Source organism: Callithrix jacchus, chromosome 11 (assembly GCF_049354715.1).
Source record: "Callithrix jacchus isolate 240 chromosome 11, calJac240_pri, whole genome shotgun sequence".
NCBI lineage: Eukaryota > Metazoa > Chordata > Mammalia > Primates > Cebidae > Callithrix > Callithrix jacchus.
In genome coordinates, this window is record NC_133512.1 from 104,872,058 (window position 1) to 104,997,959 (window position 125,902).

A 125,902-nucleotide genomic window follows, 5' to 3' on the forward strand; every position below is an offset into this window, starting at 1 on the left:
TCTATTTATAGTGCTAACTGTATGTTTTATATTAAAATTGCAGACCCTATGTGGACAGAAAAATTAGCATTAACCTCTGATAATGGAGTTGGCTACTGCACTCAAAAATCAGATTGTTTTAAAGAGTTTGAACATTTATAAATACTAGACAAAAACAGCCTAAACTAATTACCACTATTACCAATGTCACCACTACCACCGTTACTAGCATCGTCATTGCACAACCTAAAAATCGGGAGTAAATGCATTTTTATTCACTATTCTTATTTCCATTAGAAAGAATTCCTCATCTTACTATGAGAAGGGATATAAAGACGTGGCCTCACAGTCAGAGTCACGAACCTTTCAGAGCAGCAGGATAGGCAAGAAGTCTACTGTACTTTATAACCAGGGCAATATACACTTTAAAAAATAAAACCGGAAACACGTAGATTGAGTTCTGTGTAAGGAACTTCAGAGATCCCCCAAACCACAACTACTTTCACCCAGATCTTCTTAGAATACTCTTGTATTTTCATGAGTTAATTCTGGTTCTTTATTTCCCCTTCCCTGGGGGAGGAGGCACAGGGAAAGCCTTCCTTTTGGGCAGGTGTGAGTTGACAGAAGGCTATGGTTTTGCACAGTGAGGGCATGACTGTGAAGCACTGTGTCTAGGCTGCTGGCACAGAAATAAATTCCAGAATCCTCCAGTTCTGCAGATTTCACCGTCAGAGTGGAAGATGTCCCTCCAGTCCTTTCAGCTGAGAATCGATGACTGGGCATACCGGACTCATCCTGTTTAGAGTCTCTCAGAAAGTATATCAGAAATTTTATTTCTTTTCCCATGATACGTCGATACCAAAAAAGAGACTCATGTCCAGAAATTGGGTCACATCTCAGAGTCACAGCCTGGCCCTTCTCTATTACCCTGTGGCTGGGGAACTGAGTAACTCCAGCAGCTGTGTGCTCTGTGGGAGGAGACAAAAACAGAATACATGACATTAAAGTCTGAGATAGGGTAGAACAGAGATATTTAAGTTTTGGAAGACTTACTTGTTCCCAGGAGACAAAGGGACACTAAACTGAGAAGCCTGGAAACCATGGCAGGACTCAGGTAAATCACGTTTCCAGATGAGGGAGCTTGCAAGCATGAGAAAAAGGCAAGCAAATCTGTCTCTTGGCCCTGTAAGATGTGGCCTCCAGTGGCGTCAGCATGTTAACCAATGTCCACAGCCTCAGGTGCTCCCTCTAGGGACATGGAAAGGAGAAGACCCAGCCAGGGATTCTCCAAAGAAGATTGCCCCTAGAGGGGACAATGGAGAAAAATTGACGTCGATTAAAATCAACCTGTTTATGCATTTGACTAGGTGTTAACCTTCATCAGGAAGTCATAACTCCTGCGTCTGATGTCTGGATCCTACCCCATCATGTTTCCATCTAGCCCTGTCTTCCCTCTTGTATCACATCCCTGAAGACTGTGGGGCATTTTGACTTATGGTAGCTCTTGTTGCTATTGCTAATGATCAATACTTACCTCCAATTCTCTTTTCCCATTATCTCTCAACACACTCCAATCAAGCTTTCCCCATCACCATTCTCAAGCAGCATGCTCAAAACATGAAAGCTTATCCTCAGCTTTGCTCCACCAACAGCCTTCCAGCTGAAAACCTTAAAGTGGTTCTTGAATCCTCTTTTTCTATTCCACTCTATAGCCAATCCATTGGGAAATTCAACTGGCTCTATCATCAAAATATACTCAGAGTCAATCCATTTTCATCACCTTCACTGCTAACCCTTGGGATGAAGCCACCATTGCCTTTCTCCTGGATTATTGCAATAGGTTCCTAACTGATTTCTCTGTTTTCACATACTTCTGAACTAGCTCTCAAACAGAGCCCTCTAGAAGATGCTAGATCATGTCACTCATCTCCAAATCATCTGGTAGCTCCCAGTTTTATTTGGAATAAGAAAACAAAGCAATAAAGCACTTAAGGCCATTGAGGTCTTAGATGATCCCTCCTGCCCCATTACTTCTCTGACATAAACTCTACCACTCCCTTCCTTGATTTTCCAGGCATAGGGGCCTTCTCATTGGTCCAAAAATATTCTTTAAGGCCTTTGTACTGGCTCCTCCCTCTGCCTGGAATGCTTTTCCTCCAGATACCTACATATCTCTTTTCTTCTTCTCCTTGAAATCGTTGCTCAAAGGTCACTTCCCCATTGGGCCCTACTCTCAACAATGTATGGTAGTTTCAATGCTCCTTACTCTCACAGTCCTGTCCCCCTTACCTTAGTCTGCCTTTTCTTTTCTTCATAGCAGGTATCACGTGCTAATACACTATATGCCTTATTTATTTGTCTCTGTCTCTCCCTCCCCACAAAAATGTAAACATCAAGTAGACATGAGTCTTTGTCTTCTTTCTTTTTAATATGTGTACTGAGAACATAAAGCCTAAAACTCTTTCAAGAGGAGGTGCTGCTGGAATAAAATCTTGAAAGGTGACTGGATTTTCCCGATAACCTATGGAAGGCACACCCCAGACAGGGGGATATTAAAGTCTCAAAATTATTTTCTTTCATTGCAGTTTGAGATGGGCATCAGATTAAAACATAAGAACAAGGTTTGCAGAAAATATGAGGACATGAGTTTCTTGGCCTAGTCTCAGGTTAACTGAACATATTGGAGTATATTAATTTTGAGTGGCTGCTATGAAAATTACCACAGAGTTACTGGCTTATAACAGCAGAGATTTATTCTCGCAGTTCTGGAAAAGTCCCAAATCAGTATCACTGGACCAAAATCCAGGTGTCATCAGGACCATACTCTCTCTAGAGGCCGTAGGAGGAAATTCATTCCTTGTCTCTCTAGTGGCGGCCTCACTCCTTGGCTTGTGGTCACAGCACTCCAATTTCTTTCCCTGTGGTCAGATTGCCTTTTATTCTCCATCTGTGTTTGATCTCCCCCTGGCTAGCTTTTATAAGGATACATGTAATTGCATCTAGGGCCACGTGGCTAATCCAAAATAATCTCCGTATCTCCAGATCCTTAACTTCATCACATCTATAAAGTCTGCTCTTACCATATAAGGTGACAGAGGCAGACCCCCGGGATTAGGATATGGATGTGTTTGTGGGGAGGGGTATTATTCAGCCAGCCACACAATACAATATCTGGCTATTGGAAATTCTCACAGGTATCATTTTTCTGCAACAGTAGTGCATCAACTCTAATCTTTTGTACATAAATCTGACATTGCCATTCTCTTCACAGTGGAGCCTCAGTATTTGTCTCCTCATAAAAACCAGCTTTGGTGGAGTCTGTGTAGCCCTGCATTCTTGGGATTGTGCACAAAGGAGACTACAGAGGGAGCCCCTGCCTTAGAGAACCATCAGAGAAGCTCTAGTGATGGGCTTCTGCATGACAGGGTTCTGCTTAGCCTCCCTCATCACCCCTCCACCCCATCATGTTTAGGACGCAGTGAAACAGAGGTTGATTCTAGGTCTATCTGAGCACTCTGAGCCTGGGGAGAAAGGACAACTAACAGCAGCCTCACGAATGAGCTTGGCAGGGACTCAGGTGACCCAGCAGTGGTAACCTACGTCCTATAGCTCTAACAGTATTACTGAGTGACTTTATACCCTTCATCCAACACCCATTAGCACTAACATGACACAAACTAAGAATTTGACATTGGCACAACTAAAGACTCTATTCATATTTTCCCAGTTTTTCTAATAATGAACTTTTTCTACCCTAGTATCTAATCCAAGGTCCCATATCGCATTTAGGTGTCATATCTTCTTAGTGTTCTTCAATTTGTGACAGCCTCTTACCTCGTTTTTAATGATATTGACGTTCAACGATTACTGGTCAGGTATTTTATCGAATGTCTTTCAATTTAGGTTTGAAGGAATATTTGAAGGATTTGGAGGAATATTGCAGCTATGTAGTCATGATAACATTACAACATCGTATGGTAAAAGAATGCACATGAGGTTAACAAGACTCATTATGGGTCATGTTTATTAACTTTGGTCACTTGGTTACCATTTTCTTTATTTCCTGTGTCTATTCATTAGAGGCAGGCCACTGAATCCAAGAGAGGGGAATCTGGAGGGTGGAGTAAAAAAGGATGTGTGGGCATATGTTAAAACCACCATATTAATTAATATTTGGGGGATGATACTTTGTGACGGTACAAATGATCCATTTTTTCTTAAAGTTACACCCACTAATTTTAGCAGTCGTCATTGGATCTTATGTGCAGCAAGCACTTACAATGGTGTGGTAATGGTGACTTTTCTATTTCCCTCTCTTTCTTCTACATATGCAATTTGGAATTCTTCATTAAGAGAGTGTCCTTTCTAACCATTTGCTTATTATTTCTTTCTTTCTTTAATCATTTCATTCTCAGTGTGAACTTACGGATTTCCTTTTATTCTTTGTATTTTAATCCACTACTGACGTTATTTGGTTATTCAAATTGTTCCAGCCATAGTCACTGGGGGAGCTCTTTCAGACTGATTCCTCTGTTTTTTTTGAGATGTGTCCAATCCTTTTTTTTTTTAAACATCTCATTACAACATTCGTGTGTGTGTGTGTGTGTGTGTGTGTTTAATCTCAGGGTCCTAGAATCACCTCTCATTTTTTAAATTGGAGAATAATATTTGGCAACTAACATCTGAGCCCTAGTGGTCTTACAAGTGGGCATAACTATGAAATATATGTATGTATACTAACCCATTATTCACACAAGTATGTATTCATTTCTTTACTGTTTTATATTTTATAACAATAAATTCATACTGATATCTCCAAACAGATATTCTTATACATTAGAAATATTCTTTAGTTTTGCTTTGAGTCTTAAGTTACTTGGAAACAGTTTGATCTTTTGAAGTCTCGCCAACATAGGCCCAGAACCAAATTTAGTGAAGGGCTTATTTTGCTTTTATACTGAGGCACACATCATCTAAAACCTCTACTGATTGACCCACAAATTATTAAATTTCCCATTTTCATTGCAAAAAAAAAAAAAGTATGACTCCCAGCCCTTTGTGAGCTCCAGGCATTGCTTCCTCTTGTCTTGATGAGTGGCTCTTCCTCTAACCTTGGGGAGTTTCCTCACACATGTACTGTTTACAGCACAGCTGAAGGGTTAAGGGAGACCCTATGAAGGTATGAAGGTCTCCAGGATTCTCTCTGTGCAGCAATTGCTTTTTCAGTTCCCTGTGAAATCTAGCTGCTTTAATGTTGTGTTTTCAACTCTGACTCTGAGCTCAGTGAGATCACCCAGCTCTGCCTCAATTCCCCTTTCTGGCCCACAGCCTGGAAACTCCCTCTAGGTATTATTAAGACAGTCATAGTTCTCAGCTTCGTTGTTTCCATCTCTCAGAGATCATTGTCTTTTGTTGCCTGGCTTCCAATGCCTTGACAACTGTTGTTTCACATGTTGTGTGTATAGAGCAGGGTGGGATGGGGGGTGGGGTGTTAGCTGTTTCAAGCAAGAAGTTAAATAGAATTCCTGTTAATCCATCTTGGTTGGAAGCAGAAGTTTACTCGAGAACCATACTGAATTTCCTAATGCCAGGTCCCCAAGGGTTTTAATGGTTATGGAACTTTTTGTCAGTTTTTGGGTATATGGTTTACATTCCATGGGAAGAGTATATTTCATTGCAAACACATGGGAGACACAGCCTGAAGATTCAACTTTTCTCTCCTAACGTTTCCTCTTTATCTATCACCCAAAGGCCTGACCAAACATCCAGTTTCCAACTGCATTTCTTGGTCTTTGGGTTGTAATATTTTTAGTTCACAAAATCTGGGAGCATTTTGAAGCTCCAGGATTAAGGTAAGCAATGTAATTCCGGCTCCTTTGTGTCCTCTCTTTCATATGATCATCAAAATCCCAGCTCCAGCTGTGAGGCCTATACTGCTCTGAAGCTTATACGTCTTTTTGATTTTTAACTTCCCCTTAATACTCTGCCTATAAGCTCCCTCTTTTTTTCTACATGGTAAATTTCCTTTTCTTTTTAGCTTGACTGTACATTGTTTTATAGCACTGGCATCGTTTTAAACTTTTATGGTAAATAGTGTATCAAATTTAAAAAGGAAAAATTTTAAACAAAGACAAGAGTATTCATATTCTTTCTGCTCTTTCTATAGTCCTTTTATCTCTCCAAATAACCAGCAAAATAAATCACAACTGTTTTTCTTCCTTGCCCAAGCATATAAAACTGTGTATAAACTGTAAGTAAACAACATGTGAAACAAATGTTGTTTCAATGTTGTGTGTTTGTGTGTGTGGAAGGGGGAAGGGTGCAGGGGTGGGGTGTTAGCTGTTTCAGGCAAGAAGTTAAATGTAAATTCTTGTTAATCCATCTTGGTTGGAAGCAGAAGTTAATAGGGATATTTACTGATTTATTTCTTTCTTAAATAGTTTTATACGCCATGCATTATTTTGCAACTATTTTCCCCTTGGAAGTTTGTCTTTACCATTCCTACAAGTGAATGGATAAATATGCCTATTCGGCATTCTTTTTACTTTTTTGTACATATGAAGTAAGCACACACCACGTAAAAGTGATAGGATCATTTCTGGATGCATAACTTTTGTTAGTGCTTTTATAATTGTCAAAAGTATAACTATAATTGAAAGATGAAACTGACAAACTCATTAAAAAGTAACAAGTCCCTAATAGAAGAAAAATATATATAATTTTATACACACAGGGGGACTTACAGACCTGAAGATGCACTCCATAGTTATAATACTGCTTGACAGAGGTAAGGGACATTTTATGTTCTCTGTGTCATTGAATGGGGCACAGAGTAGGCCCCATTTTATTTTCCTGGTAGGAAACAGAAAAAGAAAAGATGAGAGTTGAAGACATGTGCAAGAATTTCACAACCATCTTGGTACACATAGTCTAAGTCGGATAAGGAATAAAGTATATGAGGAGGTGATATATGGTGCAGTGCAAGGAGAAGTCACTTAGTGGTCCTAATGGGGTTGAAGAATTGCTGTGGAAGTAGTACCAGGGATGAAAAAGAGAAGTCTGCCCGAGACAATAGGATGCCCGAGGAAGCTATTTGAGGGTAATTCAAATAATTTGTCATTGAAAGTCTAGAAAAGGAAAACGGAAATGAATATCTGACATAAGGTGAAGGAAATGGTCATTTGAATTGAGCAACTGAAAAACCTGAGAAGCCAAGATTGATGTTGGAAGTCATCAAAGATGTTGAAAGTTTGAAGGGAAAAAAGAAATGATGAGAAGACATGATGAAAAGCAGCAAAGGAGATAAGCATCCAAGTGCAATCGCTGCAGTTTTCAGCTCACTCAGTCACTTGAAAGCTCCAGTCAGTCTGTGACGCTCACCTTAAACTTGGACTCATATGTGAGGAATCCCAGGATCCATCCCACCCACTCACTTGCTACCAAGTCTCCTAATGTGATGCATCCTTATGATCTGTTCTTGCCTTGCCTAGGGATATGTGAAACACCAAACCTATGTACTTCCTGTGCTAGGGGAGGAGGAGAAAGGGCTGCTGAGAGCTGCTGGGTACTGGAGGAGAAGAGGAAGCACAAGGGTTTCTGCACAGGGAGTGGGTGATTCTGCAGCACTGTGACTAAACCACTGGCACAAAGATACACAGCCGAGTCCCTGGCTTCTGAAGGCTGGATCTTCAGAGTGGATAAAGATGCAGTAGGCATCTCTGCTGAGAATCGATCCTTGGGCATCCCTGAATCATCTAGAAGAGCCCGGTTGCGTAAGTAAGTCAGCAACTCCAGTCCTTGCATCACGGTCTGTCTATACCAGAAAACAGTATTGTGGCCGAAAACTGGGTGACATCTCATAGTTACTTCTTGTCCCATCTCTGTCACCTTGTGCCTTGGTGTCTGGGTGACTCTGGCATCTGTGAGCTCTGTGAAAAGAGATAGAATCTGGGGACAGAATAAGGCCTGTGATTGGAATCATAACTGGTAATATCCAAAAATGCAGATGCTTTATTTATGGAGACTCACCTTCTCCCAGGAGACAAAGGACCACACAGAAGAGGAGCTTGGTGACCATGGCAGGGTGGGGAAGGTGGCGCCTTCCCCTAGATGAGGCCCTGTGGGCATGAATACCAGGAGCTGGGGATTCTAGGCCTCTTGCTTACCTGATATAAAAGGGGACTGTCAGTGACATTACCATCTCTGTTCCTGCTCAAAGGACCTTCCTCCAAAGGTGAATGCTAAGTCTCTACAGAAGATTGACTGAAATAAATTATAGTTACTCTGGGATGTGATTGGTTCACTCAAAGATTCTAAGTACCCCCATGAGTTGTCACCTCTCCTAGCTCCAGTGCTTCTGCAGCATTGCACATCACGTCACCTATTCTGCTTTCTCTGATGTGTCACATATCTGCCTGGTGCATATTGCCACTTAGGTGTGCCGTCAGCACCTCAAGTTCTGGACATCAATAAATTACTTGTGAAATCTCAAGAACTTTATGATTCCCCTCACTGGCAATCCCTATATCCTAGACACACAAAATCAAACTAATAATGTGTTGCTTAGTTAGACCTTTGCCCAGATCCCTCCTGGAAGCATCTGGACTGCCGTTCTCCTCATGCAGAGAACAGGTGGCTTCCCTGAAAAGAGAACTGTGCAGATTTTATTCCCAGTGAGGGCTGGAGATGGACCCCCTTGTGCTCTGTGACTCTCCCAGCCCACAGCACAGTGTCTTCTGCATTTCTGGAGGACAGGGTCCCATCACTTCCCCAGGGTAAGGTTTAAAATTGTTAATCTTTGGGGATGGGTGAAAATTGAGCAGGGATAAGTGATAGCTTTGACTTACCTTGAAAAAACACAATAAGGCACTCTCCAGTTAAATGTGATCTTCCTCTTCTAAGAAAGCACTAAGAGGTTCCTTTAATGATGAACTCTTGATCCTCTTGCTGGAGTAAGTTAACCAGTACCCACAAATAAATTCTTTCTGGTGAGGTGATGAAATTCAAGAAAATGGCCCTTTTTAGGGTATAGATCGCAGTAAGATTTCTGTTCATAGAGTGGATGGGACACACTAGCTCCATGTCTTTGCTGCTGGCACAGAGATTTCTCCTCCCACACCCCAAACAAGGGGGTATGTCAGGTGACAGAGAAACCTATGACTGGCAGGGTGAGAAGCTACAACAGTGATATTTTTGTGACATTGGAGAATCAGCAGTAACCACTCCTTTCTGGTCCTGGGTTTATTTGTATCTGTGTGTGTGTGTGTGCGTGCACACACGTGTGTGTGTGTGTGTGTGTGTGTGTGTGTGTTAGTGAGACTTAGTTTGGAGGGAAAACGGAGGTAGGAATCATGTGTGCTCTTTTACTTCTATGCTTTTATGACCCCCCAAAAAACCCACAGCTTTTTATTGTAATGTGTGTGTGTGGGGCGGGGGGGTCTTGTGCTATCTCTGCAATCAGGTATCTTCAGACTCCATAGCATCCTGAGATTTGTGGATCGAGAAGGCAGAACCTAGATATAGGGCTTAGGAAGGAAGATGAAAACATGCACAGAAAGCACTTTGATTCAAGGCCACTGTATACTAGGATAGGGATTTTATTCTTTTTCTTTTCTTTTTTTTTTTGCATATCCAGGACTGTCTTCCAGGATACAGAGTCATGAAACAAAGGAACTGTGGGCATACACCAAGAACACATGAGTGAGGTATTTTCTTCCTCCGTGCTCTGATCTTCAATGGAAAAAGAAGTCAGACTTTGGGATACCACAGGCCCTAGTAATTTTTCTGATGATATTCATGTATTTGTCCACTTATGAGGAATGAGGAGCCCTCTGACTTAGACCACAGTTAGACTGTCCTTCTCAGGCCCTGGGTTGAGATGCCACATCAGCAGGATGGAACCAGGCCAGATTTAAAGGAAAGCCCATTTCAACAGCTTCCCTGATGTTCCTGGCACAGTTGCTGTCTCAATAATGGGCATTAGCTTATGAAACACCAAGATTCTTTTGTCTTTCTTTTAATGAAGACCACTTCTTTGAGCAGGAAGAGGCTTCTGTTACTATACTGTCACAGAGATGACCCTGTCCCACTCCCATCTAGCATTAATATGTGGAGTGTTACAGGGCTGGGTCCCTATCTACATAATATTGGCCATGATTACTGCAGTCTACCTTTGTGCCACCTAAGAAAACATTGCTGTGGGTTAATGAGGCTTAGTTTGGGGGATAAAAGGAGACAGGAATCACATGTGCTCTTTTACTTTTATGTTTTTCTGATCCCAACAAAACCCACGCCTTTTTATTGTAATTTGAACTGCATTGTACCAATGGTGTATCAGTGGCTCCTTTGTCTGACAACTGCCCCAAACTTGCCTAAAATCCCAACCTCACTATTGGTCTTAGCCCATTTGCACAAGCTGAGAAGTCCTTGGGTCCTCCCTTGTCTTTCCAGTGCTTTCTTGGTGCTCAACAGATAGGGCTTATGATTCCAGGACCAAGCCTGAGCTGCTTCTTAGCTTCCCACTGCCAGACAGTTCTCTCAGCAGCTCTAAAGTGTCAGTGAGTGGTTGTGGCACTGTAGTACTGTCTCCTGATGGCCAGAAGGACTCAGTCACTAGAAATGAGCCCTTTGTCAAGACCTGAAGTAGTATATGCTGTGTTACATTGGCACAGTGATCAGGCACAGGGTAACCACTCTTTCCGACTAAGACTCAAAGAACCTGAGAGAGAAATATTCATGTCAGATCAACTAAAGTCGAAATGTGAGCTTTGGTTCTGGCAAAGAAGAGGCTGATGGGTGTGGTGGTGTGCACCTGTAATCCCAGCTACTCGGGAGGCTGAGGCAGGAGAATCGCTTGAACCCAGGAGGCAGAGGTAACAGCGAGCTGAGATCATACCACTGCACTCCAGCCTGGGCGAAAGAGCAAGACTCCCTCTCCAAAACAAACAAACAAACAAACAAACAAACAAACAAACAAAAAAAAAAAACAAACAGAGGGCAGAGCTTTGTAGCTTGGTGGGCTGGCTAGCATTCTCCTGAATCAAATATGCCCTTCCATTACCTTTTCCTTAGTGGACAGGATCCCATACTGAATGAAAAGTCGGCTCACAATTTTTTTTTTTTCTTTTCGAGATGGGGTTTTGCTCTTGTTGCCCAGGCTGGAGTGCAGTGGCGTGATCTTGGCTCACTGCAACCTCCACCTCCCAGGTTCAAGTGATTCTCCTGCCTCAGCCTCCCGAGTAGCTGGGATTACAGGCATGTGCCACCACACCCAGCTAATTTTTCTACTTTTAGTAGAGATGGAGTTTCACCATGTTGGCCAGGCTGGTCTCTAACTCCTGACCTCAGGTGATTCCCCTGCCTTACCCTCCCAAAGTGATAGGATTACAAGTGTGAGCCATTGTGCCTGGCCTAGGTTAAGCTGAATTTCTAGAAGTTTGAAATCTTTGTAAATTTGTCCTGTTCTTGCTCAAGCACATGTAGTGTTAGCAATGTGCACTAGAATTGAATTCCTTCTTAAATTTTATGCTTGCTCTTGTCACTATTCTTTTCAAAATATTCTTCTAGATTTGATCTCTGTGATCTTCTCTATTGAGAGATGTGCGATTAACAATGTCCGGGTCTTCTAAAGCAAGCACCATTAAGACAAATATTGCATATCTTTAATTTTCTTGGTTAAGCAATTGCATCCAAAAGCTATTCTCATTTTTTGTTTGCCTGCTGCCTGCTTTTCCTTTAATATGTTCCACCTTTCTTACACTTCCCTAAGAATCATAATTTTAAAAATGATTAGGCAGGTTTCTTTCAAACACAGGCTAGAGCTGAAAGTCACATCATTTGAGTGTCTTCAATCCATGTCTCAGGGCACCTATTATGCAAAATTTTCAAATTACATGTAACCCTTTATGTAGTGTTGATTTTGAGTCATTCCTCAACAAATCCCGAAATCTTGTCTTCCTATGAAAAGTTTATCCAGTCTCTTCTCTGAGATCCTGCATCTCTTTTTCCTCCACAAGGATTCTTTACATCCATTTATCGCACCTGCCTTAGTAACAACCAAAATAAATCTCTCTATTCTAATAACCCCTTGAGAGCAGTTGACCCTGAGTGCATTTCCTCTTCTCTTTAAAATTTATCTTTCCTAGATATGAGAGCCTCCTCTTTCTTTCTCTTTCTCTTTCTCTTTCTCTTTCTCTTTCTCTTTCTCTTTCTCTTTCTCTTTCTCTTTCTCTTTCTCTTTCTCTTTCTCTTTCTCTTTCCCTCCCTCCCTCCCTCCCTCCCTCCCTTCCTTCCTTCTTTCCTTCCTTTATTCTTTTTCTTTTTTATTTATTTATTTTTTTTGAGATGGAGTTTCGCTCTTGTTACCCAGGCTGGATTGCAATGGTGTGATCTTGGCTCACTGCAACCTCTGCCCCCTGGGTACAGGCAATTCTCAGCCTCCTGAGTAGCTGGGATTACATACACATGCCACCATGCCCAGCTAATTTTTTGTATTTTTAGTAGAGACGGGGTTTCACCATGTTGACCAGGATGGTCTGGATCTCTTGACCTCGTGATCCACCCACCTCGGCCTCCCAAATTGCTGGGATTACAGGCTTGAGCCACCACGCCCAGCCCTTTCTTTCATTGTGGGTGAGGTCTCAGTCTGTCACCTAGGCTGGAGTGTAGTAGCATGATCTTGGCTCACTGCAACCCCTGCTTCCCAGGCTCAAGGGATTTTCCCACCTTAGGTTCCTGAGTAACTGGGATCACAGGCATGCACTGTCAATCCCCAGCTAATTTTCTGTATTTTTAGTAGTGATGGGTTTCACCATGTTGCCCAAGCTGATCTCAAACTCCTAAGCTCAAGTGATCCACCTGCCTCGGATTCCCAAAGTGCTGGGATAACGGGTGTGAGCCACCACACCAAGAACTTCCTCCTTCTTTCACCTGAGAAGTATAAGTCTTCTAAGAAGTTACAACTATTCTTGATGAAGTCTTTTTCTTCTTCCATTTTAATAAGCCTATATTTTTAATTTTGGTTATAATAGTTTATGAATGGTTAAAAGGAATCCAGTCCCCAAATTCTTGTGTTTGAATCCTCCTTTCCTCCATTTACTAGCCATGTGACATGAAGAAAATTACCTATCTTCTCTCTGCTTCAGTTTACTATTCTATAAAATAAGGCACTCTAAGTAGATGTTGAATGTTTCCTACTTGGAAAATGAATCCACTTGAAACGCCCAAGACACAGTAAGAATTATGTAAGAGGTTTCAATTTTAAATATTCTTCTTTTGCTCCTGTTCTGATGACCAGAAGTAAGCATCACTTCAAAATACTGTACTGTCTCATCCATTTTCTTAGCAAATTAAATTCTCCATGACAAGCACTCCAAGAACATTCTTTTAGTTATAATCTCAGTTTTTGTAATAATAAAAAACATCGATTTTTAAAATTGATTTTGAATCTTTGTCTGTATTTGCTTTAATTTTCTGAGAGTCCTCCTCATACATTTTCTTCAGTGGAGAGAGCCTGCCCAGGTGTGCTTTCTATCACGTACTCTGTATTATTTCTTTCTAGGAGCTCACTGTTCCTGATAGTTCATCCTCTTTAACTTCAAGAGTCTTGGAAATACGAATTCTCCCATAATACTCCACCTGATTAGGCAATTCAAATGGTTATCTCCTTTTTGGTTTCTTCTACTTTTATTTTAACTTCAGGGGTACCTGTGCAGGAAGTGCAGGTTTCTTACACAGGTAAGTGTTTGCCATGGTGGTTTGTGGCACAGATCATCCCATCACCTAGGTATTAAGCCAGCATTCATTAGCTATTCTTGCTCATGCTCTCCCTCTCAGTAACCCCCTTCTGACAGGCCCTAGTGTGTCTTGTTCCCCATGATATGTCCATGTGCTCTCATCATTCAGCTCCCTCTTATAAGAGAGAATGTGCAGTATTTGGTTTTCTGTTCCTCTGTTAGTTTGCTAAGGATAACGGCTTCCAACTCCATCGATGTCCCTGCAAAAGACATGATCTCATTTCTTTTTATGGCGGCATATAATTCCATGGTGTCTGAGAGACTGTCATGATTTCAGTTCTTTTGCACCACATTTTCTTTATCTAGTCTATCATTGATGGGCATTTAGGTTGATTCCATGTTTCACTATTGTGAATAGTGCTGCAATGAACATACACATGCATGTATCCTTATAATAGAATGATTTATATTCCTTTGGGTGTATACCTCATAATAGAATTGCTGGGTGAAATGGTATTTCTGCCCCTAGGTCTTTGAGGAATCACCACTCTGTCTTCCACAATGGTTGAAGCAATTTACACTCCCACCAACAATATAAAGTGCTCCTTTTTCTCTGCAACCTTGCCAGTATCTGTTGTTTTTTGATTCTTTAATAAAAGCCATTCTGGCTGGCATGAGATGGGAATCTCATTGTGGTTTTGATTTGCATTTCTCCAATGATCAGTGATGTTGAGTTATTTTTTTAAATGTTTGTTGGCCACATGTATGTCTTCTTTTGCAAAGTGTCTGTTCATGTCCTTTGCCCATTTTTTAATGGGGTTTTCTGTTTTTATTTTTTTTCTTGTAAATTTGTTTAAGTTCTTTTCAGACTCTGGATATTAGACCTTTGTCAGATAGATTGCAAAAGAGTTTCTCTCATTCTGTAGCTTGTCTGTTTACTCTGATGATAGTTTATTTTGGTGTGCAGAATCTCTTTAGTTTAATTAGATTGCATTTGTCAATTTTTGCTTTTGTTGCAATTGCTTTTGGCATGCTCATCATGAAATCTTTGCCTGTGCCTATGTCCTGAATGGGATTGTCTACATTTTCTTCTATGGTTTTCATAGTTTTGAGTTTTACATGCAAGTCTTTAATACATCTTGAGTTAATTTTTGTATATGGTGTAAAGAAGGAGTCCAGTTTCAATTTTCTGCTTTTGGCTGGCCAGCTCTCCCAGCACCATTTATTAAATAGGGAGTTTTTCCCCATTGTTTATTTTGTCAGGTTTGTCAAACATCAGATGCTTGTAGGTGTGTGTAGTATTACTTCTGAGTTCCCTATTTTGTTCCATTGATCTATGTGTCTGTTCTTGTACCGGCACCATTCTGGTTTTGGTTATTGTAGCCTTCGAAGCATAGTTTGAAGTCTGGTAGCATGATTCCTCTAACTTTGTTACTTTTGCTTATAATTTTCTTGGCTATTCACACTCTTTTTTTGGTCCAAATAAATTTTAAAATAGTTTTTTTTTCCTTCTAATTCTGTGAAGAATGTCAATGGTAGTTTAATGGGAATAGCATTGAATCTATAAATTACTTTGTACAGTATGGGCATTTTCACAATATTGAATTTTTCCTAACTATGAGCATGGAATGTTTCTTCATTTGTTTGTGTCTTCTATCATTTCTTTGAGCAGTGGTTTGAAGTGGGGCTTTAGTGCAATACATTTTCCTCTTAACGTTGATTTATCTGTCCCAGAGAATCTGGTACATTGTCTCTTTGTTCTCAATAGTTTCAAACAACTTCTTGATTTCTGCCTTAATTTTGTTATTTACCCAAGTCATTCAGGAGCAGGTTGTTCAATTTCCATGTAGTTGTGTGGTTTTGAGTGAATTTCTTGATCTTGAGTTCTAATTTGATTGCACTGTGGTCAGAAACTGTCATGATTTCAGTTCTTTTGCATTTGCTGAGGAGTGTTTTACTTCCAAATATGTAATCAATTTGCATAAGAGCCATGTGACAGTGAGAAGAATGTATTTCTGATGTTTTTGGGTAAAGAGTTCTATGGCTATCTATCAGTTCCCCTTAATCCAGAGATGAATTTCGGTCCTGAAGATATTTGTTAATTTTCTGTCTCAATGATCTTTCTAATATGGTCAGTGGGGTATTAAAGTTCCTCACTATTATTGTGTGGGAGTCTAAGTTTTGTAGGTTTCTACAAACTTACTTTATGAATCTGGATGCTACTTTATGGGTTGCATATATATTTGGCATATTCGATTCAACAGGAAATTGCATATCCTGTTGAATTGAACCCTTTACCATTATGTAGTGCCCTTCTTTGTCTCTTTTGTTCTTGGTTGGTTTAAAGTCTATTTTGTCAGAAACTAAGATTGCAACCCCTGCTTTGTTCTGTTTTCCATTTGGATGGTAAATTTCCTGCATCCCTTTATTTTGGACCTATGTTTGTCTTTGCATATGAGATGTGTCTCCTGAAGACAGCATATCAGTGTGTCTTGGCTCCTTATTCAGTTTGCAATTTGGTGCCTTTTAATTAGGGCATTTAGCCCATGTACACTTAAGTTAGCATTGTTATGTGTAGTTGGATCTTGTCATTACTATGCTAGCTGGTTATTTCACAAACTTGTTTATGTGGTTACTTCATACTATCACTGGTCTATGTACTTCAGTGTGTTTTATAGTGGCTGGTAACAATTTTTTTCTTTCCATATTTGGTGCTTCCTAAAGAAGCTCTTGCAAGGCAGTCCTGGTGGTGACAAATTTCCTAAGCATTTGCTTGTTTGAAAAAGATTATATTTCTCCTTCACTTATGAAGCTTAGTTTTGTCAGACACTAAATTCTGGGTTGGAAATTCTTTTCTTAAGAATGTTGAAATGTGGCTTCCAACCACTCTGCCTTATAAGGTTTCCACTGAGAGGTCTTCTGTTAGTCTCATAGGCTTCCCTTTGCAGGTGACCTGGCCATTCCCTCTGGCTGCCCTTAACAATTTTTTTCATTTCAACCTTGGAGAATCTGATAATTATGTGTCTTGGGGTTTATCTTCTCATAAAGTATCTTATTGGGGTTCTCTGCATTTCCTGAATTTGAATGTTGTCATGTCTTGCTAGGTTGGGAAAGTTCTAGATCATATCCTGAAGTATGTTTTCCAACTTGGCTACATTATCCATATCTTTTAGGTACCCAAGTCAGTCATGGGTTCAGCCTCTTTACATAATCCCATATTTCTTGGGGATTTTGTTCATTCTTTTTTGTTCTTTTCCCTCTATTCATGTCTGCCCATCTTATTTAAGAAAGATAGTGTTCCAGCTCTGAGATTCTTTCCCCTACTTGGTCTGTTCTCCCATTGATACTTGTGATTGAACCATGAAGTTCCTGTGTTGTATTTTTCAGCTCCATCAGGTCGATTATGCTGCTGTCTGAACCGGTTATTCTGGCTGTTGGCTCCTGTATTGTTTCATCATGATTGTTAGCTTTTTTGTGTGTTGGGTTACAACATGCTTCTTTAGGTCAGTGAAGTTCATTATTATCACCTTCTGAACTCTACTTCTGTCAATTCAGTCATTTCAGCTTCAGCCCAATTCTGTGTCCCTGCTGGAGAGGTGTTATCATCACTTGAAGGAGAAAAGGCACTCTTGATTTTTAAGTTTTCAACATTTTTGTGTTGATTCTCATTTTTGTGAGCATATACCTTCAATCTTTGAGGTTGCCGACCTTTGAGCTGGATTTTTGGAGGGTCTTTTTCATTGAAAGTGTTCCTGTTGTTGTTTTCTGTTCGTTTGTTTTCTTTTAACAGTCATGCCACTTTATTGTGGGGCTGCTATGGTTTGCTAGAAGTCCATTCCAGACCTTGGTTGCCTCGTTTTTTTTTCCCATGCTGACAGTATCATCAGTGAAGGCCATGAAACAGCAAAGATGGCAGCAGGATTGCTGGCCAGAACATGCCTGTGGGAGGTGGCTGGAGACCCCTGTGGGAGGTCTCACCCAGTTGGGATAAACAGGATCAGGGACCTGATTAAAGAAGCAGTCTATCTGCTTTTTGGTAGAGCAGATGCACTGCACTGAGGGGAGACTTTCTCATCCAGATCACTTGGATTCTACAAAGTCAGCAGGTTGTAAGGACTGAGTTGACCAAACTGTGGAGATAGAGGCTGCCCCTGCCTGCCAGGAGCTGCATCCCACGGAGAGATCAGAGCTCTCAGTATAGAACCCTAGCTGGAATTGTTGAAGCCTCTGCAGGGAGGTCCTGCCCAGTGAGGAGGAAGGGATCAAGGTTTCACTTAAAGAAGCAGTCTGGCCATGATCTAGCAAGGTGGCCGTGCCTCATTATGGGGATCTTTCCTCATCCAGACCATTTGTATTCTCCAAAGCTGGCAGGTTAAAACAGCTGAGTCTACTGGTCTGCAGACTTGGTGGCCACCCCTTACCCTGGGAATTCAGACTTGTCTCAGGGAGATTCTAGCCTGTTTCCATTGGCTCTCTGGAATTTCAAGCCAGTGGGTCTTAACTTGTGAGGTGCTGTGGAAGTAGGGCCTGCAGAATGATGCTGCTTGGCTCCCTGGATTCAGCCCCCTTCCTAGGGTTATATGCAGACAGATTTCCCACCTTGCTGGGGATCTGGGGGTGGAATGTGTAAAATACCTGGGTCTCTGTGTGTGCATGAGCACCTGCTCTGCTAAGACTCCACACAGCTCTGTGTATTGGATCCAAGGCCCTGTTGCTGTGGGCTTGTGACGGGATCACCAGATCCATGGGCTGCAAAGATCTGGGGAGAAGTGTGATTACCTGGGGAGGGTCGCACACTAACCCACTGCTTTTCTTGGCTGGGGGTGGGCGTTTCTTTGGCTCTGTGCTGCTCCCAGTGGGCCATCGTGCCTCCAAACCCCTGCTTTTCTTTGTTCGCTGCAGGTCAAGTTGTTTGCATAGTCAGTCCCAATGTAAGAACCTGAATATTTCAATTGACAGTGATAAATTTACTCACCCATTTCATTCCTCTCCCTGAGTGCCACAGACCAAAGCTGCTTCTAATTACTCATCTTATAGACCCTGAATAGTTATCTTCTTACTGTCTAGAAGATTTAATATTGGGTTTGACCCTGCATTAAAATTTTTTTTCACTAGTGAAGGAAATGTTTGTAATCATCCAAGATTTTAGAAAATATCCAGACAAGAGTAGCTATTATTGTATAGCTAAGTATATGATGGAAAACCCCAAAACTTGCAGCTACATAATGCAAAATACGAATTCTGTATTTGAATTGAGAAGCGAACACAGTAATATGTTTGTCACTAAACCCAAATAAGTCTGTTGGATGTTACCAGTCCATAATTAGAATAATCTACTGGCAATATTAAAAGGACACATCTATTTTACATGAAAAGTAATTTCCCTGTATATCACATATTTTGGGAAAGGACACTGTTGAATTTGTGCTTATGTGTCCAAGAATGACCAAAGATTGGTGAATCAACCTCAGTAAAAGCCAATGACCACTCTGGGAAGTGACTCAGAGGCACCAGAAATAGTTCATAGGATTTGATATGCAAACAGGAACTGCAAAGCCCATGGTATCTTCAAAATACAAAAATGTTTAAAGACCGTGGTATCTTCAAAATTGCAAAATTGTTTAAAGAATTACTAATTCAAGATAGTAAACTGAGTACCTTACCATACAAGAGAATAAAAAATAACAATAAAATGCTGAAAGTAGAAAATATGTTTTCAGAATCAGAAATGTTAAGGGCTTCTGGAGGTTTGAAAGCTGCTGGAACTTGTGCTCATGTGAAAATCAAAATAGAAAACAGAACGAAGACCCCAGAGTTGAGCAGCACTCTTCATTAAAAGAACAAGCTTGGAATTAGTAATGGTCTATGGGATTATGGTTAGGACAATTTTAAGAAATCGATACTGCAGTATAGAGTATATCAATTGATACCTGCACAGTAATGCTATATAACAAGCCTCACTCAAGTCTCACTGGTTAAAGCAATAATCATTTATTATTGCTCATGATTTCGGTGTTAAGTAGACAGTTCTACAAGTCTCAAAATAGTTATGATAATATCCCTTTGTTGGATATTTACTTTACAAATGTTTTATCCATTGCTGTGGTTTCTTTTTCGTCCTGTTAACAAGGTCTTTTACAAATTAAGTTGAAACAGGAGAATTCCCTTATTCCCCTCACAGGGCATGTGACAGGGGTGTGATTCATTCCTTTGATGCCCTCATGCTGAAATCCCTAGAGGGAGCATGTAGACGGGCAGGTAGAGAGACCTCGGGATGCTTCTGGGCTCCCATCCCATGGCAGCATCTAGGGCTCCCAAAGCCCAAACGGGCAAGTGTTACAGTGCACTCTTTCAGTTTTGTCCGCTGCAGACAGCTTGTATCAGTCAACTCAGTAGACCCTCTGCTTATTGCAAGGACAAGGGGCCAATGTGTCAGCCTGAGTTTTTTCCCAGCATACTGGAAGAATCAGATCATATGTGGAATGAAAGGTTGAGTGCAAGGGAAGGTTGAACAATACTACTATCTTCATTCTCTCCTAATTCTGAGTTGCAAACAGAAATTTCCCTCACAAGTTTTCTGGATTGTAAAAGAAAGTTCTTTACTACGATTGTGGACATTCCTTTATAATGCCAATTTCGACTTTACATTTATTTAGGGATTTTTTTATTACTCCTAAAGAGTGTCTCAAATGTAGCTGTAGCAAGCAGGTTAGTACATTAGAGGTAAGCTACCTGGCCCCGAATCTGAGGATCCATTTGTCTCTATTCTGCATAAGAAGAGCTGGGCACTGGCTAAAGGCAATGCACACTCACAGAGCACTGATGAGGCCTCCTCATAAGTATCCACACTGGGGTATCTAAAAGCAGAGGCATGTGCAGTCTTCTGTTGCCCTGCTTCCTCCCTGATTATATATCTTTACAACACAAATTTATGCTTTTCTCTTTATTGATATGAGAAGTTTCTACACAATGCCTGTAATTCATTCTGAGTGGTTGTAGTTTCTCTTTTATAGTCATATTTACATACTGATTCCTTCTGAATCCCCATGGTAGCCCTGGCAACTGAGGCAGAAGATCCCTGTATTATGAGTGCCCAAGGCAGTTGAGGTTTGCTGGAGTTCTGCCATAAACCAAAGTCTACTTTGTCATTTTCCTACTTTTTTGTTTTTTTGCCATGTCAGTTTCCTGACTTTCAAGACTGAAATAGTGCAGATTTTTTCCCTGCTGCTCCCAGTTCATTTCCCTTCTTCCTTAAAGTCCAGCTGCTTCATACATATTACTTCATAATACTATCCCTTCTCCTTGTACTTACCTTATTACCTTCAGAAATTTTCTTATTCAGTCCTTCTGCCTGCTACTAATGCAGTCATCACTCTTAATACCATTCATCACATAGACAGTGTGTTCACTAGCGAGGCTTCTAAGTTTCTTGACCTCCTCTATCCTGAGTCTTTCCCTTCTCCAATCCTTTTCAGACTTGCTTCCATGATTATAGACCATTTAAGGAACAATACGGATTTTTCAATATTTCTATTTAAAGTGTCCTATCGTTCTACCACTACCTCCCTTCTGTTTACCTCACTAACTCATACAATTCTTCTATTTCTCTGCGCTCTGCAGTTCACAGAGCCCACAACCTTTAAACTCTCATGTTTTAATTCTTACATTGTTTTAATCATATTTTAATGTTTAAGACTGTAATATCAACCCCAATTAAATCCAACTCCTTGTAGGTTCCTATGAATGGCAGAGTTGGGAAGGGCACTGAAAACCCCCCTGGGGATTTGTTCGATTTATCTTCTATAATTGTAATAGTCTTCTCCTAGGTTCCTCTGCTTCTAAGCTTGACCTCCCTCATTGTAGCCACCAAATCAGGGTCTACTCTCAACACAGAAGTCAGAGTGATTCTTTAGGTTAGATGTTGTCAGTCTTTTGCTTAACTATACAGCAGCTTCCCACTTCACTCAGAGAACAGCCTACAGCCTGAATGTGCCTACAAGGTCCCAGGTGATCCCCCTCCCTGTTATGTTCACTGCCTCCTCTCTCTTCCTCTTTTCCTTGCTTATTTTTTCACAACCACACTGGCCTTCTGGCCATTCCTCAAATACACAAGGCACATTTCTGCCTTAGAGCCTTTGACCAAGCTATTCCCTTTGCCTGGAACATCCTTCTCCAAAGTATCCCAGTTAGGCCGGAAAGAAGCTTTAATTATTCTAACAGTGACAGAACAGTTTCCTAAAGCAACTTTTCAATTTTTATACATTTAACAATTCTCCGTTGCTCACCAGATAAAAAATTTGCTTTGGAAGGGCATTTGAATTTGTAAACATTCGGATCCTATCTTATCCTATTTTTGATGACTGAATAATATAAATGTTACTTATCAAACACACTTCATACCCTTACAAAACAGTCTTACACAATTTAATGCCTGTTCATACATTTGCTCCTGTGATTTCTACCACCTTCTTCATATTGTTCGATCCTTCTAATCACTCAAGACACTATCAAATGCTTTCCTTCTCTGTGAAGCAGCAAATGGTTCTGTTTACTCTGTTTTCATGGTGGTATAAAGCAGATACACATTTTGAGAAAAAAACAACTGTGAAGATTATAGAAATTAAACCATTTTTTCCATAATTTTGAAGGTTAGGAAGTTTGGAATAGTTAAGCTATGCTTTCCTTCTATTCAAATTTACATTCCCCACCACCTGAAATCTTCCGAGAGAGATTTCCCTCATTGAAATTAAAAACACTTGATACAGGGCGGGGAAGGGAAGCGCTGGGTAGAAAAGGGCAGGGTCCCTGGTGAGGGCTCGACCCTCTGGCCTGTGCCCACGGACCTAAATGAGGACAGTCATTTCTGTTTTTGCACTCAAAAAGTTGCCTTTTGGCCCACGATGCCCTCCATCCTGTGCCCATATAAATCTGAGACCTTAAGCAGAATCAGACACAAGAGGCTGGACATCGAGATTGCTGAGGAACACACCAGCAGACACAGCAACAGGCACTGGCAGACCAGATGAGAAAAGTTGAGTACAAGGGCAAGGCTGAGAAAGGGCAGCTCCTTTCTTGGGAGCGCCCACCATTCCCATGGGATGGCAAATGCAGGAAGGCAGAGAAATCTACAGTGTGGGTAGCCAAGGTTTATTTTACTCCTGTGCGTTTTGAGCAGGAATAATTTTTGAGGAATCCTCAAAACCTATTTCCTACATAGGGTTTCTTACGTTGATACCTTCTCATTTTGTCTTTGTCACATCTCAAAACCACTTTCTTCTCATGAGGAGGAGGAGCAGGAAAGACTTTGCTGAGGACTGCTGGGAGCTAGAAGGGGAAGGGGCAACGGCAGGGTTTCTGCACAGGAAAGGGGTGATTCTGCAGCGCTGTGGCTAAACTGCTGGCACAGAAGTACACAGCCGAGTCCCCAGGTTCTGAGGGCTGGATCTTCAGAGTGGAGAATGATGCATTAGGCATCTGAGCTGAGAATCGATCTTTGGGCATCCCTGAATCATCTATCAGATCCTCGTTGTTAAAATAAATTAGAAACTCCAGTCCCCGCATCATGGTCTGTCTGTACCAGAAAAGCTGCGTGTGGCCTGAAATTGGTTCACATCTCAGAGTCACTTCTTGTCCCATCTCTGTCACCTCATGCTGGGGTGACTGGATAACTTCAGCATCTGTGTGCTCTATGAAAGAAGACAGAGTTGGGGGCCAGAATAGAGAAAATGTCGGGCATCATCCCTTCAGAAGCCCAGCCTGATGATGGTAAATATTCTGAGGACTCACTTGCTACCAGGATACAAAGGGACACACAGCAGAGGGTCCAGGAGACCATGGCAGAGTGAGAGCAGGTGTGGAACATTCTAGACCAGGGCCTCTGTGAGCATGAGCAAAGAAGTGAATTTTGTGACATTTTATCTCCACAAGATGCATCTGCCAGTGACATCACTGAATGGGCCACCACCCCCAAGTTCTTTAAGAGGAGGTTGCATCTCTTGGAGATGAATCAGGCAGAACTGAACTCAACTGTAATTGATCTGAGATACAGATGCACACTGGCAGAGGCTCCATGTAGATTGGTTTTGATATTGTCAATTCATAGTACCTTCTCCAGAACATGCCTTACCTAGAAGCCTGTCCTAGAAGCTGAAAAGAAGAGAAAAACAGTTTTCTCCTAGAGCCTTGAGAACGAATGCAGCTTTCCCAAGGTGTTGATTTTGATTTTTTCTGGGTTTTGGACTTCTGACCTCCAGACCTGTAAGATAATAAGTTTTTGTTGTTGTAAGCCACCAAGTTAGTGAGTATCTTATAGTAGCCATGGGTCTGATGGGTGAGAGGCAGAAGCCAAATACAAAATACAGGTAGGGACAGGTGCATGATCACATGGAAGGAATTTAAAATCAGGCCAAGGGAAGCCTAGAAAAAACATCTTATGTCTACCCAGGACTCATCTTCTTCCAGGGGTCACGCCGAACTATACCTCTTAAGTGGATATGCTGGTGGCATCACTGTGATTGTCAGCTCCCTGGGGACAGGGTCCTTCTGATGTGGTCCAGGCTAGCACCTCCATTTCTTGCAGTTCTACTCTCTACATTCAACAGAGAAGGTAGGGTTGGCCTGGGCTGGTTTGGGTCCAGAAAGGGTTGGTTACTAATTCCTTTATTCCCAGTCATCATTCAAGACATCTGGAAACCAACTTCCTGAATCTAGGTCCAACCTCAGGGTTATCCTTAACCATCTTCCAGGGAGCAGTCTCAGCTCCTCCCCATAGAATTTGGATGACGATGAAGTCACAGTGCCTCCTAGTGGCCAGTAGGCCAGAACATCACCAATGTGCTTTCCTTTGCCAGAAGACAGGGACTTGTGCTTTGTTTCACTGAGTACAGGGGATACAGGACATTATGATTAGTTGGTGTTAGAAGGCCAACAAATAATATTGGTGCTATGGGGTAGGATAGAAACACCTGAGACATTGATGATGAAGTCAGAAAGGTGGAGACATAATGTCAGTTTTAATACTGATAAGCAGCAAGTCTCAGTGTGAAACATGATGCTGAATCCGAATTTAACCCATTCTCTATCCCCTCCAAACTGCCGGCCAACCCTGTGTGGAAGAGAAAGTTCCTCACTGATCTTAGCTCATGTTGAAAAAGCACCAAAGAATCTAGTTTTTCTCTAGGGAACCAGGAGAAAAATGGGAAAATAAGGAGAGACTGAACTAAAATGAAGAGAGCAAATACCATAACTGATTTTCCTTCCCACAGACAAGATTTGGCAAGGAATAGGAAGATTAAATCAGGATTACTACTTTAGGGGCGCCCCACAAAATGGGGTATGTGGAACAAACTGTTGTCCCAGGAAATTGGCTTTAAATGGGGTAAAACAATAGCCACATATCAGTTACTCGCTGAAATTTTGACCACTTGCCCCTCTGGAATTTTCATAAAACAGCACAAATGTACCCCCGCAGTGAACAATTAAGTTAATTTGAAGCCTAATCTGACCTAACTCTTTATTCTGTTTTCCATCTTGCCGTATGGTCCCATGGAACACAGAGGTTATGTGATAGAAATAAATAACAATATAAGAATACTCTATTAATTACATGCCCCAAACAAAGGTATGTCCCAATTTGATTATGAATGTCCTTTAAGTTTTTAAAAAATAAGTATTTGATTGAAACCAGAGTTTAACATCTCTATACCATTTAAGTTAAATATCAGACAAATCACAGACTAAGAACCTAACATTGCAATTAAAGAAAAATTAAAATTCCAAGTATAGTTATTTTCACCTTAATCCCAATAATTAAGGATAATGGCACTTACTCTGTTGTTATTATACAATTGGAAAAAATATCAGAAACAACATTAAAAACTTCAGTTAATTAAAGTCTTAAAGAAATAATAAGGAATAACTTGGCTGGAATGATGGGGAGGGCAAGAGCCCTGGAGGTGAGCATGGCAGTCCTTCTGCGCTGGAGGGAATTTGTGGATCCTGACTCAGCACTCAGGAAGCTGTCTCACAGGCCAGCGGGGTAAAGGCAAAGGCCAGAACATATGGAATGTGTCATTGATGCATTCCAATAGTAACAATGAGCCAGAGACAAACCTGTTCTCCAGGTGCTCCAGGACACTTCAGGCCTTAAACTGTGATTCAGGGAGCCTGATTGTTTATACCTACAGGCACTTTCAGAAGCACAGAAAAATTATCTCTGGAGAAAAATGTGGTCCACCCTACCCAAAATTATTTCTACAGCCATAGTTTTTGGCACAGTGTCAAACATTATTAGATTCGTAGGGAGAAATACAAACGCCATGAAAAATCAAGCACCCCGACTGAAGGCAGCACAAAAAGAAAATCAACAACAACAGCCCACGAAGATCTCAGAGGTGAAAATGATCAGACAGACTCTGAAACAACTGTGTGCCGCATGTGCAAATGATAAAAAGTGAGCTCAGAAAATGTTATGAGGGAGTTCCTAACTATAAGTAACATAGCAGATTGGAAAAAGAAAAAAATAGAAATTTTGACAAGGAGATGGTGAGTGGTGGTTTTCATCCATCCAATTGGTGAGGTTTTTATCAGAGGAGGAAAGGAAAGAGCGAGGTGTGCAATGAGAAAACGAGCATAAAGTCTGACTGCCGTCAGGTGTTAGACTGGATAAGGAGCGGGAGGAAGCCAGGAGGGGCTCATGGACAGTGACAATGCTTTCAGGCAATATTCAGCCAGCTGCTTTTTAGGTAATTCTAACCAACACTTCAGAAGGATTTCTAATATTAGAGCATTTTGGCAGAAGTAGAGTAGTGAATATGGAGCTAGACACGCAGAGTGTATTATCTATCAGAGGGGGCAACTGATCAGGGCAACTTCTTGCTTCAGAAGTTCTTACAAGAAATATTTTAATGCACTAAGGAGCTTTTAATATACAAGCAGACAAGTAGAAATGTCCTCAACAGACTCTGAATTGACTGGTCCAGGTCTAGATATACTCTCGGGCTGAGATGATTACATAGAAGAGTTAGACGGTTCAAGAGAAGTAGAATTCACTTGGAGGTAAGATTTGGGACTAGGTGCCAAGGTATCCATTCAGGTTCATTTCTCTGAACTTTCAAAAGGGCTGAATCACATAGCTGAAATTATAATCACTATCATTAACAACATTATTATTAACATACTTTACCGAAAATAAAACAGAAGGGAAAAGATTTCCGAACACATACTGTGTGTTGAGACTTTGCTAGAGAGCCAGGTTGTCACCAAGGATAACAACCAAGTCATTCACATGCTGACAACTGCAGCGGGGGGCTGCTGTTTGTTACTTGGTATCATCACTATCTGTATTATTAAGTTAATTGCACGTGTTTCATGGGCACATATTTTTATGAGAGGGAAACCATCACTACCCCTGAGGACTAAGTCTCTGATGAGTCACTTGAGATTTCTAGAGTTGTCCCTGAAAAGTGTTTCAAATCCCTGAGACATAAAGCAACAATTATAGTCCTCATGTTTTAAGAAATAGTTCATTTTCTCCCATTACATGAATCCTAACTGTATCTGAAAATTCACTTCTTCCCTGGGAGGATAAGGAATAAGGAAAGGCTGCTGCGAGCCAATAGAGAGGAGAGGGCCCTGCAGTTTTCTGCACAGGAAAGTGTCTCTGCAACGCTGTGGCTAAGCTGCTGGCACAGAGATACACGGCCGAGTCCCCAAGCTCTGCAGGCTGGATCTTGAGAGTGGATTCCACTCCTTTGAGCCTCTCTGCAGAAAATCGATCCTTAGGCAATTGTGAGTCATCTACTACATCCTCATTCTGATATTGAATCAGAAGCTTTGGGCCCTGTCCCAGGATCTGCTGGTATCAGTAAAGGCCAGCATGGCCAGATACAGAATTGTACCCAAAAGCCACAGCCTACCTTTTCTCTGTGATCTTATATCTGGGAACTGAGCAACTCTAGCTTCTGTGAGTTCTGTGAAGGAAAAAGAATTTGAAAATAGAAAGAAGGAAATGGTTGAAATAATCACTGAGAGATCCAATGTGCCATGGTGTTCCTAGGACTCACCTGCTCCTGGGAGACAGAGGGCCAGCAGAGGAGCCTGGTGCCCATGGCAGGGTCAGGGCAGGATGGGAGTTTTGCCAAATTAGGGTCACTGTGAGCAGGAGCAGAGGAGGAGGGACGTCCTTGTTCTCTCATGGCAGTTCCCACAGTGACGTCATTGCCTCCACAAATGCCTACATTCTTAGAAATCAATTATTATAAGCTAAAACAGAGCACGAAGGTACTTTACCATATTCGTAGACTGTATAATTTATACACATGTCCTCACTCACATATTCAGGGCTTGGGGGATTAGGTCTCTCACTACATCTCTAGGCCCGTCCTCTGCTGGACATTTCTACTTGGAAGCCTCAAAGGAAACTCGAAATAAATATTAGTGACCTCTTGATTTATCCTTCTCTTTGGGTATTTCTTTTCTACCAGGTCCTCTGTGTTCCCAGTCCTCTAGGGTAATTGACCCAGCTTTATCATAGAAGTGCATTGAACTAACTGACACTCTCTAAACTAAAGTGGTAAAAGAATTCTCTGAACACAAAGTGGGGAGGGTTTATTTTATCTGAAGGCCAATGACCAGTTCCCTTTTTGCTGTTATCAATCTTCATCATGCATTACGTATCAAGCCTTCACCGGGGTTCTGCCTGTAGTTCCTGGTCACCAATATATTTAAGTAAGTTCTGATATCTTAACAAAAATGAGTGAAGAACACTAATTCCTGAAAACCTGAGTGTGAATATCTAACAGTAAATGCAAAATTGAACAGAGTTTCTGGAATCTTAAACACTTACTCCTCTATCATATCTTACAATTGAACTGCAGTGTTAGTATCCAGCAATTATTTTAAAAATTGCGCTACATTAGTTGTGACACACTTCTCATTGTCTGGGTAGTAGAGTGGGAAGGCTTGAGGGAGTGGAGAAGCCCTGAGAGTCAATGTGAATGAACTAACCAAGGACACGTGTGTTCAGAGACGAGGAATAGTGCAACTCAGCCTAGAGAAATCCAAGTTCCTAAAACCTAGGGGATGGACACATGTCAAGGTTATCAGGTGAAGATCAGTGGTTGTAGAATTATCAGAACTATCAGAATTACCATCTCTTTTTTATATAAAATGTCTATCATTGCAGTAGAAAAGCTGCTAGTCGGAGTTTACCTTATGTTGGCACCAACTAATAATTTCATGATGGAAAGTGGCTTCACATCACAGTGTCACTACCTCTTCCATCCTTGTGACCAGGGGTTAAGGCCCTGGATGACAACAGCATTGAGAGGGTGGAGGCTTGGTGGCTACAGACAGGACTTACCAGGCTGCATGTGATATACTTGAAATGGGGGCATCCTAATTCTAGGAAAGACATTCCCCATATGTTCTCAGGCTTCCCCTGCTTCCTGAGCAGAAAAACAAATAAACAAACAAATAACAACCATGATTGTGTCAGGGCCCAAAGGGGCATCTCGTTGCTTAGTGAAGGAAATACCAGAATTCTGGGAAATCTGGTTCTTGTTAAGAATATTTGCGGAGTCACTGCAATTTGAGATAAGCCTATCTGGAAACACCTACAATTGTCCACTCCCCTACCCTCCATTCCCATTACATCCTCCTGTCCATTATCCAGGACACACTAGAATGGGTTAGGTGTAGGGTAGAGGCACATCGCTAAGGTTTCTCTGATGTTCTCCCAAGGAGGCAGCTGTTCTCTCTTTTCATGGGTCTGTGCACATTCAGGTTAGCTCCTGGCTCTTCTCCATCTACCCCTCAAGTAGGCTCAGAAGCTTCTCCACTCAATAATGTTCTACAGTTCAGATTTCACTACTGAATAGAACCCACTGGCATCAGTGAAGGAAGAAGAGTTTCTACTGACCACTCAAAACACCTGAACACTCGATACTGAATGCTAGAATGAAGCCACGCTTTTCCTTTAAACGCAACTTTTCAGGCAACACTTGGCTCTGTTTCAAAAACACTTGGACCCCATCAAACTTCAGTGCCTCCTGATGGCCAATGGTTCAGAGTCACTGGGCTTAGATTCTCCATCCGTGGCTCAGGGAGGGTGATGGGATTTCTAAACTATCAAATTAGGTCAGGGTTACTATCAGACAGTGTTTGTGGGGAACTGAAGGGAATTCCTTCCAGCTCCATCCGATCCTTCTGTCCTGCTAGAGATCCCTCCCCACAGACAGTGTTTCTGTCCTGCTAGAGCCCCCTCCCTGTTACACAAACACATATTACCCAACCACAACTTAGGACAAGCACTATCCCTCCTCTGCGTACATTCATCAACTCCCCAACATCTATGCATCCTTGACCAACCTGAGGAGAACTCAGAATCTCCTGTTTTAGTTAAAACAGTCCTGTGTATTCACCAAATGGCTTCTTGATATGCTTTGTTAGCTAAGTTTTGTGCTCATCTCAGAGATATCAAGCTTTTTGTCCTCAGACTATAAATTCTCTTATCTTTTGGGGGGGACTTTTAAAAACATCACAGCCTATCCCTATGGAAAAAGTACATTATAGGACTAAAAGAAACCTTATCTTGTATGTTCATTTTATGATAATTATAGAATATTTCAAAGATATTGAAATGAATAAAATAAATACCACCAAACTGAAATCATGCCAACATTTTGAGATCTTAAGATTTTCTTCTAATTGCATTTTAAAAACTGACACCTTTGGAACAGCTGAATCATACAACAAACAGAATTTTAAAATGTATTTCAATTATTAATATCTTTTCACATTTTTTAATCTCTTTTTGTGGATTTTACCCTCAATTTCTGAAATAAAACACTTTATTCTTAATAATTCAGTGCGTTTCCCTAAAAAGAGACCATTATCTTAGATAACCACAAATGCCTTTATTACACTCAAAAACTTAACATTCATATAACATTATTTTCTCATCTATACTTCACGTTCGCCTTTTTCCAGTTGTACCAATGCGTCCTCTGGTTTTGATTTTTTCCCTACAGGACATTATCAAAGATTATGCATTTATGTTGGTTATCAGATCTTTTTAGCTACTTTTAAACTAGACATCTCTTTGGCCCACTTATATTTTACATTTTTCATGGCCTTGATTTTTGTAAGAGTTCATATCAGCTGACTGGTAAAATGACCCATCATCAGGATTTCCACATTATCCCAGGTTAAATATTTTGGCAACTACCATGCCATAGTTGATGTGTGTTTCCCCTTGCGTCTGACCAACTACAAGAACATACCACGTTATCTTTACACAGTTTTGAATACTAAATTTGACATCATAGACATCAGCTCTCTCCATTGTGAAGGTATCATTTATCTTTTACAGTTAATAAGCAATTAGTGGAGTGATGCTTTGACACAGTATAGATATCTTAGTCTCCAATAACCTTCCACATGTTGCTTTTGGCAACAACTGATGGCCTCCGTCTGTAACTACATTAACGTTACAATGATTTTTTTTTTGAAACATATATAATGCCAGTCCCTTTGGACCACTAAGTGATAGTGTTTTTAAGCAAGGTATTTGCTACCAGAAAGCAGTATATATAGTTAGTATTTTTTTTTTTTTTAGAAAGAAAGAAAGGGAAAGAGAAAGGGGAGAGAGAACAGGAGTCCTGCTCTATTGCCCAGGCTGGAATGCAATCCAAAAATAGGTATCAAAAACCTCCTTTATGCCGATAATGGTGCTTAACAGTGGAGACAGGAAGGAATAAGGGAAGAAAATAGCAAACAAACAGCCAACCAATATTTCATTTAAGTCTGTGAAATGCTATGCAAATGCTGAAGAGTGATTTACTTCCAGTTATGTGGTCACTTTCAAAATAGGTGTGATGTGATACTGAGAAAAATGTATGTTCTGTGGACCTGGGGTGAAGAATTCTATAAATATTCACTGAGTTTACTTGTTCCAGGTCTGAGTTCAAATCATAGATGTCCCTGTTAATTTTCTATCTCGTTGATCCATCGAATATTAACAATGTGGTGTCAAAGTCTCCTGCTATTATTGTGCGGGAGTCCAAGTCTCTTTATAAGTCATTAAGAACTTGTCTTACGTATCTGGGTATTCCTATATTGGGTGCATATATATTTATGATCATTGACTCCTGTTGTTGCATTGATCCTTTTACCATTATGTAATGTCCTTCTTTGTTTCTTTTGGTTTTTGTTACTATTAAAGTCTATTTTGTCAGAGAGGAAAGTTACAACTCCTGTTTTTTGTTTGTTTTTTGTTCTTTGCTCTCCATTTGATTGATAAGTCTTCCACCAACTCTTTGTTTTGAGTCTTTGTGTGTCCTTGCTTATGAGATGGATCTTGATATAGCATACAGATGGGTTTTGACTTTTTATTCAATTTGCCTGTCTGTGTCTTTGATTGGGGCATTTAATCCATTTACATTTAGGATTAATATTGATATTTGTGAGTTTAATATTGTCATTTAATGCTCGCTGGCTATTTTGCCCATTAGTTGATATAGATTCTTCATTATGGAGATACTCTTTACCTTTTGGTAAGTTTTTGGGATGTCTGATACTGGTTGTTTCTTTCTGTGTGTAGTGCTTCTTTCAGAAGCTCTTGTAAATCAGGCCTGGTGGTGATGAAATCTCTGAGTCCTTGCTTGTTCGTGAAAAATTTTATTTTTCCTTCATTTATGAAGCTTAGTTTGGCTGGATATGAGATTCTGGGTTGAAAATTCTTTTCTTTGAGGATATTGAATATTGACCCCCACACTAGTTTGTAGGGTTTCTGCTGAAAGATCTGCTGTGAGTCTGATAGGCTTCCTTTTATGGGTAACCTGACCTTTCTCTCTAGCTGCCCTTAGAATTTTCTCTTTTATTTCAACCCTGGTGAATCTAAGGATTATGTGTCTTGGGGTAGCTCTACTTGAGAAATATCTTTGTGGGGTTCTCTGTATTACCTGGGGTTGAGTATTGTCCCACCTTACTAGACTAGGAAAGTTTTCCCGAATAATATCCTGAAGAATATTTTCCAGCTTGGATTCATTCTCTTCATGACATTCAGGTACACCTATCAAACGTAAATTAGGTCTTTTCACATAGTCCCATATTAGAGACTTTGCGCATTCCTTTTTACTCTTTCTTCTCTAATCTTGTCTTCTCATTTCATTTCATTAAGTTGGTCTTTGACTTCTGATATCCTTTCTTCTGCTTGATCAATTCAACTGTTAAAACCTGTGCATACTTCATGGTGTTCTCGTATTGTATTCTTCAGTTCCATTAATTATATTCCTCTCTAAATTGTTTATTCTCATTAGGATTTCATAAAACATTTTTTTCAAGGTTCTTAGTTTCTTTACATTGGGCTAGGACATGTTCTTTTAACTCACAGATGTTTCTTATTATCCACCTTCTGAAGCCTAATTCTGTTATTGGAATGCACTCATTCTCCATCAGGCCTTGTTCCCTTGTTGGTGAGGAACTGTGATTCCCTGTAGAGGACAAGGCATTCTGATGCTGGGTACTGTCAGCCTTTTTATGCTGGTTTCTTCCCATCATTGTAAATTTATCCACCTGTCATCTTTGTAATTACCGACTTTCAAATTAGGTCTCTGAGTGGATGTCCAACTTGTTGATTCCCAGAGCCAGAATCTGAGCTGCCGGCTAAAACAGCGGTATAAAGATTCATGGTGCTTTTCTTCCCTGGGAATTTCCGGTCTGGCTTCCTTCTTGAGTCCCTTTTTCAATCAGCTGAATAGGTGACTCTGCCTTCCTGGAGCTCCAAACGTTGACCAAAAGGGGACCCAGTCCCGTTTACTCTGCACTAAGAACTGCAGTGCCGGGGCGCCAGCAAAACCGCTGCACCGGCTACCTGTGGCGACCTGTGGGGCTCCTCCGCTGGGAATCTCCTGGTCTGCAAGCAACAAAAATTCATCTGAGTGTGGCATCCTCTCGTTCTCTGTGCTTTCATTGGGAGCTACAATCCTGAGCTGCTAGTAATCAGCCATCTTGGATCTCTCTCAGTTACAATGATTTTCTAATTAAATTTAATAACTAGCCTTATTCTCTAATGAAGAGATTCTTACATCTTTTTATTGTTGTTATAGCCTTACAGATTTGAAAAATTTGTTATAATTTGGTATCCTCATTCTTCTTTAATGTTTAGATACTTGTGTTTGGCTAGTGGGAGTCCCGTGAAACTGGTTCTATGGATTTTTTGCTGTGTTTTCTGGGTCCTGAAACTTCCTTGATTTCTGCCAAAAAATGTTTTTTACTTTCTCTGCTCTAGATCTAGAAGAAGCTGTTTCTGTTGTTTCTTTTAGAAGCATTTAGAAATTAAATACCATATAATAATCCTGCCCATTACTACTGGGAACACAACTGCAAAGAAATAAAGTTATTGTCCATCAGTTTTATATTGCTTCTTACATATTGTATGGTTAGAGTTAGAAAATACATAATTTTTAAATAATAACTTCATATTGATACCTACAATTCAAATCAACACCATAGATTCCTTCCTTGTCTTTTCCTATTTCCTACTTATATCTCTCTTCCCTTTCTAAGAACTCTGTTTCCCAGCAATGTCAATACATTTACCTATTATCTGTTTTACAGTATATTAAAACTGTTTCAGAAATATGCACTGGAAACACTAACAGTAACAAATCTCCTGAGTGAAGTTAATCCTCAACCTCATTTACCTTTATAATAGTGAAACTATTAAAATCTAAAGACAAAGAGAAACTAGAAAACAACCAGAAAAGAAAAGCCATTACCTCAAAAGAAAATACACAAAAGATCAATAGTATATGAAAAGATGCTTAGTGTCTAATGTTTTGGTCTTCTAAGTTCAGTTTATTACACACAACATGTTGGAAAAGCTCTTTGACATTGGCCTTGGCAATGATTTCTTTGGTATCGCAAAAAAAGTTCAGGCTACAAAAGCAAAAATAAATGAGACTACATCAAACTTAAAAGTTTCTGCAGGTAAATAAAACCAACAACAAAATGAAAATGCAACCCATGGATTTGGAAAAATCTTTGCAAACCATACCAGATAAGAGATTAATATACCAAACATACAAAGACCCCATACAACTCCTTGGCAAGAGAACATATAACCCTATTTAAACTGAGAAAATGGCCTAAACAGACATTTCTACCAAGAAGACATAAACATCACCAACATGCTTAACATCACTAATTATTAGAAAAGTGAAAATCAAAACTGCTATGAGATTGCACCTCACATCCACTAAGATAGCTATTATTAAAAAGATAAGTTTCAAAAGTATGGAGAAAAAGGAACTTTTGTAAACCATTGGTGGAAAAGTAGATGGATGCAATCATAAAGAAAATCAGCATAGATTTTCCTAAAGAAATTAAAAGTAGAATTATCATATGACACAGCAATCTCTCAGTATATACACAAAGAAAATGAAATGCCTATCTCTTGGCGGTATCTGCACTCTCATGTTCATTGCAGCATTGTTTACAATAGCCAAGATATGGAAACAACCTAAGTGTCTACTGATAGACAAATGGATGAAGAAACTGTGGCATAACTATACAATGGAATATTATTTGATCCTAAAAAATAATGAGACCTTGCCATTTACCACAACATAGATGAGCCTGGAGGATATTATGCTAAGTAAAATAAGGCAGACACAGAGAAATAGTGTATGATATTTTTATAATTTATAAAAAGTCAAATAGAGAGAATGAAATAGTGGTAACTGGGAGGATGGCATGGGGAGGGAATAGGAAATGTGGACATTTCGGCCGAATGATACAAAATAGCAGATAGGCAGGATGAAGAAGTCTAAAGGTCTAAGGTATAACCCGAGGACTATGGTTAATAATAATGTGTTCAGATTTTTTCTAAAGGAGTGAATTGTATCTGCTATTACCACAGGGAGTAAATGGGTAACTATGTGAGATGATGGCTATATTCATTCGTTTCACTATAGTAACCATTTTCCTATAGGTATGTATCCCATAATATCATGTTATATACCTAAAGTATACATAATAAAAAGTAAAATGTCAAAAGAGATGCTTAACATCATTAGTCATTAGAAACATGTAAATCAAAACCACAATGAGATATCACTTCACATTTACCAGGATGGCTATAATAATTTTTAAAAAGAAGAACAAAACATAAATTAAGTGTTGGCAAGGCTGTGAAGAAACTGTAAGGCTTTGATATTGCTGTGGGAATATAAAATCCTGCAGCTGCTGCAAATCACTGTTGGGCAGTTGCTCAAAGTGTTAAATATAGAATTCCCACATGACTCAGCAATTCCACCCCCAGGTATACACCCAGAATAACTGAAAGCAGGAAATCAGACAGATACTTGTAGCCCAGTGTTTATTGCAAGATTATTTCTAATAGTCAAAAGGTGGAAACAACCCACATGTCCAACGGCTGATGATCAGATAAATAAAATGTGGTCTATACATACAATGAAGTGTTATTCAGCTATATAAAGAAGTAAAATTCTGACACATGCTACAATGTGATGAATCTTGAAAGCATTAGGCTAAATGAAAGAAGACTGACACAAAGGGAAATACCAAATATATATATACATATATATACGTATATATACATATAATTGTCACCTTTAATCCATCAGGTACTGCAAGAATTCACTCACTATCAGGAGAACAGTTACAGTATTAGAGATGAGGGTGGTGACACAGAGCCAAACCATATCAGTTATAATATATATGTATATATATATACATATATATTTATATATTTTTTTGAGATGAAGTCTCACTTTGTCACCCAGGCTGGAGTGCAGTAGCGTGATCTTGGCTCACTGCAACCTCTGCCTCCCAGGTTCAAGCAATTTTCCTGCCTTAGCTTCCCAAGTAGCTGGGACATGCACACACTGCCATGCCCAGCTAATTTTTTGAATTTTAGTAGAGACGGGATTTTACCATTTTGCCTAGGCTGGTCTCAAATTCCTGAGCTCAGGCAATCCACCTGTTTCATTCTCCCAAAGTGCTAGGATTACAGGTGTGAACCACTGCGTCCAGCCTAGGGAAATATATTTTATGATTTCCCATATATTAACTATCTAGAATGAGGAAATTTATATAAACAAAGGGTAGGTTAGACGTTACCAGAGGCTGAGAAGCAGGAGAAATATGGAGTTATTGCTTAATGGATGTAGAGTTTCTCAATCACGAAAACCATTTGGAAACAGTAGTGATGGTTCCACAGCATTGTGAGTGTACTTAATTCCACTTAATTGTACATTTAAAAATTGTTAAAGTGAAAAATTTTGTTTTATGTACATATAAAACCTTTAAGATTAACATTTAAAAACTGTGATAATATATATTATATATTTTATATAAATATGACACTGTGGTAATGTATATACTATATATTATATATATAAATATGTAACTGTGGTTATATATATGTGTAACCACAGTTTTTAAATGTTAATTTTAAAATGTCAATTAAAACCTCCAAAATGGCTAAAATAAATATTGACAACTCACTTCTCCAAGATGGAACCTAAAGGCAATGAAAGGAACTCAAGTAATTGAAATACGCTCTTAGTATCCTGAGGGGCCTGATTCCAGGAAACCCTGTGGATACCCTAATCCCAGGGTGTCCACCTTCCTTACAGTCAGCGATTCCTATCCTTGGGGTCCAAATCAGCTGATACAGAGGGTCAACTATATTGATAATCTATTTCAAAATGTTGCTCATCACAATATATCTCAGAAAGGGTTTTCTGATACAGTTACTGTATTAGTCTGTTTTCACATATCTATGAAGAAATACCCAGAACTGGGTAATTTATAAAGGAAAGAGGTTTAGTTGACTCGCAGTTCCACATGGCTGGGAAGGCCTCAGGAAACTCACTGTCATGGCAGAAGGAGAAGAGAAGCAAGTCACATCTTACATGGTAGCAGGACAGGGAAAGAGAAGGGAAAATTGTCACCTTTAAACCATCAGGTACTGAGAGAATTCACTCACTGTCAGGAGAACGGTATGGAGGAAACTGCCCCCATGATAATGTGGGGATTACAGTATTCGAGATGAGGGTGGTGACACAGAGCCAAACCATATCAGTTATAATATTTTTTTTGTAGTATAATACAGTTTCACTAGTCCATATCTTTTCTCATATTTGGGACTATCATTTCTTTGAAAACTTTGTAGTCTGGTTAAGTTTGCAGTCATAATTCACTGTTTTAGATTGGAAATGTCTGATTCCCGGGTTCAAGCGATTCTTGTGCCTCAGCCTCCCAAGTAGCTGCTGGGACCACAGGTACCTGCCACCATGCCCGGCTAATTTTTTAAAACTTTTTATAGAGACAGGGTTTTACCATGTTGGCCAGGCTTGTCTCAATCCCTGATCTCAAGTGATCCATCTGCCTCGGCCTCCCAAAGTGCTGGGATTACAGGCATGAACCACTGCACCCAGCTGAGAACCTATTTTTATGTTAGTAGTAATTTATGTTTACTTTGCTGTGAAATGCCTGTTTAGGCTAAGTATTCCCATTTTATTGGGTTGTCTTTTTCTTATTAAGGTTTGAGAATGTTTTACTCATTTTACATACTAACTCTATTAGACAAGAACAGCTATGCTACAGAAAACAAAATAAAAATAAATCTTAAAATCTCATTGGCTTAATTCTATGAAGTCTTACTTCCCATGTCCACAAAGCCCAGCATGGCATAAGTAGCTTTCTTCCATGGTTGTTCATCAAATTATGACCGGGTGAGCCAGGCTGCTTCCATATTATCATTAGGCAATCTGTATTGTGTAGCTCCCAAGTTTATTAGGGCATGGCGAAATAGTTGAAGGGTATCTGTACAGAAAAGGGTCAACAGCAGGTTTGAGACTGCGGTGCTTAGGAAGTCTGGCTTGCAAGATTGACATCTGGCTGATATCTGGGAAGCTGGCTGGTGAGCAGTGCCCTGTGCTGACATGAAGTTTCTCCTAACCGAGAGGAGTAGCTCATTGTGCCTAGACTGGTGTTGCAAACTGAACACCAGATTTCCTTCTGGGATGTGGATTTTGGGTTTATCCTAGGAAGTAAGTTCCTCCACTATAGCCTCTGGGGTGTTGAATCTCTAATGAGCTCCACAGGCAGAAACATTGCACATGTGTTAATGCATTTTTGTTTCTGTGGGAAATGAGCTCTGTATGACCCCTCCCGGGAGGAAGAGAGTATAAGGTAGCTGATGTGTGAACTCCTCTAGATTCCTCCTGTGTGTTTTCTCCATATGATCTGCTGCTGAATATTTACTATGGCACTGTGATAAATCTTAACCATGAGTACAACTGTATACTATATCCCATGAGTCTTTGCAGCTAATTTCCCTGTCTACTTGAGGACTCCCATTACAGTGCTAGGAGTTATTTCTTCTTCTTTTTTTTTTTTTCAAGATGGAGTCTTGCTCTGTCACCCAGGCTGGAGTACAATGACACGATCTCGGCTCACTGCAACCTCCGCCTTCTGGGTTCAAGTGATTCTTCTGCCTCAGCCTCCCAAGTAGCTGGGATTATAGGTGCCTGCCACCATGCCCAGATAAATTTTTGTATTTTTAGTGGAGATGGGATTTCACCATTTTGGCCAGGCTGGTCTCAAACTCCTGACCTCGTGATATGCCCACCTCGGCCTCTCAAACTGCTGGGATTACAGGTGTGAGCCACCATGCCCAGCCGCCACAAGTTATTTCTAAGGGCCAGCCTTGGGATTGCCCACATCAGTTCTGCACACATCCAATTATTCAGAACCTCTTCATATGTTCCCAACCCTTTAACTGTAAGTGAAGCCTGGAACTGAAAGGAAGCCAGGGGAATTTGGTGAGCATGAATGGTCTTTGCCATGCTGATTCTTCTTCATTTGTATGCATCTCTCATGCCTTTTCCAGGCTGTGGCTTGGCTTTTAATTTGTCATGTGTTTTGATACATGACTAAAACAACGAATGTAAGTGTGTGTGTGTTGTGTGTGTGTGTGTGTGTGTGTGTGTGTGTTGGAATTTCACTCTACTGCCCAGGCTGGAGTGTAGTGATGTCATCTTGGCTCACTGCAACCTCCGCCTCCAGGGTACAAGTGATTCTTGGGCCTCAGCTTCCAGAATAGCTGGGATTATAGGCACACACCACCGCATCCAGCTAATTTTTGTGTTTTCAGTAGAGATGAGGTTTTGCCATGTTGCCCAGGATGGTCTCAAACCCGTGGGCTCAAGCTATCCAACCTCCTTGACCTCCCAAAGTGCTGGAATTACAGGCATGAGCCACGGTGCCTGGCAAGTATTATTTTTTGGGACTTGTGTTCTTTTATGTTTCCACTAAAAACGTCTTCCCTCAGAGGATAAAAATATTTTCCTCAATTTCTTCTGGTAAAATTTAAGTTTTTCTATTCGTAGTTAAGAGTAAATGTACCTGAAATATACTTTATGTAAGGAATGAAGTAGACACTCAGGAATAAGTGGAAAGAACATATGCTCAGTGCAGAAAAAAATAATCTGTAAAAACACATCCCAGGATGGGAAACAACCGAACACATATGAGGAAATAACTGAAATAGAGGAGTGTGGCTGGAGCAGACAGAGCCAGGGGAGACTTGTGCAAAATGATGATGGGGATGTAGGTATAGGGCATGTACATATAAGGCAGATGATAGAGGACCGCATGAGGCTATTGCCCCATAGAAGAAAGGCAGCCAGGAACAGAGGTCAGGAGTGAAGGTTTGTGACTGTGAGTAGAAGGGTAGTGGAGGGTAGGGAAAGGGGCAGATGAAAAAGTCACTGAAGCCCACGGGGGAGAGGAGAAGTCCAGAATTTGGGGTTAAGAGAATCATCACTAATCTTAACTAACGATAGCTTGGATGCCTTTTCCTTTCTGCAAGCAGAAAGAGAGAGCTACAGAAGAGAGACTCAGCAAGCTAAGGGTGTTGGGATGACCTTTGGTTGGTCTGAGACTCCAGTAAGAATGGACATCAGCACTGAGGGTCATAAGGCCCCTGCTCTAGGGCCTCCAGCCTGGCCAGGGCTCTCCTATGGACTTCGCATTTCCCAGGTTGGGGACAGACACAGAGCAACCTCAGCCTTTCTAACTGCCCTTTATGTACAGAGAGGAGGCAGCTGTGCAGCTCTGTGGAGTCACTGCTGGCACAGAAGTACACAGACGTCTGGGAGCTGGTAGCAGACTCCAGAGTGAGGGGGAAATCCTCTGTGTTTGATCTAAAGACACTGTAGCCATCTGGGACTTCTCCTTTGTTAATGTCGTTAACACCATATGAGTAATGGATCAGCCTCAGCCCATGCCCCAGGTCTTATCAATACCAGTACATATAACGGTGGTTCTTAGTCTGGTGACATCTCAGAGTCACTGGTGTTCCTGTCTCTGTGACCTTGAGTCTTGGGCTTTGGGTGATTCTACTATCCACGTGTCCTGTAATAGAAAACAACAGACCGTGATGCTGTCATCCCATAAAAAGGCTTGTATTGAGGCCTTGGGAATTCCAGGGAAGGAAGCCCACTTATGACCAGCCTCACCTGCCCACAGCAGACAAAGGGGCACATAGAAGAGCCTGGTGCCCATTTCAGCTCCAGGGCAGAATCTCATGTCTCTCAGCCCTGCTTGGGGGAAATGGAACTTAGGTTCTCAGTGACTCGATGACATCAATACCCCTGTCAAAGGGTTGAGCTGCAAAGTTAACCTGCCACACCCCTTCCATTCTCCACAAATATAAATCAAGTATATATATGTGTGTGTGTGTGTGTGTGTGTGTGTACACACACACAATGAATATATGTAATTTATGGTATATATAGCAATATTTATAGAACATATATACAATTTAATAGCTCAGGATGGAAAGAATTTATAGGCTATTTTAAAAGATATAAGTGCATATGCTCTTTGCAAGATTTTAGAAAGAAAATGCATTTCTTTCTGCATATTTTATTCCCATTAGGATACAATTCTTCATGTATATACTACTTTAATTGTTTCTAGTATTTATGTAGTCTAAGGGACATTTCCATGGCAGTCTGATGTCTTTTATAACTCATCTGCTCAAATTCGCCTCTAAGTACCTTTTTCTAGATTTTCTCTTTTTTCAAACTCTGGATAACTGGATGTCAGCCTACAGTGATACTCTGTTAAAAGAGCCACCTGACATCCAGAAATGTTTCAAAAGTCTTAAGGTCAGGGTCAATACAACTTGTATATTGTTTTGTGCTCTATCACATTAGTTCACCTCATAGGAGCCTCATCATCAGAGCTCAGAGCTCTGTTGTTCCTGGCAGTAATGTGACAGTTAATTTAAGGTGTCAGTCTAACTAGATTAAGGCATACCTGGCTAGCTGGTACAGCAGTATTTCTTGATATATCTGTGAGGGTATTTCTGGGAGATTGGCTTGTGAATTGGTGAACTGTGTGGGGAAGATCTACTCTCAATGTGCACGGGCAATCTCCAGTCAGCTGGGGGGCCTAGATGAAACAAAAAGGCAGAGGAAGGGTGAATCTGCACTCTCTTTCTCAGAGCTGAGACATGTGTCTTCTTCTGCCCTTGGATATCAGAACTCCAGGTTCTCCTACCTTTGGACTCCAGGACTTGGACTGGCACTCCCCTGGGTTTTCAGGCTTTTGGTCTCGGGCTAAGAGACACAACATTGGCTTCTCTGGTTCTGAGGTCTTCAAACTTGCACTGAGTCATGCTACTGGCATTGCTGCATCTCCAGCTTGCAGATGGCTGGCATACTGGGGGATTTTTCAGCCTTCATGATCACGAGTCAATTTCCCTAATAGATCCTCTCTTCTATCTCTCACTCTCTCGTCTCTCTTTCTAACTGTATACACACACACACACACACACACACACACACACACACACACACAGAACCAATAGAATATATAGAATTGTTTATATATATTCTATACATATATATAAATAGAATATATATATATATATATATATATATATATATATATATATATATATATATATAAATAGATTTCAAAGCAACAAAGATATAGTGGTAAAAGGATCAATGCAACAATAAGAGCTAACGATCCTAACACCCAGATACATAAGACCCATAAAGAGATTTAGACTCAACGAGACAGAAAATTAATAAAGATATCCAGGACTTGAACTCAGATCTGGAACAAGTAAACTCAATAAATATTTATAGAGCTCACTATTTTAAATACACAAAATATACATTCTCCACCTTAAATACACAAAATATTGATCGGCCATTATTAATACCCATTTTTACAAGAAAGCTACATTCCCATTCTCTCTCCCTCTTTTTCTTCCTCTTTCTTCCTCTCCTTCAGTCCTTTTCTTCTTTCTTCAAAAAGAAAAGAATATATATATATATAGAAATATATATACAATATATATTTCTATTGGTTCTGTGTATATATATATAAATATATATATACAAATGGAGATGTAAGTATAGGGCATGTATATATAGGGCAGATGATAGAGGACCTCATATATATATATTTATAATATTTCTATATATCTATATATATTTATAATATTTCTATACATATATACACACAGAACCAATATAAATAGAACATATATGTATGAATTTTTTTTTGCTATAAGAATGCGGTAACACCACATACTATGAAAATGCTTCAAAATGCAACAGAAGGAGATGTGAAGATACAAAGAACAAGTACATAGTGACACATGGCTATCAGAACACACTAAGATCCACACTGCTTCCACCCTTTACCCAGAAAAGGAGGGATCTAGACCACCTCCTCCTCAGAGAGAAACAGAACCAACAGAATACATACATACGTGTATATGTATGACTAATACAGATATGATTTCTCCCTTTGTTTTAGGGGAGGCCACCTGAGGCTCCATCACCTAATAGGAGTCTCATCATCAGAGCTCAGACCTCTGTGTTCCCATGGGTTTTGAGATGGTTAATTTTAGATGTCAACCTGACCAGGTTAGGTCATACCTAAATAGCTATTAAACCAACATTTCTTGGTTTATCTGTGAGGATATTTCTGCAGATTGGCTTGTGAGTTAATGCACTATGTGGGGAGAACCCACCCTCCTTTTTTTCTTTTGTGTAAAAATAAGAGGAAGCTCATTAGGGATATATATATATGAGATATTTTACCAGAAGTACATGAGTTCTGTGCCCTTAAGGGTCACAGGGAAATGCCCTGTGTCCATGCAGAAGGTCTTATACCCACAAATGGGAGAATATTGGTTGAACCACAAATGTGCTGTGTTACAAAACTTACATCTAGTCAATAGTGGTACTAGTGTTATTTCAGATACAGGTCACATTTCAGTGTGAGACTCCCTTTCTATGACTGCACGTCTTGATGTAACTTGGGTGGGCAATTCCTACACTTATGCTCCAGTGATAAAGGATACAGAATCTGAAGTGGAGATAAGGAGGAGGCCCATGAGCACCCCCATGGAGAGGCCATGGCTGGGCCCTGGGAAGCCCAGGAAGAGCTTTCCCATCTATGCCGAGAACGCCCCTGGTCCTGAGAGACCAAAAGACCACAGCAAAGAGATCATTGTCTGTGGTTGGGTCAGGACAGGAAAAGAGAGTTTTCCATCTCAGGGCTCAGATTCTTTAGGGCATGGCACATGGAATGCTAGAACTCTGAGGATTGTTATCAAAATAAGGTGTGATCCACCAATAAAGTTAGCATTCTCAATAACACTCTAACTTCTCTGGGGAGATAAGCATCTACCAGGAATATTTTCCTTTTATTTAGATTTTTATTACTTGATCATTATTGTTTTACAAAATGTTCTTGTGTTAAAAACATATACCTTATTCTGTAGCTTTGTCTGTTTTCTGGGCTGATGTTTCCCAAGCACTTATATGGTAGCTACACATGGTGACTAGCTAGAAGTGGATTTGCCATGAAGTCAATGAAGAATAACTTCAGGTCTTCTCACTTGCACATTTTTTCTTTGAGACAGACTCTCACTCTGTCACCCAGGCTGGAGTGCAGTGGTGTAATCTCTGCTCACTGTGACCTCCGGTTCCTAGGCTCAAGTGATTCTCCTGACTCAGCCTCCCAAATAGCTGGGGTTACGGGCACCCTCCACCATGTTTGGCTAATTTTTGTATTTTTAGTAGACAAGGGGTTTCATCATGTTGGCCAGGCTGATTTCAAATGCCTGACCTCAGATGATCTACCTGCCTCAGCTTCCCAAGGTGCTGAGATTACAGGCAGGAGCCACCGTGCCTGGCCTTGAACAGAATTTTTTCAAGACATTGTCATTTTGTATTCTCTTTTTCAAAGTGATCCCTAAAATTTTATAAACCTCATGCCCCACAAAACTTGGATCTACTTTGCATATACACTCATTATATTTTTGTTGAATGACTGAAGAAAGAAGAAATGAATGGTTATCTGAGTCCAGGCAGACCCCCGAAGCTGTGAAACATAAACCTAGTCTATTCAGTTACAATCAAGCTCAGAGCCTTAAGTGAGCAGAGACCCATGTGAGTCTATTGGAGACTCAGAATGAGTCAAAATGAACTTGGAAGAGATAGTTCACATATGTCATTATAAGAATTCTGAATGAATGAAAGAAAACCATCATCTTTCTCAAAGAGAAGTGTCTTCGAGGGTCATCCCGTTCCATCACTGTCAAAGTTTAAGCTGCCCCTGAAATCAAGGTCTACGTCATGGACTTTGTTGAAAGTAGCTTATTTGGGAAAGGATCTCAGAAATTAGAAATAATAAGAGAGCTGGGAAAATAAAACAGGGAGAAAGGAAACCAGGACAAAGGTACAATATTGAGTTTGTGCTGGAGCAACAGGAGATGGAATCCATCAGGACCTTTGAGAACACATAGGATGCCTCTCTGGAGTGTCTGCATGAATGGGCAGGGTGGAGCTTTTGTCCCCTATTCTGTCCTACCGGGAGCATTAGGACCTCTGGCTGTCTTTGAGTACAACCCAAGTTGTCTTAGATATCAGAGAAGAGCCCTGGGGAGGAAGCAGGGAGACTCCCAGCATGCACCTGGGGAGGGGCACTGTCAGTACCAGGTGAATGGAGACTTGCACATAACCATCCACTGCAGTGAGGCTGAAATCAGAGGTGGGCAGTGAGGATGTGATGGAAGTCACTAGAGGTTCCTCTATAATGGTCTTCTTTCCAAGTAAACCGTCCGTTCTTCTATCAGCTTTCTTGTGTAATGGCCAGTTGCTCTGAATTCACAACTTTCTGGGAGCATCACACCTTCTTGCCTATCAGACTCAGTATCAAGCAGGAAATGCTGTAAGGGGCAACATATTCACTTTCTCTTAAGACACAACCGTTTATGTTAGTTTTACCAATGAATTATCAGACTACTATATTTGCATTTTAGATGACTTTGAGTCTGAATCATAGGTGAATGAGACAAAAGTAATCCGTGTCTGCCTTTGTTACCATAGTCCACAAACTAAATAACTGCTTGACTAGAGATTTGTCAGAGAATTCAAAGGGACCTAAGATGTATTGAGCCTATACTATGTATTAGACTGTTTTATTTACAAGCATAAAATTTCTGCAAGACATATATTATTGGCTTCAGTTTACAAATGAGAAAACTTAGCTAAATATTTTTTAAGACACCAACCCAAGGGATCAGAAGATGAACCACTGAGGTCTCATCTCTGAGGATCTTCTTCTTCAGCCTGTAGCCTCCCACGTGAAAGATGTTATTCATGTGATTTGTGTCAGATGCATTGTTTCTAAAAGAGACATTTGGGTCAATGTTTCCAATGTTGAAGGTATCTTCCTCTACCAAAATATATAAGGAAGAGTAACTTCAACCATAGGTCGAAAGTCGGTATGGCCTAGGTGTGAGACCAAGTTCTGATATTTGTTAGCTGTATCTCCTTTGGAAAATCATCTAAATTCTATAACAGTTTGTTACCTGTCATATGGGAGCAAATTGTTCTCCCTTATGAAGTTCTTAAGAAATTAATTGATATAATATGCTTGGTATGTGGCCCAGAGAAAATAGGATTAGCAATATTGGTTATTAGCAATCAACAAGGGAATTTTCTGTAAGTTCACATAAAAGAGGTAGAATTAAGTTGGTCTCTGTCCACTGTGTACTTGCACATCCACCTGCAAATGGCCTCGTCATACACTTGGTAGCTGCTGTGCTGGCTGTTGTACATGTGCACCCAATGCTTCCCCCAACCCATTCTCGCCTCCCTGCCCTGTGCTGCCCTGGGTTGTGCCCCAGAAGACTGATTTCAGCAAAGAGTGCTCTCCAGGCTTCCAGCTGTGCTTTCCAATGAAAGACAGCTGGATGTTGGAAGGCAGTGAAGGGAGAGTTCAGAGTATCTGGGCTTTCCCTTCCTAGCTTCTGGCCCTGAGTTCTTCCCTTTGGAAACTTTTCTCATTACTCACATGCACCTGCAGTAACATAGCATTTCCCTCCCACCCCTTTCTCCACAGGCTCAGGAGTTGTACTGGTTTCCCAGTGTGCTGGAAACCCCAGTCCCCTCAAACAGTTCTTGGTGTCCCTAAGTCTGTTTACCCCTCTGAACATAGTCCTTTGATTAAATCGTTTTCACTTCAACCTTTTTGAGTGGTCATCTATTCCTTGATGGAAAACTGACTGATTCAAATGACTTTCATACATTGTAAATGCATGTATGAATAATTAGGTATATATTATCTTGTCAGACTTTAAACTTCTTAAAGACAAAATGTGTAATTCAAAAAATTATGTCTCATTTTCTATATTCCAAGGAAATTTTTAACATAATAGGTATTCCAGGAATATCTACTGAATAAATTAACAAGTAAACAACAACCAAACTACAAAACTATATATAATAAAATTTCATGAACAAGATGACAGAAAATATAAAATGTATTCTTATGCTTTCCATTTCTGTGCTGTGTAGGTTGATAATTGTCTTTTGGGACTGCGTACCCTTAAATGTCCTCCAACAATCTCTCTCTTTTTCTTATTGTAAGAGCTAGAAGATTTGAAAATATATTTCCCAGATTCTCCCGAGAGCAAGTTTCTGAAAACAGCTTTGCTTCCTCCAATAAGCTATACTTGTGGAAAAGTTGGAAGCAGAATAAAGACTTTGTCTGACAGCAACAGACAGGTGGATTTGCCATGACCTCTGGATACTTTCTGTGAATCACTCTCTTGGTCACTGCAAGACCACTGCGACTCTAAACTCTTCTCTGTAGTCCCTGGCCTGGGCAAAAGTAGCAACTTCAGCTTTTCTGATCACTAGTGGTGGACCTGAGGGCAAGCTCCAACCTTCTGAGACCCTCCCACTTCTCAGCCTTCCATTGGTCTATAACCACTCATTCCCTGTATTAACTGCTTCCCCCTTGAAATTCCTAGCCGGTTCTGTTTCTTTGACTGAACCCTCTAGTGTACTGGAAATTCCTCTTGTCACTACGCATCTATATTAGGACATATTGTGGCTCCCTTCTATCTGGAACTAAAACAGAATGAATCTTCTCTGGCTGGAAGTTGTGTGTCCTGGAGGTTGGCAGGCCATAAGCCATAGTAACCACATTCCATAATATGTGACTCTCTTCTACTCCTGGGCTAGTCTTGAGATGGAAGAATAGTGCTCTACTGTAGCTCATTGACCAAGGCCCAGGAAATACCATAGACTTTTAGAAGTTTTATTTGGGAGGCATGGAGTCATAGGTTTGGATCCTGGCTTTGATCCTTAGAAATATGAAATACTGGGGAAGTTCATGAGCTACAGCTTCCTATCTATAAAATGGTACACTGAAATCTTCTTCATTTATAAAGTGGATATGCTAATGTCTATCTTTGCATTAAAACACACAAACTCAGGAAGATAATTTGAGGAGTTTGAGACTAATCTGGACAACACGACAAGGCCTTATCTCTACAGAAAAAAAATTAAAAAAAACAATAGCCAGACACATCATCTTGTAGTGATGTGTCCCTGTAGTCATAGCTACTCAGGTGGCTGAGGCAGGAGGATTGCTTGAACCCAGGAGTTCAAGGCTACAGTAAGCCATGATTACACCACTGTACTCCAGTCTGGGTGACAGAGTGAGAACTTGTCTCAAAAAAGAAAAAAAAAAAAACTCACAATGTGTACTGCTGTGGTTTGACTGTTTACCTAAAAAATTTATTATGTATTGGAAACTTGGTTCCCAATACAGCAGCATTGACAGGTAGGACCTTTGGGAAGTGATTAGGTCTTAAGTATTTTGCCCTTATGAAGACTAATCCATTCATGGATTAATGGGTTATGGAGGGAATGGGTTAGTTATTGCCAGAGTGGATCTGTTATAAAAGTCAGTTTGGCCGTCTCTCCTGAGCCCCCTTGTATGGGATGCCCTGTGCCACCTAGTGACTCTGCAGAGTCCTCACCAGCAAGAAGGTCCTCACCAGATATGGGTCCTTGACCTTGGACTTCCCAGCCTCCAGAACTGTGAGAAACAAAGTTAGATTCTTTATAAAATATCCAGTTTCAGGTATTCTGTATGACAACAGAAAACACACTAAAACATATACCCATATGTTCCACAGAGGAGGAGCTCCTGCCACTTGCAAGGAATTAAAAAGATGTGAGAGCTTCCAGTGTGTCTGGGGCCCATATGTGCAGGAGCTCTCACTGAGCTCAGCAGGGCAAAAATGTTAGAAAAGAACTAGAAGCATTCTTGGGGCTTGGCTAAAGCTGTGTGGCAGCCCTTACCTCCCTCTCCCTATTGCATCCCCAGTTGAGACAGGAAGGTTTGGGTACAGAAAGCCAGTAATTATGCAGCACTGTGCCTAAGCTGCTGGCACAGAGGTACAGGGCTGAGTCCCCCAGCTCCAAGGAGCTCATGTTCAGTTCAGAATGATAGTCACTGAACTGTCGAGCTGCGATTCGATCAGGGATGATTCCTTTATCTCTTTGCATCTTTTCATAATATGAAATGAGGAACTGGAGGCCCTGACCTGGACCCTGCTGGTACCAGTACACAGTGTCATGTCCAGGGATAGGATAGCATTTCAGAGTGGCTGTTTCCCTCTTTTCCTTGATCAGGTGTCTTGGGTACTGGATGACTCCAGCAGCCACTGAACCTGTGGAGGAAGGAGACAGAAGCTCGGAGGAGTTAGACACTTCAGCAACAATTGAACACTGTGGATGCAGGGATGTCCCACCTGTGCTCAGGACTCACCTGTTCCCAGGAGACAAAGCATGACACAGCAGAGGAGCCTGGTATCCCCGGCAGAGTCAGGCAGGACAGGACTAGGCATTTCCCTACTCAGGGTGCTGCTGGTCTCCTAGGGTGAGAAAGCAGGACTTTTGCTCCTCCCCACCATTTTTGGAGTGTTTTACTGTGACGTCACTGTTCTGATGTTATCATCCCTGTAGGCTCCCATAGGCACCCTGTTCCCCAGGACTAGCTCAGCCAACTCAGGTTTTCCCCCATCCTGTCCAGTTTCCTGCAGGCAGGGGGAGCTGGCTGTGCTGAGTGAGGCAGGGCAGGCTTCTGGGCAGCCAACCATTCCCACAGCTTCTGAGAGTTTCATCTGAGGCAGCTGCTCCTTTGTCTCCACCTGGCTTGGATTATCTAAGCTGCCTTGCTGAAACCCTCATCACACTCCCCATCAAACGTAGGCTCCCAGAGAGGCCACACAGGGCTGCAGTTGATGGCTTCCTGCCTTGGCAAATGCACGTGCATATCGGTTTATCTGAGAAGACTATGATGAACTCCTCCTGTGCCAGCACTACCTCTGGTTCATCTAGTAATATCCCTGATGCAGAGATGAAGCCAAGACTGTCTTCCTTAACCCTCTCTTCCAGACAGTGCTATCAGTGGCCCACTCAGTGGATCCACAGTGCCCTCAAGTGGCCAGTGTGTGGTCACTACGATGAATCTCTACAGGACCCTGACCAGGGAAAGCTGGGTGCTTCCTAAACTAGACATCAGGATCTGCCAGCATACAGCATAGCTCTTGCTCATTTCAGGCTTACCTGCCTCATACTCAACTTTTGCACAGGGTAGTGAGGGAGGTATATAGCAAACGTTTTTCTAAACAAGGAACAAAAATTTAAAATTTTAATTTTAATTTTAAATTCATCAAATAATGGTGTAGGAAGGGAGATAGCAGTCAGTCATTAAATGCCAGCTACCATAGGAATGGGGTGACACCTGGGCAAATTGTTCCTTTTAACCAGAGGTAATTCCTGGAAGCTGCTGACAGTGACATGCTATCAGCAAAGCAATCTTCTAAGCTGGAGAAATAAACACATTTGTCTCATGAAAGGGAACTGCCTACTTATATATCTTTTGTTTTCTTAACACCCTAGTCAGCCTTTACTTTTTGTTTTTAGTGAATTGACTTCTTTATGGCTGATGTGTGGGAATTCTTTATATTATGAATTCAGCCCTTTCTCAGATAAACATATATTTTTTCTTAATGATATATTTTGATAAACTTTTTTGGATTTGCATAAAGAATATTTTGCTTTTTTTATGGTTAGAACATTCTTTCGTCCTCCTTAAAAAATCTTTGCCTGCTCCATGATCAAGAAGAGAGCTCACTATGTTTTCTTCCAGAAACTTTCAAGTTCTAGCTTTTTGATTATCTGGAATTTTTTGTGTCTCTTACTAATTATCGTTTGTGGGAAGGGCCAGCAGTTTTTCTGTAGAGGGCGAGATAAAAAATTTTTTAGTTTTGTACCCCATGCAGTGTTTGTTCCGACTACTCAACTCTGTCACTGTAGCGCAAAAGCAACCATTGAGGATACACATGTGAACGACTGTGGCTGTGATCCCAGAGAACTTCATTTATGTTTACTGAAATGTGAGTATCTTAGATTTTTTTTTTTTTTTTTTTTTGAGACGGAGTTTTGCTCTTGCTACCCAGGCTGGAGTGCAATGGCGCGATCTCGGCTCACCACAACCTCTGCCTCCTGGGTTCAGGCAATTCTCCTGCCTCAGCCTCCTGAGTAGCTGGGATTACAGGCACGCGCCACAGTGCCCAGCTAATTTTTTGTATTTTTAGTAGAGATGGGGGTTTCACCATGTTGACCAGGATGGTCTCGATCTCTTGACCTCATGATCCACTCGCCTCGGCCTCCCAAAGTGCTGGGATTACAGGCATGAGCCACCACGCCCAGCTGAGTATCTTAATTTTTAAATGTAACAAAATACTTTTAATTTTTTTCAGTCATTTAAAAATGTAAAATTATTGTTAGTTTCTGGGCTGTACGGAAACAGACGGAGGCCAGATTTGGCCCAAAGGCCATAGTTTGCCCACATCTGGTTTATGGAGTGAGATAAGGCTAGAGATTCATTATGTTTCCATGTTCATATGCCATTTTTCTAGAACTATTTGCTGAAAAGACTATTTTATCCTCCTTTTCCTTCTTTTAGTATTTGATCTGGGAATTATAATATGCATCTTTGACTTACCACAGTTTACTTGCAAAAATATTCTCCTATTTAACCATAGGATTTCATAGATATCCTTTTTTAGGTGAAGAAAATGTCTTATTACTCTGAGTTTGATAACAGTTTTCATCAGGAAGGGATATTGAATTTTATCAAATGTTTAAGTCATCTATAGATATGATCATATAGTTTTCCTTTTTTTAGTACAGATAAGGTAAATGACAGAGTCTGTTTTCTCACTGTCACATCAGCTCTGTGTTACTGAGATAAACCCCACTAGACCACGTTGTATGATTCCTCTTACATATTGTTAGACCCTCTAGGGTGGAGTTTTAAAAGAAAGATTGAATCTGTGTTCCTGAGAGATATGAGTCAGTAGCTTTCTTTCTTGTACTATCTTAGTCTAATTTTTGTATCAGGGTAGTTCTGTCCTCAGAGTGAATAAAAATTATCCTGGTTTTCAGTTTTCTCCCCAGTCCTGCTTTGGAAGCATCCTACCAACTTTGATATAGTTATATATTTGTTCAGTTTAAAATATTTTTTTTCTTTTGAACATTCTCAAAATTTCTATGCATATATAGCAATTTCCTTAAAATAAATTCATTAAACAAAAAAGATTCTGGGTCAAGGAATGTTAGCAGTATTAACTCTTTTGATGTACGTTGCTAAATTACTAGACAAAAAGGGTTTTACAATTTACTCGCCTCCCAAAAAAAAGAAAGGGCTCATTTATCTTCATTTTCACCAGTATTTGGTCAAAAGGAAAAAACAAAGTAGCAAGCAAGAAAACAATGATACCATTAAAACAATTCTAAATTATCTTTTATCTTTTTATTTATTTATTTATTTATTTATTTATTTTTGAGACGGAGTTTTGCTCTTGTTACCCAGGCTGGAGTGCAATGGCGCGATCTCGGCTCACCGCAACCTCCGCCTCCTGGGCTCAGGCAATCCTCCTGCCTCAGCCTCCTGAGTAGCTGGGATTACAGGCACGCACCACCATGCCCAGCTAATTGTTTGTATTTGTAGTAGAGACAGGGTTTCACCATGTTGACCAGGATGGTCTCGATCTCTTGACCTCATGATCCACCTGCCTCGGCCTCCCAAAGTGCTGGGATTACAGGCTTGAGCCACCACGCCTGCCCTTATCTTTTGATTTATTATTTGCCTTATGAGTTACTTAGAAAACTATTATCTAATTTTAAACGATTCAGGACTTTTCCAGAAATCTTTCTCTTACTGATTTCTAACGAAGTTTCACTGTGGTCAGCGAACATACTTGGTTTGACTTGAATACTTTTAATGTACAGATGTTTGTTTTACAACCCAGAGTGTGTGATCCATGCCCACACACAGTCAGTGCACACTCCAAAGGAACATGTGTTCTGCTGCTCTTGGATGAAGTGTTCTGAAAACATCAGTTAAGTCAAGTTGGTTGTTGGTGTCATTCATATCTTCTGTATCCTTACTGGTCTTTTGTTTTTGTCAACTTGTTAAACCAGTTACTAAAAGAGGGATATTGAAATCTCTGATTATGATCGTGGATTTGTCTGTTTCTCCTTGCAGTTCTATTTTTGCCTTGGTATTTTGAAGATCCATTTTCAGATACATAAATATTTGATGGTTATGACTTCTTGATAGACCAATACTTTTGTCATTAAGATATGACTTTCATTGTCCCAGATGATATTCTCTGCTTGAAATTTATTTTGTTTGATATTAACATAACTACTCTAGCTTTCCTTTAACTCATGTTAGTGTAGTACATCTTTTTCCATCCTTTTATTTTTTTTACATTCTGAGTCTTAATAGTATTCTGATAAGTAGCACATAGTTGTTTCTTTCAATATTATTCAATATTTTTCAATTGTACAATCTGTACTCTTAGATGACTTTGATTTGATGTGATTGCTGATGTGGTTACTTTTGTGACTGTCATCTTATTTGTTTTCCATCAATCCCATCTCTTTTTTGTTCCTCTTTTCCTTTTATGTTGTTTTTGTGGATTAATTGAGCATTTTTATGATTTTATATTTTTTGTTGACTCATTAACTAGAATGCACTGTTTTGTTGTCTTAATGATTGCTCTATAATTTGCAGTTTACATCTACTGTAACACGATCTACCTTCAAGTGACTTCACTTGGATTATAGAAATCTTCCAATGATACATGTATTCATTTATTCGTCACCTGTCTTTATGCCAGTCTTGTTATAGATTTACTTTTGCATATATTTGATTCCCTGCACTTTGTTGAAATCATTTCAGTGTAAATAGCCAATTATCCTTTAAAGAAATTTAAGTTTAAAATTTTGCTTTTGGGATTCTAATTACATATTAAGCTACTTAAAGTTGTCCCACAGTTTACTGATGATCCTCTTATTCTCTGTATTTCATTAAGAATTGTTTATGTTACTTTTTCAAGTTTATTTTTTATCCTGTAATGTCTAATCTGACATTAATTTCATCCAGTGTATTTTTCATCATGGACATTGTAATTTTTATCTCTGGAAGCTTTGTTTGGATCTCATTATGCCTTCCCCATCTCTATAAAACTTTGAACTTATAGGCCAGAGTTACAATAACTGTTTTACTATCTCTGCCGATTTGTCATTTCTGGGTTGGTTTCTATTGCTTAATTCTTCTCTTCATTATGGATCTCATTTTCATGCTTCTTTGCATGTATGCAATTTTTGATTGATATCAGATATTTTGTATTTTACATTTTTGGGTGCTAGACATTTTCATATTTCTATTAATATTTTTAACTTTGTTCTGTAATGCACTTAAGTCAGTTGGAAACAAAATGAAAAAAAAATCCCAGCAGTTTTCTTTTTCTTGAAGAATTTAGCAAGCTGATTCTAAAATGTATGTGAAAAAAGTGTCAAGAGTGCTCAAGATCACTTGATAGAAAGGAACAAAGCTTGAGAAATCATTTTACCAGGTATTAAGAATGAGTATGAAGCTGTAGTAAGACAATCTATCATCGGTGCAAGAACGCACAGAACAGAACAACATAACCGAATAGAGATCCAAGAAAAAAGGCCCACACACGTATAATGACTGATTTATGACAAAAGAGATATTATAGAGTGGTGGCAGAAGTATTAGCACTTAACAAATAGTATTGGGTTAATTGAATAATCATTTGGAAAAATGAAACTTGACTTCTTCCTCATATCACCTACAAAGAATTAATTCCAGTTAGATTGTTAAGTCTAAGTGTGAATAATGGAAAATATAAAGATTTTAGAAGGAAATATAAGAAAACGTGATTATTTTGAAGTAGGCAAGGATTTCCTAAAGTGGACACCAAAATACAAAATACTAACTAAAATGGGGAGAAAATGGAATGATTGTGACTTAAGAACTTCAGTTTATCAAGAGAAACTATTAGTAGAGTGAAAAACTCATCTACAGAGAGAGAGAGAGAGAGAGAGAGAGAGAGAGAGAGAGAGAGCATTTCAACCAGAACTCGCAACACCTCTTATTGGAATGTAAATTGGTACATCTTCTTTGGAAACCTCAAAGAATCCTATGTGGTTGATATAATTTTATTCAGATCTTCTTTTATTTGTGTCCCTTTTATACCTTCCCAGGTGGAGTTTATCTTTTGAAGCCAATCTCAATTTGTATTTCTATCGTTTTTTAAAGTTAGACTGGTGAAGAAGGAAATTAAACACAGAATGACTACAAGATTGTCAGAAGGGGAAAAAAAGCAATATATGAACATGTGATAATGTGCGTTATTTTGGGTAATAGTCATTTGTGAATAATTGATTTTTATGGCAATTCTTTCTAAAGATTCCAATTTTCTTTCAAGGGTAGCTGTAAATGGCCTTTAGAGTGTTTGCTTTTGGCTTCCCCACTCCTTGGTGGAGTGTAGGTCTGAGTTGGTGACACTTGGTAATAGTAGCTTAATATAAATGTGCTGAAACTTCGTAGTTTTATAAGAGAATATTTACTTATTCACTATCCCTGAGACTAAGCTCTGTTATATCCTAATTATGGAAATTTGAACTATATATAAGGAATCCCAGAAACCCATAAGCCAAAATTATTACTACCCAATGTTCCCTGATCCTGTATTTCAGAGGTTATTTCCTGACCTCCTAGTGTCAGAAGACACCCAAAGTCCCAAATGCACTCATTCTTCTTGCTGGGAGAAGAGCAGGGCAGCTGCTTTGTTCAGGGCTTCTGAGAACTGGAAGGAGAAGTAAGTGCCTAAGGGTTTGTGAGCAGGAAGGAGGCGAATGTGCCATGCTGTGGTTGAGCTGCTGGCACAGAGATACATGGCTGAGTCCCCCTGCACTGTGCGCTTGATCGTCAGAGTGGAGAAGGATCCCCCAGTCCTCTCTGCAAAGAACCGATCACTGGGCAGCCCTGATTTGTCTGATTGAGCTTCATTCTGGAAGTAAGTCAGAAACTCTAGGCTCTGCCCCAGGGTCTGTCGGTACCAATAAAGGCGAGTGTGTCCAGAAATTGGATCACACCTGAAAGTTACATTCTGTCCCATCTTTGTAACCTTGTGTCTGGGGTCTTGGGAGACTCCAGCACCTGCGTGATCTGTGGAGACAAAAGTTGGGAACAGGAGGAGGAAAACAATTGTAGTACACACACACACACACACACACGCACACACATGCATGACACAATGAGATTGCTTGGTGCTCTGAGGACTCACCTGCCCCCAGGACACACAGGGCCACCCAGCAGAGGAGCCTTTTGCCCATTGCAGGGTCAGGGCAGGATGGGAGCTGTACCAGCTCAGGGTTACTGTGAGCAGGAGCAGGGGAGGCGGAACGTCTTTGTCCCCACAGAGCAGTTCCCACAGTGACATCGCTGAGCCTCAGGATCACCTGATACTGATGAATTAAGTCTAAGATGGCAACAACTTTGATGTGCCCCCACTTTATTATGTACCAGCAAGAAAGAAAATAATTAGTTACTCATCATCAGAAACATGAAACGGTGAAACACTGTGAAGCATAGAATTCATGAAAAGTGGTAAGTCAGAAGTGGGTTTCCACACACACGGCTTCTGTTAGGTCTGTTTTGTTGTCCCACTCAGTGCTCCAGGGGGCTGCTGCCCGCGTGCCACCCTCCACCTCTGGGAAGTTGTCTCACTTCTCTTATTCCTTTCACATTGTCAGCTGGACATGGCATCTGGCTGCTTCAGCAGCACTTTACATAGAAGATCTGAGTGCTGACTATCAACCTCCTTTGGAAATCTCCTGTTTCTGGCTCGGTTCCTGCATTTTCTTGCCCCGTCCATGGTCTGGGTAGGAGTAGGAGGTTTTTGGGAAATGAATCAGAGAATTGTCATGTCTTTTTCCTGAAACAGTTTATATTTGCAGCTCAGAAGGGTAAGGGAAGAAATGTTGCCTCTGGCAGGCACGAAGCTAAGTTCGAGACCAGCCTGGCCAGCATGCTGAAACCTCATCTCTACTAAAAATACAAAAAATTAGCCAGGCATGGTGGTGCATGCCTGTAATCCCAGCTACTTGGGAGGGTGAGGCAGGAGAATTGCTTGAATCCAGCAGGCAGGGGTTGCAGTGACCTGACATCACGCCACTGACTCCAGCCTGTGTGACAAAGCAAGACTCCATCTCAAAAAAAAAAAAAAATTACATAATTCCCCATATGAATTTATTAATCTCAATACTGTTTCTTTTTTGTCTCCACTTCTTATCATGGGACATTCTGTGTTTCTAAGTCACCTCTGAAATAAATACATGTTCCACAGCCTTTAGAAAATCAGAACTGTTTTACCCTTGACAGTCTGGTAGCAGTAGTACAATTAAAAAATAGGAGATGAATTAATGCTTGGGGGGTTCCTAATAGTCTGCATTATGAGAAATTAATTTCTCATTTTCATTCCTAGCTTAACTCTCACAACTTCATGGGCAGCCTCTTTCATGTGAGGGACCATAGTCACAATTGCTCTCACTGCAGGCAAGTGAGACCCAGATTTGAGAAGATTCTGCAAAGCGCAGGAAGAGTTTGAAGCAAAGCAGAGGAGATGGCTGAGGAAGGTCTTTGCTGCTGGCAAAAGGAGACCCACAGAGTCCCACACTCCTAGGGGATGTGTGTCCAGCTGATGGTGTGAGATGTTTGGTTAACCAGCTTGGAAAATGCCAATGTACCTTCAATCTCAGAAGCGCTACATCACAGTATTATGAAATTGATGCTGGTGCATTTCCAGCTTACATTGCTTCCAATAGATGATGCCATAAAGTAGAATGTATTCACAACTGTTACTGTCTCATTTTCATCACCTGCTTTCAAGAGGTCTGTGTGAGCACAGTATCATGGATAGAGATAGAACCCGGAGCTAGGACCTAGGAGGCTACATGGGAATGTTTGGAACTGAGGCACAGCAGTTGTAGTGATAGGGATTTCCCTTATGGGTTTCTAGAGCCACCTGCCCCCAGGAGACAAAGCACAAATGAGCAGAGAAACATAGAATCCCCTCATGCTCTCAGAGGGAAATTGTTGTTTTTAACATAGATCCCGCAGGTTTTCAAAATACATGGTTCCTCTGTCAAGGCTTGCCGTACTTAGAGCTGATCCCCCAGGTGCATCCAGGACACGCCTGGTTTTGAGAAACCAAAGCATGTCCAGCATCCAGGAGAAAAGCCTGGATCCCATGGGAGACTGAGCAGGTCTGGTGCTATGAGAGGCCAGGAGCTGTCATTTTCCTGTGCCTGGCGAGTGTGTGTTTGTGGTGGTGCCGCTGCTGCTCATTTCCCAGTTCATGGGTCTCCCCTGGCACGGGTTCAGGGTCCCTTCTCTTCCCACCCGGTCAGCTTTCTCCTGCACTGACACCTACACAGTAAGGAATGAAGAGCTGAGAAAGCTGGATTCAGAGTGGATCCTATTCTCACAGCTTTTCTGGTGCTTCTCTGAATTGTGCTGCCTGACTCACCTCTAGGTATGGATCTGGAATGGTGATGGGCATGGGGATGGAAAGACCCCCTAGGTATCCCTCCCAGTACATCTTCCTCTGTAGTTAACAAAGAATCAGAGACCTCTGTCTACTGGGTTTTAATCCTGTTCAAAGGTCTTCACAGGTCCCAAACCACCTGCACATCCTTTAGTAGTGAGAATTTACCTGTCATTTGTCTAGAAAGCTTTCTCAGTCCTTGATCAAGCTGCATGGTGTAATCATGCCTCTTCTAGTTGTCAAGTCTTGACCTTCCTTCCATAGGGGCTGGGGGCTACCTGGGGTTTCATCCCTGTATATACTCATATATCTGAAATACGCTTCACTCAACCCTACTGCTTCACTTAACAGTTCTTTCTTTCCACACCCCTTCTGCTCCTGATAATCCTTCTCATTCTATGACCCATAATACTTCATGGATACTCAAGTAATAGAGGAACTCTAACCCTAACCCCCATAAGAACGAACCCACACATCGGGCCAATTTTGGATATAAAACTTCACTCTGAAAAAGGGCCACTCATGGAAATGATCAAATGGCCTGGATTTTGCAAACTGCCTAAGTCCATCCTGGCTCTGTAGCACACGCTCATCGTACCTAAAAGTCAGTCACTGTCACCATCTTCTGGGAGAAATTGACTTGTGATTCCTCCAGGGTTTCACAAGCTTTCCCCTGGGGTTTCTCCTTGTCTATTTTCTGAGCTCATCATCTTCTCCTAGACCCAGTCAACCTTTCCACCAGGTCCCCTCTGTCTACTGAACCAAGCAGCAGGGTTTGATTCCTTCTGGCTCCCCTCGTTTCCATGGCTTCTAAGTCATGGATGGGGCAGGTTTGGGATGGCAGAGGGCAAAAGAATGTAAAGGGCATTATTCTTCTCAGGGCTCTGATTCACACTCAGGACTATAAGCTTCACTGTAGGGCCTCACCATACTCACTGTGTGCAGATTAACTCCCCGCCATCCTCACCTCTCACCTTGCCACCAAGTTAGAGACTGTGAAAGTAGAAAAGGCCTTAGAAATCATCTTGTTTCCATTTCCAGGTGTGCTTTGTATGGTGGACTTATTATAAATATTTAACACAGCTATTTGTCCTTAATTTCCAAAGACATTACTCCCTCAGGTGTGCATCTGTGCTGAGACCTAAAAAACCTTTAGGAGAAGGAGGGGGGTTGCATCGCAGCCTCACAGCTTAGAGTCTGATATTGCAAGTCTTTTGTCTTTGACATCCTGCATCCACTCTGTCATGTTCCCAACTGTCTCTCCCCACTGCCTGTGCTTCCTTCTCTGCTGATTCAAAGAAAATAAGATCCTCCCAATTTTAGAATGCAGGAACACTTAACAGTTTCTGGCCCATGAGAGTCTCTCTTTGAAGCCTGAGTTATTTATTAACTCAGGGTTCAAACTGTGACTCCGTTGGCTCTGCCATGTTTTCCTTCTCCACCAGCCTCCACAAGGTAAAAGAGCCATATAGAGGTTTACTTAACCTTGAAAATAAATTATCCCACCTTCCAAGTACTTCCAAAGCAAGGATTCTAGTCAACATGGTTTTCCTCTGCGTTTCACGTATAGGAAGTGACCACTTAGTTTCTTCCTCCCTTATTTTAACAGCACCTCCTCATAGAGCTCTCTGGCCTAGTTTATCCACATCATTGTCTCTGCTACATCTTGTGGTGGGAATAATGTTCTCAATTCTCAGCTCTTCTGGTTCCAGGCCACTAACCAAGTACCCCTCTAGTACCTCCCCACTGCCAACACCATGATACTTGTACCTCAGGGTACACAGACTCTCCTACCCCTGGTGTCTGATCTGAAGACAACCCCAGATTGTTCTAGACTTCCCCTCTCTCAAACTGCAGGGATCCCTCTATCAATTCCACACAGAAGCAAGTAGACTGTCCTTCTTGATCTGGCTCCACCATTTATTAGCTCTGAGACCACAGGCAAAGCCATTTATTAACTTTCCTGGACTCCAACTTTCTCATCTGTAAAAAAGGCTAACATTCCTCTCAATGCTTCATGAGGATTAACTGAAATACTGTGTTATCTCTGGTAGATTGATAAATGTCTACCCTTTTATCCCTCCCTGGCTCTCATGTAGGAGAAATAGCTGGAGCTCTCATACCTGTTAGCACTATAAATGATGTAAAAGCTGAAACTATCAGCTGGTGCTGGGGTGAGGAGAACCTGGAAGCATAAAGAGGCCATTCAGTCACTTTAGAAAAGACCTGGCAGAATTTAGGAATCAGACAACAGAGCACGAACGTACCTGTCTGCCCTCATTATGCAATATGAAGCAGCTAATAGGAGCAACTTAGGTCTATATTGACCAGTCTGGAACAATTAAGACCAAGGTATATTAACAGAAAAGAGTATGCATGTGGCAGGTAAAGTGTACAGGTGAACCCATTTTCTATAGGTGCACTTGGGTAGAAAGGTTTGCATGAACATAGAAAAGGGTGAAAAGAAGTACACCAGAGCATTAATATTGGCTACCAATGGAAAGTGGGATTGGATTCGAGAGTGTTGACATTTTCTTTATATATTATTTAATTTGTTTATTAAAAAATCTTAACCACGTGCAAGCTTTAAGTTTACACCTTTCATCAGGTGTCAGAATTTGTAGTGTCCTAATGGGCAAAGTAAAGAAAGCTTCTGTTTATGGAACCCCCTATTAAGCACCCCCCCCTTTTTTTTAGTAAACCGAGGATAAAGTGTGCTGCTGTGTAAAAGTGCATGAGGTCCTGATGAATACAGCCAGTCTCTGACTGCTGAGGAGGGTGAGCATTGAGGTCGATACATTTGATGGTGAGGTCAGTTTATGCTGATTATGAACTAATAAAGCCTCTACCTCTGAACGCCTGATCACCACGAGGAAGTGGAAGATCTCACCCCTTGTTAAGTGGAGGATCTCACTCCTTGTTCTAGAACAGGCTTTGAATAGCCTCCTCATCTGAAAAGGAAGAGAAATGAGCTCCCTCTAGTGCCTGCATTTCCAAACTCAGTAAGAGTTCATTTCCAGTTTTACGTTTTTCAAGCTTTAGACAGGCTTTGTTTCTAATCCAAGTAGCAGTATTATTACAATGTCAATTGTAATGATATTCCAACGTTTATCAACAGGACACAGCTTTCCCAAACACAGGTTTAGTGAGTGAGTGGAAGAGAATGCTGTCCCAAGGGCAGATGTGCTAACTTTGGTCTAAGGTTCAGTTATTTAAAATAGCTAGTCTATTTTTGGTCTTTACTGACTAGAGAGATTAAACTGTGTTAGTCTTTACAGCATGGATGCAAATCATTCGACATAAGTGTGGGCCATCCTTGGTGATTGCGTGTTTGATTATTTCCACCCAGAATGGCTCTCCCAATTCTTCAGGGACTAACACATAGCCCTGCTCTGTAAATGGAGCTTCTGCTTCACATTCAGTCTTTCCTGTCTGGCTAAGGAGGGGAACAAGCAAGGGGCTCTGCTCAGTGCCCTGCACCAAAATCAGGTGTGGGCTGGAGGGCACTGGTGACTGTGAGCTCTGTGTCTCTGGCACTGCTCACCACTTTGTGGAAATGGACACCCACGATACACTTGATACACTCAGCTCAGTGTATCAAGCACCATGGCCTCAAAGCCACCCAAAGAGGTATTTGTGCCCTGGGAAAACTCTCTCAAAGAGAATGGAGAAGTCATTTGTTTTCTTGTCCACCACCTTTTAATGCCAGTGTTTGACATTATATTTCTGATCAATCTGCCAGTGATTAGGTGCCCTGTGTCTGGGAGACTCCAAAATCCAGGACACCTACAAGAGAAGGAGATTGAAGAAGGAAACAAGCCAGGAGGGCAATGGGCAGATAGGATGTTCAGTCCTGCAGGAAGGCTTGGGATCCAGTCACTCATCTGTGACACGGGTTCCTCGTGTGTTTCCAGGACTCATTTGATCCTAAGAGATGAAGGGATGGAGGCTCCCATTTAATGTGTCCAGACTTCTGGAACAGTCTCAGTGGGCACCCAGAGCGTCCTTCACTATCCATTCTCTATTCTTTCCAGACTGGCCACTGGCACCTGAAACTGCTGTTGGTGCTGACAATAAAATGAGGAATAAAACATCCACAATTTCTGAACTAATGCATTTTACAATCTAGAGAGCATGAGAAGTGTCCATTAAGTAGTCACAGAAGTCATAGCAAATGACAATGGTGCCAAACCTGTGAATATTAATGCATATTATAAGCTGTGAGCATGTACAATGAGGAGGTGCAGCCTAGAAAAACTGTTGAAGGAGTGTCTCCCTAGAGGTGGTGGTAGTTAAACTGGGATTTGAAGCAAGAACACAAAAGGATACAGAGGATACAGCCCGGAGTGGAAAGGCCTTTGGTGGGAGGAACATGATGCATGAGGAATGGCCTGAACTGAGGCGTCTGTGGTTGACACAGAGATGAGCGTGCAGAGGAAGCAAAGGGACAGCTGGTAGCAGACATCACATGGAGGAGGCTGAGGACTGACGTGAGCATGGTGTGGAGAAGATGGAGTTGTGAAGGCCGACAGAGAAAAGACACAGACCTGTGTTGTCAATGCTGTCTGCAAATATACATTTCCAATGAACTTTCCTTTCTGAGAGCAACTGAGGAAGAGGACTTCTGAGGCCAGAGCTGCAGGAGGGGTCTAGAAGAGAGGCTGCATCCACTCACATCATGGTGCTGTACATTCCCTCGTCCAGCTGAGACTGGCCTGGGAGAGAAGTTCAGCACAGAGCAGAGTTTCACACGCATGGGGCTGCTCAGAGCTCTGAGGGTCCCAGCCCAGGCAGTGCTGGGGAGACTCCAAAGGGACAGTGTCTTCCACTGCCTGGATCACAGTCTTGTGAAGGCAAGGCCACCTGTATCTTCCACTGAGCTTTGTGTGCAGAGGAAGGTGGCTGTGGGGTGACTGCTGGTGCAAGAGGGCACAGAGGTCTGGGAGAAGCTGTTTGACAGCAAGGTTACATATTTGGCCTTGAGAGAAAGTCACAGACCCTCAGGGATTTCTCTGTAGTGCCTGCTGGGACAGATCAGCGGTGCAACAGCTTCGGCTCTTGTTAACACCTGCATATGTAGTCATGGATGACAGTCTCAGGCATCTTCATGTCACTTCATGCCCTGCCTTTGTTCTCTGGTGTCTTGGGATCTGGTTGTCCCAGCATCTGTGAAGTCTATGATAGAAGGAAGTTGAGAGCCATGAAGGGATCCCACTAATGTAAAGGCTCAGGCTAGGATGTGGTGAGCCAAGGAAAAGGCTTTAGGGAACTCACCTCCCCCAGGAGGCAAAAGGTCACACCACTGAGGAACCTGGTGGCCATGGCAGGGTCAGGGAAACACGGGCAGATTGTGGGGAGGTTTTTCAGTTTGTGTGTTGGGGACATAAGTCAGTGGAATCAACTGGTGATGCCACTGCCCCTGCCAGCCAGTGACTCTGCTATCTACCTGCTGTTCCTCCCTCTACCTGCTGCAACCTTCAACCTACAGTCCAGTCATAAACCTTTGCCCTTGTGGTCTCTGCTCCTGGCTGTCTTTCTTCTACAAGACAACAGCCAGACAAGATTTGTGATCGTATGCCCTCCACCTACCTCTCCACTGTCAGTTCAGAGATGTCTTTGACAGGCTATTGCTTCCTCTTTGAACACATGTCCTCCCTCCCATTAAATGAGATATATTTCAGGTATATTTATTCTTTTTTTTTTTTTGAGACCGAGTTTCACTCTTGTTACTCAGGCTGGAGTGCAGTGGCATGATCTCGGCTTACCGCAACCTCCGCCTCCTGGGTTTAAGCAATTCTACTGCCTCAGCCTCCCGAGTAGCTGGGACTACAGGCACGCGCCACCATGCCCAGCTAATTTTTGTATTTTTAGTAGAGACGGTGTTTCACCATGTTGACCAGGATGATCTCAATCTCTTGACCTTGTGATCCACCTGCCTCAGCCTCCCAAAGTGCTGGGATTATAGGCGTGAGCCACTGTGCCTGGCCTCAGGTATATTTATTCTTAATGGTGAGAAGCCAAACTTAAATTTTACTGGAATAAATTAAGCAAAATATGTTTAGACATTTTTATGAGAAATTAGTTTTTGTCTAAACACAAACAAAATTGTTTTGAATTTTTGTTGCATTAAATTAAACTCTTGTGCATAAAAAAACACCATAAAAATGAAAATGTAGCTACAGACTGAGAAAAGACACAAGGCATACATATAAATGATTTTTTAAAAATAGTGGGCCAGGTGTGTGGCTGAACACCTGTAATCCCAGCACTTTGGGAGGCCGAAGTGGGCCGATCACCTGAGGTCGGGAGTTCCAGACAAGCCTGACCAACATGGAGAAACCCCGTCTCTACTAAAAATACAAAATTAGCCAGGCATGGTGGCACATACATGTAATCCCAGCTACTCTAGAGGCTGAGGCAGGAGAATCGCTTGAACTCAGGAGGCAGAGGCTGTGGTAAGCCAAGATCACACCATTGCAATCCAGCCTGGGCGACAAGAGTGAAACTCGGTCTCAAAAAAAACAAAAATAGGTGTGGAATTTAACATTCCTTAAATTGCTAATGAAGAGGCCATAGTAATGACCCCTGAAATGTCTGAGCCTCTACTGCAGCCCTGCTGGTCACTGGAGGACAGGGTGAGGGCACTGTCATCTGACCAGGACACAGAAACTGATGATGGAGCAGCGGTAGGTGGAAAATGTGTGGACTTGATCAGCACCGACTAGTTCATTTCCCATTTCTGATCCTTACAAGCCAGGGGACACAATGTCCCCTGGCTTGTAAAGGGAAATGACTCAATGTCCCTGAGCCTTCCATATGGAAAGGAAGAGTAAGAATGTTTGATTTACAAGATTGTTGGAAAGCTTGAAGATATACTACAAATCCGAAGAATCTGGCACACATCTGGGGCTCAGCAGTCACTCTTCTTCTAAAGTTACCCAGGAAGTGACAAGATGCAGGAAGATGCAGCAGAGAAGCAGGAGCACTCAGGGCACAGGAAGCCTGGGCTCTGTTGGTTGGGAGAGCTCTGTGCTCAGCAGGACACAAGACGTGCCTTCCAAACAACTCAAAGCTTCCCTTGAAGGAGGGAAACCTGGCTGGGGCCAGCAGCTCTCAAGTCAAAGCTGAGGCAGGAAGTTTATATACAGAATGTCGGTGACTCTATTGGGCTGTGCCAAGCTGCTGGCACAGAGATACAGGGCCGAGTCCCCCGGCTCCAAGGTGCTCACATTCAGCTCAGAGCTATAGTCACGGAACTGGTAACCTGAGAATCGATTAGGGAAGTTTCCTCTGTTTCTCTCTTCCTCTTCATCATACTCAAGGATAAACTGGGGCCGCTGACCCAGGGCCTGTTGGTACCAGGACACACTGGTGTGCCCAGAGATAGGAGAGCATCTCAGAGTCACTTGCTGTCCTCTCGTTTTGATCAGGTGTGTGGGTCTTTGGGTGACTCCAGCTTCAACTGAGTCTGTGGGAAAAGCAGATGGAGGATGAGCACAGGAGACAGCCTGGAGGTGCGTCCCCAGGGTAAAGTAGAGGACACGGGGTGGGAAAGCTGAGAATGGGGCTGCTGTCCTGTGCATAGGACTCACCTGCTCCCAGGAGACAAAGCAGCACCCAGCATAAGAGCCCAGAGTTCATGGCACAGTAGGGAAGGCAACACCGCCCCGATTCAGGGCTTGGTCCTCCTGGGGAAGAGCTGAATGAGTTCAGGGCCTTGATTTTCCTGATGGGAGGGGTATCCTGTGATGTCACTGTCCTGTGTCCTCCCCCTGCAGGACACTTCCTTAGGTCCAGTGCTCCTGGGACCCTGTATTCTCTACTTGTCCTGCAGAGCCAGAGGGCTAGGTGAGGGCAGAAGCATCTGTGATAAAACAGTTCATCTTATGCCTACACTGTCCCAGCTGCCAGGCTGCCCCGTCACCCTCTCACCCTCCTCCCACCTAGTGCTGTGGTGCTCCATGCTGGAGTTCTCACACCTGCCCATCAGCAGAGGGTGAGGAGCCTGTGATTAAACCCTCAGGTTCCAGCTCTTCCTTGCTGTCCTCACATCATCTTTCTGATGCTTGATTCACATCAGTGTTTCTTACTATGTTTTCCTTTCTCAGGCAACATTCCCAGCCCCTTTCCTGAGCGGCTGGTGGTGCAGAGTCTCCAAGACTTAGTCCATCTGATCAGATCCAAAGCAGACCTGGGTTGTCTGTAAATTATCAACAGTACAGATTCCCCAGAAATAATTCTAGGGCTTTATCAGCTCACAGCACAGACCAAGCCAGCTTGGGACTGAGCACCCTCAAGGCCATGTCTGGACAGCATGTGTTAGTCCCTCTAGATCCACCCTGCCTTCAGAGGCTGAGCCCAGTATATTATGTTAACTGGCTCCCTTTTCTCTAACTCCAGAGTGAGTTTGAGACAGAAAAGCAGATGGAGGTAAGGTCACGGACTGTACTACAAAATCCATTCCCTTGGCTCTCTTCTTGCTGGGTTAAATTTCCTGGTGGCTAAAAGTAGTCACACAGTAGCCTGAATGCTTTGCCACTTAGATATTTCTTTCAGCAGATATCCTAGCTAACGACTCATAATTTTTATATTTCATAGAGTCCTAGAACCGAACACAATTTTGCCAAGGATTTTGCTACTTATAACAAGGATGGTGTTTACTTCAATTTCTGATAGCCTGTTCTTCATTTCCCCCTGAGCACTCACCAGAATTGCCTTTAATGCTCTGTTTTCAGCAATATAAGCTCATACTGGTCTGCTTTTCCAAATTCTTCCAACCTTTATCCATTACCCATTTCCCATTCACCAAAGCTGCTTCAACATTCTCAGGTATTTGTTAGAGCAGCAGCCTCACTCTCGGTACCATTTTCCATTTCAATTTCTTTCCTACTGCTGTAGAGAAATACCACAGACTGCGTAGTTTATAAATACAAGAGATTTATTTGGCTTATAGATCTAGAGACTGGGAAGTCCAGATCAAGAGGCCATAACTGATGAGGGTCTCCTGCTGTCCTCCAAGGCAGAAGGACAGAAAAGCAAACACCCAAGAGAGAGAAAAATGACTGAATTTATCCTTCTGTCAGAAGACCATTTCCAAGACAACTAATTCACTCCCACAATAAGGGCATCAATCTCTTTCTGAGGACAGACCCCTCATGACCTAGTCACCTCTTAACTGTCCCACCTCCCAATACCATTACACTGACAAATTTCAACATGAGCTTTTGTGGGGACACACAAGCATAGCACACACATCTACACTGTGAGTCAGCATTTCCACTCTTAAGTCTGTGCCTTAAAAAAATTCATATGTCCACAAGACAGAATTCCACAAAAACGTTCACAACAACTTTATTTATAATAGTTGAAGGCAGGAGTAACATGGGTGTCCATCAACAGGAGAATGGATAAACGAGCTGTGGTACAGTTATGCAATGGAATATTAGCCATAAGAAAGAATAAGCTACTGATACAACAATATGAATACTTTTTAGAAATACTAAGTTTGGAGGAAAATAACTCAATAAAAATATTATATTATTCCTTTAACTGCATGACTGGGAGGTCCATATGAAGTTAAAGAATAGACAAAGCTAGTCAATGGTGATAAAAATAAGAAAAGTTTTTTATCTCAGGGATAGAAATTGATTGGAAAAGAGCATGAGGACGCTTTCTTGAGTGAAGGAAAATTGTTTTATAATCATTTCAGTTACTGTTGCACTGGTGTATGCATTTGTCAAAACATACTAGGATGTCCTTGTATTAATATTTGTGTTTTACTCTCTATTGATTACACTTTAAAGTATTACTAACAAGTAAACAGCTGAATTGCGTAAAAAATGGGACTCATTTACAAATATATGCCTGTGTTCTGTAGAGCCCAATTTAAAAATGAATCACACAAAATTTTAAAAAGATAGGAGCGCTCAGATGTGTGTAAGATACAGAGAATGTGAGAAGTGCTCAGTGACTGAAATGGGCAACATTGAAATTTGGCATCAAAATAAGCTCAGCTGCCAAGTGGGCTGAAACACAACTGAGGATCAATATCAAGGAAGGCTGTAGACAAACAAAGCTTTCTAAAAATATCTTTATTTGCTCTTGAAATCATTCTGAGAACTGTGAGCTGTTATCAGTTTCATAACTTGGGAAATTGGGCGTTCATGAGTCTCACAATTGAGCCTTTCAACAGATTGGCCAGTTGGTGAATTGATTTCTTTTTTGCCAAGCAAGCAGCCTGCTCCCCTCTTTGTGAGTGGGGTCCTGGGTGACCTGGCACTCCCCCTTTGGCAGCCTCATAGAGGGGAATTAGAAGCACAGACACATGGGGTTTGCACTCCCTGTGAAGCCCAGCTATGGACCTCCCAGTCCTGCAGTTAAAGGATCCCAGCTAAAGAAACTTTGCCTCTAGGTGTCTGCTTTGTGTGTAAGTGCTAAAGAGGGATAAAAATTTAAAGGAAGAAAAATAAAATTGTTTGCTCAATATTATTCCATAATATTTTACAAGAAAATAATTTGAGGTGCTCAAGAATTTTAATCCAAGCCAAAGTCACGGTAATAGCTGAATTCCTTCTTAATCTATCCTGAGAGGACTCAGACACCACTCCATGCCCACAAATACTTAGTGGAGACTCACTGATGGTCTCTTTTTGATAATTCTGCTAGTTGATTATCTTCAGGTCTAACAGCATAGTTTGGTGACTCTACTAACATTTTCCTTCAGTAGTTTGCTTACTTGGGTGTTTTAGAACTTGTTATCAATATTTTCTGTCCTCCAGAGAACATGAGTTTGGTGTCCCAGTGGAATCTAAGCCGAAGTAATGTTAGCAGTATGACTTACAAACTTGTAGAATCCCAGATCACTCAAGCAGGTTAAAGCTGTTGCCTGGAGAGACCACAGGGAAGATAAGATGCAGCAGAAATGCACTGGACTCAGGGCACAGCCCACCCCTGGCTTTCCCCTGTTCCTCTGAGGCAGTTAGTTGCTCCTCTGCACCTGCCCCTGACACCAAGCCTGCCCTGGCCAAAATTCTTCAACTGTAGATCTCTTTGAAGATTAGAGGGACTTCCCGCCTCTTGCATAGCTGTAGGTAGCCTAGCAATCACTGAAAACGGGTGTAACAGCTGCATAATATTGGAACCAAGCCCTAATTTTTCTTAACCCTTTCTCTGCTAAGCTGCTCTCCCAGACTCCCCAGAGCCCTTTAGATCCCAGTGGACCACAGTGTCACCTTGTGGCCAATGGGTGAAGTTTCATGATTGTTTCTTCTGCAATAGCCCAAGGAATGCTGGGAAGTGTCTGCAGAGTGATCTGGGAGAATATTCCAGAAGTGCCATCCCCCAGGTTTTATGATCAGCTTCTCTGAACTCTTTTCTCAACACTAGTTCTAACCCTGACAATTGCTTTGAGTTACCAAGCTTAATATCACACCCTCATTCTGAATACATTTTATCACATAGCTACAGTTGTAGGCTGACTTTTTCTCCCTTAAAACTACCCTCTAAAGAAAGATGAACAGAATGAGAGGAATGAAAGATAATAACATTTGGTTTTAAATGGAAAGAAAGCACAGACATTGAAGCATAAAGAGATCTGAATCACTAAAGATATAAAAGTCCTCCAAAAATGACAATGTTGCTCCAAAAGAATAGATCAGCAAAAGATGAAGTCAAATGTGTATTAATAAAAAGTAAAATTGAAATATAAAACATGATACCTCTTACAAGGCAGCAAGCAACGGTGGAGGGAGCAGTACCTAATGCAGAAAACAAAGATGGACATAATTCAGACCAGCAAAGGGACTGCACAGGAAACGATCAACTTGTACAATGCGCATCCACTGATCTGGGCAGCAAAGAGGGAAGAGATGATTCTGGAAGAGGCAGAGGGGCTGCGGGAGATGAGGACATGCTGGTGCAAAATAATATCAGAAGGAAGCAGATCAGTCAGGGGACTGTGGATCACATGACTTTTCTTTCTCCTGTCTCCTCTGACAGCTGAACTGGACCATTTTTCTTTCTAAGGATTGCTCCTGCACCCTGAGTTAGATGCCCCTGGGATTTGCCCTTTCTCAGGTTCCCATGGATGAACTCCCACTCCTTCCTCTTTGAGCATAGTCTGAAAGAGAGCTCATCCCTCTCTCCCCTTTAATCCCACAGTACTGGGGAGTGGCACAGGCCTCTCAATTGGCATCGACCTCTCTCATGACATGCTCATATGCCCCCCTAACTGTGCCTTTTCTTTCCACTAGACTGAAAGTTAGATAAGGGCAATGAAACCTAACACCTTTAACATAGGATGCATGACCACTTTCAAAATAATTACTGTTTCTTTCACTGTTTTGAGTTATATCAGAACAAGAAAATACAATTTCTTAAAGTAACTTAACCACAAAAACCTTCCCTAGTGCTAAAAAACAATATAATTACCAAGAGGTTGCTCTTCTCATTGGTGAGATGGTGAAATAAACCAAAACGCAAAGAAAATTTTGTCAAGTATTTTAAAAGAGACCCAGAATCCCAGTCCCTCTTATACAAACATCATTTTGGCCTCCCTCTACTTAAGGGACAGACACAGCTATTCCTGTGCCCTGCACCTGGCAGAAAAGGCCTCCTGGAGCCTGTGGGGAGCTGGCAAGGATGAGCCTTGGTGATTCTGCCTCAGAGCAGGGATACTCTGGGAGCTCTGGACAACCTCCAGGGACTGAAATGGAGAGCGGCCGTACTTAGTCTTGCAGAGAAGAATACTTAGGGTGTTACCGTTCTGACCTCTCAGCCAAACGTAAAACCAGAGTCATTCCTGACTGGCATGGAGCTGCTTAGTTTCCAAAGCAAATTACTCCTTGTTTCAGAATCTGTCGGTGACAAGAAGAATAGCAGGGCTGTAAGTGGTTCACAACCCGGAGTTGCTGCTTGCCCACCTCTGTTCCCAATGATTCCATCATCTGAATATTCTATGCTAGGAAAGACAGGTTATAAATAATGGACTTGTTCAGTGATACCTGTAGTTACATTCAAAATAGTTGTCATATTCCACACTGGCATGCTTGTAGGAGACACAGAACTACAGAACAAGAGAATTTGGAGATTGAATAGAAATAGCAACAATCGAAGCCCCTTATATGATGGCGTCTAGGCAGAAGAGTGGAGGAGAGGTGAACTCTGAGCCCTTTTCTCTCCACAAAACATGGCACAACAGGGACATCAGAAAATACTCATGATGTGCTGCTAAACTGGGTGTCTGTCAAGGTGGGGCATGCCTGGTAGCATTAACTAATTCCTGTTGTACCAGCATACCCATCGTGGCAGTTTTCAAGCTGTCAATGTGGCTTCACTAAACAGGGACCTGGGAAGAGTATGTCTATTTGATTTTCCTGAGTCATACACGCTGGCTCCAGCACATCCCTAAACTCAAGAGCAAAGCCTTCAAAGTTCTTCAATGCTTCATACTCAACACACTAAAAATGAGGCAACAGCAACTAGGGCACACCTCATTATTTTCATGAGAGGATCAGAGTGTGTGATCCTGGGTCTTGGAAAGGACAAACAGACATTTGTGCAGGGAAGGGATTTCTGAGTCCTCTGAAGCTGCTGAGATCACAGAGCAAATAGTTATGCTGGTTGGTTGGAGAGCTGCTAGCCTCTGACTTGAAGTAATTGCATTGAAATGTGTCTCTTGCTCAACTGAGGACAGCAGGATCATTTCATTAGAGCAGAAACCCTGTTCCTTCCTATTCATTCATTAGTAACATCTGCCCTTTGCTCCTCTTGCGTGTTCATTCTCAGTATAAATCAGAAGCCCTGTTCGCTTTTGTTACATGTTCTTGCAGCACCGTTTACAACTGAGGACCGTGTTCTGTTCAGCCTCAGTGTCAGAGCTTGCCCACTGTTAGGACCAGGTGTCTCAGGGGTCATGTGGAGGAAGGTGGCAGCTGTTAGAGAAAAGGTCTAGGAAGTCAGGAAATTCCCATCTGTGCCCTGGCCTTCCTCAGTCCCAGGAGACAGAGGGCACCTGAGCAATGAGCAATTTGATGATGGCAGAATAAAAAATGGGTCCAGGGCAACTCCAGTTAGGGACCATCATTCTCTGGGGAAAGAAATTTGGTGTCTGTAGCACCACAATTTCTGATCATTGAATTTGGAAGGACTATGATGCCCCTTCTAGCTATGAAAGGCTCAGGGCACCTCTATCATGGCTGTGTCTGGGACACCAAGTCCCAGACTTGGAGAAGTGATCTGTTGCCAATTATTCTCAGAAACCCATGATCCATAATCACATAAGCTCTGACAGTGCGTTAGATTTCACAGGTACAAACTGCAGCATCACCCGCAGACAGGTGGAAGATTCTATTGCAATATAATCATTGTACTTCTATTTTGAACAAGTACCATATGACAATGTATAATACAAAAAATAAAATTAAAAGCAATACAATCAATGGTATCAAGAAAGCACTTCTTGAGTTAAAGTCCTCAGGAAAATTATTTCAATCAAATGAGCTGGGCAGCAATGAAAACACTCAGAGTCTAGAAATCAGATTTCCTGAGGGAATCATGGTGAACTGGCAGCGGGGGTGAATGCATGCTTCTATCTATCAGGACAGCAGCAATGGCAAATGGAAACAAAATAAAGGATACACGTGGCTTCAGGTAGGCAGAAGAAATGAAGTCTTATTGTTATCCTGATGGCATTATCAAGTAAGGACCACAAAAGTTGCAAGGTCTTTATTTCAAACAGGAAGAAAGGTTTGATATTTTGTTGCAGAAAACTTCCCAGGTGACAGAAATAGAAGAGGCTTCAGAAGAAAGGTCTTCCTGGGGATGTAGCCTCAGACGTTAGAGATGCCAGATGCCCCAACACATGTGGGAGAACAGGCCTCTTTCCTGCCCATGACAACCTTATATACATGGGCAGCACAGCAGCCGCCAAGACGTCTAGAAGTTGCATTTCTGCCCTGAAGGCCAAGGCGAAGACACCCACACCTTGCTTGGAGCAGTGAGCTGGCTCTCAGGACTCCTAGAATACATGGGTCATGATTGTTTTCACCACCTACATTTGCAGTCACTGTGTTTCAGGAATGGATCTGTTGTCTCTTCCTACCCAAAGGACCGCTGAGGTCCAAATCTGCTTCTTTCCCATGAAAAGTGAGGAGCAAGGAGAGGCCTTGGAGCTCTCCTTGGAGAGGTTCTCTAGGAGCTGCCAGGAGGGAGAGGAGGAGGTTTGTGAGCAGGAAAGAGGTGACTGTGCCACACTGTGGCTGAGCTGCTGGCACAGAGATACACGGCAGAGTCCTGCTGCTCTGTGCGCTGGATCTTCAGAGTGGAGAGGGATCCCCCAGCCCTCTCTGCAGAGAACCGATCACTGGGCAGCCCTGATTTGTCTAGTTGAGCTTCATACCGGAAGTAAGTCAGAAACTCTGGGCTCTGCTCCAGGATCTGTCGGTACCAATACAGTGTTTCATGACCCGAAATTGGATCACAACTGAAAGCTATATCCTGTCCCCTCTTTGTGACTTTGTACCTGGGAGACTGGGAGACTCCAGCACCTGTGTGATCTGTGAAAATAGAATTTGGCAACAGAATAAGGAAGAACATTTGTAGTCATATCATACACACACACACACACACACACACACACACATACACACACACACACGCCTACACACAGAGATAAAAGGAAACTAATTGGTGTTTTGAGGACTCACCTGTCCCTAGGAAACCCAGGAACACCCAGCAGAGGAGCCTGTTGCCCATGGCAGAGTCAGACAGAATGGGGGCTTTATCAGATCAGTGTCACTGTGAGCAGGAGCAGAGGAGGAGGGACGTCCTTGTCTCCACAGGGCAGTTCCCAATTGACATCACTTCCTTTCTCAATCTCCAGGACCTCAAGGTCACAGCATTTATATCAGAACACACTTGGGTGACGCTTTAAGTATTTATAATCTCCTTTTAATAACATCAATGCATGGCTCATTGCTTTGTGCTCCAGAACTGTCTGGACCCAGAGGCCTCACACTGCATCTCTGCATTGATCTCCTTATCCCACAGCCACTCTCTCTCTGCTGGGCATGTCCTGTAGGAGGTGACAACAGTGCCCCCTACACAGGGCAGCAAGGAGTGAGCTCATTGTCTTCCCTGCAAATCAGGGTCCCCTGTTCCATCCCCATTCATCCCCAGCTGCCTCTATTCCCCCAGTCACAGGTGCCCAACGGTATTCTCCCATTACATGGGTTCCCTCATTAGCTAAACCTCATGCCTTTCTTCTGGGATCATTTCCCACCTTTGTTAACTATAATTCAGAAAAGATACCTTGGTAGCAAACTCGCAGCAACTATTTTTTATATTCCTGTTCTAAAAGTTTTTTTTTTTTTTAATAAAATCTCACCTTAAATGAAGGAGAATGACAATTGAGCTAATGGTTATTTTTAACCACTATCTTGACTGACTGTGGTTCTCCGTCGATTCCCATGGGAGGTATTTCTCTTTCCTTTCTGACTGCTTTCGAAATCTTCTCTTTGTCCCTCATGTTCTACAATTTCCCTATGACTTGACTACTTGTCTTACTAGAGATTCATTTTGATTCTGAAATCTCTGAATTCTGAAAATTTCTGAAAAACTCTGAATTTAAACGCCTCTAAAAAATTCTCAGCTAACATCTTTTCACCTCATAACATTCTACCTATTTTATCTGGTTGAAACTTCAATTATACGTGAGAAAAATGGGAAATTGTTTTTAAAAATGCATATTCTACGATATGGAAAATATCCATTTTGTCTTCTCTGTTCTTTAACTTCTTTCATATTTCAGCTTTAATTTTCTGTGCTGCATTCTAGACACTTCTTCAGACCCATCTTTGACGTTTCTTTAGGAGCAGCTGTTTGACTTTGCATTTTGTTGTCAGTGATTGGATGACTCATTTCTAGAGATGCTATTTGATAATTTTTATGAAAGTCACCTGATGATTTTAGACCATCATTCTCTTTTTCCTTTTAGAGTTCCCCCTCGTGTTCATTTAAATGTAGCTCTCCAAACTTTCATATCTTATAATGCCAAAATTTTGAGTCTTCAGGTTTGCCGTTCACATGTTTGTGCTCATGCTTCCTCATTCCTATGTCCTAATATTCTTCATACTAGGAATCTATTTGTTCCATCGTAGTCTGTGAAATTCCAGGGAGTCCTGGCCTGAGAGCGCACAACACCCAGAGTCTGTCATTTTCACAGGCATCTCCGATCTAACTCACAAGTGTATGGGACCGAGAAGTGTCTGCTGCACTCTGGGCTGCCAAATACACCCACGACATAGGTTGGAAGGGTCAGAAATACTCTCTGGACAGTCCCAAGGAAGGACTCAGAATAGAATTCAAATTTTCTAATTCTTTTTAATAAAATGATTTTCATGAAAAAATCCCATTAAGCCATGTAGTCATCATGACATTGTCTTCCAAGGGGAAATTAGACACACACACACACACACACACACACACACACACACCCTCTGGTGAAGGGAGACATCAGGCACAGGATTAAAGTTAGTAGCCAGGGCCTGGAACATCTACATACAAATTGTGTCCACATTCAACTGGGCAGCCTAAGTGACCTCAGGTGAGGAGTCCAGGGACTGGCAGGTAGAGAAAGTTGTGTGATCCGATGCCTTAATCTGAGAGAATGTATCCTGTGCTGGACGGTGTTAACTCAGCTTTGCAAAGGCAAGAGTCTGCCTTTCCCAGAATGCCATTTCTCTTATAATGCTGGGTTAGAGATGGTCAGGACACAAATTTGGATGAAAGATGTAAAACAGTCACTATTGCAGTTGGCAGGACATTGTGGGCAGAGAGTAAGAGTCAGTGACCAGCAGATACAGGGGCTTCGATGAACTTTGAATGCTTTGCTCTTGAGTCTAGGAGTGTGCTGGAGCCAGCTTGTATGACTCAGAAGAGCCAAGTAGGCATATTCTTCCCAGCTCCCTATTTAGTGAAGCCATGGTGACAGCTTGAAATCTGTCATAGTGGGTAACCTCGTAAAATAGAAATTAGTAAATGCTGCCAGGCATGCTCCCACCTTACAGACCCCTAGTTTAGCAGCACAGCACGAACATTTCTCAAAGTTGCTAATTACGAGGCCATAGTAATGACCCCTGAAGATATGTGAGCCTTTACTGCAGCCCTGCTGGTCACTGGAGGACAGGGTGAGGGCACTGTCATCTGACCAGGACACAGAAGCTGATGACGGAGCGGTGGTAGGAGGAAAACGTGTGGACTTGATCATCACCGACTAGTTCATTTCCCACTTCTGATCCTTACAAGCCAGGTGACACTGGGGGAAATGACTCAATGTCCCTGAGCCTTCCATATGGAAAGGAAGATTAAGAATGTTTGATTTGCAAGATTGTTGGAAAGCCTGAAGATATACTACAAATCCGAAGAATCTGGCACACATCTGGGGCTCAGCAGTCACGCTTCTTCTAAAGTTACCCAGGAAGTGACAAGCTGCAGGAATATGCAGCAGAGAAGCAGGAGCACTCAGGGCACAGGAAGCCTGGGCTCTGTTGGTTGGGAGAGCTCTGTGCTCAGCAGGACACAAGACGTGCCTTCCAAACAACTCAAAGCTTCCCTTGAAGGAGGGAAACCTGGCTGGGCCAGCAGCTCTCAAGTCAAAGCTGAGGCAGGAAGTTTATATACAGAATGTCGGTGACTCTATCGGGCTGTGCCAAGCTGCTGGCACAGAGATACAGGGCCAAGTCCCCTGGCTCCAAGGTGCTCACATTCAGCTCAGAGCTATAGTCACGGAACTGGTAACCTGAGAATCGATTAGGGAAGTTTCCTCTGTTTCTCTCTTCCTCTTCATCATACTCAAGGATAAACTGGGGCCGCTGACCCAGGGCCTGTTGGTACCAGGACACACTGGTGTGCCCAGAGATAGGAGAGCATCTCAGAGTCACTTGCTGTCCTCTCGTTTTGATCAGGTGTGTGGGTCTTTGGGTGACTCCAGCTTCAACTGGGTCTGTGGGAAAAGCAGATGGAGGATGAGCAGAGGAGACAGTCTGGAGGTGCGTCCCCAGGGTAAAGTGGAGGACACGGGGTGGGAAAGCTGAGAATGGGGCCTCTGTCCTGTCTGCAGAGACTCACCTGCTCCCAGGAGACAAAACAGTGCCCAGCATAAGAGCTTGTAGTTCACGGCACAGTGGGGAAGGCAGCACTGAACTGATTCAGGGCTTGATCCTCCTGGGAAAGAACCTGAGTTCAGGGCCTTGATTTTCCTGATGGGAGGGGTATCCTGTGATGTCACTGTCCTGTGTCCTCTCCCTGCAGGAGGCTTCCTTAGGTCTAGTGCTTTGGGGACCCTGTATTCTCTACTTGTCCTGCAGAGCCAGAGGGCTAGGTGAGGGCAGAAGCATCTGTGATAAAACAGTTCATCTTATGCCTACACTGTCCCAGCTGCCAGGCTGCTCTGTCATCCTCTCACCCTCCTCCCACCTAGTGCTGTGGTGCTCCATGCTGGAGTTCTCACACCTGCCCATCAGCAGAGGGTGAGGAGCCTGTGATTAAACCCTCAGGTTCCAGCTCTTCCTTGCTGTCCTCACATCATCTTTCTGATGCTTGATTCACATCAAAGTTTCTTACTATGTTTTCCTTTCTCAGGTAACATTCCCAGCCCCTTTCCTGAGCAGCCGGTGGTGCAGAGTCTCCAAGACTTAGTCCATCTGATCAGATCCAAAGCAGACCTGGGTTGTCTGTAAATTATCAACAGTACAGATTCCCCAGAAATAATTCTAGGGCTTTATCAGCTCACAGCACAGACCTAGCCAGCTTGGGACTGAGCACCCTCAAGGCTATGTCTGGACAGCATGTGTTAGTGCCTCTAGATCCACCCTGCCTTCAGAGGCTGAGCCAGTATATTATGTTAACTGGTTCCCTTTTCTCTAACTCCAGAGCGAGTTTGGCTTGTGGAGACAGGACAGCAGAGGGAGGCACAGCACAGGACAGCACAGTCACCAACTGTGCTGGTTTGTAAAATCTATTCTTTTTCTTCCCTGGTTGCTGAGTTAAATTTCCTGGTGGCTAAAAGTAGTCACACAGTAGCCCAAATGCTTTGCCGCTTAGATATTTCTTTCAGCAGACATCCTAGCTAATGGCTCATAATTTTTACATCCATAATGTCCTATAACAAAACACAACTTTGCCAAGACTTTTGCTAGTTATAACAAGGATGGCATTTACTTCTATTTACGATATCTTGTTCTTCATTTCCCTTTGAGCATTAACCAGAATTGCCCTTAATGCCCTGTTTTCAGCACTCTAGGCTTTTGCTGGTCTCCTTTTCCAAATTCTTCCAGCCTCTATCCATTACCCATTTCCCATTAACCAAAGCTGCTTCAGCATTTTCAGGTATTTGTGATAGCAACAGCGTCACTCTCGGTACCATTTTTTCTTTCAATTTCTTTCCCACTGCTGTAGAGAAATACCACAGACTGGTGATTTATAAGGACGAGAGATTTATTTGGCATGTAGATCTGGAAACTGGGAGGTCCATGATCAGGGGGCCACAACTGATGAGGGTCTCCTGCTGTCCTCCAACGCAGAAGGAAAAGGAAGCAAGCACCCAAGACAAAGAACATGACTGAATTTATTCTTTTTGTCAGAAGACCACTCCCAAGACAACTAATTCACTCCCACAATAAGGGCATCAATCTCTTTCTGAGGGCAGACCCCTCATGACCTAGTCACCTCTTAACTGTCCCACCTCCCAATACCATTACACTGACAAATTTCAACATGAGCTTTTGTGGAGACACACAAGCATAGCACACACATCTATACTGTGAGTCAGTATTTCCACTCTTAAGTCTGTGCCTTAAAAAAATGCATATGTCCACAAGACAGAATTCCACAAAAACGTTCACAACAACTTTATTCGTAATAGTTGAAGGCAGGAGTAACATGGGTATCCGTCAACAGGAGAATGGATAAACGAGGTATGGTACAGTTATGCAATGGAATATTAGTCATCAGAAAGAATGACCTACTGATACAGTAATATGAATACTCCTTAGAAATACTAACTTTGGAGGAAAATAACTCAATAAAATATTGTATGATTTCATTTATATGAAGTTCATGAATAGACAAAACTAGTCAATGGTGATAAAAATTTTTAAAAGTTAACTCTGGGATAGAAATGAATTGGAAAAGAGCATGAGGACGCTTTCTTGAGTGATGGAAAATTGTTTTAATCCTTTCACTTATTGTTGCACTGGTGTCTGAATTTGTCAAAATGTACCAGGATGTCCTTATATTAATATTTGTGTTTTACTCTCATTAATTATAACTTAATAAAAAGAATTACTAAAAAGTACACAGTTAAATTGAATAAAAGATAGGAGTCATTTACAAATGTATGCTTGTGTTCCGTACAGCCCAATTTAAATATGAATCACACAAAAATAAGAAAAGACAGGAGCACACAGATGTGTGTAAGATACAGAGAATGTGAGAAGTGCTCAGTGACTGAAATGGGAAACATTGAAATTTGGCATCAAAATAAGCTCAGCTGCCGAGTGGGCTGAACACAACTGAGGATCAATACCAAGGAAGGTTGTAGACAAAGCTTTCTAAACGTACCTTCATATGCTGTTGAAATCATTCTGAGATCTGTGAGCTGCTATCACTTTCATAACTTGGGAAATGGGGCATTCATGAGACTCACAGTTGATCCTTTCATTTTGGCTTTCAACAGATTGGCCAGTTGGTGAATTGATTTTTTTTTTTTTGCCAAGCAAGCAGCCTGCTCCCCTCTTTGTGAGTGGGGTCCTGGGTGACCTGGCACTCCCCCTTTGGCAGAGTCACAGAGGGGAATTGGACACAGCACAGACACATGGGGTTCCCTGCACATGGAGTTTGCACTCCCTGTGAAACCCAGCTATGCACCACCCAGTCCTGCAGTTAATGGATCCCAATTAACTGGGTGCTTCTGGGTGTCCACTTTACCTATAAGTGGTAAAGAGGAATACAGGCTGGAGAAAAAGAAGGTGTTTGTTTAATATTCTGTAATATTTTACAAGAAAATAAATTGAGGAGCTCATAAATTTCTATCTAAGCCAAAGTATGGGATAGATGATACTAGCTGAATTCCTTCCTTAATCTACCCTGAGAGGACTCAACCACTGCTCTATACCCACAAATACGTAGTAGAGACTTATTTATAGCCTCTTTTCAATAATTCTACCAGTTGATTATCTTGAGGTCTAATGGAACAGTTTGGTGCATCTACTAACATTTTCCTTCAGTCGTTTGTTTACTTGGGTGTTTTAGAACTTGTTATCAATATTTTTTGTCCTCCAGAGAACACAGGCTTGGTGTCCAATGGAAATCAAGTCAAGATGACGTTATCAGCACGACTTATAAACTTGTAGAATCCCAGATCACTTAGGCAGGTTAAAGCTGTTGCCTGGAGAGACCACAGGGAAGATAAGATGCAGCAGAAATGCACTGGACTCAGGGCACAGCCCACCCCTGGCTTTCCCCTGTTCTTCTGAGGCAGTTAGTTTCTCCTCTGCACCTGCCCTGACACCAAGCCTGCCCTGGCCAAAATCTTCAACTGAAGATCTCATTGGAGATTAGAGGGACTTCCTGCCTCTTGCATAGCTGTAGGTAGCCTAGCAGTCACTGAAAACAGCTGCAACATCTGTATAATATTGGATCCAAGCCCTAAGTTTTCTTAACCCTTTCCCTCCCAGGGTGCACTGCTAGACCGCCCCCCCCCCCAACAGCCCTTTAGATCCCAGTGGACTACAGTGCCATCTTGTGGCCAATAGGTGAAGTTTCATCATTGTTTCTTCTGCAATGGCCCAAGGAATGCTGGGAAGTGAGCTGGGAGATTATTCCAGAAGAGCCATCCCCATCCGGCAGGTTTTATGATCAGCTTCCCTAAACCCTCTTCCCAACACTAGTTCTAACCCTGCTATTGCTTTGAGTTACCAAGCTTAATATCCACCCCTCATTCTGAATAAGTTTTATCGCATTGCTCCAGTTTATAGTCTTAAGTTTTCCTCCCTTAAAACTACCATGTAAAGAAAGAGGAACAGAATGAGAGGAATGAAGTATAATAATATTTGATTTTCAACAGGAAGAAAACACATATGTCGAAGTATAAAGAGATTATTTAATCTGAATCACTACAGATAAACAAAAATGTCCTCCAAAAATGACAATGTTACCCCAAAAGTATAGATCAGCAAAAGATGAAGTCAAATGTGTATTAATAAAAAGTAAAATTGAAATATACAAAAGGAGACCTCTTACAAGGCAACAAGCAACGGTGGAGGGAGTGGTACCTAATGCAGAAAATAAGGATGGACATAATTCAGACCAGCAAAGGGCCTACACAGGAAATGATCAACTTGTGCAATGCACATCCACTGATCTGAACAGCAAGGAGGGAAGAGATGATTCTGGAAGAGGCAGAGGGGCTGCAGGAGATGAGGACATGCTGGTGCAAAACAGTATCATAAGGAACCAAATCAACCAGGGGACTATGGATCACATAACTTTTCTTCCTCCTGTCCCCTATGACAGCTGTACTGGACAAAGGATTTGCACGAGCACCCTAAATAGATGCCCCTGGGATTTGCTCCTCCTTAGATTCCATGGATGAACTCCTAGTCCGTCCTTATTGGCAAGGTCTGAAGGAGATGTCATCTCTTCCTCCCCTTCAATCTCACAGTATTGGGGATTGGCACAGACCTGTCAATTGGCATCAGCCTCTCAATTAGCATTGACCTCTCTCATGACATGCTCACATGCCCTCTAACTGTCCCTTGAGTTTAGGGACGTGCTGGAGTCGGTGTGTATGACTCAGAAAAATCAAATAGGCATACTCTTCCCAGGTCTCTGTTCATTTCCACTAGACTGAAAATTAGATGTGGGCAATGAAACTTACCACCTTTATTATAGGATATGTAAGCGACTGCTTTGAAAACTATTGCTGTTTCTTTCACTGTCTCAGTTTATATATGAACAGGAAAAAAGGCACAATTTCTTAATGTAACCTAACCACAACAACCTCCCCAAGTGCCAAAAACAATATAACTACCAAGTGATTGCTCTCCTAATTGGTGAAATGGCAAAATAAAACAAACAAATAAACAAAAAAACCAAAAATTTTGTCAAATAGTTTAAAAGAGGCCCAGAATCCCAGTCCCTCTTATACTAACATCATTCTGGCCTCCCTCTACCTAAGGAACAGACACAGCCATTCCTGTACCCTGCACCTAGCAGGAAAGCCCTCCTGGAGCCTGTGCGGAACTGGCAAGGATGAGCCTTGGTGATTCTGCCCCAGAGCAGGGATACTCTGGGAGCTCTGGACAACCTCCAGGGACTGAGATGGAGAGCGGCCGTACTCAATCTTGGAGAGAAGAACACTTAAGGTGTCACCCTTTTGACCTCTCAGCCAAACGTAAAACCGGAGTCATTCCTGACTGGCATGGAGCTGCTTAGTTTCCAAAGAAGATTACTCCTTGTTTCAGGGTCTGTCGATACCAAGCAAGAATAGTGGGGCTGTAAGGGATTTACAACCCAGAGTCGCTACTTGCCCACCTCTGTTCCCAATGACTCTAGCATCTGAATATTCCACGCTAGGAAAGATAATTTGAAAATAAAACTTGTTCAGTGATACCTTTAGTTATATTCAAAATAGCTGTCAAGTTTCACACTGGCATGCTTGTAGGAGACACAGAGCTACAGAACAAGAGAATTTGGAGATTGAATAGAAATAGCAACAATCAAGGCCCCAGTAGATGATGGCTTCTAGGAGCAAGAGTAGAGGAGAGGTGAATTCTGAACCCTTTTGTCCCCACAAGACGTGGCATAACAAGGACATCAGAAAATAATCCAGTGATGTGCTGCTAAACTGGGTGTCTGTAAAGGTGGGGCATGCCTGGTAGCATTAACTAATTCCTGTTGTACCAGCATACCCATCGTGGCAATTTTCAAGCTGTCATTGTGGCTTCACTAAACTGGGACCTGGGAAGAGTATGTCTATTTGATTTTCCTGAGTCATACACGCTGGCTCCAGCACATCCCTAAACTCAAGAGCAAAGCCTTCAAAGTTCTTCAATGCTTCATACTCAACACACTAAAAATGAGGCAACAGCAACTAGGGCACACCTCATTATTTTCATGAGAGGATCAGAGTGTGTGATCCTGGGTCTTGGAAAGGACAAAAAGACATTTGTGCAGAGAAAGGATTTCTGAGTCCTCTGGAGCTGCTGAGATCACAGAGCAAATAGTTATGCTGGTTGGTTGGAGAACTGCTAGCCTCTGACTTGAAGTAATTGCATTGAAATGTGTCTCTTGCTCAACTGAGGACAGCAGGATCATTTCATTAGAGCAGAAACCCTGTTCCTTCCTATTCATTCATTAGTAACATCTGCCCTTTGCTCCTCTTGCGTGTTCATTCTCAGTATAAATCGGAAGCCCTGTTCGCTTTTGTTACATTTTCTTGCAGCACCGTTTACAACTGAGGACCGTGTTCTGTTCAGCCTCAGTGTCAGAGCTTGTCCACTGTTAGGACCAGGTGTCTCAGGGGTCATGTGGAGGAAGGTGGCAGCTGTTAGAGAAAAGGTCTAGGAAGTCAGGGAATTCCCATCTGTGCCCTGGCCTCACTAAGTCCCAGGAGACAGAGGGCACCTGAGCAATGAGCGATTTGATGATGGCAGAATGAAAAATGGGTCCAGAGCAACTCCAGTTAGGGACCATCATTCTCTGGGGAAAGAAATTTGGTGTCTGTAGCACCGCAATTTCTGATCAGTGGATTTGGAAGGACCATGATGCCCCTTCTAGCTATGAAAGGCTCAGGGCACCTCTATCATGGCTGCATCTGAAACACTGAGTCCCAGAATTGGAGAAGTCATCTGTTGCTGAGGACTCTCAGAAACCCATGATCCATGAACATATCAGCTCTGACAGTGCGTTCGATTTCACAGGTCCAAACTGCAGCATCACCCGCAGACAGGTGGAAGATTCTATTGCAATATAATCATTGTACTTCTGTTTGTAACAAGTACTATAGAACAATATATAATATGAAAAATAAAATGAAAAGGAATATAATCAAAAATATGATAAATAAAGCACTTCTTGAGTTAAGGGCCTCAGGAAAATTATTTCAAATCAAATGAGCTGAGCAACAATGAAAACTCTTAGCGTCTAGAAATTGGATTTCCTGTGAGGGAATCATGGCAGCGGGGGTGAATGCATGTTTCTGTCTATCAGGACAGCAGCAATGGCAAATGGAAACAAAATAAAGGATACATGTGGCTTCAGGAGGCAGAAGAAATGAAGTCTTATTGTTATCCTGATGGTATTATCAAGTAAGGACCACAAAAGTTGCAAAGTCTTTATTTCAAACAGGAAGAAAGGTTTGGTATTTTGTTGCAGAAGACTTCCCAGGTGACAGGGATAGAAGAGGATGTAGCCTCAGACGTTCCAGATGCCAGACACCCCAACACATGCGGGAGAAGAGGCCAGTTTCCTGCCCATGACAACCTCACGTACTTGGGCAGCACAGCAACCGCCAAGACCTCTAGAAAATGCATTCTGCCCTAAAGGCCAAGGCAAAGACATCCACACCTTGCTTGGAGCAGTGAGCTGGCTCTCGGGACTCCTAGAACGCATGGGCCGTGATTGTTTTCACCACCTACATTTGCAGTCACTGTTTCAGGAATGGATCTGTTGTCTCTTTCTACCCAAACGACAGCTGAGGTCCAAATCTGCTTCTTTCCCATGAAAAGTGAGGAGCAAGGAGAGGCCTCTGTTAAGGGTCTCTAGGAGCTGCCAGGAGGGAGAGGAGGAGGTTTGTGAGCAGGAAGGAGGCGACTGTGCCACACTGTGGCTGAGCTGCTGGCACAGAGATACACAGCAGAGTCCTGCTGCTCTGTGCGCTGGATCTTCAGAGTGGAGAAGGATCCCCCAGCCCTCTCTGCAGAGAACCGATCACTGGGCAGCCATGATTTGTCTAGTTGAGCTTCATACTGGAAGTAAGTCAGAAACTCTGGGCTCTGCTCCAGGGTCTGTCAGTACCAATACAGCATTTCATGACCCGAAATTGGATCACAACTGAAAGCTATATCCTGTCCCCTCTTTGTGACTTTGTACCTGGGAGACTGGGAGACTCCAGCACCTGTGTGATCTGTGAAAATAGAATTTGGCAACAGAATAAGGAAGAACATTTGTAGTCATATCATACACACACACACACACACACACACACACATGCACGCACACACACACACATGCCTACACACAGAGATAAAAGGAAACTAATTGGTGTTCTGAGGACTCACCTGTCCCTAGGAAACCCAGGAACACCCAGCAGAGGAGCCTGTTGCCCAGGGCAGGGTCAGACAGAATGGGGGCTTTATCAGATCAGTGTCACTGTGAGCAGGAGCAGAGGAGGAGGTATGTCCTTGTCTCCACAGGGCAGTTCCCAAGTGACATCACTTCCTTTCTCAATCTCCAGGACCTCAGGGTCACAGCGTTTATATCAGAATGCACTGGGGTGACACTCTGAACATTTATTAGCTCCCTTTTATCAACATCAATCCATGGCTCATTGCTTTGTGCTCCAGACTGTCTGGACCCAGAGGCCTCACACTGCATCTCTGAGTTCATCTCTTCATCCCATAGCTGCTCCTCTGTCTGCTGGGCATGTTCTCTAGGATGTGCCAACAGCGCCCCCTACACAGAGCAGCAAGGGGTGACCTCATTGTCTTTCCTGCAAGTCAGCGTCCCCTGTGACATTCCCATTCATCCCCAGCCTCCTTCATTCCCCCAGTTACATGTGCCCAATGGGATTCTCCCATCACATGGGTTCCCTCATGAGCTGCACCTCATGCCTTTCTTCCAGGATCATTTCCCACCTTTGTTAACTATAATTCAGAAAAGATACTTTGGTAGCAAACTCACAGCAGTTGGTTTTCATATTCCTCTTCTAAAAGTTTTTTTTTTAATAAATCTCACCTTAAATGAAGGAGAATGATAATTGAGCTAATGGTTATTTTTAACCACTATCTTGACTGACTGTGGTTCTCCATCTATTCCCATGGGAGGTATTTCTCTTTCCTTTCTGACTGCTTTCAAAATCTTCTCTTTGTCCCTCATGTTCTACAATTTCCCTATGACTTGACTACTTGTCTTACTAGAGATTCATTTTGATTCTGGAAACTCTGAATTTAGGTCTTTAAACACCTCTAAAAACTTCTCAGCTAACATATCATAAATATCATCTCATAACATTCTACCTATTTTATCTGGTTGAAACTTCAATTATATGCAAGAAAAAATGAGAAAAGTTTCACACATGTTCTAAAACATCTATTCTGTCTTCTCTGTTCTTTAACTTCTTTCATATTTCAGCTTTAATTTTCTGTGCTGCATTCTAGACACTTCTTCAGACCCATCTTTGACGTCTCTTTAGGAGCAGCTGTTTGACTTTGCATTTTGTTGTCAGTGATTGGACGACTCATTTCTAGAGTTGCTATTTGATAATTTTTATGAATGTGACTTGATGGTTTTGGACATCCTCTTTTTCTTTGTTTCAGGTCCCCCTTGGGTTCATTTAATGCAGTTCTCCAAACATTAATATCTGATAATGTCAAAATTTCAAGTATTTGGGTTTGCACTTCAAACTTTTGTTGTTTGTGCTCATACTTCCTCCTTGCTATGTCCAAATATTCTTCATACTGGGAATCTATTTGTTCAATGACAGTCTGTGAAATTCCAGAGAGGCCCGGACTGAGAGTGCAGTAAGAGTCTGTCATTTTCGCAGGCATCTCCAGTCTAACTCACAAGTATATGGGGCCAAGAACTGTCTGCTGCACTCTGGGCTGCCAAATACACCCACGACCTAGGTTTGAAGGGTCAAAAATACTCCCTGGACAGTTGCAAGGAAGGACTCAGAATAGAATTCAAATTTTCTAATTCTTTTTAGTGAAACTCTTCATAAATAAATCCCTTTAAGCCGTGTAATCATCATGACATTTTCTTCCAAGGGAAAATTTTATATATATGTATATGTATGTATATATACGTATACTTATATATATATAAAACCTCTGGGTGGAGGGAGACTTCAGACACAGGATTAAAAGAAAGTTAGTAGCCAGGGTCTGGAACATTTACATACAAAATTGTGTCCACATTCACACCTGGGCAGCAAAGGTGTCCTGGAAAGGAGTCCAGGGACCATGGCAGGTTGAGACCTTGTGTGATCCGATGTCTTAATCTGGGAGAATCTATCCTGTGCTTGGTTGTGTTAAGTCAACATTGCAAAGGCCAGAGTCTGCCTTTTCCAGAGTGCCATTTCTCTTATTCTGGGTTAGAGATGGTCATGTACACACACACACACACATAGACACAAACACACTCATATGCCTCTCTGTATACCTTTGTGTGTATGTATACACACACACACACACACACACACTCTCACACACACATTTAATATAGAAATTGCCAAACCTATGGACATTCCTACTTATTTCCTTTTTTCTCAAACCCAAAACTTCAAAAAATAACGTAGATATCAGAATTGTATTTGGAGATTTCACACTCTTTCAAATCACAAAGCATAACATATTTCAAATTGGAAATTCCCATACCAACTGACAAACGGGCTTGAAGAAACAAACACTCTTATGCTCGCTCAATAGGAGAATACTAGTCTGTATACCCACAGAAAACCATCTCAGGCACAGAGTGACTTATTAACACTCATCTATTCTGTGCCCTGGACTGGGTAACCGGGAACTTCTGTATGAAAACACTAGGACCTGAAGTTCTGGCATCAAGGATTTGTTTTACTATTGTCCAATGTAAGACACTGATGGGAGCAAAATACTCGGTTTACTGTTTAGGTCCAACTTGTACAAAGTAAAATTAATATTGTTTACTCTAAAATCATGTGTTGTCCTTTGAGTACATTATAAGGGGGTCACATAAATCATGAGTTAAACCTACTGGGTTAGACTGGGCCAGGGGAAGAAAGAGATTTTCTGCAAAGGCCAAGTTTCAAGGGTTAGTCAATGTGGTGCAGGAAGGAGGCTGGTATGTGAAGTATTTTTCCCTGTTAGATGATGCTGGGATGTGTGATATCCTGGGTACTCAGCAGATCTGGGGAAAGGGAGGTGAGGCGCGTAATACCAGGGACTGAATGTTGTCAGTAGGACTGTCCTGGAAAATTGTCTTTCAACCATCTGAGACATGTTTTGGGCTCTTTTGCCCTCTCTGCTCTGTCCTGTTGGGCCTACGTCTCTACATGGGGAGAAGGCATCGCTATAGCATAATATTCTCGCCATCTTCACGGAAATGCAGGGCAATTTCTGCAGATCTGAGGATTTCACTTTGTGTGGCCATCAAATCATTGAGCTGATCTGCTACGAATTCATGAGGCACATTTCTGACCTGCAGAGCCCAAAGGGTGAGCAGAGCACTTGCTTTAGGTATAACAGAACTGGGTCCAGGAAGGCAGCTAGAGGGGAGATTCCCTCCCACTGCCTCCATGGGTCGCAGTGGTGTGACCGGGGGTCTGATGTCCATGTAACTCCAGCAGGATGGAAGCTCAGGAAGGAGATAGAAGCAGGAGGCAGAGCCCTGCCTCGGGGTGGAGGGAGACTGCAGGCAGAGCATTAAAAGGAATGTGAGTAGCCAGGGCCTGGAACATGTACATACAAATTGTGTCCACATTCACCGGAGCAGCACAGGTGTCCCCAGGTGAGGAGTACAGGGACTGTGGCAGGCTGAGACAGTGTGTGATCCGTTGTCTTAATCTGGGAGAATGTATCATGTGCTGGACTGTGTTAAATCAACTTTGCAAAGGCAAGAGTCTGCCTTTCCCATGCCATTTCTCTTATCATGCTGGGTTAGAGATGGTCAGGGATTCATTTGTGTAACATTTGGAAGACAGATGTAAAACCGTGACTATTTCACTTGGCAGGTCATTGTGCTCAGACAGTGAGAGTCAGTGACCAGCAGATACATCCAACAGACCTAGGAAACCCTGTTCCTTCTGCACCCTGTGTCCAGTTCATCTTCCCAAATGTTGGCCAAAAGCAGCCAGTCTGGCCCCTGTATTTGGCAGTGCACCCACGGGGTGACCCCCACACAGAGGCAACAGCTTTTCCAGAAAGAGATTTTCTTGGAATTTTCCCGTGCTGCTGGGTCAAGGTCCCACTGCATGGCCTGGCATGCGCTGACCCTCTCATATCCCTGCCACACCAGCCCATCCTGCCCAGAGCTCCAGGAGCCCTGGATACTAACTGGCTCCCTAACCTTTTGACTTCTTCCTCCAGACCTTCTCTTCCTCAGCTCCTCCTACATATGCACAAGGTCTAATTCTGATCATTAATCTGTTACACTCTCAAACATATAGTGGCTCTGTTTTATTGACACAAGCCTAATGGAGATTTTCTTACTAGAAGTGGTTTCAAGGAACAACTTTTAAGGATTGAATTCTAGAAGTGGATCTCTGATCTGTTTAGAATTGATGTGGGGAAAGATCTGAAGGAGATCACACAGGCCTGGAGGAGATCTGGTGCTGCAGCCACAAGAGGAAGCCTTGAACCAGGTGTGGCCACCATGATAGTGATTCCCCATCAATTTCTAAGACCCACCTGAGCCCGGCAATCAAAGGGTGGGCTTTCTTGGACTTAATGCTAGATCTCTGCCAGGTTACAACAGATGTAGCATGTTCCTGTTACTGATTCGTCCACCTACTCATCACTCACTCAGCCTGTCATTCACTCATCCGTTCTCTGTGAAATGGGTTTCTCTATGTGCCAGGCACCAAGGTTGGTAAATTCAGCAGGCACAGCCTTAGCTCTCATGGGCTTAAAAATTGGGTGGGAAGCAAAAATAAACAGACAAGTGTGTGAGAAAGCCCAACCGTGCTAAAGGTTAGTAACAGACACATGCTTCTCTGAGAGCTCCTGAGAGGAAAATTGATCTCAGCGGGGAGGCGAGGGAGTGCTTCCTGCAGGAGGGGCTGTTCATGCTGAGATCTGAAGCACAGGTAGGAGTTGACCACTGCAGAAAGGAAGCCTCCAGCCCAGGGCAGAGCAAATAGCCTTTGAAGTTTCTGTGATGGGAAGGAAGGAGGCACAGAAGAGGGGCTCCCCTCATGGCTGCGGTAGAGAGGGGCAGGGAGGTAAGGGGAGGAGAAACCCAACAAGGCCTTGGGGGGGTGACAGCAGGCCCGAAGGTGGGCCACAGGAGAGACCACGTGAGGGTGGGGACTGGGGGAAACCCTAGAGAGAGGAAGCAACACAGTCTCCAGGAAGAGACGCTGGTCAGGATGGGTCTGAAATACAAATCCTGTTTCAGGATTTTGACTCAGGGCCAAAAAAAAGTGAGAAAAAAAGTGAGAGCTGAGGAAGCCCTGGCCCCACCCCAAAAGGACAGCTTAGAGGAAACAGCAGGGAAAGCAACAAAGGAGACATCTGAGGGACTGCGACCGTCTAGGCCTGGCTGAGACTGCCTGCAGAGGCACCCGGCACAGACCCAGGTTCACACTGCCTGGGCCACTCGGGGTTCCAAGGTTCCTGGTGCAGAGACTCTGCCCAGGGCATCCCTGAGTTTTGGGTGGGGGAGGAGGGAAGAGCCTCCTGCCTTTATGTGCAGAGAGGAGATGGCCTTGCAGCACTGTGGAGTCACTGCTGGCACAGAAGTACACAGATGTCTGGGAGGGAGCAGCTGACTCCAGCCTGAGCAGGAAATCCTCTCTGTTTGATCTGGAGACATTGTAGCCATCGGGGACTTCTCCTTTGTCAGTGGTACCTTTATCAACTGAGTAATGAATCAACCTCAGCCCCATGCCTGGGTCTTGTCGATACCAGTACATGTAGTAATGGTTCATATCCTGGGCACACTGTAGCATCGTGCTCTGTCCTGTCTTCAGGACCTGGAATTTTGGGGTCTGAGTGACACCAGCAGTCACTGAATCTGCAAAGAAGGAGAACAAATCCAATGCTGCAGCCCCAGTGGGAAAGCTCTGGGCCTTGATATCCACGTAGGGGCCCTTCCCAGGACCCACCTGCCCACAGGAGACAAAAGGCGGCACAGCACAGGAGGCCAATGCTCATGGCAGGTGCTGCAGGATGGAGGAGTCTTCTGGGTCTGTGTGTTGATGAACGGGGAACAGGGCTCTCAAGGGAGTCATTCTGAGACCTCCTTCTCCCTGCCTGGGCCCCAGTGCCTTCCTGTCAGGAGAGGCCACGCCTCTGCTCCAGATAGTCAAATTCAAAATAAATGCACTAGTGAACAGCTGAGAATGAGAAGAACACATTTGTCTGAAATAAAACAAGTCTACAAGATTTTCACGACATTTTGTAAACAGTTTGTAACTCAATGTAAATTTTATTTCTTCAATGATTATAATTAATATCCTGGCATTTGTTATCTACATAGTGCTGTAGTCTAGACTCTTAGGGAAACTCCTCATGTCTTCCTGGTGTTTTTGATTCCTGTATCCCAAGTACTCCTGCAAGTTTCCTTTTCTAATTTACTTAATTGACCATAATCCTATTTAAAAATCCTTTGTCTATATTGGTTTTCTCTGTTATCAGGTCTCCAAATCCCAGGGGCAGGATCATCAACATTGGAGGAGTCGTTTTGCTCTGCTTCTTGTCAACTCACTGACAGACAGGACTCCTGACAAGCCCAGCTGAGCACCTTCAGCTCCACCCAGGACTCTTGATTTCCATGCCTGGGGTGAGACCACAGCAGGTAGAACCACCTCACACTGCTGACCATCCTCTCCGTGTGGATGATGGTGGTCACCTAGCACTGCCTATGACCTATAGGGACAAAGATGGCCTGATGTGTGAGGGACTTGGGGAGAAAGGGAAGACTTTAGGGTAAGGAAGAATGCTCTGTTTTTATTTGAGATGTCATGTTTCATAGGGAGTACCCCTTCATGCAAGATTCCTGCCATTTATTTAGTAATATATAAAAAGGAGCTCAAATAACATATCTTGGTGCACAGAGCCCCACAGTTAGTAGGATGCCACATTTGGTATAACGTTGTCATGTTCTTCAAATTCTTAACAATGTTTGAACAAAGGGAATGCCAATAGGTTGTATGGCTGGTTCTGAGTACATAGTTTTGTTTTATATTCTGCTCACATCCCCAGGTACTGTTTTTCTTTTTAGCACAAGCACATGACCAGGGTCTGGGTCACTCAGCATCAATGAGACTTTGGAGAGAAGAATACAGAAGTTAAAGTCACAGCAAAGGACCACCTGATGCTGTTATCCAGGTGGAGTCCAACAAGCCTGTGAGTGTGTGCCATATATGTGCCCAGGATTTCTCGGGTCCAGAAAACAGAGGACACACAGCAAAAGAGCTTGGTGCCCGGGCGGGGCCAGAACAGAAAGGGGGATTTTCTAGCTCAGGGCTCAGGTTTTATGAGTTGGACGCTTGGAGTCAAGGAAGAGAGAGCCCTTCTCCCAATGTGACATTATCTCTCAGTGGAGTCCCCATTGCCCATGGTTTGCTTGGCCCCAGTGCACTCTATGTGCTCAGGAAGCAGAGCTAAATCACAGCCGAGCGTTGTCTGATGGAAACTCAAAATAATGTTCTTAGAGATGATTAATTTTTGTCAGAATATCATTATAAAGTAATTTCAGTGAATGAGCGTATGAGAAAAAATAATGAAAACGAATGAACAAATTATGTGGAAGCAGCCTCTTCCAGCTGGGAAAAGTTTTGGTGTCATTCTGTCATCTTGTCTCTCTCCACAGGATTGTCCCTAACATGAATCAGGTATCTCTCAGGGTTGTGAAAGTGTTCAAAACCCTTCTAAAGCCATAAATACCTTTAAAAAAATTTTTTTTAAATTTTACTTCAAGTTCTGGGATACATGTGCAGAATGTGCAGGTTTGTTACATAGGTATACATGCACCATGGTGGTTTGCTGCACCTATCAACCCATCATCTAGATTTTAAGCTCCCCATGCATTAGGTATTCATCCTGATGCTCTCCCTCCACTCGCCCCCACCCCTCTGACAGACTCTGGTATGTGATGTTCCCCTCCCTGTGTCCATGTGTTCTCATTGTTCAATTCCCACTTATGAGTGAGAACATGCAGTGTTTGGTTTTCTGGTCCTGTATTAGTTTGCTGAGAATGATGGCTTTGAGCTTCATCCATGTGCCTGCAAAGGACACGATCTCATTCTATCTTATGGCTGCATAGAATTCTATGAAGTATATGTGCCACATTTTCTTTATCCAGTCTATCATTGATGGGCATACCCATAAATATCTTTAGAAGCACCTCTCTCTCTTGAATATTTACCTGTGTATTAGAGTGGAAGTGTTTTAATAGTTAGAAATTGTACATTTCCATTAAAAATATTCCTGAGCAAACTATTCTCTGGTGATAAATATCACTGGTTGTCAGGGATGGAGAGAGGCATTCCAGAGGGGAGTGAGGAAACTCTCTGTGTGATCAAAATGTTTGACATCTTAATAGGGGTAGGGATTAGAAGAGTCTACACATATATGTTGCTCAAAAATCACATATCTGTTCATTTAAAATGTGTAATGTTATGTATATATTAATAAAGTTGATTTTTAAATATCTGAGGAGATATTTATGCTACCTTCTTTAGTTAATTTCATGTAAGGAATCATCAGGTACATATATTTCCACTTCTGTGACTTCTAAGTTCTCAGTTTAAGATTTCCAGGCAGAATGTATCTGAATCTGCCTTTGTGTATAGCGAAGGTTGAAGAGAGTGTCTGAGATTAACAAAGGGAATCAAGATATTTAGATTCCTATTATAGGCTAGATATTTTATAATACTAAGATCTGTATGCAGTCCTGTAGGTGGACTGTATTAGTCTCATTTTATAGATTAACAAAATAAAAAACAAACTTAGCCGAACCTGTCAAGAGCTGGTCTCAGGTAGTGACGGGCTGGTGTTAGAATGGGAGTCAGGGCTGGGTGCCATGGCATCCCTTCAGAGTCCTTTCCCTACCCTGTCTTCAGAGTAATCTCATCTCTGTCTATGATGTTATTGGAGCCAGTGGGTCTCAAAGGGATGTAGGAAGCAAATACTCTGATTTTAAGAAGTAGGCATCTCTCTTTATGAAAATGCCTCATAGCACCGAGCTATGAACAAAGGGCTTAGAAACTGACAAGTCAGAGTTGGACCCCGAGTACTACATCCTAATAGCCATTTAATGTGATTATGTTATTTAACCTATGGGTCAATTCCCTCCTCTCTGTAAAATGAGAATAGCATTTGTGTCTTAAAGCTTTTTCTGACAGGTGAACTACTAATTAATTGAAATTTTGCAAATGAAGGATTTCTATTTTGTGTATAGTAAAATGAAAATAGAGGATGGAATTATGATTTTTTTTCTGGGTCTTCTCCATGCAGCATAATTGAACCATTGATTTACTCAGAGCTTGCAGCTCTGCAAATGACCCTGCCACTCACATAACACATGGTTTTATAGAAACAGTCAAATACTATACGTTTAATACCTCAGACCTTAAATGTGGTATATACACACAAGGAAATAATGTCAAAAAAGAAGAAAATCTAGCCATATGTGGCATTGTGGATGAACCTGGAGGACATTGTAGAAAGTAAGTCAGGCACGGAGAGACAAATACTGCACCACTCTGCTTTTATGAGGCAACCTAAATTGTCAGGCTCATGCAAGTACAACTAAAACATTGGCTTCCGAGGATTAGGGGTTGAGGGAAATGGGGAGTTGCTATCAAGAGGAATAAAATTCCATTAGGCAGGATGAGGAAGTTCTAGAGATCTACTGTACAGCCTTGTGTCTGCAGACTACGATACTGTACTGTATGATTAAAAGCCAGTTAAGAGGATAGCTCTCATGTTAAATGTTCTCACTATTTTTTTTTTTAAGTTGGTAAAAGGAGGTAGGTAACTAAAGAGACAGATTTTTAAAACAAGAACATTTGTTTAAGTCAGAAACATTAAAGTACTTTGAATTAACAAAATAATTTATAAACAAATTTCAGAATAATTCAATAAATAAATTTTAATATTAATTGCCTTAATACTGTCGAACGCAAGAAACGTACTTTCTTCATTTAAAAAAATGTCTTGTCTGGTTTTTTATTTTATTTTATTTTTTGTTTCATTTTGAAATTTATGTGACACAATCTCTTGTGCAAAGCAGGGGCCTTAAAATGTTTATGAAATCAATAAATTAACTAATGAATAACTATTATTTGTGTTTTTTCCCCTCATGATAAATTACATCAGGTGCAGGAAAACTACACTTTCCTTGAAAAGCATCCCATTTCCTTGGCTGTTCACTGAGAAAACTCTTTCTTCACAGCCTTCATAAAAGAGATCACAGGGCCTCATTCATAGGACAGTCCTGGTGCAGAAAATTGCACCCCTCTCTTTTGCCACAATGAAAGATGAATGAATATGTTCAGCCTGGAAGTTATATGTTCCTTGGACTTTTCAGCAAAGAGTATAATGATCACATATGATGAACGACTTTCTCCTCCTGCTAATGGAGACCTGGAAAGGGAAGACTATATGAGAGAACAAATCTGCAGCGTGGGAATGGGGATAGTATTGGAGGAACAGACTTCAGCCAGTTATCTTCTTTTCAGTTAACTATTTATGGATGCATGTTAGATGTACATATTTTTTAGGTAGATGTGATCACTGGTACATTCATAAAATCGAATCATGGTAACTGGGATAGGCATCACCTTAAGTGTTTGTCTTTTCTTTACCTCAGGAACATTTGAATGATTCTCTCCTAGTATTTTGAAATGCAGAATTGGTTGATGTTGACCGTAGTCATGCTACTACTGATCTACCCAACGCCAGGCCTGGTTTCTTCCACCTAAGGGTATATGAGGCCCAGGAAATCTGTTTCAGTCAAATGTGTAAACAGGTAAAATAATACTTATTTTGCATGATTTCTGTCAGAACCAAAACAAATCTCATACAGAAGCAGCAGAGGGTACCTGGGAGACGCCTGTCAGATCACCAGATCCTGAGGCCCTCTGGCTGCTAACATCCCATCCATGGTCTTTTTCTGAGTGGGGGCAGGAATGTTTTGGCATTTTCATAGTAAACTTGCCTTTCCACTTGCCTCCTCTGCAGGCCATCCCTTGCCCACTGTACCCTTAGGCAGGTCCCCGGCTCTGCTACCCCATGTACCATTCCTGAAACTAAAGGTGGGGCAGGTAGAGCACAGCGTCCACATGCCTGTGTTATACCTTACCCTGCCCACCACTGTCCCTGCCCTGACACTGATTCCCAAGCCCTTGATGCCCCAGTCCCTTCACCCTCCCTGGCCAGACAGACACAGAGACTTCCCTCATTGGCACAAACTGAGGCCTCTCGCACCCCTACCCTTCCCTGGACAGTAAGGAGGCTGTGTGTAACTCAGAACCCACTCTGAACTCAAAAGGCCCCCACCTGATGTTAGCAAGTATCCAGGCCTTCCCTTCAGTCTTCCTGTTCTGGGTCACCTGCCCTCCACTCCCCAGGGTTTCCTGCAGCATTGCAGAGACACAGCACCTCCAAGTGGCTATAGATCCATACTCTCAGAGATTCCCACCTTCTGACCTGATGAGCTCTGATTGTTCAAGTCAGTAACAGAGACCCCTGCACCCCGCTCCTGCAACCCCCGACCTCTCACATACACCCTCTCTAAGCTTTCTCAGATAAGCCGATTTAGGGTTAATCTTCAAATCCTCCCTTAGCCAGCAGAGACAATAGGGTACATTAACCAAGATTTTGATTGAAAAATTAATAGTTGTTACATCATTGCAATTCATACAAGAAGATGGAAGAGAGGAGCCTGAATAAGACAGGGCATACAATTAAGCAGTGTGAAGATATCCAGCAGAATGATCTTGGAAAAATATTTAATATCTCCTTTGATTTATAAGACACATGTTGTCTTCACATTTAGTATTTAAAGTCATTATTACAAAATTTTAAATAGTGCATTTTATAAAGGGAGTTTTTAGGTTTTACATATTTAGTTCTGAATTTATAAAAAGTCTTGAAATAAGCAACCCATCAGCTATAACCTAGGCAGATTGAGTGGTGTGACATTTCCCACCACTCCCCAGAAGTGCCTATGAGCTCCCTCAGTGACCCAGCGCCTCTTAGTAATGCAATCCAAAGAGAAACTATTTTCATGTGGATGAATCTCCATGAGAAAACACAGGCACACACACACATACACACACAACCACCCACATACACACACTCACACACGTACATGCACAGTATCTTCTTATTTCAACATGTTAAGATTCTGTTACTGAGCACAGAAAATTTTTCTTTCAGTATTTAAGGTTGAAGTCTGAGCTGCACCCTGATGATGTTCCCGTACTCATGAGGATGTGGTTTTGGAAAAGTGTGGTTGTGGTGAGGAATTTCTTTTTCTGGATCATGGGACTGGATAAATATTATTATAACATATATTTCTCTGTTCCAAAAGGACATTTGCGAATTCCAGCTTTAGATACTGTGTAGCACTGGTCATTATCCTGACTGGGAAAACACATTTGCTCAGACTACTGCAGAAGTTGTATAGAAACTGAGACTAACCATAATCACTCTCCATTATATTTCAGGTAAAAGGAGCCTCTTTGGAAGGGAAAACAGTTAGTAATATGTAATATTTCAGAGCTCTGTATAAGTGAACACTAATTTATTCATTTCATAAACATCGAATAGTCTTTATTATGTACCTGAATTTTCCTATGAATGTAAAGGAAAGCAAATGATAAACTACAGTGCCAGGAATGTCAGGGTAAGAAGCAAGGAGGAAGGCAGAAGTGAGTCAGTCCTCGATAGATGAGCAGTGTCTGGCCCTGTCTGGTGAGAATACAGTTTGTTCCAGACTGTGGAAAGAGTGAGCGCAAATGCTCAGGATGTAAAAGCCTGTAAAAACTCTAGAGTCTGTGATTTCCTAACCTGCTGTATTTCCTGCACAACCATACTTCCCTTTCCCTGAACAGATGAACTTTAGAAGACATGAGCCCCTGGAAAGTCAGGTGAGCTGGGTCAGAGGCTCTGGAAGCTTCAAACTTCTTCATTGCTTATACTATCTGGCAGTATTTAATTTAATTGTTTAATCCCATTCTTGTCAAATGCTAATTTTTTTAAAATAATGTTTTTAAAGTAATCATTTATTTTGTCATTTTTGTAACACTCAGCACTGTCAATCAGGGTTTTTAATCAGCATGAGATGAGCCCATAATTTCACAGAACTTCAATATTATTCCATCTCAGCAAAGACGTGTGCCAATTTCCTCATTATGTATAGCTTGGGTCATGTGCATAATTTCCTTTGGTTGTTAAAAATATTAAAAAGAAATGGCGGACCTCGATATTATCTTTGAAAACCTTGGGTTAGGGAATGCTACCCTAGCCAGTTCTCAATTCCTAGCCTCTTTCTCTGTCTTTCCACCTCTGATCCCCTGATTCCCCTGGAGCTGTTCCAGCCAAAGATTCTAAAGCTAAATTGAAATTACCAGATGATTTTTACTGTTTCTTACACCGTCTATCTGTCGTCCAGCCCAGGACAGCAGCTCTAAACAACTTTGTTTTGCACTCGCCTCTTTAAATCTATTTATGGATTCGCTGCTCCAAAACATGTGCTTTTAATACCTTCCTTGTCAGTTATACAACGTTAGGATTAATGAATAAAATGTCAACAAAGTCCCAATCCGCAGAAAGCGCGAAGCTGAGAAAGATATGCATTTATTCAGTACATATTTACTGCAAACACGGAAGCAACTCTTAAAAAGATTGTAGGTTAAAAATCTCCCTGAGAGTGAAAAGGTTAAGAATATGAGAAGCAAAACCAATGTAACAATGGTCTGCATGATGAGTAGTCACTAAGAATGATGGCAGGATCAGCAGCAGACAGGAGGACTGAATGAGAAGAGAGTTCTGAAGGGAAAGCAGCAAGCGCAGCAATGAAGGGTCGTGTTCTAATGTCATGCGTGTAAAGGAGCTGGGCTTCAAAGGAGGAAGGAAAATGATCTGGAGGCAGCGGGGAGAAGCCCAATGAGCAAGGAAGACACAAAAACAAGATAGAAACACAGAGTAGGCCTCTCGATCTACGTTATATTAAAAAAAGCATCCTGAATTTCATTCTGCCCCGTTCTCATCCTTAAAATCTTGGCCTCTAAATGACAAAACTAGGACAATGACAAGTGAAATCTGTATATGGAAGAACTCGGGGAAACCCAAATAGTCTTGGGCACTCAAAATACAGGCATATTTTGCAACACTTGCCAATGATTCACTGATAGGGGTTAAGAAGTAATCAGTATGTAAATACTGCTATGGAAGAAAGACTTGATAACTCTTCAGAATGAATTGCAAGTGTTGTGTGGAAATGTGTGGCATAAACCAGAAAAAAAACTACAGATTTGGGCATTCAGGAGACAGCATCAGGGAGAAAACGGGGCGAAGGAAGACCGGCCAGGCCTGTGTTTTCTTTTAAATTACGTGTGTGTGTGTGTGTGTGTGTGTGTGTGTGTGAATAGGGGTCTTACTCTGTTGCCCAGGCAGGAGTGCAGTGCCATGATCATGGCTCACTGCAGCCTCGACCTTCAGCACTCAAGCGATCCTCTCAACTCAGCCTCCTGAGTAGCTAAGACTGCCATACCTGGCTAATTTAAAAATATATATTTTTTTAGGGACAAAATGTCACGTTTCCCAACCTAGTCTTGAACTCCTCACCTCAAGTGATCCTCCCACCTCGGCCTCCCAAAGTGCTGAGATTACAAGCATGAGCCACAACTCCCAGCCCCGTGTGCTTTTAGACACCCTGTGTTTATTCATATTGCTACTTCCAGAACAGGCAGTGGAGGAGATCTCATCAATGTCTTGTGAGTGCACACAGGCCTTTAGCTATCACCTGGCTTGCTTTATGCAAGATAGAAGCAAATGAATCCTGGTAGTCCAAGAGGGGTAGCTTACTTCTAATGTATTAAACTGCCTGTATTACCCACATTGAAGATCCCTTTAAGTGTAATGTAAAAATCTATATATAAATGTTATATTGAAATTAGAATAAAGAAATTTCCACAATCACAGAAAAGAACTTTATTTCACAATAAAGAGTACTTGAGGGGGAAATTTCTGTTCACAGGTTAGAGTGAGAGAAGTGGGCAGAGTAGTTCTGAAGACATAGCCATTCTCAAGACCTCCCACCTTTTGAATGGATGGAGGGTGACAAATGATAGAAGGCAGGGAAACCTGCTGCATCAATGGTTAAGGTTTATCCTACCTGTGTGTGAGTTCTGACTCCATATACAATCTGCAAAACACATTTTCTACATTATCTCCTACACAAGATTTTGTATGTTAAAATTGTACCATCTTCTGTCTTTGCTGTGCTCCAAACCCACTTAAATATTCTTGTGAGGAGGGAGGAGCAGGAAAGACTTTGCTCAGGACTGCTGGGAGCTGTGGGGAGAAGAGGAAGCACCAGGGTTTCTGCACAGGGAGGGGGCGATTCTGCAACGCTGTGGCTAAGCGGCTTGCACAGATGTACACGGCTGAGTCCCCCTGCTCTGCAGGTTGAATCTTCAGAGTAGAGAATGATCCATCAGGCCTCTCAGCTGAGAATCGATCCTTGGGCATCTGTTCGTCATCTATAATAGATCGGCTACGGAAGTAACTCAGCAGTTCCAGTCCCTGCACCAAGGTCTGTCTGTACCAGTAAAGGAGATTGTGGCCTAAAATTGGCTCACATCTCAGAGTCACTGCTTGTCCCATTTCTGTCACCTCATGCTTGGGTGACTGAATAATGCCAGCGTCTGTGCATGCTATAAAAGAAGGCAAAAATAGGAAACAGAATAAGGAAAATAGAAGTAGTCATCTATACAGAGGCCCAGCATGAGGATGATAAATATGTGAGGACTCACTGACTACCAGGATACAAAGGGACACACAGAGGGTCCAGGAGTCCATGGCGGCGTGAGAGCAGGTGTGGCACATTCCAGACCAGGGTTCTTATGCACATAAGCCAAAAAAAAAAAAAGATACTTTGGGACATTTTACCTCCACACCTGTCAGTGACATCACTGAATGGGCCACCACCCCCAACTTGAAAACTCCTTTAAGCAGAGGTTACATTTTTGGGAGATGAATCAGGCAGGACTGAACTCAACTGTAATTGATCTGAGATACAGATGCACACTTGCAGAGGCTCCCAGTAGATTTTTTTTGATATTATCAATTCATAGTACCTTCTCCAGAACATGCCTTACCTAGGAGCTTGCCAACTGCAACCATTTGCACCTCAGACTCCAACTGTTTAAAGATGAACTCATTGTCTTATTGCAAGCCAGCTTCTCGGCCAACTCTCCTATTCCTCTCACTGGTGGCCCTGTGCTCCTAGTCCTTTATATGAACTTAAATGAGTTAGAAGTTAGCATCTTACCCAGGAAGAGCAAGCATGTCAACTGCGTTGTTAAAATTACAGGAGCCAAGTTGGTATCCCGAAAGCTCATTAGATTTCAAAGTTTTTCTTTGCAGTGAAAGGCCTCTCTTGAGTTTTTTGATCCTTGAACTTTAGTAAGTTTGCAAAACCCAGAGCACAGAATCTCTCACATTCTCTGTGCACACAATAAATCAGGAAGAAGACTGTCTTTTTCACACAGATTTGGAAATTAAATCTTCCAAAGTTGACTTATATCTTATTTTTACCTCTAGCAAAGCTCAGCATTTCTTACTCTTTGCACCTGTCCTTTTCCTTATAAAACAGTCTTGCATCTCACTAACAAACTTCCTCTCAGGGTGTAGAGTGTACAGAGCTGAGAGTAGCCTCCACTTTGTGGATTGGTCAACTAGGTTATTTATTTGGTAACAACACAGAAGGAGTAGTTTAAGGGCACATTTTTGCTGTTGGCACAGAGGCATACCGCTGAGTCATGGGCACTTGTTGATCATAAGGAGAAAACAGCTTACAGACAAGCTTGTATGACCTGTGGTGTCTGTTTTCTTATGGGCTCCATCCCTTTGTTGTGTGTCTTAGATCCAGAATGCAAAATGGTGGTCATCAATCGGTTTTCAAGGTCCCCACTATGTTTTCCAGCCTGTTACCAGGTGCCTAGGTTTGGGAGGCAGTGTGATGGCCCTTCAAGCATGCCCAGGCCTAATCCCTGGAACCTGTGAATGTGTTAAATTACCTGATAGAGGGGAATTAAAGTTCCAAGTGAAGTGAGGTTGCCAATCAACTGACCTTAATAGAGGGAGAGTGGCCTGGATTTTCCAGGTGGCCCCAGTATAATCACGAGGGTCTTAAAATGTGGAAGAGGGAGGATGAAGAGTGAGCATCAGAGTGATGCCGAGTGAGCAAAGGCTCAGCCAGTCCTTGTTGGCTTTGAAGATTGAATGGGGCCATAAGCCAAGGAATGGTGGTGGCCTCTAGAAGCTGAAAACAGGAGAAAAACAGTGCTCCCCTAGAGCTTTGGGGATGAATACAGCCCTGCCAACACCTGGATTTTAGCCCAGTAACATCCATTTTGGATTTCTGACCTCCAGAACGGTAAGGTAATATTTGTGTTATTGTAAGCCACCAAGTTACTGGTAATTCATTACAGCAGCAATAGAAAATTAGTACCTTATAGTAGCCATGGGACTCATGGGAGGGAGAGGTATAAGCCAATACAACATACTGGTAGAGTCAGATGCACGATCACATGGAAAAACTTGAAATCGAGCCAGGTGAAACAAACCAATAAACAGAACTTTTATATGCCCAGATCCCACCTTGTTCTAGGGACACAGAAGCATCTGGAGAAACAGAGTTAGAACTAGATTGGGGCATTTTCCTGCTCAGAGCAAAAGTTCTTTGGGGAGAAAATTCTGTCCTACTCCATCCTAAGCCTTGCTAATAAGTGTATATGCTGCTGATAGCATCACTGTGATTGAAGCTCCCTGGGGACAGGGTCCCTCTGACATGGTCCCGGGTAGTGCCTCTGATTCTACCTGTTCTTCCCTCTACATTCAACAGAACAGGTAGGGCTGGCCTGAGCTGGTTTGGGGCCAGGCTGTATGAGGCTCCTGTGACACAGAAACTGCTTCCCTGCTTTCCCCACCCCAGAACATGGGCGCTGCACCACCCCAACTCTTTGTGCCTCCACATCTTAAGTGAGCTCAGAGGTGTATCCACTTGCAAGCACACCTGCCACTCAGAGCCTCATTCAAATCTCAGCTTAAAACAAAACCCATCTCCACATCATTAGAGGCAAAAGGGTTGCCTTTTATTCTAATCCCTTTATTCTCAGCCTTCATTGCAGACACCTCCAACCCAGCTCCCTGAATCCAGGTCCAACTCCAGGGTTTCCATTAAGGATCTTCCAGGGAGCAATCCCAGCCCCTCCCCGACATACTCTGGATAACAATGGAGCCACAGAGCCTCCTAGTGTCCAGCAGGCAGGAACAGCACAAATGTGCTGTTTTGTCAAGACACGGGACTTGCACTTGCCTTTTTTGAGCTATGGGGAAAAGAGATACCATAATTTGTTGGTGTCGGAGGGTCATAAAACAATGTTATGACCTGAGATGAAACCACCTGAGAGATGGACATTACAGTCTGACAGATGGAGACATAATAGCAGCTTTAATATCCATAAACAACAACCTGGCTCAGATGGGAGAGCAAAATACCAGCCATCACTGTCTTAAATCAGAATTAAACACCTTCTCTCTCCCCTCCAAATTATAGGCTTTCCTGTAAGGAAAAGAAAATTTCCCACTGATCTTAAGGCATTTTGAAAAAGTACCAGATTTGGCAAACAATAGAAAGAATGAAACTGGGGCATTACTTTATTTTCTCCTACTATATGAATCCTAGCTATATCTGAAAACTCACTTCTTCCCCGGGAAGATGAGGAATAAGGAAAGGCTGCTGTGAGCTGATAGAGAAGAGGAGCCCTGCCGTTTTCTGCACAGGAGGAAGTGTCTCTGCAACGCTGTGGCTAAGCTGCTGGCACAGAGATACACGGCCGAGTCCCCAAGCTCTGCAGGCTGGATCTTGAGAGTGGATTCTACTCCTTTGAGCCTCTCTGCAGAAAATTGATCCTTAGGCAACTGTGAGTCGTCTACTACATCCTTATTCTGATATTGAATCAGAAGCTTTGGGCCCTGTCCCAGGATCTGCTGGTACCAGTAAAGGCCAGCATGGCCAGATACAGGATTGCACCCAAAAGCCACAGCCTGCCTTTTCTCTGTAATCTTATATCTGGGGGACTGGGTAACTCCAGTTTCTGTGAGTTCTGTGAAGGAAAAAGACAGAATTTGAAAATAGAAAGAAGGAAATGGTTGAAATAATCACCGAGAGATCCAATGTGCCATGGTGTTCCTAGGACTCACCTCCTCCCAGGAGACAGAGGGCTGCCCAGCAGAGGAGCCTGGTGTTCATGGCAGGGTCAGGGCACGATGGGAGCTTTGCCCAATCAGAGTCACTGTGAGCAGAAGCAGAGGAGGAGGGACGTCCTTGTTCTCTCATGGCAGTTCCCAAAGTGACATCATTGCCTCCATAAATGCCTATGTTCTAAGAAACCAATTACTATAAGTAAAACAGAGCACAGAGTTGCTTTACCATATTCATAGACTGGGCAAGTTCATCCAAGTGTTCCCACTCACATCTCTAGGGCTTGGGGATTAGGTCTCTCACTACATCTTTAGGCCCATCCTCTGCTGGATGTTTCTAGTTGAAGACAACTCGAAATAGAGACATCAATTGGCGACCTCTTTGTCTTATCAGCAATTATCCTTCTCTTTGGACATTTCTGTTTTTCCTTTTTTTTGAGATGGAGTCTCATTCTGTTGCCAGGCTGATGAAGTACAGTGGCATGATCTCAGCTCACTGCAACCTCCACCTCCCGGGTTCAAGTGATTCTCCTGCCTCAGCCTCCCAAGTAGCTGGGACTACAGGTATGCACTACCACGCCCAGCCATTTTTTGTATTTTTAGTGGAGATGGAGTTTCACCATGTTGGCCAGGATGGTCTTGATCTCTTGACCTCATGATCCGCCTGCCTCGAGCTCCTAAAGTGCTGGGATTACAGGCATGAGCCACCTTCCACAGCCGGCATTTCTCTTTTACTAGGTTCTCTATCTTCCTGGTCCTATGCGCATAGAAGCTGTTAACTGATACAAGTGTATCCTAGAAGCTTGTTGAAGTACCCGACACGCTGTAAGCTAAAGGGATAAAATAATACCCTGAGCTCAGAGTTGGAAGGGTTCATTTTTAGTAAGACCAATGAGCAGTTTCCTCTTTGCCATTCCCAGTGTTCATGATGCATTGCGTACCAAGCCTTCATCATGGCTCTGCCTGTAGTTTTGGGATAATAAATGTAATAAAATGTAATACAAGTAAGTTCTGATTTTTCATCTAAGATGGGTGAGGAATTCTCCTATTCCTGAAAATATCAGTATATATTGTAAGAATTACAAAATCAAACAGACTTGCTGAAATCTAAAAATAACCTTATAGCTACACCTCTAGCGTAAATTACATTTGAACTGTAGTGGTCATTATCTGACTTTTTTTTTCTAATGGGGCAACATCAGGCACAAACACACTTTTATTCATTAACTGAGTAATAAGAAATAAAAGGAGTTAGGGGATGGCACTCCTTAGAGTCAGCATAAAATAACAGCACAAGGAGATGATGTCCAGAGAGGTGGACGGGGATATATGTGTTGCAAACAGTATTCTACTGAACACCAGATTTCCTTCTGGGGTCTGGATTTTAGGTTAATGCTAGGCAGTATCTGCTTATGTGACCAGCCTCCTCTAAAGCCTCGTGAGTGCTGAGTCTCTAATGGACTCACTTGTCAGAATCACTGCTCATGTGTTAATGCATTTTGCTACTCAGTGAAGAGAGAGCCCTGTGTGACCCCTCCTGGGAGGAAGAGAACATAACGAGGCCTGAGTGTGAACTCTTCCAGATCCTCCAGATCCCACTGCGTGTTTTCTCTGTATGAGCTGCTGCTGACAACTTACTATGACATGTTGAAAAATCTTAGCTGTGAGTATACCTCTATGCCATACACCAAATCTCTAAACAGGGGAGTACATTTAGGGATCCTCAGCACGGAGCCACAGGATATTTTTAAGGGCCAGGCTTGAAACTGGGCTGGCATCCTTTTTATTCGCATCCCACTATTCAGAATGTGGAGGCGTGCTCCCAATCCTCCAGGTGCAAGTGAGCCAGGAAGCAGAGAGGAGCCATTGGGTATTTGGTGAGCCCGACTCTTCTCTGTCACACTGATTTTTCATTATCTGCATGCCTTCCTCGTTTTTTTTCCCATGCTGTGGTTTAACATTTCATTTCTTATGGTTTGTTTTGGTGTTCAAAGTATAGATTAATGCAACTGGAGTTACAATTTTTTTTTTTTTTTTTTTTTTTTTTTGAGACAGAATCTTGCTCTATCACCCGACTGGAGTGCAGTGGCATGATCCTGGCTCACTGCAACTTCTGTTTTCCAGTTTTAAGCAATTCTCCTGCCTCAGCCTCCTGAGTGGCTGGGACTACAGGCACGCACCACCACACCCAGCTAATTTTTTGTACTTTTAGTAGAGTCGGGTTTCACCATGTTGGCCAGGATGGTCTCGATCTCTTGGCCTCGTGATCCGCCTACCTCGGCCTCCCAAAGTGCTGGGATTACAGGCGTGAGCCACCGCGCCCGGCCGAGTTACAAATACTTTTATGGCTTGTGGTTTTCTTGTGTGTCATCTAAACAACGAATTCCTCAGTTGAGTGCTAAAAATATACTCTTTAATTTTTTTCTAGTAAAATTTGTTTTGCTTTTTACAGTTAAGGGTAAATGTACCTGAAATAGACTTTTATGTAAGGAATTAAGTATAGGCTGGGAATAGGTCAGAAGTACGTATGCTCAGTGAAGTGGAAATAATCTATTATTCATAAACAGGCCCCAGGATGGAAAACAACACTACACCTTTGAAGATATAACTGAACGTAGGGGAGTGTGGCTGGAGTTGAGAGCCAGGGGAGACTTGATGCAAAATGTTGATGGAGAGGCAGGGGAAGGGCAAATGATAGAGGACCGTATAGGGCAATTGCCCTTAGAAGAAAGGCAGCCAGGAGCAGAGACCACATGGGGGAAGGTTTATGTCTGTGAGTTGAAGGGTATTAGAGGATAGAGTAAGGTTTCTATGAAGAAGTCACTGATTCCATAAGGGAGAGAAGAATATGTTGGCTTTGGAATTATGAAGGGAATTAGGACTATCAACAAAATATCTTTTCCATTCTGCAAGGAGGAAAAGGGAGCTGCAGAAGAGACAGCCGGCAAGGTCCGGGTATTGGGGCAAACTCCAGATGGTCTGAGACAGGGGTAGGAATAGAGCCGCAGCACTAAAGGGTCATATGGCCCCTGTCCAAGACCCCCAGGCTGGCCAGGGCTCTGTGACTCCTATGGGGGCCGAGAATTCCTGGGTTGGGGCCCAGACTTGGGAGCATAGGCAACCTCAGTTTCTCTAACTGCCCTTTATGAGCAGAGAGGAGGCAGCTGTGCAGCACTGTGGAGTCACTGCTGGCGCAGAAGTACACAGATGTCTGGGAGTGGGTAGCCGACTCCAGAGTGAGGGAGAAATCCTCTAGGTTTGATCTTGAGACAACATAGCCATCAAAGACTTCTCCTTTCTCTGTGTCATCAGCAGCAACTGAGTAATGGATCAGCCTCAGCCCATGCCCCAGGTCTTGTCGATACCAGTACATATAGTTGTGGTTCCAAGTCTGGTGACACTTCAAGGTCACCTGCCTTCCTGTCTCTGTGATCTTGTGTCTTGGGTTCTGAGTGATTTCAGCATCCCCGTGTCCTATAATAGAGAACAACAGACACTGATGTCATCCCAACAGAAAAGCTTGCATGGAGGCCTTGGGAATTCCAGGGAAGGAGGCCCTCCTGTGACCAGCCCTCACCTGCCCACAGCAGACAAAGGGCCACATAGAAGAGCCTGGTGCCCATTTCAGCACCAGGTAGGATCTTGTGTCTTCCAGACCTGCTGTGGGTGAATTGAAGTTGGGCTCTCAGTGACTGGATGATGTCACTGGCCCTGTTAAGTGGGTGAACCGCAGAGCTAACTCGCCACGCCCCTTCTCTTCCTCATGGAACAAATCATTTATAATAGAGAGAGTTGAGAAGCTTAGATTGGGAAAAAAGTATAGATATTTTTTGAAAGAAATCTTAAAGTTTGTACTCTCCTTCCCAGATTTTAGCAGAGAAATTTGTTCTTCTATGCATATTTTACTCCCATTATTCTAAATTCTTCATTTGAATGCTGTTTTAACATTTATGAATGTTTCTGTAGTCTAAAGGACATTGTCATAGCAGTCCTGGTGACTTTTATGACTTCTCTTCACAAAATTTAACTAACTCCAAGTTGAATTATTTTCCTCTTTATTTAACCTCTGGATATTTATATTTCAGCCTACAGAGATACCCTTGGTTAAAAGAGTCAACTGACATCCAGAAAGGTTTCAAAGTTGTGGGTTCAAAGTGATTACCATTTGAAGACTTGTTTTATGCTGTAGCAACTCATTGCGCCTGATGGGACCCTCACCATTCAAGCTCAGGCTGCTGTGTGTTCTCATGGGTATGATTTTTCCCTTTGCTTCAGGTGAAGCCATGAACACTGCATCATCTAAGTCCCCTGAGTGACTGTACCTCCCATAAAGAAAAGAGGAAGCTCATTAGGAATGTGGATGAAATGTTCACCCAGAACTACACCTAGCTCGTGTCTCTAGGGTCACAGGGAGTGCTCTATTTCCGTTTAGAAGATTTTGTATTCACCAAATGGGAGAAGATTGAAGGATGTGTAAACGTGCTTTGGTGCCTTTGGCACCCCTACTCTGCTCTGGCAGTGAGGAGTCTGTGTTTAACTCAGGATCCACTCTGAATTCAAATCGCCCCGCTGATGCCAGCAGACAACCAGGCTTCCTTTCAGCCCTCCTCGATGGGTCACCTCCCACCCCTCTCTAGGGTTCCCTGAAGCATTGTGGAGCCACAGCACCTCCATGTGGCCAACCGTCCACAGTCTCAAAGATTCACTTTCTGACCTGATGTGCTCAAGATTGTCCAAATCAGGAACAGGGATTCCCACATCCCCACTCGTACACACCCTACCCTCTCACATACACACCCCCAGTGCTTTGCCAAACAGGCCAGTTAGGGTGATCCTCAAATCCACCCTTAGCCAGTGGAGACAAAAGGATGCATTAACTAACACTGATTGCTAATAAATAATTGTTGCATAATTGCAATTCATGTGATAAGATGAAAGAGAGAACCCTGAATAACACAGGGAATAAAGTAAAACAGTTTGAAAAGATCAAGCCCCTTCTTTTCCCCACAGGAAACATGATTCCCAGCCTGGAAACATGATTGATATTCCACATCACCTTTTGATTCGACAGACACATATCTCTTCATATTTTGTACTTAGATTATTTACTGAATTGTAGATAGTGCATTTTATAATTGGGTCTCTAGGCTTTTTTATATTTAATTCTGAAATCATAGAAAGTCTTGAAATAAACAACCCCATCAGCTACATCTTAGGCATATTGAGTGGTCTGACATTTCTAGTCACTCCCCAGAAGTGCCTATGAGCTCCACTAGTAACCCAGTGCCTCTTAGTAATGCAATCCAAAGAGAAGCTGTTTCATGTGGATGAGTCTCCATGAGAAAATGCACACACACACACATACACACACAAACTCACACTCATACACACAGTATCTTCTTAGTGCAAGGATAAGATTGTATTACCAAGCATGGTGAATTTTTCTTTCAGTGTTTTAGGGTGCTTTCGGAGATGATGATGTTTTCAGTCTCATAAAGATGTGGTTTTGGGAAAATGTTGTGGTGAGGAATTTCTTTTACTGGATCATGAGATCATAATGGATAACTAGTATTATAACAAATTTCATTCTAAAGACTTAATTTTGAATTTGATTTTAGTGAATTTAGTTGTAAGTGTTGATTTAGAATATTTGATCAAAATAAGTTTTCAAATCACTGTGAAACAGTGAATACTTATCCATTTACCTAAAGTGGCAATTAAAAGATTATAAAGAAAATTAGATAAAGTTGCAAAGATGAAAAAAATACCAAACACCCTTAACTCATTTAAGGCTCAATTGTTTTAAGTAATTGAAAACCTAACAAAGACAACAGGAAATACAGAAAATTATTTTTTGTAAGATACAGAATCTTTGTTTCCTGGGCCAGGCACAAGGGCTCATGCCTGTAATCCCAGCACTTCGGGAGGCCAAGTGGGTGGAATGCTTGCCTGAGCTCAGGAGTTTGACCAGCCTGGGCAAAACTCCATCTCTACAAAAATACAAAAATCCACAGATTGTGGTGGCGCATGTCTGCAGTCCCAGCTACTTGGGAGGCTGAGGTGGGAGAATCAACTGAGCCTGGGAAGTCCATGCTGCAGTGAGCTGTGATCCTGCCACTACATTCCAGCCTAGGCAGGTCTCACTCTGTCTTACAAAGAAAAAAAAAGTCTCAAATTTTTTTTACTAAAAGCAATCAACTCCAAGAACATCTTGTTTTAAAACAGGAGACTAAATTATAGATTTGCATCAGTGTACTTTTGATATGAAATTCAATTTAGAACTATAAAGCAACATTCTTCAAATTGTATCTGACTTGATCACACACAAAATTGTTTTTATAATATTTATTTTTTCACAAATCTTTTATGAGTCTTTTCAGAACTTCTATGACTTTCTCAAACCTTTTATCACTTTCTCAAAACTGTAATTTTTGCCCTATACTCTCTTTTTCATATGAAAACAACCAATCATTCTATCTAGGACAAACTTTACTTTTTTTACTTATCATTTTGATTGAATAAGCTTTTCTCACACCAGAAAAAAAAAACTCTTTAAAAATTTTTTCTTATAAAAATACAGGTTTTTAAACTTTCTTTTACTGTGCATCTTTCCTACACACTAGTTTCTTCCTGCCTTATTTTATTTTTCAATCCACATTTTGAAAGCATTCATTAAATAACCTCTTACACAAACAAAATTATTCTTTTTTAATAAAAGGAAACATTTTATGTCTTTCTTAGACTTTTTTCATCAAAAAACTCTTTATTTTCCTTTTGTATACTCTGCATATAGATAGAATTACATGTATTAGTGAGAATTCATTAGGTACTTTTAGTAACTTTAATTTCCAGTGAAAACCTTAAAAAGTAAGCAATTTTGAACTTTTTATTTTAAAGCAAAACTGCCCCTTCTCTTATGCCTTATTATTTCCTAATTTTTAGGGATCAATTAATGGCAGCTTCATGTCTGGGGTGCCATTGAGTATCTATATTGTCCAACACCTTAATACACTTTTTTAAGGAGATGGGATTAGAAGGAAAGTCCTATTTCCCGATTTTCCCCTTAGAGCTGTGGCTCTTAGCTGGGGATCATTTTTGCCTCCCAGGAGACATATGGCAATGACTGGAGACATTCTTGGTTGTCATGACTAGAGGACATAGGTCTAGCTATTTTCATCCAGAGACCAGAGATGCTGATAAACATCCCGCAATGAATGGGACGGGTATCCACAACCAAGAATTATCGGGCGCAGCATGTCTGTGGTGCTAAGGTTGAGAAATGCTGCCTTTGAACAAGTTATCTTGAGAGCAGCAATATTTCAAATGTAAAAGGAGCAGAAACTACTTCAGGAGTGATAATTTACATTAGCAGAAATAGACCCGCTAGGCCATTTCGATTTATTATATAGGTGTAGAGCATGGCTACATTGAGCTATGAGTTACTTCTCACTGAGAGGCACTCAGCTGTATACTTCTGTCATGCCCTCTTACTTCTGACAATTTCTGCTCCAGGAACTCATTTCTTGTATTTTCTAAAATTGTGAATACTCCTTGGAGTTAGCCCTCAGTTTGGCAGAGCTCGGCATGTTCTCCCTTATTGTATTTATGGCACCACTATTGAAAGCATAGACCCTCAAGTGGGGCTGCTTGAGTTTGAACCCTGAATTGGCCACTTAACAGCTATGAAACTTAAAAAAAAAAAAAAAAAACACTTAACTTCTCTAGGCCTCCTCCGCTACATTTTTCAAATAATGAGAATTACGGTGCAACATTTATAGTGCTGTTTGTGAGGACTAGATAAGTTGATGCAGGTAGACTCATTCCACAGTGTCTGATACATAGGAAGCTATCTATATTTCAGTTATACTATCCTTGGCCAAGAATTCTATGTTATCTTAGTATCCAGAAAATTGACTGGGGAAGTGTGGGTTAGTAGTTAAGATCACAGATTCTGAGGACAGATTTTCCAGCTTGTAATGCTGATTCTACCATGTACTTGCTGTGCGATTTTGGGCAAATCCCCTATACTTTTTTTGTGACTTAGTTTTTCCATGTGAAGTGGGAATTATAATAGGTGTCTCATATGGTTGTAGTGAGAATTACTAAATTGATATAGGCAGAGTACTTAGAATATCCCTGACGTATACAGTAAGCTCTAAGTAAATTTAACTGTCATGTTTATTTATCTATTATAATTTCAAATAAGAACAACCATTCTTTTTTCAAGGGAACAAGTTGTTCTACACATAAAGAAAAGTTTGCATGAATGTGTAACACCAGGCCTACCATAACACAGAATATAATTGTGAAAGAGTTTATGTTATTAAACATCAAATTTGCACCATTCAAGATAATCTTAGAATAAACACTCACAGTTGAGACAACAGCTACCTAAGACACCTGTAGCTCTGTCCTGCAACCTTCCTCCAGTGTCTTTCCTGTGACGGGCAACTATGCTGATCAGTGGGTTTGTTCCTTCCATTTCCATAGTCTTCTATAAAGGGAACAAGTGTTGACATATAAAGTTGATGGTGAATTCTTTTCCATCCTTCACAGAATTAAAGCCTAGGTTCAGATTTGTGAGTTTCCTGTGAAATTGCTTTTCTGGCACCTGTGGTAATGATGGGTGTCAATGATAGATGGGTGTTGATAGCTGTGGATGAAAACCTGTCATTCTATTGCCTATGCCAGATCCAGTGAGAAACCATCAAGATCTTCCTCTTCCTTGCTTTCCTGGGAGCTGCTGATGAATCTCTTGCAGGGAATCAATTGGTAAATTTCTATCACCTATTAAAAATTGTGCTTTGCAGTCTGGAAGACAACAATGAGTGCTGAATCTGGTCTCTCTACTGAAGAAACTAAATATGTTGAAACACCTGTGTAAAGTACTTATGTTCATAGACAACAAAATATCAATTCCTGGAGGAAGATTACAGTGAGTGGGAGTGATGAGGGATAGATTTAAATAAGAACTTGCTCTCAACTTCCAGGTAAAATTATGATGGAGAGAAACAAGAGTATAGCTCAGATTAAGGAGTGGTTGTCCTGGCCTTTCTAAAAAATGCCAGCTAATAATTGGAAGTAATCTTGTGCTCCTGAAGAGGCTGTGAGTGTCAGAACCTGTACCTCCTCTACACTAAAGGTCTATTGATATAGAGCTGAGGGGTCTAATGAACTAAGCCATTTTGTTTCTCATGAATGCCATCTATGGGCTGTTTTCACAACATCATTGTCACCAAAGCGCCTCATCTGTAAAGTAACATGTCATTCCATTATGAATAAAATAGGGAAATGACTTTTCATACTGCTAAATTGTATACAACAAAAACTTAATACCAAATTGTCCCAAATTGACCTGTTATAAATTTGTTTATATGCCTTTTTACTAACATTATTTAAAAATATTTGAATAACGGGTCCCGTGTAATATGATCACAGAATTTTGGAGCTACAAGAAATCTCGAGGAATCAATTGGTCAGACTTCACAATGCTTAATAAATTGATGAAAGCTAAAAAGACAACCAGGATAATGTGAATGCTTGGGGAGGTAAATCTTATAATAGTCTGTTAAATTATTTAAATATTTAATAAAAATTGCAGGTTAGAACCAAAGAGAGAAATTAGTGGCATCAAAATTCCAAGATGGATCTGTTTAACAGATAATTTTCAGGTTTTCTTTGTAAGGTGCTTTCCCCACTGATTATGATAATGACAAAATCTTTGGGAGGTACACCTGTCAGGAGAATGCCACCCTTTACCAGGTGTCCCTGAACCTTGGCTACCACTGCTGAAGCAACTCCCTCATCAAGAACCAATGGTCTGTGGCTGCAGCTCACTGCTGCAAGACTTACATGACCAATGCACACTTCCCTATGCCCTAAGATCAAGTTATCCACTGCCTTGACAAAGCCCAATCAGGGTGATCTGTAAAGTTATGCTTTAGGAGTGAAGCGCTCAGATGTTAAGGGGCTTTTAATTCTCTCAAGCATTGTCTGATGGATTAGGGGGCTTTTGCATGGAGAGGCAACCTTTAGGGTTCTCTGATGTCTTCCCAAATGAGGATGCTAAAGACATAGAAGGGTGAGTGATGAAATAGCTTAAGAATGTGAATTGTTACATAGTCCCAATCATGATATCTCAACCAGGAAAAAAAGACATATACAGATAATAAAATGCCAGATGTTTTTAGTACAGTAGCAAAAATAAGCCTGACTTACTCAGTTTTCTTGACATTCTGCCGAACCTCTGACTCCTGCCTCATCTTCCGATGGAGAATTGGTAATCTTAATCAGAGAATAAGTGACAGGTTCTGATCAAACTCCACCAATTGCCTTTTCATCTCTAATTATTTTATAGAGGTCATTGGGATTCCATTCCTATTCTTTATTAATCTATCAAGATGGTGGACTAGGAGTCTGCACTCGTAGTGACGCTTCCATAAGGAAAACTCTAACCTGCACCATGTGTGGTAGTGCACAATGCCACCTTAAGTGAACAATAACCTGTGGGAGCGAACGCTTGAAGAGGAAGATGCCCGTGTTTCTGCTTATGAAGAGGGGATTGGGGAAGTGGAAGGACCTCGTTAGATACTTAGGAAGCTTAAAAAAATTTTTTTGTTTGTTTTTGAGAAAGAGTCTTGCCCTGTCACCCAGGCAGGAGAGCAGTGGTGGGATCTCGGTTCACTGCAGCCTCCACCTCTGGAGTTCAAGCAACTCTCCTGCCTCAGCCTCCTGAGTAGCTGGATTTATAAGCATGTGACACCACGCCCAGCTAATTTTTGTGTTTAGTGGAGATGGGGTTTCACAATGTTGGCCAGGCTGGTCTTGAACTCCTGAATTCAAGTGATCAGCCCGCCTCAGCCTCTCAAAGTGCTGGGGTTATAGGTGTGAGCCACGGCAGCCTACCTTAGGGAACTTTTGATCCTTTAATCCAGCTGAATCCAGGTGCTTCTGGGAGAACACAAGGATAATATTCTTGAGGGCAATTAGCAATTCATTAAGGCAGCCAAGATCATCCACCACCCCAAATATAATGGAGCCACCATTGATAATGATGTCATGCTGATTAAGATGAACTCACCTGCCACCATCAGCTTTCAAGTGTCCAGTCTCTCTGCCAAGACCCTGGGCAGCTGCTGGTACTCAGTACCTCATCTCTGGCCAGGACAACACCCTGAGCTGTGGCAGTGTCACCTGGAACAGAAGTACCAAGTCTGAGAATGCTAAAGGTGAAAGACATGTTGGGGAACAGTTAGTCCAAATTTACAGGTAAGGCAAAGTTCCCAGAGAGTAGTTTTTGAATACAGTAAAAGAAAAAGTTCAGCTGAATTAAATTGAAATGAGTTTAATTGAGCAATGAACGATTCGTGAATTCAGAAAGACTTCAGAAATGCCTCATGGTCAGAACAAATTTATAGACAAAAAAGGGAAAGTCATGTGCAGAAATCAGAAGTGAGATACAGAAACAACTGGATTGGTTACAGCTCAGTGTTTGCCTTATTTGAACACAGTCTGAACACTTAGCCGTCTATGAGGGGTTGAATTATGGCTGCTGGGATTGGCCAAGAATCAGCTGTTGTTACAGGAGCATACTCCTAAGTTAGGTTTTAAATCATGTATATCTATTAAGACAGGTTGCAGTTTATCCACAAGGACTCAAATATAGAAGTATGGAGTCCTTCTCAGGCCATATTTAGTCGCTTTAACAGGTATATGGAGTTTTAGAATATACTAAGGAAGGAAGACGGTTTTGCTCAGGCAATGAAAAAGGTGTGACAGTAAGATATCAGAGTATTTAATCGAAATATGATTAGTGATGTGCAGGGAACTAGAAACTGAGGAGGTAAAGTGAACAGTGGCTCAGGGATTTGGTCTTGCCTGGAGCATATACCTGCTTGACAAATAAAAGTCTCTACATGTGAGATTGGTAGTAACCAAAGCTAGTGTCAGAGAAAGAACAACTCATTGGTTGGAATTATCTGGAAAACCTTCCAGAAAAAAAGTGTTGTTCTCCCAAACTAAAAGTTATTGGCTAATTGAGGGAAAGAGTGCATACGTAAGGTTAAAGGGGACAGATAGTGAGAAAAAAACTTTCAGGAGCCCCACGTGTAATCTTCCATTTTCACTCTTGCAATCCCCAACTCCACAGCCAACTTACCTGACCTCCTGCAGTGTCTGAACGCTCCTATCCTCTCCAGCTCTGCCTGTCACAGTGGCTACCTAGGCAAGACTATTGGCAACGTGATGTGCCTGGAATTCCTGCAGGGTGGAAAGGACTCTGGTCAAGTTGGTTTCTTTGTACTCCTCAATTTCAGCTGAGGTTCATCCTTCTCCACCATAGCTCCCCTCTTCCGAAACACAGAGGACTGTAAAACTGGTCCTGGGATGAATTGTGAGAGGTAAAGGATAGTTTTCATTTAAATTATATATTTTCTTTCTGTGATATTTATGGCTAAAGGGTAAAAAGATTCATAGACGGTCTGCAAATGGCACTTCCACGTACCCTTCTGAGGAGGTAAACTGTGGAAGGGAACCCTAGTGAAAGGAGCAGAGCTAGTTAGTCAGCATTAAATTCCTACAGTTCTCAAGGCCTTTTGGTCTGATTGGCCTACCAAGGAAAGACGAGGGGCCAAGTGAGGATGGAGAAAGACTAGAGATAATTAGATTCATGATTGGGCTTCCAGAAGAGGAGGTGCCTTCTGGAGGATTAGCCACCTGGGAAAACAGGCTCCATAACAATGAAAGAACATTTTACACACCATGCTCCTATCTGAGCCTAATCAGGAGCACTGTGGTCTCCTCCCTATTGATCAGTGTAACTCAGGTGGCCTCATGGTCTGCAATGAGAGCTCCAGGGCATTGTCTCCTGAGGCTATGGCTGTGCTCTGCAAGGCAAACCTGTGTCTACACCGAGGTCTGCGACTCCATGGACTGGATTCAGCAGAGCACCACTGCCAAATAAGCACCTTTATCCCTTCATGTCCCATCTCCTATTAGTCAACTTCACCTTCCTTCTATCCTAAAAATAGCATCTAAATAAAATTATTTCATCCTGTGTTGTATCTGTTCAATAATGGACTTGCTTGGTATTAATGAAGTTTCTTTCAAAACTAGCTGCTAAGAAGGTACACATAGAATTCAACTATTGTATTGAGAGAATGTGAAATATTATTGTCATTTACTCAACAAAGTTAAAATAAATTTACTTATCTATTATATACCAAACTCTGTGTGACATATTGAAGATAAAAAAGGTGAACAAGGTTGGAGATCACTGCAACAATATTTTTTGCAAAATTAAATATTTTATATAAATTTTTTGTAAGATTTGGCTATAGTTCAAATTTGATCATGCATTTTTTATGTTAGATTATGTGTTCATAACTTATCACATCACTGAAGAGTGGAAAGCTAAAATCAGTGGCCAAAGTCTTTCAAATTCTTCATAGGAAAGCTAAGATAAAGCTCAAAGTGTCCTATTCTCAGCACTGCTCCAGCTGTAAGAGTGCACTCACTTTCCTTTTCCTTCAATACATCTGAAACTCCGTGAGGCTCATTAAGGTAAACTCTAGATGCAGAAATATTTAAAAACCACAGATTTCCCGCATCTTTGAAGATTTAACATGCTGTATCTTCTCGTTCTCCATGATCATTGTTGTTTTCAAATGAAACTTTGCTATAGGAGGCCTGGCTTCTGGAGACCATCTGTTCCTCCCCACCCGCCACCCAATATCCCCAAAATCACAGCCCCAGTTTATGTACTAATTTAAAGTGCAAGCAGAAAAGAAAAGAGGTCAAATGTAGATGACTTTTCAGAAAATAGATACTTTACTCTGAGGTCTTAAAGGTGTTGGATACAGAGGTGTTGTCAGTTCTTCTAGAGGGTGTACCACAGACCCTGTCTTAGTTCCTCCACAGTCCTGCCCTCAAAAATCTTTCTTGTTCTGTGGACCATTGACAGGACAGTTTGGAGAAGACCCTGCATGTGATTCCTGAGCATATCTGGAATGGGACAAGGGAGAAGACATAATGAAGTCAGAACAGGGAAACATAGGAGTAGGTGGAGTGGGTTGGAAAAAGCAGGATGTTTGCTATCTCACTGATGAGGTGAAGGAGAAAAACTGCCTTAGTTCAGAGTGTTATAAAGCTTACAAAGACGTAAAAAGCTTAACTGTGTGTGTAATTATATATACACACACAAATACACACACACACACACACACACACATATATATATATACATATATATATATCATATATAAGCTGGATAGGATTAACTTTACTTCTTATTGGTACATTTTGTAATCTAGTTATTAGTTCTCTCACTGCCAAGAAATGCACTCTCACATGGGCTAAAGATCAATTTATCTGTGAAAAATTGCTTTAATAAGAAAAATGCAAGCCTTTTTCTCCCTATAAATTTTAATACCAATCACTCTCATCATTTATCTTTTATGGCAAGTAACTCTCATGTGGAAATCAAATTAAAGGTCTTTAAAAATAAAAATATTGGCTATCATAGTATTATTTAGTGTTGCTTTTAGAAGTCGATTAAAAATTTCAGGCTGTGAAGAGATACAAACCAAAAGTCTTAGTCTGAGATACTCATTTATTCTGAATAGCTCCATCTAATCTCTTTCAGTTTCTATTCCATGTAAGCGACAGGATTCCCAGACCTCTTAAGGGCTTTATTGTTTTCAACAATTTCTTTCTCCATTTGTTTTTAACAAGTTCCCAACTACTGCAGAATAAATGGTTTCATTTTCTTGTCTGCTAATTTATCTTGTCTTCTCACCCTGAGTCCCAAATCCCTTCATCAAAGCTAACCTGGTTGTCACATAAGCTGTCTAACATTATCTCAGAAGTTTACTGTGATTTTTCTGTGCACAATTCGTATATGAAACCTTCATCACTTAACAGAAATTATTAATTAAAAAATCTGTTTAATGTATTTCAAACCCCAGTGTTCTGCAAGTCTCTGGGAATGGCAGAGGAACTTTCTGGAAGAAGGGAGCTAGGGGAGGGCAGGGACAGAGGTTTAAGTCACAGGGAGGAGGAACCAACGAAGAAAGGCTGTGTCACAGAAAAGTAAGGGAAATTGCAGCAGGTGCACAGCGACTTCTGGGGAGCGTTGTAGGAACACAGAGCAGGCATCCAAACCTTGTTTTTGTCTGTTCTTTCCTCTTTAACCCACATCAGAGACAGGTCCCAGTGACCCCTTATATGTTTGGTTCTTGAGAAGAACTAGTTTTAAAACTGCTTTAAAATCCTTATGTCTCCCCTCACACTGTAATTAGGGGTTCTCCAACAGCTGTTCTTGCCGTGGCCCTTTAGACTAGTGATGGAGTCAGTTTATAACTTGACCAACTTGATCACATGGTGAGATCACAGCCTGCCAGGAAGGGTTGTTTCATGAGCGCAGTTTAGGGCTTTGTTCCAGGGTGAGATCCTGGGTAGTGCATGAAGAGTTGGAAAGAGAAAAAGCCAGCCATACTAAAGAGGTAGATGTGGAGGACAACTAAAGTAATAACAATCAAAAAATTAACTGTTAAAGGAAACAAAAGGAACCACTTTGGATGCACAGCTTACCCTCGCAGCATGCTCCCTAAGCCCCTCTGATCACCAGTGCCCTGCCCTCTTCTGGGACCCTTGCATCAAGCCCTTGAGCTCCTGATTTTCTGAACTGCCACTTTTTCTGCACAGCTACGCTTCCCTTTCTCTGAGCAGATGCACATTAAAAAGGCATGGGCCTAGGAAAGGACGGTTGGCTGGGTCGGGGTGGGGCGGGGGGGTGCGGGAAGTCCCACATTTTATTTCTTGCACCACTGAAATAAGATAGTATTTATTTTTCCCCCCATTCTTGGAAAACACTGATTTTTAAAATGATGTTTTTAAAGGAATCATTTTTAAATTTACTTTTGTCACACACAGCACTGCCAATCAACATGAGAATAGTTTGTGAGTTTCACAGAATTTTAATATAATTCCATCTCAGCATTATGTGTCAGTTTCCTTATTGTGTATAGCTTGGGTCACGTGCATAATTTCCTTTTCATTTTCAAAAAATATTAAAAATAAATTTAGAACCTTGATATTATCTTTGAAAACTTTAAGGTAGAGAATGCTACCCTAGCCAGTTCTCACTTCCTGGCCTCTTCGTCTCTCTTTCCACCTATGATCCCTTCATTCCCCTGGAGCTGTTCTAGCCAAAGATTCTAAACATGAGTCGAAATTACCAGATGATTTTACTACTTCTTACACCATCTATCTGTGGTCCTGCCCAGAACGGCAGCTCTAAACAATTTTGTTTTACATTTGTCTCTTTAAATCTATTTATTGATTCATTGACTTAATACATGGGATTTTAATACCTTCCTTGTCTAATATACAAAGTTAAAATTAATGGATAAAATATTCAACTAAGTCACAACCCTCAGAATCTCAAAGCTGAGGAAGACATGCATTTATTCAGTAGATATTTACTATAATCATGAAAGCAACTCTTAAAAAGATTAGAGGTTCAAAAAACTCCTCAAAAGAGGAAGTCAAGAAAGTGAGGAACGAAACCAGTGTAGAAATGGTCTGCGTGATGAGTAGTTGCTAAGAATGATGGCAGGATCAGCAGCAGACAGGAGGAGTGAATGAGAAGAGAGTTCTGAAGGGAAAGCAGCAAGCGCAGCAATGAAGGGTCGTGTTCTAATGTTATGCGTGTAAAGGAGCTGGGCTTCAAAGGAGGAAGGAAAATGATCTGGAGGCAGCGGAGAGAAGCCCAAAGAGCAAGGAAGACACCGAAACAAGATAGAAACACAGAGTAGGCCTCTCGATCTACATTTTTAAAAAAATTCTGAATTTTGTGGGGGTTCAGTCAGGATGGTGGGAGAGATTGTAAAATTATAATAGTCACAAACCTTGGAAGGCCAGAAGGTTTGTGACTTTTACAATCTCTCCCACCATCCTGACTGAACCACATAGAATTTCATTCCTTACTGCTCTGATCTTGAAAGTCTTGACCCTTTTTTTTTTTTTTTTTTTTTGGAGGCAGTCTCCCTCTGCAGCCCAGGCTGGAGTGCAGTGGTGTGATCTCAGCTCATGCAACCTCCGCCTCCCAGGTTTAAGCAGTTCTCTGCTTCAGCCTCCCAAGTAGCTGGGACTACAGGTGTATGCCACTATGCCTGGCTAATTTTGTATTTTTGGTAGCGATGGGATTTCACCATCTTGACCAGGCTGGCACTGAACTCCTGACCTCATGATCCACCCGTCTTGGCCTCCCAAAGTGCTGGGATTACAGGCATGAGCCACTACACCCGGCCACCTTGACCTTTAAATAATAAAACTGGGACAATGACAAGTGAAATCTGCCTATATGGAAGAACTTGGGGAAACCCAGATTGTCTTGGGCACTCAAAATACAGGAATCCTTTCCAACAACTGCCAGTGATTCCCTGATAGGGGTTGAGAAGTAATCAGTATGCAAGTACTACTATAGAAGAAAAGAAATTTATGACTTCAGAGTGAGTTTCAAGTGCAGTGTAGAAATGTGTAGCATAAACCAAAAAAAATATAGATAGATAGATGATAGATGATAGATAGATAGATATAGATAGATAGATGATAGATAGATAGATAGATAGATGATAGATGATAGATAGATATAGATAGATAGATAGATAGATGATAGATGATAGATGATAGATAGATAGATGATAGATAGATAGATAGATAGATAGATAGATAGATAGATAGATGATAGATATAGATAGATAGATAGATAGATAGATAGATAGATAGATGATAGATAGATGATAGATAGATAGATATGGCTGTCCAGGACACAGCATCAGAGAGGAAAGAGGTTAGAGTGAGACTGGCCAGGCCTGTGTGCTTTTAGACAGCCTGTGTGGATACATGTGGATAACTCCAAGCAGGCAGTGGAGGAGACCATGTCAGTGTTCTATGAGTTGTCACACAGGTTTTCAGCTAGTACTTGGCTCTCCTTAAGCAGGATAAACACAAATGGATTCAGGAGGGGCAGCTTACATCTAACCTATTAAACTGCCTGTATTACCCACTCTTAAGTGCAATGCAAAATCCCTGTATAAATGGCAAGTCCAAATCAACATTGTGAGGAATGCCATAGAAAAGAACTTTCTTTCACAATCAAGAAAGTCATAGAAAGAAACCCTCTTTTACAATCAAGAAAACTTGTAGGGGAAATTTCTTTTCTTTTTTTTTTCATTTTTTTTTTATTGCATTTTAGGTTTTAAGGTACATGTGCAGAACGTGCAAAATAGTTGCATAGGTACACACATGGCAGTGTGTTTTGCTGCCTTCCTGCCCTTCACCCACATTTGGCATTTCTCCCCAGGCTATCCCTCCCCAGCTCCCCACCCCCCGCTGTCCCTCCCCATTCCCCCCAATAGACCCCAATGTGTAGTACTCCCTTCCCTGTGTCCATGTGTTCTCATTTTTCCTCACCCACCTGTGAGTGAGAATATGTGGTATTTCATTTTCTGATCTTGTGTCAGTTTGCTGAGGATGATGTTCTCCAGATTCGACCATGTCCCTACAAAGGACGCGAACTCATCGTTTTTGATTGCTGCATGGTATTCCATGGTGTATATGTGCCACATTTTCCCAGTCCAGTCTATCATCGATGGGCATCTGGGTTGGTTCCAGGTCTTTTTCACAGCTTAGAGTGAAAAGAAAATGCAGAAGGCAGACTAGGTCAAAAGACACAGCCTTTCTCTGGAGCTCTCAGCTTGCTAATGGGAATGGCAAATGCTGGAAGGCAAAGAAACCTACAGCATGGGTAATTAAGGTTTATCTTACATGCCTATGAATCCTGACTCCTTAGGCAGTTTGTGAGAAATTCACAAAACACATTTTCTACATTATCCCCTACACATGATTTTTATGTTAATATTCTACCATCTTCTGTTTTTGTCATGCCCCAAACCCACTTAATTATTATAGTGAAGGGGGAGCAGGAAAGACTTTGCTCAGGACTGCTGGGAGGTGTGGGAAGAAGAGGAGGCACCAGTGTTTCTGCACAGGGAGGGGGAGATTCTGCAGCGCTGTGGGAAAGGTGCTGGCACAGAGATACAGAGCTGAGTCCTTGGGTTCCGTGGGCTGGATCCTCAGAGTGGAGAATGATGCATTAGGCATCTCTGCTGAGAATCGATCCTGGGGCATCTCTGAGTCATCTACAAGGGTCCGGCTGCGGAAGTAACTCAGCAATTCCAGAGTCTGCACCAAGGTCTGTCTGTACCAGAGAAGATCATTGTGGCCTGAAATTGGTTCACATCTCAGAGTTACTGATTGTCCCATCTGTGTTACTTTGTGCCTGGGTGACTGGATAACACCAGCATCTGTTAGTGCTATAAAAGAAGACAGAATTGGGGGACCAAATAAGAAAAACATAAGGAATCATCAATAAGAGATTCAGCATGACCATAATAAATATTGAACTTACTTGATAGCAGGATGCAAAGGGACACCCAGCAGAGGGTCCAGGAGCCCATGGAGTGAGAGCAGGTGTGGAACATTCCTGACCAAGGCCTCTGAGAGCATGAGCAAAGAAATGAATTTTGTGACATTTTATCCCCACAAGATGCATCTGTCAGTGACATCACTGAATGGGCTGCCACCCCCAACCTGAAAGCTCCTTTAAGCAGAGGCTGCATCTCTGGGAGATGAATCAGGCAAGACTGAATTATAATTGAGCTGAGACACAAATGCACACCTGTGGAGGCTCCCTGTAGATTTGTTTCGATATTATCAATTTATAAAGCCTTCTCTATAGAATATCTTACCTAGGATCCGGCTAACTATATTCACTTGCACCTCACACTCCAATTATCTAAATATGAACTCATTTTCTTATAGCAAGCCAGATTCTTTGCAAACCCTCCTATTCCTCTCACTGGTGGCTCTGGGCTCCTACTCCTTTGAAAGCACTTAAATTATCCACCAGCGAGTTAGGAGTTGGCCCCTGAGCTCCTCAGGAAGAGCAAGCATGTCAACTGCATTGTTAGAGATAAAAAAGCTGAACGGATATCCTGAAAGCTCATTAGATTTCAAAGCTCTTCTTTGCAGTGAAAGACCTGAGTTTATTTATTCTTGAACTCTATTGAGTTTGCAAAGCCCAGAGCACAGAATCTCTTGCATTCTCTATTGGTACAATAAAAGAGAAAGAAGATTGTCTTTTTCCCAAAGATTTGAAAATTAAATGCTCGAGTTGATTTACATCTTATTTTTATCTCTAGCAAAGCTCAATGTTTCTTAATCTTTACACCTGGCCATTTTCTTATAAAAGTGTTTTGCATCTCACTAACTGACTTCCTCTCAGGGTGTAGAGTGTACAGAGCTGTGAGAAGCCTCTGCTTTCTGGGTTGGTCAAG

At 42.0% G+C, this 125,902-nt stretch overlaps 2 long non-coding RNA genes and 4 gene segments (V, D, J or C); 1 reads left to right on the top strand and 5 right to left on the bottom strand.

The window, feature by feature from the left end:
* The first annotated feature begins 7,531 nt into the window (after positions 1 to 7,531).
* Positions 7,532 to 95,683, top strand: LOC144578432 (uncharacterized). The gene is made up of 2 exons (XR_013524198.1): positions 7,532 to 9,683; positions 92,697 to 95,683. It is a non-coding gene; the product is annotated as an uncharacterized LOC144578432 (long non-coding RNA).
* Positions 23,259 to 25,763, bottom strand: LOC103794981 (uncharacterized). The gene is made up of 5 exons (XR_004728165.3): positions 25,541 to 25,763; positions 24,193 to 24,300; positions 23,839 to 23,967; positions 23,499 to 23,589; positions 23,259 to 23,398 (listed from the first exon to the last, which is right to left on the bottom strand). It is a non-coding gene; the product is annotated as an uncharacterized LOC103794981 (long non-coding RNA).
* On the bottom strand, positions 49,421 to 50,034 carry LOC144578429 (T cell receptor beta variable 13-like). The segment is given in 2 exon segments: positions 49,421 to 49,815; positions 49,914 to 50,034. Coding segments are annotated over 2 exon segments (474 nt in total).
* LOC100896509 (T cell receptor beta variable 5-6-like) lies at positions 65,604 to 72,382 on the bottom strand. The segment is given in 4 exon segments: positions 65,604 to 66,550; positions 66,675 to 66,781; positions 72,094 to 72,145; positions 72,371 to 72,382. Coding segments are annotated over 4 exon segments (521 nt in total).
* On the bottom strand, positions 68,418 to 74,853 carry LOC144578428 (T cell receptor beta variable 7-8-like). The segment is given in 2 exon segments: positions 68,418 to 74,636; positions 74,787 to 74,853. Coding segments are annotated over 2 exon segments (414 nt in total).
* A 9,316-nt stretch (positions 95,684 to 104,999) lies between the features above and the next one.
* LOC103794988 (T cell receptor beta variable 11-2-like) lies at positions 105,000 to 105,639 on the bottom strand. The segment is given in 2 exon segments: positions 105,000 to 105,406; positions 105,504 to 105,639. Coding segments are annotated over 2 exon segments (543 nt in total).
* Positions 105,640 to 125,902: the final 20,263 nt, after the last annotated feature.